Below are 115,030 nucleotides of genomic sequence, written 5' to 3' on the forward strand. Positions count from 1 at the left end.
AGTGTATTTCAGTAAAGCTGCCTATTCTGCTCTGCATTCTGTCTCTGGTGAATCCTCTCACCACTGCACCTCTGGCCTACACCCCAATTTTCTGTGCAAAAATAAATAAATAAAAATTAAAAAAAAATAAAATAGAACACAAGAAGGAATGCTCCCTAGTATATTTTATGATGCCAACATTACCTTCATACAGAAACCAGACAAAGACAGTAGAGGAAAAGAAAATTACAGACTAATATCCTTAATGGACAATTGATGTAAAGATTTTTAATAAAATAATAACCAATCAAATTTAACAGTATACCACAAGGATTATACACCATGATGAAGTGGGATTCATCCCAAGAATGGTTTAATAGATGTAAATCAATTAATGTAATATACTATATCAACAAAAGTAAAGATAAAAATCACATAATAATATCAATAGATGCAGAGGAAGCATTTGATAAGATTCAGCACCCATTTATGATAAAAGCTCTAACCAAGATGTGGATAGAAGGAAACTATTTCAATGCAATAATGACCACATGTTACAAACCAACAGTGAAAATAATACTCAGTGGTGAACAACTGAAAGCTTTCCCTATTGATCTGGCATAAGACAAGAATGCTGCAACTTTAACTTAGTAGTAGATGTTTTGACCAGAATTATTAGACAAACACATTAAATAAAGGGAATCTAAGTTGGAAAAGAAGAAGTGAAATTATCCCTATTTGCAGATGACATGCTATTATATATAGAAAAACCTAAATATGCCATCAAAAAGTTTTTGGAGGGCCTCCCCTGGTGGTGCAGTGGTTGAGTGCTGGGCTGCGAGGCTGCCTGCAGCCTCTGCAGCGCCGGTTCGTTCCCTGGCAGCCGGCAAGTGTCCCCCCCACCCCCCCCCACACAAAGTTTTTAGAAACAGTATATAAATATATCAATAGTAAAGTGGCAGGATACAAAATCAACATAAAAACAACATACACACACACATACACACACACATAACAACAAGCAAGAGCAAAAATTTGAAAAAATAACTCCAGTTATGATTATTTCAAAAAGAAGTAAATACCTCAGAATTAACCTAGCAAAGGAGGTTTAAACCTATACAATGAGAACTATAAGATGTTGCCAAAGGACTTAGTGACATAGGAGGTGGAAGGGATCATGGATGGAGAGATCAATATAATCAAAATAACTATCTTGTCTAAAATGATAGACAAATTAGATGTAAGCTTCATCAAAATCCCAGCAATATTTTTCAAAGAAACGGAATAAAAAATGTTGAAATTTATATGGAACCACAAAAGGCCTTGAAAAAGAAAAGGATAGAATAGAGGTATCAAGTTACCTGACTTAAAAATTTTCTATAAAGCAACAGTGTTTAAAACTATATGGTATTTGGGCCTCCCTGGTGGCGCAGGCAGTTGAGTGCAGCACTGTGAAGCTGTCCGCAGCCTCTGCAGTGCCAGTTGGATCCCGGCCGGCCGGTGAGGTCCCACATGGCACAACAGACCTCTCCTGTATCACCAGCTGCTCCCCTCCGCAGTGTAGGTCATTCAGTCTGCCTGTTCTGTTCCCCACTCTGTCTCTGGTGAATCCTCTCACCCTCCCGCGCATCTGGCCTGTACCCCGGTTCTTGTACAAATAAATAAATAAATCTTTAAAAACAAACAATCAAAAACTATATGGTATTAGCACAAAAATAGACATGCGGACCATTGGAACAGAATCAAAAGCCCAGAAGTAAATCTACACATATACCAACATCTAATCTATGATAAAACATCCATGACCATAAAATGGAGAAAAGATAATCTCTTTAATAAATGGTGCTGGAAAAAGTTGAAAGCCACAAAAGAACGAAGTTGGATCATTCACTAACAGCACACACAAAAATAAATTCCAAATGGATTAAAGATTTCAATTTAAGATCTGCAGCAATACAAATACATAGGAGAAGACACTGGGAATACATTCCACAATATCAGCGAGCAAGATATTTTTGGTCACTTGACCCCTGTATCAAGAGAATTTTTTTTTTTTTTTTGCACATAAGAACAGGATTATAGGCCAGAAGCTCGGGAGGGCGGGGCGGCGGGGGGGGTGCGGCAGTGAGAAGATTCACCAGAGACAGAATGGGGAGCAGAACAGGTGGATTTACTGAAATACACTATAAGGGGAGCAGTGGGGGAGACAGGAGAGGTCTGCTGCACCATATGTGGGTTAACTCCCTGGCTGGGGATCAAACTCAGGCCATAGCAGTGATAGCATAGAGACTTAACCCCTAGGCCACCAAGGAGGACCCTGTATCAAGAGGACAGGTCTCTGTCTACGGGTTTTCATCCCATGCACAAATGCAAGACCACTTTAGGCTCAGGGAGCAACAACAGTGGGGTTATTTAACACACAAGTGAAAAAAAAGTTTCTAAGGCCACAAGTGGCTGGCTATCTCACCCCAGAAACTGTCCAGAAGTCCCAAACAAAAGGTCACTCACTCAAGATGGCATCGTCCTGCCAATAAGGGCCTGGACTCATGGTATCAGCAAGCAGAGGGCCAGCATCCAACTCAGCACAGCTGGAGATGCTCACAGGCTGGGCTATTGAGATGACACTGCTGCAACCCACAGCAACAGTCTGAAGCTCAGGATGGACAGCACTGGACACTGGACCAGATAGCAATGGAGGCAGCAGCACCAGGAGGTGGTGCCAGACCATCAGATACACCATGCTAACAGCACTCAAAGTGACCCAGGTCTGGGCAGCACTGGCCAGTAGTGCCAGTTGCCTGGTCACCAGATACAATGTTAGAAACAGCAGCATTATAGCTCTTTGTGAGTTGCTAGCCCACAACAGCAGCAAATAGCTCTTTGAGACACCAGGTCTGGGGCCTTTCGTGCTCTTTTCACCCAGTGGCAGCGGCAGGATCTGAGGCAGGTGCACCTGCCCAGTGCCTTCAAAGCTCTTAAATGTCACTCTTAGAGATTGGCTGCTGGATGATGCTTCTTTCTTTTTGGGAGACCAGGAACAGGGCAGGAGTCTCGGAATTTCTAGCTGGCCCCTGCCCTGCCTTATATCCTATTTCAGGGTCCCCAACCCTCCCTGCCTGATTGGACCATTTTCAATTCTAAGTGAGCAAGTGGATCATTTAAAGACCAATATGGCCTTTTGGTGCAGAATAATTAACGAATGAACTGATGAACATGATAGGTGGTATTGCTTGCACCTCATGGGTCCATTCTATGATCCAGGAGCCAAATGTGAAAAAGCCAGTGCCAGTCAGCCATCAAGTCCTGCCAGCCCAGGACCTTCCTCTAGCAGTTCAGCAGCCTTCTGCTGCAGGGCGGCCTGGTAGCACTTTAGGCAGCCAGCAGCAAACACCCCCTTGGGCTTAGGCTGGCTTATTCTCAGCTGGTGCCCAATGGAGGGGCTGCCCACAGGCAGCAACTTATGGCACTACTGTTCCAGCAACTCCTGCCATTTAGCCAGCCAGCAGAGGGGAAGAGCCAGTCCTGCCCCACAGCCCACATGGGGGCCCAGTTTCAAAGATAAAGAAAAAAAGGAATGCACACCAGTACAGAGAGAAAAATTGGTTCTACAAGAGCCATTTGAGAGTACATAGTTCTGAGAAGTTAAAAGCCAACCTCCAACTCAGATGCAGGTTGAGTAGGCTACTGGGACTATCTGCCTGGTGTTTAAATAGTCTCCCAGGGACACCAGGAAACACAAAGCCTCCAGCTGTTCATTTTCAGCACAGCCCCCAATCCCCAGCTGTACCAGATGGTCCTCCTTGGTCTCATATGATGCTGCTAACGGCAGTGAAGCTGCCTGGAAGGGGCGAGTGTGACTTTAATGGAAAATAAAGTGAAGTCTAGAGATAAAGTTCAGCCTAACTGTCCCACAGAATAGATGCAACAGGCATTTACTGAGAATCAGCCATATCCATCAGGCCCTAGCACGACATTGTGTCCGTCATTATTATTAGATGAGTTGCTAGTTGGCCTACGTTGCCCAACTGCACGCACCAAGGTTGTAGCAGGACTGACCAGAAAACAGAGTGCTCTCTCCGGATTTGGGGGTGTTGCAGCACCGAAGGCTAAGGCAGCGTGCCCTCTCCTGGTCTTTTCCACCACCAACCCCCACCTCCACCCCGCCCAGCCTGCAGCAGCTCGCTCCGGGCCCCCTACGCCCTCCCTCTGCCCCCTCCCTTGCCAGCCTCCCCGCCCGCCCGCGCGCCAATTCTGCCTGGGTGGAGGAGCCCAGGCAGCCGCGTCCTCATCCATGGGCCGGGAGGCTTAGCGCGCACGGCCGCCGCGTCCCAGGAGCAGCAGTGCGGAGGACAGGCGCGAGTTGGGGTGCCCAACCATGGCTCCTCCGGGTGCAGAGGTCGGCCGGGGTCGGGGGCCCCGCCGGGGGCGCTGAGCTCCAGGGCGGGTAGTGCGCACTGGCGGGCTGCTGTCCCGGCTTAGCCTGGGGCGCGCCCCCACCATGCATCCGCACCTGCTGCCGCCCGCCCTCCTGCTGCTGTGGCTCACCTGCGCCGCGCACTCCGTGAGTACCGGGCCCTGCGCGGGCGGGGGGCAGCCCGGGGCCCCGCGGAATGGCGGGGAGGGACACCCGCAGACCCTCTGCTGAAGACTAGCCGTCTTTACCTCCGCTCCTCCCAAACAATTATCTCGATCAGTTCCTCTCCGGAGGGCCCCCTCCGCTAAAATAAAAAGAGCCTGTGCGGCCGGCAAAGCAGTCCCCTTGCCTGCCACCCCATCTCCCCTTCAGGCTGAGCCTCGACGGAAATTTTGGAGCCCTGCCCCGGCTGTGCCTATGGTGTGCTGGGCGCTGTGCCTCCATTCCTGCACTGAAAGCGCGTAATTACCTTTATCTTATTTTATTCTATTGTCGTTCAACAATTAGTGTTTATTTATTTTTATTTTATTTTTATATTATTTTTTATTTTTTTACATCATTGTTCATTTTTAAACAATATTTGCTTCCCCCCAACCCTTCAGGTGTAGTCCCCACAGAGTTTCCTTCCCCAAGGCACCCGTGCACCATCACCTCAGTCCCCTGTGCTCCTCCCTCCCTGCCTCTGATCCCTCTCCCACCTCCTCCCCTGCAGGATGGCTCTGGTTTATAATTGTCCGTTTTTGCTTTGTTGTGTTTTGTCCTGTTATTATTTTTTTTACACTGGTGTCTTATTTGGTTCCCCTATATTCCTGCTATACGTGAAACCATCCGATATTTTTCTTTTTCCTTCTGGCTTATTTCACTGAGCATAATTCCTTCTAGCTCCATCCACGTTGCTGTGAATGGCATGAGTTTATCTTTTTTGATAGCTGAGTAATATTCCATTGTGTGTATATGCCACATCTTCTTGATCCAGTCATCTATTTTTGGGCATTTGGGTTGTTTCCAGGTTTTACCTATTGTAAATAGTGCTGCAATAAATGTAGGCGTACAGGTGCTCTTTTGCCTTTAGAAGCTGTAGGCCCAGAGAGGCTAAAAGCCTTGCCCCAGGAAAAGATGGTGGGAACCTTTATCATTCTGCCCTAAAGCCTTGACATCCAGACCCCCCCCTTCTCTCTCTCTTTCTCTCTCTCTCTAGTGCGTGCACATGCACACGTGCGCATGCACACACACACACACACACACACACATCTCTGCAGACTGGAAAACCTCAGAATGACCACAGCTTCCGGTCTGTGATGGGACAGTTTGTAGCTCCCTCCCACCTCTGCTGTGGGATTTGGCTCCCTAGCGTATGCATGTCTGGGGATTCCTGGGAACAGCTGGTCTCCACAAACCAGGTCCAGAAACTAACTGAAAGAGAAAAGAGAAGGTGGTAGAGTGCCTGCCTTCTTTTTCTTTCCCACAGAAACTCCTGGGAATTCTGGCCTCACCCTCTGGGCTTTGTGAATGGCAGAGTGGCTACACCCAGGGGCTAGATGGAAGGAATGGGGAGGGATGATGAGGTAGAGGATGGGAATGCAGATTTCAAAGTCATTCCTTCCCACCAGTGCTTCACACTGTCCCCCAAAAGCCAAAAATCTCCCCAGGGGAAATGCTTGGAGACCCAACTCTGAGTCTCCAATCTGTCCTGGGCAAGGCCCTCCTAGTGTCCAATAACCTTTTCTTCCTGTAGTTCTCTCCTTTTGGCTTATAAGAAAAACCTCTGCTCCCCAAGTTGATGGGAGTGTTGACTCTCATGAGGTGCCCATCTTCCTAACAGTTCTATGACATTCCAGCCGTAGCAATCTAGGAGAGTGGAATTTGCTCCCTGCTTCCTTGTAAACTTGGACCCACTTCTCAGTGGCAGTGCTGGTGTTGAAGGTGCTAAAGCACCTACACCCACACCCAGAGAGGCTAAAATCTTCCCTCAGGAAAAGATGGTGGGAACTTACATCATTCTGCCCCAAAGCCTTGACATCCCTTCCAGACTCCTTCTCAAGTATTTGCAGTAGCCCTGAGGTTGCCAGAAGAAATCAACAGATAGTTGGGCTTCAGGATTGAGGTTCAATACTCATTTTACTCTCAAACGTGTCCCCAGGGTATCTCAGGAATAAACAAAGAAGGTGAAAGCCCACACTGGGTGCCAGTCTTCTCTGTGCCTAGGGAGAAGGAAGGCTTCACTATGTCCAATTCCCTCATTTTATAGAGGGGCAAACTGAGATGCAGAGAAGGAACCTTCCCAATCAGCAAGTTCGTAGCAGAGCTGGTGCTAGAACCCCGATCACTTCATTCCCAGCCACTCAGGGAGGGCTGTGTCCCTTGTCTTTACATGTCCTTTTCATAGAACCACAAGTGTGTTATGAGATGGTTTTTTGGGGGGCTGTAAATCTGGTTTTATGTGGGCATAGCAAGACCTGAGTTCTCACACTTCTTGGCAGGGAAGTCCCTTAATAAATAGGAGTGGAACTTACCTACTGTGGCTGGAGTATTTCCCAGGCTACGAAACCTGCTTTTCTTCTATTTGATAGACTGAATGGGCAAGCATTTGATTTTGAAATTAAGGGAATTCAAACAGTTTTTATTTGTTTGGGGCTCCCCCTTGAGGGATTTCATAGGTATCTTCCTAAGGTGGGGGCGTGGGGATGATATTAAGGCCAAATTGTCTATTACTATCCCCACTTGCCTTTGCCTGCAGACAGGAATCTCTCTGTATGCAAATATAAACCAAAAAGTGATGATGGTTGATGGGCCCAGTTTTCCGAGATCTCCATAGAGACACTGACCACATCTCCCTTTACTACCCCCACCCCCAGGTGTCTCATGTACCTGCAACAATATTGTATTTATTTTCTAGCACACTTGCCCTTCCATCTCTCGCCAATACACACACTTTGTACTTGAGCAATGAGACTTCATCTGGTTCAATCTCCATTCCTATAACCCACCACTGGGTTAAAGGGAGCTCATTGAGTGTGTGTTGATTGACTGACTGACTGACTGAATGAATGAAGAATGAAATGATGGTGGCATCTACAGGGAGCAACAAGTAATGACAAACGGCATCCTGAAAGCAATCAGTGCTTATAAATTTGTTCATAAATGTGTCAAGCAAACTGGAAAGTCATTCAAGGTAGAACTTTTTAATCCAAGGTAGAAGTTTGCCAGCGTCTTAACCTTAGTGAGTTAAAGAGGATGCAGAGGGCTGCTTTTTCCTTCATGCTAGGTTTCTTAACTTTGACACTATAATCTTGGATGTTAAACCTGGGCTTTTGACAATGGCTGTGTGTGTGTGGGTGGGGGGCGGTGCAATAGGAGAGCTGTGCCCTCTCTTGACATGGGAGGAAATGATAAGCTGGGAGAATTGGGGACAGGTTGGAGAGGGGGCTGCAGATAACCTTTGTTGTGGGGCATTCTCTCGTGCATTGTATGATGTCTAGTGCAATCTTGGCCTACACCCATTAGAAGCATCGCTTCAAGCTATGACAACAACAAAAATGTGGCCCCACACTGCTACATGTCCTTGGGGAGAAAGGGTTGATCCCCCTGGTTGAGAATCATTGCCTGAAAGTTTGTCATGTTTCAAGGACGTACATGAACAAGACTAACGACAGGTTAGTTGGTTCATTGCATGCTGAATTCAGGACAGCAGGGCAGCTGAAAGGGAATCTGAGCCAGAGGATAGAAGCAGGTGGACCTGACATAAACCTATTTCCAAATCAAAGACTTCTGCAGGAAATGACTTTCTTGATCTTCTGTTTCCCCCTCCTCTTTCTATCCCTCCCGGGCTCATGGGGTCTGGCACCTGGTGGTCCCCGCCCCTTGCTGTGTGCATCTGAAGTCAGAGGCGGACAGGCTTATGGCAACTTGATGAGTAGAATTTTAAGGCCTGCAAAGCTCACCTGAGGAGCTGGCTGTTGATAACTCTTCGGAGCATCACTGAAGTTTCTGTATGCTTCAAAAATCACATTCTAATTTTCTGAACAAATATTTGTGGATTTATTTTTAAATTTCTACTATCCTTAAAAAGAATGTGAATGGTGGGCCTCCCCGGTGGAGCAGCAGTTGAGCGCTGGGTTGCGAAGCTGCCTGCAGCCTCTGCAGCGCCGGTTCGATCCCCGGCTGCTCCCCGGCCACCACAGGAGGGTCCCACATGGCGCGCAGACCTCTCCTGCCGCCCGCTGCTCCCCTCAGCAGTGTACTTGGGTCCTTCTGCCTGCTCTGCTCCCCGCTCTGGCTCTGGTGAATTCTCTCATCCTCCCGCGCTTCTGACTGTACCCAGTGCATGTATAAACAAAAAACAAACAAACAAACAAATAAATAAAAACATGCCTCTATTAAAAAAAAAAAAAGAATGTGAATGGTGATAACGATGATGGTGATGATAAAGATAAAGGCTTTACTTCCTGTGCATTTTCTTCACACCAGATACTCTGCTAAGTCCTTCCCAGTGCTGATTTAATTCTCACATCAATCTAGCATGGCCTCCATTATGCAGAGGTCACAACTCTGTTTTCATACAGAGACCTGCTCTGGTTTCTGGTGCCTATAGGGCTATCATAAAAATTCTCTCCCAAACCTCAAGATGATATTCATTTCAGGTTAAACTAATTGCTTCATAGAACAAATATTGAGTTATAAACACTATTTTATTGCAGGAATCAGAAATGAATTTGAGGTCACAAAATCAAACCAGTGGAAAATACACTTGGCTTCGACTTTCCTTTTGAGATCCCCGAAAGAGCTCTCCTCCCTCCGCCCTTTCCCCATTCTCCCCATGCTGGCATTTACTTGTAGGCCAAGGGAGGGCGTAGCTCTCTTCCTGCCCCTTTGTTGCAAGGGAAAATTAGAACTCTACCCCCAGAAAGACCCCTCCTGTCCTGTTTCCTTCTCTTAGCAACTTGAGCCACTTCACCACTGACCTTCCTGCAGGCCCTGGGACAACCTGTAGCCCACGGTAAGATCCACAACACTCAGATCCTATCTGCCTGCTTACATTACAAACAGAGAGCTACTCAGCAGTTGTGTGGACTCAAGAAAATAAGACTATTGTGGGGCCCACCCTATCTCAGCATTCTGATTCCAGGGGCCCTTGGGGCTGGGACCTTCCTAGTTGAGCCTACAGTCCCAGCCCTAAGTTTTCTAGAGTCTTCTCCACAATCCCCACAGGTCCAGCAGCAGTTCCCTCACTGCTGGCTCTCAAGGGGCACTCCTGCTCGTCACGTGACTGCTCATGACCATCCTGCCCTAGCCACCTCGCCTTTCATTTTCAGCAGACAGGTTTGTCTCCCATATCTGAGAGTCAAGCCTGCCTCGATGAACCTTTCTGACTAGCATCTGCTTATAGACGAGTCTAAACCCTCTTGTTCCCTTCCCCCATCTGTCTCAGACATCTAGGGCGACCCAAATACTATAGACTGGGTGACCTAAACAACAGACATTGATTTTCCCACAGTCCTAGAGGCTGGGAGTCCTAGATCAGGGGCCGGCAAGGTTGGGTTCTGGTGAGAGCTCTCTTCCTGACTTGCTTATGGTCTTTTTGTCCTCATATGTCCTTTCTTTTGGGGAGCGGGGGAGAGGGGAAAGTGAGAGAGAGAGAGAGAGAGAACTCTGTTGTCTTTTCTTTTAAGGACACTAATCATATCAGCTAAGGGCCCTCCATTTATTACTTCATTTAACCCTAATTACCTTCTTATAGACCATATGTCCCAATACAGTCACACTGTTTTAGGGCTTCAACTGCAGATTGCAGGGCAGAGGGGGCAGGGAGGTGGACAAACATTTGGTCCATAACACCATCTGAGTGGAAGAGAGACCCTGCTCCTCACTGTGGCCAGTCCCTAACCTTTATTCCCCTATTCCCGCCCCCACAATCCACATGGACCTCTGTCCTGAGCTGACACGATGGCAGTACTCTTCCCAGGCTTCACTGTCTTCCTCTTGGCTGGCTTTTTTCCATTAATTGGTCAGCTTGCCCAAATGTCAGGCTGAGGCAGTAAAGAGCCCTCCCTCCACACTCTGGGCCGTAGGCCTGGCTCCAGCCCCTGATGACCAGCCTCTTGGAGGATGTGCCCACCACCACTGCCTCCACTTCCATTCACTTCTGAGCCCACTGCAACCTGGTTCCCACCCACCCACCCACCCACCCCATTACCCTCTGAAATCAGTCTTACAGTGACCTTCACTTTGTCACATTCACTAGATCCTTTTCAGTCCTAGCCCTTCCGAGGGGGCCACATGATTTGTGAGCGAGACGGGATATCACGAACAATGGCTCTGAGACAGAGGCATATACCCTGGGCAAAGTGGGCAGGCAGGGCAGGCAGCAAAGCCTCCTGCTGAGACACCCTCCTCTCCATTCTCCCTCCCTTGGCTTCTGTTTTTTCACTGGCTCCTGCTTCCCATCCTGCTCTTCTGCTGCTTTTTCCTGAGCTCCCCTTCTTGGCCCTGCAAGGTCACTGCCCCAGGCCCTTTCTTTGCCCTTGACCTCTTCCCTCTGCTTACTCTTTCGTGTGATCTTCCTTGGCAGCTCTATCATGACACAAGCCCAGCCTTCCAAACTTATCTCCCCCAGTGCCCGAGCTTTCCCCCTTTTCTATTTTCCCATGTTCTTGAAACTTGTGAGGCACCCAGAGCAGAATGTTGGGTGTCCCCCTGCCGCTTGCTTTTAGCACCTGTCATCTTATTAGCATTCAAAAGGGCCACTTATCTCTCTGGAGATTCCAGGGGGTCTTAGAAGCTTTTTGTATGAGGATCGGGACTAAAATCAAATATCATAACAGAAGATGCTCTTCTCTCCATCATTCAGGAAATTGCAAGGGGTTTGGGAGCTCTGTGGCAGGAACCAGGGACAAAGATCAGATACATCTTTCTTATTATATCCCAGTATCATGTTAGGACATCCGGTTAAAAATGGCAGATTAACCACATGTGTTTGTCAGCTCTGGATAAACCCTTAAAACCCTTTGGAAACACCCTTAAAACAACAGCAAAGGAATTAAAAAGACATATATCCAAACAGTCAAAAAGAACAAGATAAAAAATAACAGTAAAAGTTAAGATTTCAATAAATCTTTGGGAAATGGGAACTGAAGGAAGTAATGGTAGCAGTGAGGAGAAAATAACAACCTAAATGCCTATAGTGGTGGGAGGGGGCATGTGAGAAATTGTTCAGCACCCCGGAAGAACCCCAAACCAGAGAAAAAATCACTCTATAGCCCCTGACAGGGGATCCCTCTGGTCCTGAGTACCTTATAGTCAAGGCCAACAGTTTACAAAGTTCAGAACCACCCTGGTTCCAGGAATATTTTAGTTCTAGGAACTCTTTAGTACCACCAACTTAAATGTGACATTGAGAAAGGACTTCAGTGTGGCAACAAACACACGAGAGAAAGAAATGTAAAAGAACAGAGACATCACAAGAGGAGAGAAACTTACAGCACACGACTAGAGGTAATATCCTGAAACACAATTTTTTTTTGAAGATTTATTTATTTATACAAGAACCAGGGTACAGGCCAGAGGCTCAGGAGGGTGAGAGGATCCACCAGAGACAGAGCGGGGAACAGAACAGGCAGACTGAAGAAATACACTGCTGGGGGGAGCAGCGCGGGTGAGACAGGAAAGGTCTGCTGAGCCATGTGGGTAGCTCCCTAGCCAGGGATCGAACTCATGCTGCAGAGGCTGCGAACAGCTTCACAGCACTGTGCTCAACTGCCTGCGCCACCAGGGGAGGCCCAAACACAATTTTTTAAAAAGGATGCTGGAGGGCCTCCCTGATGGCACAAGGGGTTAAGACTCAGCCTGAAGCTATCGGCAGCCACTGCAGCATGAGTTCGATCCCCGACCAGGGAGCAACCCACATGGGCCGCAGACCTCTCCTGTCTTGCCCACTGCTCCCCTCAGCAGTGTATTTCAGCCAGTCTAGTCTGCCTGTTCTGTTCCCCACTCTGTCTCTGGTGAATCCTCTCACCCCTTGCACCTCTGGCCTGTACCCCAGTTCTTGTATGCATAAATAAATAATTCTATACAAATAAAAAGGATGCTGGAGTCAAGAAGAGTAAGTATGGGAAAGAGGATGCTAAGGAAAAGGAATCATCAAAGACTAGGAAAGGTTTCTTGGAGTCTGGGTGTGTGATGACAAGGCATTCAGCTGAAAACTCAACTGATGATGTCAAGACAAGATGCCAGAAAGATCACATGGATGGAATGGTGGAAGAATAGTAGAGAAAGGTGGAAAAAAAATTGCGGGATCAGTCCCCACTGTCCATTATTCAGCTAGTAAGAATTCCAGGAAGACTAAATAGAGAAGATAATAGTAGATAATAAAATAAATAACTTAATTTTATTAATTCCCAGAAATGAGGAACACAAATTTTTAGATAAAATGTCCATTGAATATCTAACTAGTGAGTAAAAAGAAATCATTTGCTCAAAGAATTTTAAAATATTGGAAAACAAACAAAATACCTTGATATTTCTAATGAAGCAGCAAAATATGTCATATGTAAAAGCTTTGGAACCAGAATTGAATTTCTTATCAACAATATAGGAAGAGAAAAAGAGAAATACCTTCTAAATTCAAGAGGAAAATTATTTCCCATCTAGAATTCTCTACCCAAATTGTTAATCAAATTAATAAAAGCTTTTTTGCCCTTACAAAGATTAAAAAATTATTTCCAATGTACTCTTTCTGGGGAAATATTAGTTGAGAATGTATTTCTGCAAAACAAGGAAGCAAAGCAGGGGAAAGACACCCAGAATCTGAGAAATGAACCCTAGGCTGGCGGGGAAGGAGGGGGTGAGTACCTGAAACCATGGCCGAGACTGAGAGAGAAGTTTGAGAGAGAAGGGCCTCCAGACGTAAACAAACAGACCTGTTGGTCGATGTCTAGCAGACCTGAGTTGCCCTTGAAAAAACAGAAAATTAATCAAATGAAAAAGCAAAGTAATTATCGATCTCAGGAAAAACAAAACGTACAAGAAGAGACATAATCATTTTACATGGCTAGACTCAGCACTGAACAATGTTTCATAGTCAAAATAAGTCATTTTATGATACAGACCTTTCATTTAACTAAGAATTATATAAAAGAAGTACATGTAATCTACAGAGAAGATAAGTATAAGTAGGGAGGTTTTAGAACATCTAAGTATTGATCTTCCACGACAGAGTATTGGATAATGTCTCTAGTAAATCAAGAAACAGCAATGTGGAAAAATAATTTTAAAATATGGAGATAAAAATAAAAATAAACAATGAAAACGAGCGGAAAATATTTCCTCTGGAAAGCAGGTGAATGTTAAGGAAGGAAACTCTTATTTTTTTTTGTCAACTCCGGTATGACTGCATATGATAGACAAATCCTTCTCCCTCCCAGACATCTATCTACCAGCTGGTTGCTCCCCTGAGCACCGGGTCTTCCCTGCTACTCCCCGGAGCCCTGGGGACCCCCTCCCCCCACCCCCAGTGCTGCTCATGGCCTCCAAGCCCTGAGCTCTCAGCCCTGAGCTCAGTCCCCACATCAGAAGACTGCTGCTGTCACCGACATCGGCAGACTGTACACTTCTGTACGCCACACAAAATTGTCTTGGTCTCTTATGCTTTAAAGAAATGTGGGATGATCCACTTCTACCCTTGGGGTTGCTATTATTAAAGCAAAACTGAAAAACAAGGATTGATGAGGATGTGCAGACACTGGAACCCGTGTGCACCACTGGTGAAGACGATACTCAGGAAACTTACCCGGATCCCAGTATCATTAGAGTGACTTGGCCATCCCTCCACCTTGCAGAGTATGCTTGTCTTATATGTAATATCCAAAAGTTTACTTGTGGTCTGTGGGAGTAATAGGGAAAATTACATCTCTATATTCCTGAAAGCAGAAGTTCATCTGTTGTTTTTTTTTCCTATTAAATATAAGTGATACAGAGCAGCAAGGGGCACTAAAACTGGCCAACCACAGTGCCCAAATAGTTGAGTGGTCACTGTCTGAGTTCTTCACCTGTGTGCACAATTGTAAGACCACTCAGTTTCAGAGAACAATAATAGGATTTATTTAACAAACCACAGAAAACAGTCACTGAGGCCACAAATGGCTGCTTACCTCACCCTAAGCTGTGTCCAGTGTTTCAAAGTCCTAAACACAAACGCTCCTCAGGTGGCTTCTTCCTGCCACTGCGGGCCTGGGGCACGTGGCAGCCAGACTACAGGCGAGGATCCAACTCATGGAGACAGCAGAAGACACCACAGGAGGTGCTCATTGGAGCTGCTGAGATGCCCCAGCACAGCACCAGACAACCTATACTCAAAGCAGCACCTGCCACAGCCAAATGACCTGACAAATGGCCACTTCATGCAGTTCAGCGAGGGGCCTGACTCCAGGTCCTTCCCTTCCGTGCTATAACAGCAGCAAAGCTGGGAACATTTTCAGTGGCTCAGCTATCCACAAAGCCTCCATACTTTTCTTCTCTGAGGTTGGTGGCTGGAAGCCTCTCTACATCCTTCAGAGGCCCACAACAACTTTCTGGAAGGTCAGCATGGTGAGGGCAGAAGTGGCTGACCCTGGAATCGCTGAAAATCAGAAACCGCTGAAAATCAGAAACCGCTGAAAATCAGAAACCGCTGAAATTCTGAAAGCTGAACCCAGGGGCTGCTTCTGCAATCCCTTGTTTCTTATCAGAGTTCCACCCCCACCCACACTTTGTATTTCACCTGGGGCTATCCTTCCTCACCAGTAACCCCCTCCAGGGGTCCCCACCTGAAGTCTTTGGCTTCAGCCCTGGATTATATAAGCTGCTACAGAATCTTTTGATATAAAGCTTTTCCCATTTATGGAATTGATTCCTAGAAGTGGGATCAGTTGGCTCAAGGGTATGAATATTTTTGTGGCAACATGTAATTAAATTGCTGAAGGACAGTACCTATTCACACTGTGACAGCGTGGTCCCCAGGAAAGGGGGAGGTTTCAGGTTTACTGCTCCACCCAAGGGAGGGTGGAGCTGAGCAAGAAGGAGGAGAAGCTGCAGAGGAGACTGAGGGAGGAAGGAAGGTGGATGGAGCCAGAAGGAGACCTGGAGGAGGCACGTGGAGCGGAGACACATGAAGAAACTATAATTGCCTTTTAGTCCTGGACTGGGTGACACAGATGCGGGTGAGAGACCCATGGGGAGGTGACTGTGGCAGCTTTTCCCTTGATGTTGATTTTGCTCTTTTCCTCCCAAACTTGTCTGGTTGTTTCTGATCCTTTTCTGTGTGTCCCCACTGAAAGGTCCTTTAGACTTGTGGCAGCTTTGGGGCCTTGCTCTGGGCCAATCCTGCTTGGGTGGACTTTTACCAACAATGGGTAACTATGGGTGCTTAATTTAGAGACTATATTCTTTGCCTTTCCTGCATTGTTTACTAATTGTATTAAAGTTCCTTCCCACTGGAGACTCATGTTTTGTGTTGATGCGGTGGATGGCGGAACCTATTTAGAGCGGGCAGTTTTGGGGGTTCTGGGTTGCCCCCTCCCTGTCCTGTAACAACATGACCTCCAGAAGTTTCTGTCTTTGAAGAGTCATGTTGGTTTCAACGTGGTACTGAACAGAATGTGTGCCTACGTAGTGAACTGAAGGCGGTGCCAACTTACTGCCAACCTGTTGTGAGCTTTTCTGCCCTAGCTCTCCCACCGCCTCCACTGAAGAGCCAGAGGGAGCTGGAGATAACAGGCCTCAGCAAGGACCAGGCAAGAACCCGAGAAGAGGACAGGGCATGAGTATGTAGGGCCGTGTGCCAAAGCCAGTTCTCTTGACAATCTATATTCTTAGGAAATCACTTGCTTCAATGTCAGAGTCTGAGTAACCGAGCAGTGTGATGAAGTCACTTGCTGTAAGATGTCAGAAGTGAGATGAAAACTTAAGGGCGAGGAGCAGAGAAGGAGTGAGCATGATAATGATCTAAGAAGCCGGACATATCCAGGTACTTCCTCAACAGGATGATCACAGGCCAGGGGAGGTAATGGGGAGGTGATGTGTGTGTTTATGGGTGTCAGGGATGGGTAGAAGAGAGCAATTGCTCACAGCTGGTGGAGCCCTTCAGACTGCATTAGTGAAGGGAGGTAAAATGTGGAAAGCCTCAAGTAGGAGATTCTTGGGAGTTGACCTTTGCCTTGGGAATCATTTGAATACAATGCTACTTTAGCTGCCTTTCTCTGATCTAAAGTGCTTGTTAATTTGGCCATTTTGGAGCATGGTCTTGTTCCTTGGGACTTTTCCCTCCTGCTCCATTACATTGAAATGTCCATATCTAAAATAGGGGGTGACAATAATTATACCAAAGCCTGGTCCTTGACTTTTAGAAGGTTAGTTTCTGGAGTTGGAAACCCTTGAGTGTACAGCCTTGGTTCCCTGTCACCATGGGCCTCAGTTTCCTCCTCTGTCTTTCTTTACAGTGTTATTTCAAAAATGACTAAGTCAGTGTATGTGCAAAGACTGTAATACTAAAATTCTGTATTCTGTAAAAGTAGAGTAGGATTCCAATTCAATGATCAGCGTTCATTCATTCATTCATTCATTCACATGTTTGTCTAGCCTCAGACAGATGTGAAATAGGAAAGCCATGCTGTAGAAATCTGTAAGAAGAAATAGGACTTTCTCTGCCTTCCTGTCCAACTCCTCTCTCACTGCTGTTCTTTTGGGTTGGTGTATGTGCTTTTCTGCAGGACAGAGAGATGGTTAAGTATTGGTTTCAAAGACCTTTCTGAACTGAACAACTTTCAAAGCCTGAGAAATAAGTACCATTGGAGTAGAATAAAGCAATTCCTAATAATAATAAGACTAATAATAGACTGGTATGACTAATAATAAGGTGTCCAGAAAGCAAATAGCTCATTGGCCTGGGGAGCCTTGCTAAACTTAAGAGCAAGATTTGCAGTGGGCAAGCTTCAGCCATCCCATCTGTGTTCTGAATTATCCCCTGAGATTGACTGCCTCTGCCTTGTTGTGGAATAGGGGCTCCCTGTGGGCTGTGACTTTGCCTTCCTTATTTTGAATCCCCATTGTTGAGCCCCATTCTTGCTCACAGAAAATCTTGATGTGATAAAATGAAGTGGCAGTGATGAACATTCTTGGCTTTGAACTTGCAGGTAGGAGCCCTCCCCCGACTGTGTGATGTGCTGCAGGTGCTGTGGGAAGAACAAGACCAGTGCCTGCAGGAACTCTCCAAGGAGAGGACAGGAGACCTGGCCACGGAGCAGCCAGCCTCAGGTACGTGGCCCACGTTAGTCTATTCTTGCCTGTGGGTTGTGTTCCCACTGGGTCAGGGAAGCTTATCCACTGAGCCAGGAAGGGCCAAACCAATAGTACTCCTACGGGTAAAAATGAGCCTGGGGAAAGAGTCCCAAATGAATGATGCTCACAAGCAGTCTAGACACTCCCAAATCCCCATCACCACCACTCCTCTTTTCTCTGGGCTTGTGGATATCGCCAGCATTTTCATACCACTGGTTTTTGCAAGATGACAACACCAAGGCTAGAGTCTGGTGAAAGTACTTGTCAAGGCTGTATGCCTCTTACCACTCTCGCTTCAATTGCCAGTTGGATAATTGAGGTATCCTTTGGGTGGTGGCGCAAATGTCTTAGAACGACATGAAGGTGGTCACTGCACAGTACTGTGAGTCTACTGCTGAATTATACATGTTGAAATGGCTAACTTTATTTTAATTTTTAGTGGACTTTATTTTTCAGAACAATTTACTGCAAAATTAAGGGGAAAGGAAATACAGAGAATTCCCACATATGTCCTGCTCCCCAACCCCCAAATACTCAGCCTGTCCCAGAAATAATACCCTGTCCCTGTATATATGATATTCCTAACTGATGCATCGTTATCCCCCAAAGACCACAGTTTACATTAGGGTTCACTCTTGGCGTTGTACATTCTGTCATTTGGGACAAATGTATTACGACATGTATCTATAATTACATTCTCATACAGGATTGAGACTCTGCCCTAAAAATCCTCTGTGCTTTGCCCTCCCTCTCCCCTATCCCTGGCAACAACTGATGCTTTTTACTGTCACCATAGTTTTCAGAACTTCAGATAATTGAAATCACACCACGTATCACTTGTCCAGATTGGTTTCTTTCACTTAGTAGTGTGCACTTAAGGTTTTCTCCCTGTCCTGGCGAGGCTTGAGAGGGCATTTCTTCTTACAGCTGAATAATACACATCGCCTGAATGCAACAGTTTATCTCTCCACATTCTGAAGGATATCTTGGTTGCTTTTAAGTTTTGGCAATTATAAATAAGTTTCTTCCATGTAAACAAAAATTTTTAACTGTTTGGATAAATACAGGTGGTTTGATACCTGGATCACTTGATAGGAGTATGGCTAGTTTTACAATAAATTGCCAAACTGTCTTTCCAAACTGTGAAGTGGAACTATTTTGCATTCCTACCAGCAGTGAATGAAAGTTCCTGTAGGTCCACATCACCAGCCTTTGGTGTTGTCAGTGTTTTATTTTGTTGTTTTAATTGTGGTGAAAGACATAAAAGATTTAGTATCTTAACCAATTTTTAATCTAAAATGTTTTGAGTGTATTAAAAAAGACACAACGTAAGATTTATCTTAACCATTCCTGAGTGTTCAGTGCAATAGTGTTAATTACTATTGTGGAGCATCCAACCTCCCAAACTCTTCATCTTGCAAAACTGGAACTTTTCTACCCATTTGATAACAATGCCTCTCCCCTACCCCCTCCCCTGGCCTCCATCATTCTACTCTCTGTTTCATTGAATTTGACCATTCTAGGTACTTCTTATAAGTGGAATTACATGGTATTTGTTTTTTGTAATTAGCTTATTTCACTTAGCATAAAGTCTTCAGAATTCATAAAAGTTGTAGTGTGTAGCACAATTTCCTCCCCTTTTGAGGCTGCATAATATTCCATATTTTGTATCCTTTCATCCATTGATAGATACCTGGGTTGCTTCTAACTCTTAACTATAGTGAATAGTGTTTCTGTGAATATGGGTTTGGAAATTACCTCCTCAAGTTCTTGTTTTCAGTTCTTTTCAGTATATGTACAGCAGTAGAATTGCTGGATCGCATGGTAATTCTATTTTAATTTTTCTGAGGAACCACCATACTGTTTTCCATAGTGGGTGCACTATTTTACATTCTCATCAACAGAGCTCAAAGGGCCAATTTCTTCATGTCTTCACCAACACTTGTTATTTTCTGTTTGTTTTATGATAACAGACATCTTAATCGGTATGAAGTGGTGTCTCTCATTGTTTTGATCTGCTTTTCCCTAATGATTAATGGTTTTGAGCATTTTTTTCAAGAGCTTGTTGGCCCAATGTATATGTTCTTTGAAAAGATATCTATTCAATTCCTTGCCCATTTTTATTTACCTAACTTATATTTTTTTCCTACTGAGGTATAGTGTACTTATAAGATTATATTAATTTCAGATATAATTCCTATTTTAAAATAGGGTTGCTTAGCTTTTTATTGTTGAGTTGTAGGAGTTCTTCACATATTCTGGATATAGCTCTTTGTCAGATACATGATTTGCAAATAATTTCTCCTTTCTGTAGATTGCCTTTGATTCTGTTGATTGTGTCTTTTGATGTGTACGGAAGTTTTTAAGTTTGATATAATCTAATGTATCTATTTTTACTTTTGTTTTCTGTACCTTTGTTGTCATAGTCAGGAAATTATTGCCAACCTCAATCTCATGAAACTTTCACCTGTGATTTTTTTTTAGGAATTTTCTAGTTTCAGCTCTTACATTTAGATCCTGTGTTAATTTTTGTGTATGCTATAAGCTAAGGATCCAAGTTCATTCTTTTGCATGTGCATATCCAGTTTTCTCTGCATCATCTATGGAACGACTATCCTTTTCCCACTGAATTATCTTGGCACCCTTGTCCTTTAACATATATGTGAGAATTTATTTCTGGTCCCACATATCTGTCTTTTTTTTTTAAGATTTATTTATTTATTTATACAAGCACTGGGTACAGTCAGAAGTGCGGGAGGGTGAGAGAATTCACCAGAGCCAGAGTGGGGAACAGAACAGACAGGCCGATGAAATACACTGCTGAGGGGAGCAGCGGGCGGCAGGAGAGGTCTGCGCGCCATGTGGGAGTCTCAACCGCTGCACCACCGGGGAGGCCCCCGCATATCTGTCTTTAGACCAGTCCCTCATTGCTCTGTTTATTGTAGCTTTGTAGTAAATTTCGAAATCAAGAATTATGGCATGCGCCAACTTTGTTTTTCAAGATAATTTTGGCTATTTCCAGATCTCTTGAAATTCCATATGAATTTTAGGATTTTTTAATTTATGCATGTAATATTAAATAAACATTTAAAAATAAATATTAAATAAAATATTTCTGACATTGGGATTTTGGGAGAGTGCATTAAATCTGCAGGCGTTTACACATTAGCAACATTGTCAGCCAATTCATGAACAAAGGCTATCTTTCCGTTTATTTGTGTTTTCTTTAAATTCTTTCAGAAAAATATTGTATTTTTCAGCATGTAACTCACCCCATTGGTTAAGTTTATCCCTAAGTGTTTCATTCTTTTTGATGCTATTGTGAATGAATTTGTTTCTTAATTTCCCTTTCAGAATACTCCTTCTCAGTGCATAGAATGCAACTGATTTTTTGTGTGTGTTGATAGTTTATGTATCTTTTTTCATGTAAATTGTCTTATTTATTATTTTTTATATATTTCTTACATCATTTTTCATTTTTGTACAATGTATGCATTTTCATCTTGGTTATAGTCCCCATACAATTGCATCCCCCTTATTTTGACCCAATCCCTCCTCTTCGCTCCCCCACCCCCCCGCCCTACCCTGCCCTGTAGTGTGTCCCTGGTTTATAGTTGCTTGTTGATTTTGATTTTTACTTTATAATAATTAGTCTTTTTCCTGGTCCCTTATTTAGGTTTTCTAAATTCCTGCTATGAGTGAGACCATCCGGTATTTTTCTTTTTCTTTCTGGCTTATTTCACTGAGCATGATCCCTTCCAGCTCCATCCATAATATTCTATGTATCTTGCAGCTTTGCTAATTCATTTATTAATTCTAACTATTTTGTAGAAGCTTAGGTTTTTTTTTTTAAATATTAGATCATGTATCTGCAAATAGAAATAGAATTATTTTTTTTTCTTTTTAATGTTGACTGATTTTATTTCTTTTTCTTGCCTATTTGCTATAGCTAGGACATTTAGTACTATGCTGAAATCAGTTGGCGAAAATGGGCATCCTTGTCTTTTTTTTTAAGATTTATTTTTATTTATGCATACAAGAACTGGGGTATAGGCAAGGGGTGTGGAGGGTGAGAGACTTAACCAGAGACAGGGTAGGGAGCAGAACAGGCAGATCTACTGAAATACACTGCTGAGGGGAGCAGTGGGCGAGATAGGAGAGGTTTGCTGTGCCATGTGGGTTGCTCCCTGGACGGGGAGTGAACACAAGCCATAGTGACTGGTGATTGATAGTGCTGAGACTTAACCCCTGCGCCACCAGGAAGGCCTGGGTACCCTTGTCTTGTTCCTGATTTTATAGGAAAAACTACCAGTGTCTTAGTATTGAGTATGGTGTTCACTGTAGTTTTTTCACATACAGACTTTTTTATGTTGACATAATGTCCTTCTATTCCTGTGTTGTGTTTTTATCATGCAGTCTTGTCAAACGCTTTTTCTGTATCAATTAAGATGATCGTGTGATTCTTGTCCTTTATTTTGTTAATACGGTATATCACATTGATCAATTATTTTGTGTTGACCTGTTCTTTTTTTTTTTTTTTAATAGAGGCATGTTATATTTATTTGTTTGTTTGTTTGTTTGTTTTGTTTATACATGCACTGGGTACAGTCAGAAGCGTGGGAGGGTGAGAGAATTCACCAGAGCCAGAGCAGGGTACACTGCTGAGGGGAGCAGCGGGCGCAGGAGAGGTCTGCGCGCCATGCGGGACCCTCCTCCGGTGGCCGGGGAGCAGCTGGGGATCGGCCTGGCGCTGCAGAGGCCGTGGGCAGCTTCCGCAACCCAGCGCTCAACCCCTGCGCCACCGGGGAGGCCCTGTGTTGACCTGTTCTTAATGTGCTTTTACGTTCAGTTTGCTAATATTTTGTTGAGGATTTTTTGCATCAATGTTGATCAGGGATATTGGTCTGTAGTTTTTTTCTTTTGTAGTATTTTTATTTGACTTTGGTATCAAGATAATGTTGGCCTCACATAATGATTTTGGAAGTGTCTCTTCTTTTTCAATTTTTGGAAGCATTTAAGGAGCATTGATGTTAATTTTTCAAATGTTTGGTAGAATTTATCAATGAAGCCATCTGGGCTTTCTTTGTTGGGAGATTTTTATTGCTAATTCAATTTCCTTACTAATTAGAGATCTGCTGAAATTTTTCTATTTGTTCATGCTTTCATTTTGATAAGTTGTGTGTGTCCAGGATTTTATCCATGTCACCTAGGTCATCCAACTTGTTGCTATACAGGCCATACATATCCTTTTGCAATACTTCTCTCTCCAAGTCACAGCCTTTGTTCCTGAGTGATTGGTGTCCAGTTTCTTGCCGTCCACCATGGTTAGGCTGATGAATCCTTCCCCTGCACCATCCACCCTACTACCAGCCCCTCCTAGGAGCTCAGCGCCAGCCTGAGACACTATGCCCGCTGCACTGCTGCTTCCTTCCTCCTCTTTAGCCTCCACCGAGACCTTCATCTCTTCCCCTTCTTCTCCCTGCCTCTCCTGCTTCAGTAGTTCTGGTGAAGACAACTGCCTGATCAGCATGGACAGTGGCATTGGAATTTGTTGTCGCCTGATTGGGGAGGCAGCCTGTATCTCTGTTGTGTGAATTTTATTTCAATTTTTTAAAGAAAGAAAGAGGAAGAGGAGGAGAGGTTAAAGGAGGGGGAGAGATAAGGCTTTACATTAGACAGACTGTGTGGCCGTGAACAAGTTATTTAATATTGCTGGCCATTGGTTTCCACATCTATTTTAAAGGGTAGGTATGAAATTAACAGGATTCATTCAAAAAATATCCAGCACTTACTTTTATGAGCTAAGTAAGAATAAAGGATACAATGGTGAGAAAAAAGGAACATTGGCTTCTTTCTTATCACTTAATAATGTATTTTGCAACATACAGCCCATGGTGGAAGCTTGGTGGGCCAGCTTGTCCAATGGGAATTGTTTCTCCCATTACATAAAGCACAGAACTGGTGCAAGGTTTCAGATGTCATCAGAATCCAGAGTCCTTCTGGCCTCCTGCTTAGTGTGGGGGTGTTGTCTCATGGCCATACATGGCTGCTGCAGCTCTAGGGAAGGAAGGTGAGCACCTGTGGCACAAGAGGGAGGTGAGACATAGCAGGAAGCCAGGTTTTCCTAAAAGTCTCCAGGTGACCTTGCTTGCACTATGTTGGTCAGAACGAGGCTGCATGGCCATCCCTAGTGGCACCTGAGGCTAGAGATTGAGATTTTTTTGCGTGCATTGGGTTGCCTTGGACAAAATCACATTCTGTTAGTGAGAAAGATGAGGAAAGTGGGCGGTAGAGACCATCTCTTCCACAGTCATTATGACTCTGGTGAGGGAGATAGACAGAAATCACATATTATTGAGATAAGTCAAGTGCAGTGTGCGGCTCTGTGTACTTGTGTAAGGAGAGATCATGACCTGGTGCGTGGGTCCGGGGAGGCGATGCAGAGGAAGTGATATTTGAGCGGGGAGCTAAGGATGTGTAACTTTCATAAGGCAAAGATAAGGGAAGGAGGTTTCAGACAGAGATAACAGTGAAGCACAACTTTGATGGGAGGGAGCACGGTGCAGCTGAGGACGGCTGCTGTGGCTGGAGCCAAGAGATGTGTGGGAAGCTGGTGCAAGATGAGCTGCAGGGCCACCACACGTGGGACCTCAGTGGCCATGTGGGGCGTTTTCAGCCTGATCTTAAGAGTGATGGGAAGGACCTCCCTGGTGGCACAAAGGTTAAGGTCTTAGCACTATCAAGCTATCACCAACCACTGCAACATGAGTTCCATCCCGGCCATGGAGCTAACCCACATGGTGCAGCAGACCTCTCCTGTCTAGCCCGCTGCTCCCCTCAGCAATGTATTTCAGTAGATCTGCCTGTTCTGCTCCCTACTCTGTTGCTGGTGAATCCTCTCACCCTAGACCTCTGACCTGGACCCCAGTTCTTGTATACATATAAAAATAAAATAAATCTGGGCCTCCCCGGTGGCGCAGTGGTTGAGCGCTGGGTTGCGAAGCTGCCCGCAGCCTTTGCAGAGCCGGTTCGATCCCCGGCTGCTTCCCGGCCACCGGAGGAGGGTCCCACATGGCGCGCAGACCTTTCCTGCCGCCCGCTGCTCCCCTCAGCTCCCCTCAGCAGTGTACTTTGGTCCTTCTGCCTGCTCTGCTCCCCGCTCTGGCTCTGGTGAATTCTCTCACCCTCCCGCGCTTCTGACTGTACCCAGTGCTTGTATAAATAACTAAATAAATCTTTAAAAAAATGAAATAAAATAAAATAGTTAACTTTCTCCAAAGCACAACGAGATAAAATGATTTGTTTAAAAATAAAATAAAATAAAATAAATCTTTTTTTGAAAAAGTGATGGGAAGCCCTGGAGAGTCTTAAGATGCAATGCTGTGATTTCTGCATTATTAGAAGATTATCTCTGCCACAGTGTGAAAGGTGGTTTGGAAAGGACAGTAGTACTGTTACGGAGCAACCCCGATATAAAACGGGTTGCCTGGCTGTGGGTCCTCACCCGTGCGCTTAAAAGGGACGTATTAATACTCCATTACAGGCACACACAAAAGGTTAATAAAAGGTTTATTTACAAGGGAAAGGGAATTGAGGAAATCTACAACTCAGGGAGAAAATAGGGAAATAAAGTCTTTAATGCGTCCTACCCGATTCGCCGACCTGGAAACCCAAAGGCACTCTCAGAGCTGGCCAAGCTGCGAGCTGGCGGGGAGCCAAAATGGGGGACCCCCCCCCCCAAAGCCCACATGTCTGGCTTTATACCAACCTGGCTGCTTAACCCCACCCTCAGGTCCCAGCCACCTTCCCTTTGGTGGTGGTGGGATTTGGAGTTCCCAGTGTCTTTGGCTTTGGCCTGGGGTGGGGGTGGAGTCCTCAAAGCCTGTATGGAATCAGCTTTAGGACATCCTTTCCCCCTAACAGTACCTTCAGGGCCACCCAGTGGGAGGATAGCTTTCTGGGCAAGAGATAATGGTCATTGGGACTAGACAGGATTTCTTCATTTGGTTCCCAAGAAGCAGGCCCTGGGACAGGGATTCCAGTGCAAGTGACTTATTTGGCAGGTGATTCTAGCAAAGAATAGGAGCACGGGGAACTGAGGCAGAGATAGAAGAGGGTAAGAAGCCAGGAAATATTATCAACTGCAAGGGGAGCTTAATCCCCCTGGAGCACTTCGAAAACCTAGACAGAGGAGCTGGAGCTTTTGTCACCAGATCCCCATCTGTCAGAGCCTGGACTGCTTCTGGGGAGGGAGCATTGATTCCCTTACATTTCCAGGCTTTTGTGCTGGGGGAGGGGAGGTAGTAGCCCCCAAAGACTAGAGAAAGCCCCCAGACAAAGAGATGCAGGGGGCAGCATTTGAAAGTGAGGCTGACATGGGCAGAAAAGGTAAAGACCAGGAGTTACAGGCAGGGTCTGCTGTGTTGGCTGGTCGGGGTGGAGAGAAGTGCACATGGGGAAGAACTATTCAGGGTAACGCTGACAGGACTGAGGGAGGGATTGTTTCAGGAGAGGATGTGTCCAGGCTGAACCCCAAGTGGGGAGAAGAGATGACAGTCATGAGTTTCTTTTTTGACATGTGGTGTTGAGACTTCAGAAGAGGGGTCAGGGCTGGGGATGAACTGCACAGGAGAGGGTGTGGGAGGGGCAGCAGATGTGCCCAGGAGGAGCCACCAACACCCTAGCAGAGGCCACCTTGTCTGAATGTTGCTGTGTGCTACTGCCAATTCACTCACCCTCTGCCTGAGGGACAGGAACAGGATGACTTTCCCCCACAGTTTGAGCCTTTCTTTCCCCTCTACTGGTTGTGAGGAACCAGGCAGTGGTTTTATTGTGCTCACCAGGGGCACCATTGAGCCAGATTCCTGATTTCCTGCGCTTTCCTGCTATCCTAGAAACTGGAATAGCAAAAAGCAAAGCACAGAGGCCAGGCTTGGTTGCAGTAGAGCTGGCAGCTGCCTTCTGCATGCAAGTCCCTGAGATGAATGCCTACAATTCCAGTGGCAGGATACCAGGTCTTCAGCCCGAAGAGATGAGGCCCAGAATACTAAGCCTCTGGGAGAGGTGTTGGTGAACTTCAGAAGGGAATTATTTAAAAAATTAGCATCCAATGTATTTGAAGCATCCTCTTGCTTCCAGGGTGAGGTCCAATTCCTTACTTGACCCTTGTCCATGCCTCTACCCCAAAGGTTTCTACTTGACTCAGTCAAGTTGCTTAACAATTTCCTGTCAGTTCCTCTCATGCTTCTGGGCCATGGTACATGCTGATCCCTCTGCTATAATACCATTCCCTCTTCTTCACACTGCCAACCTCTTGCCTTTTTAGATTCCTCCAGGAATGATTTTCTGAATACTGATTCCACAGCTGGTTTGGCTGGCCACCCATACTCCTGTACTACCCCCTGTTTCCCTCTCCTGGCTCTGCTGCATGGCATTGTGGAATGTCTGGGTGCCCTGACTCTCCTGGTGAGCTCCCCCAGTGCAAGAGTAGTCTGCTCATAAAACAGAAGAAAGTATACTGTGAGGCTATTCACAGGCTGGATCTGGTGAGCTTAGTGCAGAGGCCATGTGCCAGGCTGACAAGTAGAGGCATCTCGGCGCTGCTACTTTCTCTGCCATCTTGGACAAGAGACTTCACTCTCTGCTTCTCAACTTGCCCATTTTAAAATGGGGATAATCCTCTCACAGCCTCTTAATGCTGTTGTGAAGAAGATGTGAATCTGTGAGCGCCTCTCCTGGCCTCTCTACCCCAGCTTTTTGGCGTAGACAGGACCCCTCTGCACACTCTGCCCTGCCCAGTCACCCTGTTGATGCCCACCTCAAGTTCATAGTGCTTGGGGAGTCGTGCATGTGCCCTGGCCTGGCTCTGGGTTGCCTGGGCTCGGGCTGGTTGGCCATCTTTTCCCTTAAGGCCCTGCGTGTGTCCTCACTCCGAGCGCTGAGAAAGCTCCTCAGAGACTCCTGCTCTGGTTCTGCCTCTGACTCCCTAAGGAGACAGAGCCAGACCTTGACCACTCCCCTCACTGGATTTTTAATATTTGAGAAGTGTGTTTGGCAAGGGGCGAGGAAAGACTGGCAGGTGGGTGAAAGGGTGGCCAGGTCGCCCCACCGCTGCAACAGGCACGTAGCATCTTGGCCTTCTGCAACTTTCATAGGAAAGGTTTCTGTGGCTCTGAAAACCTGGTTTAAAAGCCCATGAGGTAGAGGGTGTCTGAGGATTGGCCCATTTTGCTGAGAAAGCAGAGCCCTATGACCCATTGCAGTTTGGCCAAGAGAAAAACTCCCTGCAAGGACTAAAAAGTGGCGAAACACCCACAGGGTCCAGCTTTTGGGAGTGGGCGCCACATCAGAACAGGTCAGTGTGCCAGCAGTCTTGGAGTCTTGGGCACGACCTTTGAAGGGCTGAGTCTGAGATCACCTGGATGGGGCCCAGCCCTGCATCCCATGTGCCCCACGCTCAGGCCCTGCTCCCCACAGCAACTCCCCAAGGAGAATGACTACTGCAGCCCCCAGACCACCAAGGCCCACAACCCACAGAACCTCCTCCACTCCAATGACATCTGTCTTGTTCCTGTCCTGGAGGGGCTAGCAGTTGCTCCTTTAGGGGCGCAGGGTTAATGGTTAAGTGGCCTGGTCTCCCTGGGAGGAGGTTAATGTTTGATCGCCAGACAAGTCACAGGAAATGCCACTCACAGAGCTGTCACCAGCCCAGCACACTTATCACAAAGAAAAAATTAACTCTTCAACTATTCCGGGTTAGGTGGCCAAGGCCTTCCCAGTATTTTGTGAGACGTTTCAGGGTCACCCTAGTAGCTGCCTGGCCTGCTCTGCCAAGCTATTTATTGCTCTGTTTACAGAAGCCGATACCCCCTCAGAACTGGGGGGTGGAAGAGCTTTGGCTCTCGCCAGGGGAGAATGTTCCAGAGAGGTGGCAGCAAAGGTGTGGGCTTGGCAGCCAGACAGACCTAGGCATGTGTGCTGCTCTGTCACCAGGGGCTGTGTGACCTTGAGTGAGACATTGATCCTCTCTGGGCCTTCATGTCCTTGCCTTCAGGAGGTATATTCCATCCCCCTTGTTCTCTGCCAGCTGGCTGCCCACTTCCAAAGAACATGGACAGAAGGATGCAGGCTGGCTGCTTCTTCTTCTTTTTTTTTTTGGTGGGGAGGGTAGGACTTTTTTAATTGAGGTGAAACTCACGTAACACGAACTTAACCATTTTATTTTATTTTTTTTAAGATTTTTTATTTATTTATGCATACAAGAACTGGGGTACAGGCCAAAGGAGTGGGTGGTGAGAGGACTCACCAGAGATAAAGTGGGGAGCAGAACAGGCAGACTGACTGAAATACACTGCTGAGGGGAGCAGCGGGCGAGTCAGGAGAGGTCTGCTGCGCCATGTGGGTAGCTCCCTGGCGGGCCAGGGATCAAACTCGTGCTGCCGTGGCTATGGACAGCTTCATAGGTTGTATCTTAACCCCTTGTGCCACCAGGGAGGCCCGAACTTAACCATTGTAGAGTGAACAATTCAATGGTATTTAGTACATTCATGATACTATGCAACCACCACCTCTATCCAATTACAAAATATTTTCACACCCCAAATAAAACCCCAAACACATTAAATAGTTATTTCTTACCCTCCCCTCCCACCACACTCCCAGCCCCTGGCAAGCACTAATCTACTTGCTGTCTCTGTGGATTTGCATGTTCTGGATGTTTCCTATACATGCAATCATACAATATGTGTGGAATTTGTGTCTGCTTCTTCCACTGTGCATAATGCTGTCAAGGTTCATCCATGCATTTATCTCTAACAATTATTGTCATTTCATTTTTGGGATTCTGCTCTGACTCCAAATGGCCTTTGGCAACTAAGTATTCTCCCCTGCCTTGGGCCGAGCCCCCCCACCTGCCCACAGCTCACCTCTCCCCATCTTTTCCTCAGTGCAATTCACTTTATTTTGTATAACACTGTAGACATTTTTTATGTTCTTAAAAGTATGCAGCAAGTGCCATTATTGACATTGCACAGATGAGGACACCGAGGCCCCACGAGGCCCAGGATCACATATTTTCTGTTCAGCATCAGAAGCATTGCCTGGCCTCCTAAGTGTCTGAGCCTCTCTGCTTGAATGTTTTCAGGGGTGGGCCTCACTCCTTCCCAGACAGTTCAGCTCATGGAACAGCATGTGCTTCCTGGTTTGAAGAGAAACACCCCCAGCCTCCAGCTGCTCTGCCTGTGCTGTGCTGTTAAAGTCCCTCTAATCCCATCCTTACTACTTCTGTGTGTGGTCCAGCGCCACACCGTGGGCAGCTCTTTTCTTGGCCTAAATAAGACAGATCATGTCCCGAGGAAAGGAAAGGAAACTCAGAGCCTTCGCCCCTTGGATGGCCTGGGGTGGGACGGGGTGGCTGGGGCTGGGGGAGAAGGAAAGAGTTAATCTGATGAAAGCAGAGGCTAGAAGATATGTGGGGGCAAGCAAGGATTTCCTGATGATCACCAGTAGCAGACACAGTGAGCATCTGGGGGCATGGAGGGTCGTGGAGGTGGCGTAAAGGGACGGAACACCCGCCTCCTGGTGACTCAAGTCAGCATGACTCTGGGGGGCCTGACTTAATCCTGACCCCATGTCACTGCAATCTGACAAATTGTTCCCTAAATAGTCCCAGGTTATCATCAAGCCATCTGAGCTCATTTATAAATAAATCAAGGACTGGAGGATGGATGCTCCCCTCTGGGTGAAGGCAGGGCAGCTTGCAGCAAGCAGAGGACTGGCTGGATGCCAGGCACCAGGCAGGGCCGGGAGATCTAGAGATCCCCAAGGCACTGGCTTGCTCTCTCAGATCCCCGGGCCCCTGTTCTAGCCATCTCCCCACTACGAGACCTGCCTCTGGGGCCTCTTGTCTATCTGTGACCAGGACAGCGGGAGTAGACATTACTGAGTGTCTGCTTTGGGCCAAGGCCAGTGCCAAAGGCTTCACAAGTATAAAGGAGACTAACCTCTGTTCATCAATCCCAGGCGACAAAAATAGAAAGAACTTCTTCCATTTTCTATAACTTTGTTGTTCCCATTCTTCTAGGAGGCAGAAACCTGTCATAGTATTTTCTGGATCTTCCCCACAACTTGCCTAGTGTTTCAGAGATGTGGGTGGCACCACAGTGATCCAGGGATGCCCATCTGGTCTTGAGCCTGGCTCCACAGAGTGGTGATTGATTGGCTTCATTCTCTTCTGTGCTTCTCTGGGGACCTGGGCTACAGTGTTTGGTCCTACCCCACTAGAGATGTTTCCACAGCCATTTCTGGGTGGCAGGAGTGTCCCATCAGGGAATGGCTGGGTAGCAGACATATGTGCCTGTTTCTGGAATCTTACATGCCCTGCTTATCACTTTCTTTCTCTGTCTCCCCAGTCTGAAGGAAGTCCGGCTTATCATCTGTTTTCTCCCAAATATTGTGATTACCCCAGAATTCTTATGCTGGTGGAGCAGAATTCTTATCCTCCAGCAGCCACTGGAACCCCAGCCGGGAAGATTATAAATTTTCCTGCCCTGTTTCTGAGCTGTTGAGCCAGTAATCTGAAGAGGAAGGACAGAGAAAAGGCAAAAAAAAAAAAAACCAAAACAAAACAAAACCAGGAGAAAAAGAGGAAAATAGAAAATAGATTTAAAAAAAATTCTACTAGACCACAGATCATTTAATTGTCACAAAAATCCTGTGAGATCTTACTACACCCATTTGTTAGTGGAGGAAAACTGCGGGTCATGGGCCTAAATGACATGGCCAAGGTAGATTTGGGTCCAAAGCTCACTCCACGGCACCACTTACTTCAAATAATGTCCTCTCGGGTCACCCTCCCCCAGAGGGTGGTTGTGGTCCCATGTTGTCTTTTCTTGTTTTCCTCCTTAAATTTCCACAGCCCTCCATCCCCTCCCCTCCACCAGGCAGTCAGTGGCAGTAGGTGACCATCAGAGATGGTGGAGGGGTCAAAGGCTACACAGCCCCTAAATTATGACCATTTCAGAATGCCCTCCTGGTAACTCAGTAACAATAGCCCTGTTTACAAAGCGCCCCCATCCCTTCCCTTATCTCATTGAATCCCCCAGCCCCCAACTCAGGCTATAAGCTTTGCAGCCCTGGATCTAAAACTGTCAGATCCCAAAGTGACCTGAAACCTGTGCTTTGTCCCTTTCCTGTCAGAGCTCCCCGAGGAAGGCCAGGCTAGGCGGGGTTGTCTGCAGATGAGCCTTGTGTTGTCTGCACAATGCCTTGTTCTAGCTACAAGTGTAGCCCTCCCGACATGGGCCTTATGTGCTGGGACCCCAGAGACTGTTCCAGTGCCTTCCATGCTCAGACAGTGAAGCCGAGGCTGGAGCATGTGGCTCAGCCTCAGGACACAAGCAGTGCCATGTGGAGTTGGCATCCACGTCTGTAGCTAGCAAGGGCCAGCCTGGCAGGACCTCCTCAAGCTGGGGTAACAGGAAGCCTGGGTGGGTTCCCAGCATCCCGGTACCACCCTTCACAACACTTGCCTCTTGGAGCCTGGCTCCCCCATCTCTGCTGTGGGTCAGTGACCCAACCCAAACTGTGAGTTTCACAATGTTTGATGTGTATCCAATACAGGCCTGAATGATCGCTTCCCCCACCTTTTCTCTCTGCACGGTTGATATGAAGGATGTAGCAGTGAACCAGAGACAGGGGGACCCCACTCACCATGAAGTCTGTCACCCTCCCTAGCACTCCGCCCTGCTTTCTGCCAGCACCAGGCCAGTGTCCCTGGAGGCCCGGCCAGACATGACCCAGGTTGGGAAGTCGGCCAGCGGCCCTGGCATCCTCCTCCATCTGTCTGGCCAGCCAGACATGGGTCATCTAGCCTCACGGACTAGAGACATCAGCCAGTGCCCAGGCTGTCCCAGGCAGTTGCAGCCCTGAGTTTATTTCTCTCAAGGTGAGGCAAGAGGTTGGCAAGTGCCTCCATTGCTTCCAACACAAGAGACTCTGGGCAAACTGGCAGGGAGGCTGTGCTATAAAGGAGGTTTCCTGTACTGCACTGAGGCCCCTGGGGAGGAGTCTCACTGCCCCACAGACAACAGGTGCCAATGGAGAGACCTGGTGGGTCATTTGTAAAGGGCCCTCCCTGGACCATGTCACTGTGCCAGGGCATGTGGGGGGACTGGAGTCATCCGGGGCTGTGAGCTCCCAGAGACCCTGCACATGCCTGGTGAGCTGCATCCATGGCTGGAATCTGGAGGACTAGCTGGGGGGCAGGGTGGAGGCCTGCTGGTGCTCTGGGGAAAGTCAAGATAGAGAAGCTCTCACACCTTCTCTCTCAGGACTCCCCTTGAGAGCTGGGTGAAGTTTCAGGAATACCCATGTGGTTTCTTATCTCCTACATTCCTCTAAGGACCCAGATACCTGGTCCCTGGTCCCATAGATGCTTTCACTGTCCTTGTGGGATCCACATCCAAACTCTGCCTTCTGTGACCCCACATCTCTCTCCTCCAATCCCCACCACCTTTGCCCCGTCTCTTCTGGGCTCCTCCACCTCTAGAGCCCCCAGTCAGGCATTGGGATCTCTGGCCTGCCTTCTGCAGGGCCCCCCATCTCCTTGCTCCCCCTGCTCTCTCAGGGAGCTGCTCCTGCTGCCAGGGTAGAGCAGGCCACACCTGCCTTCAGCCCCCATCTCTCCTGTCTGCTCCTTCCATGGCCTCCTGGCCCAGCCCCTCCTCCTCTGGCCTCCCTCCAGCTCCCCTAGCCTTGTTCCAGGTAGGAGGGCGGGAGAAAGGGCAGGTGGGCAGAGCCTGTGAGGGGGCACCACACCATGTGGCATGGCTGTCCATCACCTCCCAGCCCCTGTTCTCCCTGGCTGTGTGCCTCCAAGAGCCCAGTGCTCACTGCACTATCACTTTGTTTGTAAAATGAAGACAGACCCACACACCTTGGCACTCTGCTGTGATTAAGTGAGCTCATGTGTAAAGTACAAGGTGACTCCCACTGGCACCCAGTTAGACCTGGCAGATAGAGGCCTAGGCGGCAGGTCAGTAATCTGGAATTTAGAAGTCCAGGGGTCAGAGGGCCCATCATGCAACTGTTCATTTGTTCATTTGACACATTTGCCGAGTGCCCATGCTGTACCCCGCCCATTGAAAGCACAGGTCCCCAAAGGTGGGGAGTCAGACAGGTTCCTGCTCTAAGGGCTCTGCCCAGTGGGAGCTGGGTAGGGGGTAGGGTGTACCCACACATAGGTGCTATGTTAGAGCCACCAAGCTGCAGTGAATGTCCCCAGCTGTCTGTGTCACTATCTCAGATTTGCTCCTGAGAGCCAAGGGTGGATCTGAGTCCAGAAATAAGGGTCTCACTGTGGAGAGGAGGGAAGTACAGCAGGGAGAGTCCCAAAGCAATGCCTAAGGAGCACATACAGCAGCATCTCTTGGGAGTTCTTGAAATGCAGATTCCCAGGTACCAAAAGGCCTGAATTAGAATGCCTTGGGGTATAGCTCAAATGTCTGCCTGCTGACATTCTCCCAGGCTGCTCTGACATACGTGAGGTCATCAGGTGAGTTGGGACAGGCCTCCGGAGGACTTCATTTAGTGGGGACACAGGTGACAAGGAGGACAGTGATGCTTTGGCCTGATTGTATCCATATCTGAAAATGTAGTTCTTTGCAAAAACTGAGATTTTGCCCTCTGGCTAATCCAACCACCCTTCAGACCACACCCATCTCCCAGTAATAAATAAATAACCCGGTAAATCAGAGGTAGGCTCAGACCTGGGTGACCAGCAGGGGACAGCAGTGGGCTATAGAGCTGGTGGGGGGCAGGCATTCACCTACTCACGCCCAGTGCCAGACTTGCATGTGTGTTTTGGGTTCTTTCTCTTGCCAACCTCAGCTGGAAGGCATCCCAGAGGAGATGAGGAAATAGACTAGAGCAGCTAGTGTGGGTTGAGGCAGGACTGGAACCCAGGTCTGTCTGGCTCCAGAGTTCCAGCTCTTTTTGAAGGTTGTGAGTGTTGGGGTGGTGTGGGCTGCTCTGTGTTCCCCAAAGTGAATGGGTGGGGGCGGGGTGTTTTGCTGCTCACCTCCCCACACCTTAGCTCTACTTCTGGTTCCTTCCAAATCTGTCCCTGATAATGTCCTCCCAGATGGTGTGTGTGATACTGTGATTTATAGTAAAATGATAGGCTCTGGAGGTTGAATCTATTGCCAATGGTGAAGGATTGAATCAATCATGCCTGTGTAATGAAGCCTCCATGCAATACCAAAAAAAAGACAGGGTTTGGAGAGCTTCCAGGTGGCCAAACACAGCTACACCAGGAGGGTGATGAACCCCAACTCCATGGCAACAGAGCTCCTGTACTCGGGACCCTCCCAAGCCTCGCCCTGTGTGTCTGTTCAGCTGGCTGGTCGTTTGTATCTTTTATCATGTCCTTGAATAAGCTTGCAGACAGAAGTTAGTATTTTCCTGAGTTCTGTGAGCTGCTCTAGCAAATGAACTGAACCTAAGGAGGGGGTTTGAGTACTCCAATTTGCAGCCAGATTAGGTAAAAGTTATGGGTAATCTGGGGGCCTACTTGTGATCGGCACTTGTGGTTGGGGGGAAGGAAGAACAGTTTTATGGGACTGAGCCCTTAGCCTGTGGGATCTGACATTCTGGACAGGTGGTGTCAGCATTGACATAAATTGTAGGCCGCCCACCTGGTATTCTAGAGTCATGTCCTTAATATGCTTATAAACATAAGTTAGTACTTTCTGAGTTTGTGAGCTGCTCTAGCAAATGAACTGAACCCAAGGTAGGGGTCATTTTTATGGGGGAAATCCTCTACATGTTTGGTGATCACAAGCCCAGAAGTGAAGGGTTCTGTGTAAAAGTAGAGGAGACTCACCTAGGGGAGGAACACACAGCAGAGAAGGACTGAACTGGTCTCTATTTTCCATAAGAAAGAAAAAAATTCAGGTGTTTCCTTTATAACATGAATCCCCAGAAGCCTGTCACAGGAGCCAGTTTCCTTGCATTTCTTTCCTTGAGATAAATTTCAGGAGAATTGGTGGGTGGTTATTTTAAACAATTATTTTAAAGAGAGAATGCAGGGGCCTCCCTGGTGGCGCAAGGGGTTAGGACACAGCACTACCAAGCAATCCACAGCCACTGCAGCACGAGTTCAATCCCTGGTCAGGGAGGTGACCCACATGGCGCAGCAGACCTCTCCTGCCTTTCCCACTGCTCCCCTTAGCAGTGTATTTCAGTCAGTCTGCCTGTTCTGTTCCCCACTCTGTCTCTGGTGACTCCTCTCACCCCCTGTACCTCTGGCCTGTACCCTGGCTCTTGTATGCATAAATAAATAAATCTTTAAAAAAAGAGAATGCAATAGAGGAAACAAACTAATGGATGAACTATATAAAATGAACATAAACTTTTAGACTCTACAATCAATAAGTGGTTACTAGAAGAAAAGGGGAAAGGAGTTAGATAAATCAGGTAAAAGGTGTCAATTGTGTAGCCAAGGATGGAATTAGACTTTTAGTGGTGAACTTAATGTAGTATATACATATGTTGATTTTAATCAACATGAAGCTTATATGATGTCATAAAGCAATATTACTTCAATAAAAATAAAAAAGTAAAAGAATATAATCATAACTTTCGTACAAATATGAATTGAATACCTGGCAAACATTTTATATAATTAATGAGAGAACAAAGAAGGTATATCAGTGGTTTGTTAGGAAGTCCCAGGTACTATACTTATAGGGCAGAATGGTAAAGTTAATTTATAGATAGATACAAAGCTGGTCTAATACGATTTTGTCCAGTTAAAATACAATTATTCAATTGTACAAGTGCTAACACAGTAAAACAATAAAGTAGGATCCGTGGCTGTACAATTAGCTGTATTTCAATTTGACAAAATTCATTTGCTAGCCTTTGGGGAGAGTACTCTACACTCTTGTCACTGAGCTGAAAAATAAAAGGCCTGAGAGACCCATAGAACCAGACAAGCCAAAAGGATATGCTATAAAAAGGCCTCATTTTACACTGAAGACAGACAATAATCTTTTCGATTCATTTCCAAATCTTTTAGTTACCTGAAGTGGGTCAAAAATCTGACTCTGAGCTTCCTAGCAGCCAAATCAAAGAGGAACCAGCTTCAAGATTCACTGTCATGACACACATGTAGTTGTTGTCCACCACGCATTCAGGCAGGGACCTCAGAAATCCTTTATAAACATCAGAACATCAAGTTGGAAGCAACATCCTCGACCAAAATCCTACTACAAATGCAGTAGAGACACTGATTAGTTACTTCTGTGGCCAGGGCGGCGGTTTTTGAAAGTGTGGTCCCAGACCAATGGCATCAGCCTCACCTGGGAACTTATTAGAAATGCAAGTTCTGGGGTTCCACCAGACTCCAGGGATGGGGCAGGGAAATCTATTTCAACAAACCTGGCTGGTACTGAAGCAAGCTGAAGTTGAGAATCGTGCCGTAAGAGTTCTCCAGGCTGCCAATTACACTAGGCGTAACTGGAAAGTTTTTTTTTTTTTTTAAAGCTTTATTTATTTATGCATATAAGAGCTGGGGCACAAGCCAGAGATGCGGAGGGTGAGAGGATCCACCAGAGACAGAATGGGGAGCAGAACAGGCAGATTGACTGAAATACACTGCTGAGGGGAGCAGCAGGCAAGACAGGAGAGGTCTGCCTCGCCATGTGGGTTTCTCCCTGGCCGGCCAGGGATCGAACTCATGCTGCAGAGACTGTGGATTGCTTCACAGTGAAGTGCGAGGCCCTTAACTAGAAAGTTTTAACACAGTATCATGCCTGGGCCCCACCCATGACTAGTCAAATCAGGATCCCCTGGTGTAGGGCCTGTTATGCATGTTTTCAAAGCTTCCCAGATGGTTACACCACACGGTCAGAATGGAGGCCCACCACCACCAAGTGGTTTAATATAAGTCGAGCTCAAGAGGTTGCCATCTTCTCCTTGAGAGAACTTCAGACCTGACCTTGTGGGGCTTGTATGAGATCATGTGTGTCCATCCCTCCCTCCTTACATCACAGCTTCTATACTGAGCTCTTACTATGTAGCTGTCAGCATCTAAGACCTCAAAGGTGAAAAGCCACCTTAGACACCATTGATTTCTGATCTCAAGGAGTCAAAACTGTTGGAGAGGAATCTTCCTCTGTCTTCTAGGTCAGTACAAAGGGCAAATAAATAATTAAATCAACACAAGACAGATTAGCAGGAGAAAAGACACATGTAATTACCTGCACACAGAGGCTTATGGAATCTAGAACCTGTATTCTGGTCAACACAATGAGGTTATCTAGTTTTTAGAAAGGGGGTAATAATTTGGGAGGGAAAAGCAGAACAAATTTTTGCAACTTAGAAAGGAATTTTGCAGGGCTTATTTACATATGAAAATACACCTTGCACATCCTAGCCTGGAGCAGAGTCTCTTTCCTCAGAACAGAGAGATTTATTTCTTATTTTCAGGGAGACGATTTGGCAAGTCAGCATTCTCGGACTTGCTGTTTCTCAGTTGCCTTCAGTTGCCTGTTTCTCAGTCTGCCACCTATGCACATCCTGGGGCAGCCCATGGCGGTCACTCGTCCTTGTTACTGATGGAACTTGGGGCTGGCCAGGGTGTGGGGGTGGTGATGGTGATGGGGTAATGGGACCCTCAGTTCACACCCTGACCCTGTCTGATGCTGTGGCTCTTCTTGGCAGGATGCGAGGGGCTGTGGGACAACATGAGCTGCTGGCCCTCCTCTGCGCCCGGACACACGGTGGAAGTGGGGTGCCCGCGATTCCTCCAGATGCTCACGGGCAGAAACGGTAACCGCTCAGTCAGACTTCTGGCTGAGAGGCTGTGGGGTGGCCCTGACTGGGCCCTCACCCAGAGGCATGAGGCCAAGGGAATTTCTCTGGGGACAAGCAGTGAGTAAAATGATGGGGCATAGCGCCCCTTGTCAGCAGGCTTGCTTGGGGGCATTGTGTGGGGTCACTGCTCAGGGTCCCCAGCAAGAGAGCAGGAGACAATGACGGCGCTGAGAAAGGAGGCTGGGCTTCTTTCAGCCCCATGCTCCTGCTTACGGATTCCACTCCTTCCACGTTTCTGCCCCTAAACAACCAGGGCCCTTACTCTAGCCCCGGTGTCTGGCTGCCACTCTGCCACTGCCTGGCCTTCCAGAATATTTACTTCCTCTTGGCCCCTTCTGCCAGATCCTGCTGAAAAGCTGGGCCCACCCTGGGAGCCGCTGCCCCTGGGGGGATCTCTTACTGGAGGAAAACTGCAGTTGACAAGGATCTTCTTACCTCCAGGCAGGATGTGAGGAGGTTGCCTCAGACAGGGGCACTCAGGGGATCAACATTACCTAAGCCTCCATTATATGCCAAGCATTTTTGTAGATGTGAGTGCTGTAGTCACCACAATCCCCTGCAAGCCATAGACCTTTTCTCCCCCACGTGAACAATAAGGAGAAATAATACAAGGGAGGGGAGGGCTTTAGCAGTCTGCCTAAGCTTCACAGGCAGCAGATGGAAGAACTAGGACTCAACCCCAGCTTTTTTTCTCTGACTTCCAAACCTGTGCTCTGCCCTTCAGTTCAGCGTCTAGGTCAGTCTGTTGCTGCATAGTGGGGGTGACCCTCGGTGGAGGCAAGATAGTTTCACAGATAGCATAACACTAAAACCTGACAACCTTCCAAAGCCAGGCACGAGAAGGGTGACCAGGGAAACCAAGATTGTGCAGCGTGGGAGAGGCGTGTAGACCATCATGACATCATCCTATATGATGGGTGGGCATGCATGTGCATGCATGGGCCCCCGCAAAGAATATTTGGGGGACATGCTGCTGTAGTTCACTGTCCCTCTAGGCTTCACTTAATTGATGCCCCATGGATGAGAATTGGAGGGGACCAGGGAGACCGGTTTGAATCCCTCTCCTCCACTTACTGCTGCTTGGGTGGTGTTAGCTGCTGTGACAGAGAAATCCCCCAGGTCTGCCAGCCTTCGTACAATGCTTGCCCACCTGAACTCCAACCTGTTGATCCTTTTCCACACGTGGTTCTGGTACCCCAGCACCTTACTGCTTGCGTTGCAACACACAGCTTCCATTCAGACTGGTGAAGAGAACAGGCCCCAGAGGCTCACACAGGGGAGATTTTGAAGGACCAAGTCTGCAAATTCTACCATTTCTGCCCGCAATGCCTCTGCCAGAACTGTCATATGGCAACACCTAACTGCACAGGACATGGGAAATTGTGGTCCAGCTGGGTGCCAGTCTCCCCCTCAGGACCCAAGTTACTCATTGTCCCTGAGCCTCAGTTGTCTCCTGTAAAAGGGGGAGAATATAAATCCTACTCTTGTAAGACTGCTTGGGAATAAATGCTGTCTTCCTTTGTCCCTTCGCTTCCGTCTTCACCCTTTTTATCCTTCTGCTCTTTCTCCAAGTCACCCACAGGCACATATGCCTACAGATTTACTAAAGTCTTTATCTCCTGGCATGACCCCTCTGTGTCTGTCTCTGGGGTCCGTGGAGCTGAGGACACAGGAGATGAATCCAGACATGGTTGACCTGGGCAACATGCTGGGCAAGCGAAGGGTCTGGACTAGACTCTGGTCTCTGCCCCCCTATCCAGTGCTTCTCCCTGGCTGTCTGAGCTCTCCTGTTGGAGAGGCCTTAAAGCTCTCACCTTTCCCAGCCCTCCCTGGGCAGCCTTTCCAGAGTCACAGTGCTTTACTGCCTCCTCCCACTCCTGCCATTCTGTGGAGGGGCCAGGCAGAGCCCTGTGAATGGCCATATCCCTCCCCAATTTCTTGAATCCCTGTTCACCTCATTAACTCGAAGCCCACTGTCTCCTCCTCAAGGCCCCCCACCCTTGAACTGCTCATGGCCCATTGGGAGTCACCTAGAGGTGCAGCTCTAGGTCTGCATGATGTGGGGCAGGAAACTGGGGTCCTATGCCTACCTCCCCCGTGCTGCAGTTTCTCCTTGCTGCCACACGATGTCACTGTGGGGCTGCAGGGCGGGCTGGCCAGCATGTCCACACTGAGATCCTATGTGCTGGGTCCAGACACAGGCTCCCCCTGTGGTGGGGAGGACAATCTCACCCGCCCACCACTCTGCTCATACCCTGCCCAGACCCAGGGCACAGGTCAGGGCTGATCCTCAGTCACCAAGAGCCCTACTCCTGCCATCACCCACTCTCCCATAGATCTACCTGCAGGTCAGATTAGATACTAGCCCCTTTATGTGCTCTCGGGAAGGCAGGGTGGTGTCCTGCAGGATTTCAGGGCTCCCCACCCCAACCTGGGGTGGGGGGGCACCCAATGAAGAGTACCCAGTGAGACAAGTTGGTATTCTGACACCTTCTGTTTGAAAGAAAAATTAATTTTTTCTTGGAAAAAATTAAATTTGGAACTTAAATTTGGAAAAATTAAATTTTTCTTGGAGCTCCCACTATATGACCCCAGACAGGAGGTATGTCCATGTGACTGGAGAATCCAGCCCATGCAAGCTGGATCCTGCCCCTAGATATTTTTCTGTTTGTACTAGGGCCTAGAATGTTCCCTCTAGGATGCATTCCTTTGATTCTGAAAAGGTCTTCCAGAGTCCCTTATTTAAAAACACACTTCCTGGGTATGTTCAGGGCTTGACTTTCTTTCCTATCTGTCTTAGTAGCGGGGGCCTTCAAGAGGTAGGGGTTCCTGATCTGATTAGTGACCAGGAGACTTTACACATGGGATAAAACTTTGCACTTGCTCTTTCCCGAACTGCACAAAAATATTAGCTGTGTTTTCAGCGACCTGAGATATATATTCCTGGGTGAGGACCCCAGTCTGTGAGGAATGAAGCGTAGAGGGTGTGGGCGGGGTTGAAGGGAGAGCCCCGCTCTTATCTCCCTTGCAGTTCTACCCAGGGCGGGTCAGCAAGGGCACTGCCTGGTGAGCCATTCTGGGCACTTAGCCTGGATCACATGAAGTGTCTGTCTTGGGAATCCTGCTAGGTCAGCCAGGAGAAGGCCCCCAAACAGGCAGCCCAGCCTCTAGGCACGTGCTGTCTGATAACCGGTTCTGAGCTCCAGGAGTTTGTGTTCTCTCAATTCACCTTCCTGTCCAACCTGCCTAAATTTGACCATTACATTTCCTGTCTGACAACTTAGCTCCCTTGACTTAATTACAGAAACTTCCACCCCTCTCCTAAATTCAAAGACTCCAAACCCTCCACCCTCCACCCACCCCCTACCCCACCCACCCCTTGGCCTTTAGAAAGGCCAAGAGGCAAAAAGAGCAAAGCGATGGCGCCTACTCTGCGCCTGGCCCTAGACTGGGCAGCTTCCTGTGCTCTCGTGTTTCCTGTGCTGCCTGCAGAGTGGGTGACGATTCCCATTTGGCACAGAGAAGTAATGTGGCTAAGTGACTCTGACAAGAAGCGGCACTGACTTTCGAACTCAAATCTGCTTCTAAACCTGTGCTCCGGAGCTTCCAAAGCTGGTGGGCCTAGAGCCCAAGACCACGGTCTCTTGGTGCTGGAAGTCATCTGTGTGACCAAGGAAGGGGCCATGCAGGAGAGTGGCACAGTAGTGGGGCACCGCTGGCTGGGCACAGTGGCCCAATTGTAGGCCTTGGTTTCTCCATCTGTAAAATAGCCAGCAGCAGCTCCCTAACTGGGGCACTGTGGAGATTAGATCTGCATCTGTATGTTAGCAGAGAGGTCCTGCAAGACTGGGGCCCTGACATTGTCAGAGCAGAACCTGCCAAACCCCTGGAGAGGGTTTGAATTAGAGCAAATCCTGGCACGATTCCCATCTGCAGGGCTGTGAGCAGCACCCTGCTCTCCTACAGTGCCTAAAGCAACCAGACCTGGGTCTCAGCACTTGGTTTGCAGATGCTGGGGAACAGGCTCCAAAGTGAGATGTAAAATCGAACTTCGTTGGAGCAGGGGTCCTCACATCCAGGCCTAAGGGACATTCATTATGGGAGAAACCACGTCCTTGCTCATCATAGCAGGTTCTCTGGGGGACCTACTCATTAAATGACTGTAGAACCTGGGGGGTACTCCCAGCAGGAATAAGGGGATTAGTACATAGTGTGTGGACCAGGGTACAAATCTCATTTCCCCCATTTGCAGCAGTTATTTCACCACTACATGCCTCAGTTTCCCCAACTTCCCCTACCTCCAGGAATGTTCCCAATCACTTACCTTATTACACTGAATCATCTGTTTGTGCCACATGCACTTGTCTCTCTCACTAAAATATGAATTTTCCAGCTGCAATGAGGGTATAGTGTTTACTTGTTACCATAGATTTTCCTAAAGAAATAACAGTGCCCACCCTCTAGTCTTATTAGGATTAAATGGGTTACTAATTGGCACCTGCTTAGAACAGTGCCTGGTACATAATAATGACCATGTATTATTACAGCAAAGCATGAAATTTTGTAACTGAGTAAATACATAAGCACCACTTTTTGTTAGGGGTATATAATCAAAACCTCTTAGTACATTCTTAGGCATGACATTGGACCTCTCTAATCATGCAAGATACTATAACTCCTTAAAAAAATAATGGTGTCCACAGCATGGTGTTGCTATTATTTCCTGGTGAGCACCAGGTGGTTGGAGAGCAGCCCAATGCTTTAAGAAAACCCTTTAACAAGCTGAAAATGGCACCTCTGCCAGTGAGGTTGGAAGGTGGGCAGGGGAATTCCCTCCTGGAGCACTGAGTGCCCTTGGCTTTAGTGAAGATCTGGAGCCTGCGGAGGGGTGGAGCTGGGAGTGGATAGGCTCAGGGTGATGTGCGTTGGACTCCAAGGGTGGCAAGTTGGGGTGGGGAGCAGAGACACTGGGCATTCTGCAGGGCCTGGGATCTGGAATACTGAGCATTGTGACCTGTCCATCAGTCTCCCTCATCTTCAGAGCCATGGTGCACAGTGGGGAGGGAGAGTGCAGGATGTGGGGTTGGGTGAGGTTGATGGAGGCCTGGGGAAGACACAGGCAGTGCTGGAGGGCTGGGAGGGAATATTTATGCAGGGCTGGCCTGAGTTCTAGATCAACAAGTCTGTTTCTCTCTTTCTTTCTCCCTCTCATGCACATACACACATGCACACAAATCTTGTGGGGCCATCTGCCTATACAGTCTTGCCTACCACTTCTCCAACTGACTGATATATACTTGGAGAAACAGCCAGGTTAATTGGGAGCTGACTGTGTGGTTCAGAGAAAGGCAGCTGGGGCTAACCAGGGATAAAATACAGCTCCAGGCTACCCTTAAGGTGTGGCCAAGGGCACCCAGGAGACTGCTGTCGTCTGACCTGAAGGATGCTTGGCACCCACAGGTACCATGTTTCGAAATTGCACACTGGACGGCTGGTCGAAAACCTTCCCCAGGCCTGACCTGGCCTGTGGGGTTAACATGAATGACTCATCCAACGAGAAGCAGGTAAGCCTGTCCACCTCCTTCCCTCCTGGGTGAGAAGATCCTGGGCAAGAACAGAGTGGAGCCGGCCTGGGGCCTGGGTCAGGCCCCTGGGGACCACCCCTCTCAGCACTCTCCCCTTCCTATTGTTGGAATGTCTTTTTTCTCTTTTGAGCAAACGATGGTGAAAGTATGCCTCTGTTGATTTTCTGTTTTCAATTTCCTCACCTGGCACACAACACTTTATTATTGACAAACACCAAGAGTTGACTCAGGTCATCAGGAAGACCAGGCCACACTGCCTCTTGGGGGGAAAAAAATGGTGACTAAAATGCTCACTTCGAGCAGAGCTTGACAACAGCCCTTGTGCTAAATCTGGCCCAGCACCTACTTTCTCAAATAAAGTTTTATTGAAACACAGCCACACCCATTTCCACTGCTTGGGCAGAACCAAGTAATTGCAAAAGAGGCCACCTAACACCCAAAGCCTAAAATCTATACTATCCATCCATTTATGAAAAAATCTGCTTACCCCTGATCTAAAGGATCCAGAGGGAAGGTAGTCCAGTCAGGGGATGCAGCAGAGAGACAGACAGCTTGATCCAAGACAGACAGCAGTGAGGCTTCTGAGGCCCCAAGCCTCTGGAGCATGGTGCACAGTGATATGTCAGGACTGGGCCACTGTGGTCACATCAGGCCTCTGAAGAACAGAGCTCTTTCTGGATCAGACCTCGAAGATACAAGGCAGCAGTGGTCTGCTTGTTAGCTGACCCGAATGTGCTTATGGTTGTCAGGTAGACAGTGACCCCAGCCACAGGCCAGCACAGAATATTCAGTCTGAACACTCCCTGCTTGTCACTTGTGTGGCCTCGTGTTGCTGAAGGCTGACCTGGATCTGCTCCTAAGGGCTGCAAGAAGGGATATACCCACCACCCCCCGAGGACTGAGGCTGTTGCCCTTGGCTCTGAGGCTTATCCTGTATGTGACAAGATTATAAGCTGATACATTGGTCCTCCAACATTTCTGACATTTCACTGCTTTCAAATGTGCCAAAGTCTAGGACCCACTAATCTAGTGCTACCTTCTGCCCTTTTGGTCTCCCCCTGATGCCTGAAAGACAATTTCTGGCTTCTGGGTTTTCAGTCATCAGTGGAGAAGTTCAATGTCACCTGATAGCCATCCCATCAAAGGTCATCTCTAGTCAGAAAATTGTGGTCACTCTGAGTAGAGTCAACTTTCTGGTAACTTCCTCCCACGGGAGCTCACACAGCAAGTCTTAGCCTTTTCTCCCTGTCAGTATCTCCCTAAGTTTGTTTGTTTGCTTTTTGCCCTCTGGGTACAATCTACCCAATTGTTTCACTCTTCAGAAGACACACTCACCCTCCTCCAGAAATGCTCCAGTTTATTAATGTGCCTCTTAAAACAAAATACCCAGAACTAAACAAAACACGGCATGCATTCCATCGTGGCTGGCTGCTCCAAGCACTCCTTTAATATAATCGAGAATGGGCCTGTTTGGGGGGCAGCTACCTCATATTTCATGTCGCACTCTCTGACAACAATCTCAGACCATTGACCCAAGTGGAGAAATGGAAGATGGTGGGGGGGGGGCGGGGGAAGGGGGAGTGGGAGGTGGGAGAAGTGAATATACACCCAGTGCCAGGCACTGTCTAGAAGCCCGATACCTTATTTGTTCTTTCAATAAGCCTGCAAGGTAGATAATATCCCCATTTTGCAGATGAGGAAACTGAGACTCAGAGAAGCTAAGTAATTTGCCTAAGGTCACACAGCTGGTGAGTAACAATCCTGGGTTTAGAACTCTGTCTCTTGGCTCTAAAGCCCATGTTCTTTCTTTGCAGTACCATTCCTTAACACCTTGGAGCTTGGGCTGGTCTAACCTCTAGGTCATTTTCATATGAAGAGCTGTCAGCCAGGTTTCCTCAATACTATGCTTATGACTGTTTAATTTTTTAAATTAAATTTAAATTTTTAAAATTTCTTTTGGTTATAAAGTAATACCCACTGAAGAAAAATGAGAAAAGTAGAAAAAATACAAACAAAAATAGCAACTCTACCTACAAATTCATAATCCAAAGTTAACCTATATTAACATCTAATACATTTCCTTATATTCTTGTTTATATGCATGCATGAGATTGTATCATCTGATATGGGTAACATTCAATCATTTTTATCTACAAAATGGGTAATTTCATATAATTCAACCTAACTTTTTTTTGGACTTAGAGTAGAAATCACATTGCGTAAAATTTGTCTTCTGCCTTTACACTTAATTTTACATTAGCAGCATGTCCTGACTCATAACTCTTGTTTAGCAGCATTTAAATAGTGTCATAACATAAAAATAATTTGGATTTAAAATAATTTAGTCAACTATTCTAATGTTGGACATTTGGTTGTTTTCCATCACAAATAGTTTGGTGATAAACATCTTTCTATATCAGTATGCTTTTATATTAATATTTCTTAGAATTAATTCTTAGAGATAAAAAGGAGGTCAAGAAGAATGCATATTTCAAAGTTTCTTGATGCATACTACTTTTCAAGAAGATTGGGCCAATTTTCACTTTCACTATACCCTGACCTGTATAGAATATTATTTTCAGTATTTTTTAGCTTGCTCAGTTAAAAAATATGGGATGTGACATTATTGTTTTAATTTCCATTGACTTGATTCTTTCTAAGAGTATTGTACAATTTAGTTTTTGAACCTAAAGTTACATCTATCTCTATATGTGACAATTCGCCTTTTACTCAGTATCCCACCCAGTTCATTAAGATGTTTTGTATAGGGCCTCCCTGGTGGCACAGCGGTTGAGCGCTGGATTGCGAAGCTGCCCGCAGCCTCTGCAGCGCGGTTCGATCCCGTCTGCTCCCCTGCCACCAGAGGAGGGTCCGGCATGGCGCGCAGACCTCTCCTGCCGCCTGCTGCTCCCCTCAGCAGTGTACTTCGGTCCTTCTGCCTGCTCCCCACTCTGGCTCTGGTGAATTTTCTCACCCTCCCGCGCTTCTGACTGTACCCAGTGCTTGTATAAATAAATAAATAAATCTTTAAAAAAAAAAAATGTTTTGTATAAGAAATGAGCCAGCCATGTGACATGACTGCTGAACAAGCAAATGCCTGCTTGGCCACATTAATAGGAATGCAGTGTATAGATCAGAGAAGGTGATGATCCCACTCAACTTCCTGGTCAGATAATATATCTGGAGCTTTTTATTTATCTGTTTCTGGGTATCTTATTTAAGAAGGACATTGACAAACTGGATCATACTAATTGAGCAAAATGGTAAAGGATTGTGGAAAGAGATTAAAGACAGGCAGAGTATTTAATGTTGAGAAGATACCTGAGGGACAGATGGACAGAAAAGCTATTTTAAAGAATGACTGACCGCTCTGTACTATTTTTGAGACTTCTATAAGTCTAAAACTATTCTAAAATGAAAAGTTTATTTTTAAAATAATAACAGGCCTGAGGTACAAGACAAATTCAATTTAAGTGAATCCAGAAGCAGACAAAGCACTGGAAGGTGCAATTTTGTAGGTAATAAATTTTGGCTTCACATTAGAAAAAATTAACATATTTTGTGTTGCTCTATACCAAATGACTTCCTTGAAAGGGAGTGAGTACCTCGTTCCTGGAGGTATTCAAGCAAAAGCTTGAATTCAGAGTGCTGGTAAAGGGTCCTATACATGAAATAGAAATCTGAATTGGCATCAGATGATCCATGAGTCTCTTCCAAAACCAAGATGTGACAAGTCTATAAACTGGTGTGCTTAGGGTACGAGCAGAATAGCAATCAAAGTTGAGATTCAAGCACACTGAAGCTGGTATACTCTGAGGCAAAAAAGGGCAGAGCCAGTCAGGTGTGCAGATGGGACTGACACACGCTTCTCTCTGCAGCATGCGTACCTGCTCAAGCTGAAGGTCATGTACACCGTGGGCTACAGCTCCTCCTTGGTGATGCTCCTGGTTGCCCTCAGCATCCTCTGTGCTTTCCGGTGAGAACACGCTGCTCCTCTCCACTCCCAGCCTTCCCCAGGCACAGACTCTGAATCTCTTAATTATTCAGGTCAGGGAAGGAAGGTCTAGGTGTCCTTGTCTCTTCTTGATGTAAAGCTTCATTGGAGCACAACACTTTAGTTACTGTGATCACATTCATTCCTTTATTCACTCAATATTTACTGAACATTACTAAGAACTTCCTGTGCCACTTGATTTTCACACAGTGCTATGAGGCAAGGATCAGTATCCCCATTTTACAGGTATGTTACACAGACTCTGGTTTGCAAGGAACAGAAAATCCAACTTAAGACAAATTAAGAAAAACAGAGGTGACCTGCCCCACATAATTGATAAGCTTAGGGAGTTCTGAATTTAGTAGCTGAATCTAGCTGCTCAAATAACCTTGTCTGTCTCCCTCCATAACTCCCCTCTCCATTAGCCTGGTCCTCAGTCTTTCTGCAGGGTGGCAAAGGCAACCAGCTGCAGCAACTGGGGTATATTCTACCAGTCAGCCATACCAGGGCAAAGGGAACCTCCTCTCCTATAGTTGCAATGAAAGTCCTGCAGGAAGTTCTCATAGGTGCTGCTTGGGTCACATGCCCAATTCCAAACCAGTCACTGCATCCGGGGACAGAAACCAGTCAGGTCTGTGAAAAGGGCGGGAGGGTGGAATAATCACTCCTCATAAGAGAGCCTGGTTCTGATACCAGAAGAAGAGGGCAAGTAACAAATTTCTGTCCCTTAGGGCAGAGAAAGAAATAGGCTTTGGGAGGCAAACAGGTTTACTCAAGGTCATGTGGCTAGTAAATGGCAGGGTCTAATTTCCCTGACAACCTGTGGGCTTCCAGTGCTGTCCACTGCCTCCCATTCTCATTGCCTGCCCCCAGACCCCTATCCTGTCATCCATTCTAAACACTTGTGAGAGCTGGAGATGGTGGTGGGTCAGGGTAGCCCCAACTTTATTATTATTCTTGTAATTGCAACATGAGACAGTAAACCGGGTACCTGGCAGCCTGGGTTCTCATTCAGTGCCTGCTGACAGTGTGGTGTGTAACCTGCAAAGAACCTGTATCCAAAGCCTGGGTTTCCCTGGCACCCTCTGAAGGGGTGGGTCTGGCTGAGCACCAGCCCCTCCCTGCTCTGACTCCTCAGGCCCTGCATTCTCCCCCACTCTAGGAAGCTCCACTGCACCCGAAACTACATCCACATGCACCTGTTTGTGTCTTTCATCCTGCGTGCCCTGTCCATCTTCATCAAGGATGCTGTGCTTTTCTCCTCGGACGATGTCACTCACTGCGATGCTCACAGGGTAACATGCCTGCATGCCCCAGGGTGTGGCCAGACCTGCCTGCCTTCCCCAGACTAATTTTGGAGTGGGTGGTAGCCTGCTTGTCCTTCCCCCAAGTCCCTGCTGAGGCTGCCAAGGGAAAAGGGACCAGCTCTGGAACCATTACTTTCCCACCCTCTCCCATCCACACAATCTGAGTCATGTATGAGAGCAGTTTGTGGGAAGGCAGTGGGAGGTGCCATGCAACTCCCATACACAGCAAGGTTCCTCTTTTCCCTACGCCCGCCAATTCCCAGCTGTAGACAGATGGTCTGTTTTAGAGAGGTTGGAGTTGGTTGTAGACAGAAAAGCGTGGCATATGCCAGTATGTCTACATTAAGCAATCATGTTTTGTTAAATCGAACCCATTTCCTCCTTCAGAATGCACAGATGAGTCTTTAATTCAGTGCAATATTGCTCTGTGTATCATTTTGGAATATCTTTTGTTACACATAACAGTAAACCGTGTATCAGCGGCTTAAACCGATGGGGGCTGTTTCCTACATAAGCTGTCCACAGATGGGCGATCCAGAGGTGGCTCAGTGGCTCCATGATGCCTTGAAGGACACAGAAACATTTTTTTCCTTTCTGTTCTGCCATCCTTGATCTCATGCTTTATGCCATGTGTTTGCAATATTGCTGCAGTAACCCCAGCCCTCACTCACATCATGTTCCAGACAAGGAGCAAAGGGAAGCCCCTTGGGAGGCTTTGACTTTATACCTGGGAAAGGAAGCCCTACCCCAACCCCTAAACCTCAGCCCCAGACTCGTATTTGTATCTCATTGGGTACAACTGTGTACAGTGGCCACATCTAGATGCAAAGGAAGTTGAGAGATTGAGTTATTTTTTACTATCATAGTCTCCATAGTGAAGTCAGCAAAGGGGAAAGGATTGGAAACTGAGATTAGTTCAGCCAACCTATAATTCTCTACAGACCTGTTAAGTGTATATTGTTTGTATTGTGTTTGTGTGAGTGTGTATAGGTGTATGTGTTCTGACTCAGACTAAGAGGTCCAACAAGTAGGTCCCATGTCTCCGAGGGAGATTTCCAGGATGAAATAAGAGAACAAGACTAAGAATTGGGGACTTAAATCCAGAACCTAGCCCACCAGTGAACAGTGACAAGAGTTCCAGCACTGGCCAGCAGGAAAGCTTCTTGCGTTCTACTAAACATCTAACTCGCAAGTCACCCATGGGCTAAAGCCAGAAGCAGAATCTCTGGATGGGAATTCATTTGGCCAGCAAGGGGGTAACATCTTCCTCCTCCTCCATGGACAAGTCCATGTAGCAGCCCTAGGAGCTGGCTTCCTCCCGGGGGCAGCTCAGTGAGAGGGAAGGGGAACTTTGTAAAGCCGGTATGGGAGCCAGGCTGGCATAGGAGCCTCATGCCTACAATCCCACAGGCACAATTTCCAGGGACCCCTGTGAGAGACATGACAATGGGAAGAGTCACTGCATCAAAGGATGCTACACTGTGGCATCCCTGTCTGGTATTTACAGGCTGTCCAGATGCAGTGCACCACTTAGGGCCCATTTTTACCATAATCAGTGTTGCCTCCTATAGTTGGCACATCCTTTCTTCAGCTGTTTCCAGAGAAACTGAGCTTGGAAAGGACATCTGAGCTTGTTCAGAACACCCTTTCCCCATCTAGGCCTCAGTTGCCTCATCTGAAAAATGAAGCAGTTGGGAGTTGATATCATCTCACAACTGGCTGCCAGTTCCAGAATCTGAATGTAGTTCCTGCTTCCCCAGTGGTGCATGCCGACTTGACCAAGCCTGCTGGTTTGTGAACTTCCACACTCGAGAGAACTCTGTGGTCCTTGTCTTCTGGTAGTGGAAGGCCCCAGGGGATGGCCAGGAGCCCCAGAGGCTCACTTTGGCCTGGGCCCTGACCGTTACATCACCGTTACTTCATTTGGGATTAGTCACCAGAGGAAAGCCCAGTGTCACCCAGCCTGGACCTCATCTACCTCTCCCTGTCCAGGTGGGCTGTAAGCTGGTGATGGTCTTCTTCCAGTACTGCATCATGGCCAACTACGCCTGGCTGCTGGTGGAAGGCCTGTACCTTCACACACTCCTCGTCATCTCGTTCTTCTCAGAAAGGAAGTGCCTCCATGGATTTATTGCCCTCGGATGGGGTATGTTTCCCCAGGAGTAACAGTAGCTGTGTGGTTTAGGAGAAAGAAGAGTTATTCCAGAATCAAAAGGATTTGGTTTCTGTTTCCAGCTCCACCCTTAGTTGAGGAAGTTCATTTGTGTGGCCTTAGACAAGTTACTTGATGTTTAACCCTCCTACCTCAATTTACTTAACTGTTAAAAGGAAATAATAACTAAAATTTACATGTAATTTCTGGCATCCAGAGCTTTTCTATATGAAAGTTATCAGACTATAGGTATCGGAAAATCTGACATAAAAAAAATTAATTGGCTCATGTAGCTGCAAAGTCCAGGGATTACCAGCTTCAGGTCGGGCTGAATTCTGCAGTGCAACAATATTTCTTTCTGTCTGTTGACTGCCTTCTGTAACATCAACGTTATCCTTGGGCTGATGGTACCCAGTATAACTGCAGCAGCTTCTGGGCTACTGGTTTCCATATTACATCTGATGGGAGATAGAAAGAGGCTGTGTCCCAGAAAATATCCTGAGGTTCACTCTGATTGGACTAGCTTAAGTCTCTTACACATCCTGTACCAATCACAGAGCCTGAGGGAATGGGATACATTTAATTGGTTTAAGCTACTCAAACCATGTGACTTCCTAATGAAAATTTGGGATTTGGTTTCTAGGAAGGAGGGAAAATGGTAGCAAGACAGTCAACGGTAGGGCCTATTACATTTCTTTCTTTTCTAGTCAATGAAAGTGATAACTCCATTTCTTGAGCACTTGCTATGTTCCAAGCATTTGGCTCAGCACTCTAAATGAATTATCTAGTCATAACAATCCCCAGAGGCCTTTCAGAGAAACCTTGGCTCCCACTGCAGACAAGGGAACACACAGGATTCAAACAAAGGCTTGTTAGTTTCCAAGTCCCCTTAACTTTTATTCTGCTGTTAACAAACACCCATCCATCCATCTCTCTGTCCATCGATCCATTCAATCTGTCCATCCATCCATTCATCAGTTGTTTATTTGATAAACACATGAATGTCAGCCCTGGGTTCTAGACAGAGAACCAGGTTCCTGTGAGTAAGTCAAAGGCTTACAAGGAAAGTCACATGTGCCAACCATCAGCTTCATTTGGTTTCTTCTTGGTGCCTTTGATTAAGAAGTGCCCCTGCCAGGAAAGGCCTCCCCTGTATTTTCTGCTGGCCTACATCCCTAACAGTGAGGGCCGTAACTTCTCATCACACTATCAGGGAAGTCACCTGCCCTGGCAGAGCCTGCTGAACCCTCCTGCTGAATCTTGGCAGCATGATTAGTACATGACCCTTGGCCAGCAGGAGCTGCAGTCTCGGCAGATCTCTGGATTTCTGCATAGACCTATAACCTCAGAGTTCCAGGGACTTGCCTAATGCAATAGACTCTGCCAAAAGAGCAGCTAGTCTAGAGCTCAACTCACCAGGATCTGAATCCCAGATTTGCCAGGATTTTGTTGCGTGAACATGGACAGCTTCATCATCTCTAATATCAGGGTTGTAATTTATTCAACCCTCTTGAGCACTAGATGTGCAGAAGGCCTTGTAGAAATTACAACCAAAGCCAAAACAAAACAATTCCATCACTCAAAGAGTTTGTAGTATAGCTGGGATATAATGCTTTGTGATAATATCTATGTCACAGGTTTATGGGAGACTTAATGAGATAATAAAAAATATTTATTGAGCATCTACTATATGCCAGGCTCCAAAGATGGAACAGCACATAAAATAGCTGTGGTTCCTTCCCTCGTGGCCTCTCTGCCTCTACAGCCTCACCAACCAGGATTGGTGCTGGGACCTAAAGCTCTCCACCTGTGAGAATGCTTTCTCTTCCAAAAGCAGTGGCCCCTGCCTCAATTTGAAACGGTTTCCACAGAGTGAGGTTACTTGATGAGTACACACCCTGCAAAAAAGTAATTTTTTTACAAAAGCTTTTTTTTAAAAAAGATTTATTTATTTATACAAGAACTGGAGTACAGGCCAGATGCGGGGGAGGGTGAGAGGGATCACCGGAGACAGAGCAGGGAACAGAACAGGCAGACTGATGAAATACACTGCTGAGGGGAGCAGTGGGCAAGACAGGAGAGGTCTGCTCGCCGTGTGGTTTGCTCTGAGGCTGGCGGGGATCGAACTGGCACTGCAGAGGCTGCGGACAGCTTCACAGTGCAGCGCTCAACCGCCTGTGCCACCAGGGAGGCCCCCCCACCAACCCCCGCCCCTGCCAAAAAAAAGTAATTTTTTTAAGTAGAAAAAAATATATAACCTAGTCCCATCTCTTGAACATTGTCTGGGGTTTCCTTCCAGCTTTTTTTCCCTACTCACAGTTTTTTCCTCACATAGTTGTAGTTGTTCTATATGTAGAATTTTGAACTTTGCTTCTTTGCAAACTTTGCAAATTTGAACTTTGCTTCTTTGCATTGACACATAAGCATGCTTTTCACTCTCCACCAACTCTTCCCTAAAGATTTTTTTTTTAATTTTTAATTTATTTTTTGTGTAGAAAACCGAAGGTGTAGGCCAGAGGTGTGGGGTGTGAGAGGATTCACCAAGAGACAGACTAGGGAACAGAACAGGCAGATTTGCTGAAATATATTGTTGAGGGGAGCTGCGGGCGAGTCAGAAGAGGCCTGCTGCGCTTTATGTGGGTTAGTTCCATGGTCAGGGATTGAACTCAGACCATAGTAGTGATAGTACCGAGACTTAACCCCTAGACTACCAGGGAGGCCCACTTACCTAAAGATTTTTAACTATTCTTGGATTTATTTAACCAAATACGTATTTTTTTGAAATTGCAATTATTTCTAATTTTCACTATTATATAGAACACAAATCCTCCAACAGAACTGGAAAACCATCCACTGCTATATTCCGATTCATCAAACACAACAGGCCATCTATCAGTTTCTGGGGCTGTCCTAACAAATTGCTGCAAACTTGGTGATTTAAGACAACAGAAATTTACTGTCTCGCAGTTCTTGAGGCCAGAAGTTCAAAATCAAGGTTTCAAAATCATTGATTCCTTCTGAGGGCTCTAAGGGATATTATGGTCCCTACCTCTCTCTTGGCTTCTGATGGTGTCTGGCCACCTTTGGTATTCCTTAGCTTATAGCTACATTGCTGCAATTTCTGTCTCCATCTTCTATATGACCTCTTTCTCGTGGTGTCTGTCATGGTTTCTTATAAGAATGCAGCCATATTGGATTATCATCTCCATGTGACCTCATCTTAACTTATACCTACAAAGTCTATTTCCAAACAAGGTCATGTTCTAACGTTCTGGAAGAATTATATGAATTAAGGGTGGGGGTGGGGATACCATTTAACCTATAATACTAATACTTCAATACTAATAAACTCACCAGTGTTCTTTCTAGAGCCTTCTAATGCTTAGGTTGAAAAGTCATTTCCCCCCAGAATTTTGAAGGCCTTCTGTTTTGGCATCCGGTGTTACTGGAAGTGCCATCTCTTCTGTTTCTTGATCATTTCTTCCTATATAAACTGCAAGATCTGCTCTTTGTTTCCTGTATTTTGAAACGTCAGAAGGATATGTTTGATGCAGATCTGTCCCCATCCATTTTACTGGCACCTTGTGTCTCTTTCATCTGGAAACTCGGTCTTCATTTCTTGGGGATGTTCTTACTTGATCTCTTTGAACATTTTCCCTTCTGGTTTATATCCTCTTTTTCTGAAACTTTTAATCAGATAGTACATGTCCTAGAATCAACCTCTAATGTGCTTATTTCTTTTCTCCTATTTTTCATTCCATTCTTTGTTCTGCTTTTTAGATTCCTAGTCTTTATCTTCCAAGCCATCTATGGAATTTTTTTAATCTTGGTTATTATATATTCAGTTTCCAAGCCCTCTTCCTTGTTCTCTGAATGCTTCCGGTTCTGGACATCCTGTTTGTGTCTTGAAGATGTAATCTTTTCTCTCATCTCTCTGATGATATACCTCAGAGTTGTTTTGTTCAAGTTCCTCCTGCAGCCTGTATGGTCTGTTTCCTCTGAGTTCCTTTGTCCTTTATGTAATCAGCTTTCTTCAGATGTCAGTGACCTTGGCTGTTCATAATTAAGAATGAGTCACTTCAGAGCTGAGTGAGGCAGTGGTGTGTGTTGGGGTTGGGACTGGGGAGGCGGCAAGGGATGTGTTTCTCCAGGGAGCTGGTCTAGAAATGGTGGTGTGTGTGTGTGCCTGTGTGTGTGTGTGTGTGTGTGTGTGTGTGTGTGTGTAGCAGGTGGTTATTCCCAAAGTACCCCTATCTATAAGCTCTTGTCTGGAGCAATACAATTGTAAAGAAAAATCTTTTCATTTCCTGTTTGGTGTGGGAGGTGGAAGACTGGGCCAAGGGGAGCCACCTCACTGCACAGGTGTGAAAACTGAGCAAGGAGGTGGTTGGGGAGGGAGGAAAAGGGAAGGGTGGCGCTCTGACCACAGTATAGAAACAAGTTTGTCGGGCCTCCCTGGTGGCTCAAGGGGTTAAGCACTGCACTATGAAGCAATCAGCACCTCTGCAGCACGAGTTCCATCCCCAGCCAGGGAGCAACCCACATGGCACAGCAGACCTCTCCTATAGTGCCTGCTGCTCCCCTCAGCAGTGTACTTTAGTCAATCTGCCTGTTCTGTTCTCCACTCTGTCTCTGGTGGATCCTCTCACCCCCACCATCTCTGGCCTGTGCCCCAGCCCTTGTATGCATAAATAAATAAATCTTTAAAAAAAAGAAAAGAAAAGAAACAAGTTTGTCCATAGAAATAGGATGTGAGGGCCTCCCTGATTGCGCAGGGGTTAAAGACAGTGCTATTGGGCCATCGACAGCCACTGCAGAGTTGGATCCCCAGCTGGCCAGGGAGCTTCCCACATGGCACAGCAGACCTCTCCTGACTCACCTGCTGCTTCCCTCAGCAGTGAATTTCAGTGGATCTGCCTGTTCTGCTCCCCACTCTGCCTCTGGTGAATCCTCTCATTCCCCGCACCTCTGGCTTACACCCCAGTTCTTGTATGCATAAATAAATAAATCTTTTTTATTTATTTATTTTTAAAAGATTTATTATTTATTTATTTTATTATCTATTTTATTTTTTTAAAAAGATTTATTTTTTAAAAGATTTATTTATTTATTAAAAATAGTTTTATTTATGCACACAACAACTGGGGTGTAAGCCAGAGGTGCGGGGAATGAGAAGATTCACCAGAGACAGAGTGGGAAGCAGAACAGGCAGATCCACTGAAATTCACTACTGAGGGGAGCAGTGGGCAAGTCAGGAGAGGTCTTCTGCGCCATGTGGGTATCTCCCCGGCTTTCCGGGGGATCGAACTCATGCTGCAGTGCCTGCAGACAGCTTCATAGGTTGCGTCTTAACCCCTTGCACCACAAGGGAGGCGCTAAATAAATAAATCTTTTTTAAAAATTAACTTCAATAATAGATTAAAGCAATGTAATCCAAACATTATCATGTCAATGTATAATTAATATAAAAATTACTAATAACATATTTTACAATCTTTTTTTTGTGCTAAATCTTCAAAACCAATACCTGTCTTGCACTCCAGCCCATCCCATTTTGTTATTCTTTGGTGGAGTCACAAGATCTCGACCCGGCTCTTGTCTTGTGCCTAAGAACATGAAGGCCACAGACTGTAGGGAGTGAGTTTAGAAAGCTGATTGAGGGGCCTCCCTAGTGGCGCAAGGGGTTAAGCACAGCACTGTGAAGCTATCTGCAGCCTCTGCAGCACAAGTTCAATCCCCGGCGGCCAGGGAGCTACCCACATGGCACAGCAGACCTTTCCTGATTCGCCCGCTGCTCCCCTCAGCAGTGCATTTCAGTAGATCTGCCTGTTCTGCTCCCCACTCTGTCTCTGGTGAATCCTCTCACCCCTCCACACCTCTGGCCTGTACTCCAGTTCTTGTATGCATAAATAAATAAATCTTTAAAAAATATATATAGAAAGCTGATTGAAGCAATAGGACAGCTCCCTGCAACAGGGAAAGGGCTGGAAAGGGATTTACTGCTTGCAAGTCTAAGTGTAGGGACACACTTACACTTAGGGATACACTGTCAGCTAGGGAAGCTGGTACATGGTGTGGCTGCCCCTCTGCCCACATCCTCCATGTCCCCTTCTCTCCCAGGAAAGGATACAGATTGCCACAGACAGGTGGTCTTCCCTGAGCTGTTGCCAACCATGTTTTGCCACATTTTTTTCCTTCTTCTTTCTTGTTAACGGTCTGCTTGCCTGTGCCTGGGGTCCTTCATCCTCAACCCTCTCTCAAGTTGACCAGCCCCATATCAAGTGCTCAATAGCCACATGTGGCAAAGGGCAGCACGGTGTAGGCCCTTACTTCATCCCTGTGTTCAACTGAGAACCCCTGCCACCCTCTCTGTGGCTCAACTTCCCCAGGCAATAAACTTTGGTCAGGGCTGAACAGCTATCAGTACTTAGCCGTGGGAGAGAAGAACTGGCACCTGCTCGACCCTGCTTCCGAGCCATCCTACAGTTTCAATTCCACCCTGCCTCCTACTTCTTGGGGTCCCTAATGCCCCCAACCCCTGAGCCTCTCAGCCACTCTCCCAGCAGCATCCTCCTTGGCACTGAGTTCCTGCTGTCTCTGCTCTACTCCCTGCCAGCTCTCCAGTTCCTAAGCAGGCTGGCATCTTCCTTTCTTTGTGCTCATGGACTTGTGCCATTTTTATTTCTTTACTATCATATGGTAAGAGTGCCTGGAGCATGTAAAGATAAACATTTAAGATCAGGGCCTCTCCTGGTGGCACAGCGGTTGAGCACTGGGCTGCGAAGCTGCCCGCAGCCTCTGCAGCGCCAGTTCGATCCCCAGCCGCCGGCGAGGGTCCCACATGGCGCAACAGACCTCTCCTGCCGCCTGCTGCACCCCTCAGCAGTGTACTTAAGTCCTTCTGCCTGCTCTGCTCCCCGCTCTGGCTCTGGTGAATTCTCTCACCCTCTCGCACTTCTGACTGTATACTCAGTGCTTGTATGAATAAATAAATAAATCTTTTATTTTTTTTAAAAAAGGTCAATTTGACGTGTTTAACCAGAAGCCAGGAAATGTTCTTATATTTTATTTTCAATTCCTCTGTGCTTTTCACTCTCTAGTCCAAAAGATCTTTTGTTTAAATATGACATTGATTGTTTTCATTGCCTATTGAATGGCCACGCTTCTTACAAACCTCAGGGCCATGTCCCCCCTGTCCAGCATGTCCCAGTTTGGGAAAGGAGCCCCCCAACTGCATCCCCAGGCCCCAACGTCCTGCCCAGGCGTGCTGTTCCCCATCTTCCCCGCAGAGGTCATCTGGAGTCTGGGCCTAGCTCCCAGGAGAGTCCAGCCCCAAGTGGTCTTTTGGATCCAGCTGGTCCTACCTCTGTTCCCAGGGCATCCCTGGCTTCCTAGAAGCACATGGCTACACATTTTACAGGATGACAACCGTGTTTCCATAGAAACCAGAACTTGGTACCTAGTCAGGGTCACTACTTACCCTGTTCCTCATATGTGTGTTGAAAAGTGAGAGTTCTCTCTTCTACTTCTCCCTCTCCCTTTTTCTTTATCCTCAGGCTCCCCAGCCGTTTTTGTTGCTTCATGGGCCATCATCAGGCACTTTCTGGAAGATGTTGGGTGAGTTGTTGGAAGAGAGGTAACAAGAGTGCATTTCAGATGGGATGGACACTTCTCTGGGGCTCTCTAGAAGAGGATTGTTTCTCAAACAAGGGACCACAGCTGAATTCTCTGAAGCACCAAGCAGCTGAGTGCCCCACTCTTGCTGGGTGTGAGTGTGCAGCTGGCTGAGCGGCCTCTGCCAGCCTGCACAACCCTGGGCTGCCTTAGCAGCCTGCCTGCCCAGCCCTGTGCTGAGGTCAGGTGCCAGGCACGTGCTTCTCAGTGAGAAGCTCAGAGGACCCACCCAAGTTTTCCTTCCTCCCCTGCCCCCTACCCTATGACCGCTCTCCTCCAACTACTGGGTGTCTGAAAGTCCTTCAGAGTCAGGAGCAGGAGAGCAACTCCTAATGGGACACACCAGAGATCTAGGCTTGTTCTAAAGGTGTGAAGTGCTGAGATGGCAGGTGAGCACAGGGAGGCCTCTGGGAGTAGGCTTGTGGAAAGAAAACTTGAAAGAAGCCAGGCAGGGAGGGAGACAGTGTAGTAAAGTAGGAGACAATTTCTTTCTTTTTTTTTTTTTTTAAGATTGTTCTAAGCATTCAGACTTAGAAAAGAACTTTACTTTCTTTATTATAGGCTAAATTTAAGAAACTCCCCCTGGTCTTCTAGGGTAATTAGAAGATCTAAATGATGGTAACTCATGAAAATATATTGAAAGATATAAAAGTTGAAATAAAATGGTAATCAACTTTCCAGGTATCAACGTTAGAGTAGCCAAGAAATAAAACCAGCCAGGCTGCAAAGCAGGAACTCAGACTCAGGTGGGTGGGTTCCATTAGGTGCCATCTAGAAAGGCCCTCAAAATGCGTCTCCTTCATTCAATAACTTAAGATTCTCCAAACTGTCATTTTCAAAATTAAAATCACTGAGTTGGGAGTCATTTTTCCAAGTAAGGTGTGTGACGAGATACTGTGCTAAGAAATATAATTCTTTTTTAAATAAAAAGGCCTTAAAATGGTCAGGGATTGATGAAGCGGGGATGACAAATGTACATTTCAGACTTTCATCACCAATGAAAAAATAAAGCACTTTTATAGACTTAAAACTCATTAGTGCATTTAGATTTTGGTGAAGGAAAGTTTTAAAATACCCCCCAATAACAACAGAAATTTGCCATGTACTGAGGTCCTTTTAGTGGGCTACCATCATTTAGATATAAGAAAAGTAATTTCTTGGTCCCAATTAGCGAAACCTTAAAAAAGATTGTCTCTGGAGAACATTGAGGACAGTGCTTCTCAGACACATTCTTATAATCAAATTCATTTCATAACAAAATTCTTTATTAACATTACATCTTTCTCAAAAAGAGAAAGATTTCCATTTCTTCGAGAGATATTTTCTCCAGTGTGTTGTTCAATTCCACAGGTTAAGCTTTCTTCATTATTATTAAGAACTTCATACATATTAGAGAGGTTGCCATTCATTGTGTTTTCCTCTTTTCGAAAAGACACTGGCAGGCTTGCTAGACTAAAGCTGATGTCTTTAAAGGCATGCAACAAGAATATTCCTAGAATGATGGTGAAGAAGCCACTTAAAGTACCAATGACATCATCAACAGGCATATATCTTGCCACTCCTTAAAAAGAATAGCTGAACAAGTTAAAACTGATGTTGTAAAGAATACATAATATATTGGAGTCAAGATGGAAGTGTTGAATATATCTAGCGCCCTGTTCGATAATTAATCTGTGTGCTCACACAGACTGTAAGGCTCAGCAGCAGAATCCGGGCCAGGGGTTGACACAACACAGGCTTTCCAGCAAACAGCTCTTTGATAGCAATGCCCAGGCCCTTCACACAGGAGACGGAGAATGCCCCAATCACAGAGCAGATAGTTATGTACACGAGAATGTTTGTATGTCCATGGCGAGGTCCCACCACGCAGATTAATATCAAGGACACAATGACCACAAGTGTGGCAAAGATCACAAAACCCGGATCTCCTAGCTTGTCAGACATTTCCTTTAATGTCTCGATCTCCTCCTCTTTTGGAGCATGAATAACCATAACCGTGGATCCTAAAATACTTAGCAAACAACCAATTTTCTCATGAAGATTAAGTCTTTCATTTAGAAAGTATGAAGAGAGAATGGCACTAAGACACTGAGAGCTCCTAGCGGTGTCACTAGGGTGGCTGGTGCAAAGGCGTACACAGCAAAGTTGGCCACCTCACCTGGGGAGACAGTTTCTTAAACAGCCTCTTGATCTAATCAGGCCAGTAAGTGGATGAGAGCAGATCAGGCTTGCAAGTGTCTGAAGTCCAAATTCAGCTCGAAATAATTCTTTCAAAATAATTCTTTGAGCTAGATGAATGCAATTTTTTAAAAACCTGAATTTGCAACTTCTCTAGAAAAATTGTAACATTCTGCAACATTTCCCATTTTCCCTTGTGGCAAATATCAGCTGGCGCAGAGTTGTGGCTGCCTTAGACCAGGCATGTGCTGTCCAATTGGTCAAGTACCCGCCCACCCCATGCCTAATGATGTCATCAGCCTGCTGCTGGGGACAGTTTCCTACCATGCTCCCCAGTGAATTCTGACAATGTCCAGCTTGGGGATCCAGGGTCTTCCACTGTTCACGTCCCACATATGTGCTCCTAGAGGCTGTCTGGGAGTTCTTGGAGACAGCAGGGCTCCTGGGCACCAGAAGAGGGGTGGGTACCGATCACACAACCCCAGGGGCTCAGGACCATAGTGGGAGGGGGGACCTTCATTTGAAGGCCACCTCAGAGAGGAAGTCTTTCCTGGCCAGCCCAGCCCCACTCCGCACATTGCCTGTATGTCCCTCCACAGGTGCTGGAACATCAACACCAATGCATCCATCTGGTGGGTCATTCGAGGGCCCGTGATCCTCTCCATCCTGGTAAGTGTCCATCCACCCCTGAGGGGCTCCAGTGGGTACCTGGCCTGCAGGGACAGAAGGCCAGGAAACAGGAACAAACCACAGGGTTGCTAGAGCTTGGCCTGCAGCACAAGGGGCTGGAAACTCCATTCCAAAGGATGGTATCTGGGAAGGGGGTGGGGGGCAGGCAGCAGTTAAGAGCTCACAGAACTGGCTCTTGCCCATGTTGAGGCATGAACTAAATCATCCCATAACCCTCTGGGTTCCTCTTAGGTAATCTATTTTTTTTTCCTTTTCTTTCCTTCTTTATTTATATAATTTTTACATTATTGTTCATTTTTAAACAATGTTTGCTTCCCCCCACCTCAGGTGTAGTCCCCATAGAATTTCCTTCCCCAGTGCACCTGTGCACCATTACCACAGTCCTCTGTGCTCCTCCCTCCCTCCTTCTGATCCCTCTCCCTCCCCCTCCCCTGCAGGATTAGACAAGTAATCTGAACAGCATCAGATGGGTAGTAAAGGAAACACAATGAATTTAATAACATATGTATGGAGAATTCACATGGTTGTAAATTCTAAAGTGTATTGGAAAAGACCAAGAATAATTATCCTGTCGTTAAGACCTAGGGAATCAAGGACAGAGATGGGGAAGCATCATATATCAGGCAAGAAGGGGGTGACCTTATCTTTACTCTAAGAGTAAAGATGAGCTTCTTAGACCAAGAGAACATGCTTACTGATAAAAGTAGGACTAGGTGAAACCCCAAACTACATTCTTCTAGCTCACAAAAAGGAGAGTGGTGAATGCTTCATCACTTAGGAAAAAGACAGAAGCTTAGGACACATTGACCTCTTCTTCCATTAGGGAAGGAGGAAAGACATGAACTAGAATAGAAGCTGCTATTCCATTGTGTACATGGACCACATCTTCTTGATCCAGTCATCTGTTTTTGGGCATTTGGGTTGTTTCCAGGTTATACCTATTATAAATAGTGCTGCAATAAACATAGGGGTACAGGTGTTCTTTTGAATCAATGTTTTTGTGTCCTTTGGCTCGATCCCTAGGAGTGGAATTGCTGGGTCATATGGTAGCTCCGTTTTTAGTAGACTGAGGAACCTCCAGACAGCTTTCCACAGGGTAGAATTCTAGCTTTCCCCTACAATTTGACTATTTGACTGTTGTTTTGGGGATCTTGAGGACTTTTTCTTTTGCCTTAAAGTGCTCCCTTTTAAATTAAATACAAATGTAAACAAAAATTTTTTAAAAGGAGCCTTTATTAGTTTACACCATGCACAGTCAGCTTATAACAAGATGCATAAATAGCGAGCTAAGAAATAGTGTTCCCAAAAAGGCAGCATCAGGCTAAGTCCCAGACAGGCCACTAATCCAGTGTCATTTGGCAAGTGTCCCCAGACCCCAAACTATGAGTATGAGCAATGAGGGGGCCTGGCCAGGCAGTTCCACTGATCCTGGCTTATGTATGATGAGAGGACAGGGGAGGTCTGTCATGTGGGTGACTATACTAGAGCTGGGGGGCAAGACACCTAAAGAAATAAAGAGACTCCATTCCTATCCTTAGGAAGTTATGATTGATTGGCAGATACATGAATACACACACACACACACACCTTTGACACAGCCTGCATTTGGTCTCTTACAAATATTTCAGGTGTCCTCACATAATAATATCACCGCTTCCTGCCACAATGAATCGGACAAGGAAGGTAATGAAGGATGTCTACCTGGAGCTGGTGACTGAACTTCAAAGTGACTCCATAAGGCTCTGAAGTAGTGGTTCTCAAAATGTGGTCTCCACACAACAACTTTAGCATCATCTAGGAGTTTGTTAAAATTCCAATCCCAGATTCACTAAACTAAAATCTCTAGAAGTGGAGACCCACAGTCTGTACCCTAAACTTTGAGGACCCCTGCTGTAAAACATTGTGACTCAAAGTGTAGTCCAAAGACCACTTTGGCGTTCCCTGGAAACTCATAAGAAATGCAGAATCTCAGGCCCATGCCAGGCCTGCATTTTAACATGATCTCCAGGGTATTCCAGTGCATTCTGACTGTGAGAAACCATGCCACCACCAAGCAGACCTTGGAGTTCCCACAGCCCAGGAGTAGGAGGGGGCCGAGCCATTGACTCCAGACAGTTTTTCTTACCAGGTCTGTGGGGTCGAAACCAAGCGGGAAGTGACGTGCCCTTCTGGGAGTGTTCTGTAGTGCCTGTCCATCCTCGTCCTTGGGTCTAGGGTACAAGACAAGAGAAGTGGCCAGGACAGCAAATAACCTCTAGCCCTACCTCTGTCTGTGTCTTACAGATTAATTTCATCCTTTTTATAAATATTCTAAGAATCCTGATGAGGAAACTTAGAACCCAAGAATCAAGAGGATATGAAGTGAACCATTACAAGTAAGTAGAAGGTGAAGACCTAGGCATGTTCAGTGAGTGACCTGAAAAAATGTACTGAGCACCTGCTTTTGCCCAATTGGTGCCAGGCACCAATGGAGAGGGAAGAAAAGTAAAGCCATGATCTGGCCCCAGGGGATTTACGGCACCTACAAGAGGAGGAGGGATGGGTTCACTAGTCACTGCCCTGGGAATAAAGAGATGCTCTGGCATCTGCAGCCGGATGCCAGTCAGCAGAAGTCTTATCTTTGGGGCAAGGCCATGAAGTCCAGGGACCCAAATCTAGAGGCTTGTGTGATCCAAAAATACATTGGAATCTTTAAAAGAGAGATGCTGTATTAATTTGCTAGGGTTGCCATAACAAAATAGCACAACTGGATTGCTTAAACAAAAGGAATTTATTTCTCACTGTCCTGGAGGCTAGCAGTCTAAGATCAAGGTGACAGGTTTGGTGCCTCCTTGGCTTGTAGATGTTGCCTCTCACCGTGTCCTGGTGAGATCTTTGCTCTGTGTGCCTGCATCCCTGCTGTCTCCCCTCTTCTTATAGACAACAGTTGAATGGCCTAAGATGCCACCCTTATAGCCTCATTCTTACTTAGTCATCTCTGCAGTTCTAGTCACGTTCTGAGGTCCTGGGGATGAGGACTTCAACTTTTGAATTTGGGGGAGTGAGTGGGGGGACAATGCAGCCCATAAGAGGTGTTAGAGTAAGTCAGTGTCCAACAGAGGCTTTCTTTGTGATGTTTGGAATTTGGGGGGTTCTGGCAATGGTCTGGATTACTTGCTGTCAGATTCCCCAGAACATCACTGGAGCAGAGGGCTCCAAAGAAGGGTGGTGCTGAGGAACAGTGTGAAGTTGCCAGATAAAATGCAGGATGCCCAGTTCAGTTTGCAATTTGGATAAACAGCGAATTGTTTTTAGTACTCATACCAAAAAACTTAATCCACTGTTTATCTGAAATCCAAATGGAACTGGGCAGCCTACATTTTTATTTGCCAAATTTGGTGATCCTAATTTAGGAAACTAAAAACTTCTTACAGATATTTATTATCAAACAAATAAGAATGCTGGATTTGCTCATAATATATTAGACAGAATGGCAGTTATAGTTGCCCATAATTTATAAATAAAGTTATTCAGGCAGGTCCATGTTCATATATTCTTTTTACTATAGAGGTGTGTGATTATAAAGTTTGGGGACTGGTCAGAGGGGTATTCGGGTGATGGACATGTGGGAATTGGAAGTTTCCAAAATAAAAAATAAAATCCAAAAAGTCTGGGGCTGGGGATGCAAGTCCCCTGCCATGGGGCTCAAGTGGGGTGTACCAGACTGTGCGCCAGAGGGAAGGGAGGAGACAGGAGGCTGCAGCATGTTTGTATCCCCAGGCGCCTGGCCAAGTCCACCCTTCTGCTGATCCCCCTCTTTGGAGTCCACTACATCGTCTTTGCCTTCTCCCCAGAGGATGCCATGGAGGTCCAGCTGTTTTTTGAATTGGCTCTTGGTTCATTCCAGGTGAGCATGAGGACTGGGACTTTAAGGTGAAAAGAGGGGTTCTCCCCTAGAGTAAAACAGAGACTGTAGAGACTTAAAACCAGGTCTTCCACGGAGAGTCCAGCAGCGTGGTTTGGGAAGGGGGATGGTGCATTTGTCACACACTCAAGAGAAACGACTGGACCTCTCTTGTGGAACCCTCAGTGGGAACCAAATTCCTCCCCAATCAAAAGGGGAGAGATAAAAACTTAGGAGAGAATGACTTTGGGACTTTGACTCCTGGGAAAACAAAAGGGAAAAGTAACTCTAGCACTCCCTCTCTGGAGCTCTGCGCAGCAAACACTTAGTCAACATAATGCAGTGCAGAGGCCCAGGCCCAGCCGTCAGAACACGGGGCAGGAAGATGAACTTCGTGGAAGGGTTGGGGGGCAGGGAGGAAGGTGTTTGAAAAAGAATGCTGGGAAGTCCATAAAAATATCCCAATGTGAAAACCCCAGGTGTAGTAACATCAGCCTTTATTCAGAATTCGTTAAGAGAGTCCAAGTCGCTGCCTCCGAGGAATGTGAAATGGGGGTCTGGGTCGGGAAGCTGCTTTGTGACAAGTCACTTGACTCTCTAACAACACATCTCCTGCAACAGATCTCTCGTCTTGTCCGCTGCCCCCTCAGCAGGGGATTTCAGTAAAATCCCCCTGTTCTGCTCCTCCCCGTGGCTCAGTGGGGATGCTCTGGTCTACCTCCTAGGGCTTTGGCAAAGATGAAATGAAGCACCTGGAACTCCAAATCTCTCAACTACCCAGGCCAAGCTGAGCCCCACTTCCAGCAGGTTCGCCTGTCTTTCTTGCCCTCTGAGAGTCATTCTCCATGGGACTGCCCATTGGAGCCATCTGGGGCTCTTTCAAAGCTGCTGTTGCTCCCACCTCCAGACATTGGATTTGGAGGGGCAACTTGGGCAAAAGCTCCCAGGTGGGGCCCCCATGGTGTCCTAGGAGTTAAGTCTTCGTGTTATCACCACTATGGCCTGTTTGATCCCTGGCCAGGGAGCTAGCCCGCATATGGCACAACAGACCTTTCCTGCTGCACCCTTAGCAGGGTATTTCAGTAAAATCCACCTGTTCTGCTCCCCACTCCATCTCCAGTGAGTCCTCTCACTCACCCCCACCCCCACCTCTGGCCTACACCCCAGTTCTTCGCGAAAAAAAAAGTTCCCAGATGATTTTAATGTGCAGCACCATTTGGGGCACTGTCTTAAGGGAGCATCCTGCTCCTGCTCATCCAATAGTCCCCATCCTATGCGTGTACCTGTCATTGATGCCTGAAATTCTAAAATAAATCCTAGCTTTGCCACTAACTCTGGTTAAAATGCCAACGACATTGAGCAGTCAATGTCGTCAGCCCACCAGAGTGTTCTGTGGCTCTTTGGTGGCCTTTCTAATACAGCAGTAGCTAAGGGCAGGCATGAATGGGCCACCTGAAGTCAGAGCTATGGCACCCACCTCTAAGGAGGTGGGTGTTCATGGGGGAGCTGAGGGCCTGAGGGCAGGCTGGCCCCTGGTTGGTTGCTGAGAAAGTGCACTTAGAGACTCTTACAGCTAGTGGCTCCATGCAAACCTCTGAGCTCAAATCCCATATCCTAGACTGGGGGCCTCTCTCTGGAAGAGCTGCATGCCAGGGTATGTCAGTGGGAAACAGGCACTATGGATGCCAGAACACATAAAGCAGATGTAGGCCTGGGACTCCTGGCCTTGGAAATGCATACACCTGTCCCGTAGGTAAGGCAGTCATACCCCTGCACTAAGGCTTTGTTCTGACCACACCACACATTAACACAATTGTTTTCAACTGTATAGTTGCCCTTGTTTAATCATCTCCAGCTTTATCTTGAAAATGAGTCCACATGGGGTCCATGAGCTCACCTGGGCTGGCTCTGTACCCTCCCAGTGAGGCTCCAGGTGCCACCATTCCCTACTTCTCCCCGTTGGCCTTACTAATTCAGGTGAGCCTGGCCTAGATGCTGGAGACAACAGCGAAAGGGACCCTTATCTTCTCCCCAGCTCAGTCTGTGCTGGATGGCTCTGGAACACTTTCTGGGAGAAAGTGAGGCTGGGCTGGTGATGAAAGGACACAGGTGGGAGCAGGTTGGTGGGATGAGGCTGTGCTGAGCAGGTGTCTACACTAACCCCCGTATCTACTCCCCAGGGCTTGGTGGTGGCTGTGCTCTACTGCTTCCTCAATGGGGAGGTGAGTTCTTGGGTACCCACCTTCCTTGAGCAGCTCCCCAGACCCTGGATTCCAGTTCAGGATCTCCCTAGAGTGTGTGGTGGGAAGGGGTATTTGTGTGTGTGTGTTGGGGGGCAGGGTGCTGAGGTTCTAGGCTTTGGCCTGTCTTTTAGGAAGTCTGAACTCACCTAATGGGAGAGACAAAATCTGGAGGTCTTGTTGAAGTAATTGCTGGGGGGGGGGGAATGAAATAAAATAATTGCTGGGCCCTACCTGCAGTTTCTAATATTAAGCAAAACGGGTGCTTTAAATCTGGGTTGTATTTGAGAGTGTTTTTCCGCAAGAACTCCAGGTGATTCTGATCATTGGGGAGGTTCAGGAAATGGAGGAAGTGCAGCCCCCCCCACCGCCCCCCCAGAACTGAGGCTGCTGATTGCTCTGCTGCTTGTAGTTGATGACCTCAGTCACTGCTCTTTTCTGGCCTCAGTCTTCCCTTCTGTAAAATGAGTGGCTCGGGTGGAATGTGCGCAACTCAGCCCCCAGAGACCTCCAGATGAGCGTGGGCTCCTTCACGGTCTCTGCCCCTGCTCAGAGTGCTGGGGTCAGAACACAGCAGCTACACAATCAACAAAGATGGTACTGCACACACGTAGCCCTTCTGGGACTGTTAACATCCGGTTCACCACACTGAATGGGAAAAGTGCTGATGTTTTCCCAAGATCAAGCATTAAGCCGAGCCTCAAAAGTTTTGCTGTTACTGCTGGGGTCATGGGGTTTGGGTTGTGAAGTCTGTGAAGCAAGCACAAGCCCTTTCTTGGGGACATTCATGGTGCGATTGAAGATGAAGGCACCCAAGGGAGATGGGTTCCTCAATACCTAGTAGCTAAAACAGGTCAATCAGAGTGGTCTGAAGAAGAGAAAGCATGGCAGCAGGCAGGAATGGCAGGCCCATGTGGAGGAGGCTGGCGGGGGGGGGGGGCAAGTCTGCACTGAGTACAAGGCTGATGGCTAGTCTCCTGGCAGGTGCAGCTGGAGGTGCAGAAGAAGTGGCGCCAGTGGCACTTCTGTGAGTTCCCACTGTACCGCATGGCCCTCAGCTCCTCCTTCAGCAATGGCACCAGTGGCCTCACTCACAGCACCAAGGCCAGCACCTCGGAGCAAAACAGAAGCTCCCACAGGGCCAGCGTCATCTGAGAGGCTGGAGCAGGGCCACCTATGACTGAGGTCGGTGTGGGCCCTGTTAGAGCTGGACACTGCTGCTGGACAGTCAGCTTCCCAACAGCCGGATGCCATCTCCTGTGACCAATAAGACCCCTCCTCCAGGTCTTCAGTTGAGGAGGTTGATGATTCCTCAGAATTAAAGGAACCTGGGGCACCATGGGTGGGAAGGGGTCTGAGATTTGGTTCCATTATATTCTTCTGGTAAGAGTAGACCATGGGTTCCAGGAGGCAGGCAAATAAAGAGTAGTTGGAATGAGATTTAGTCTGTATTTGCCACGTTTTGCCTTTGAAAAATAAGGTAAGGATCCTCCAGCTCAGTCCCTACCCCTTCCTGGAGGGGGCTTCCATGACACCACCCACCACCTTTCAGGGACTTGGAGACCCAGGAAGCATAAGTGGAGGCACTTGGCCCTAAGTGGAGCCCCCCTACGTAGACATACTGTTGATTCACTTGTCAGGTAGCTCTCTCCCTACAGCCTTCAAGACAACAGCTGAATTAATCTGTTCAAGTCACAATGGAGGCCAGGAGAGCTTCAGAACCCCCAACTTCCTTATAGGAACTAATGTGGTATAAAGTGCCCCTCTGTCCTCACTGCCCTTTGACACAGGTTACTCACAGCCAGAGGCATGTGCAGCAGGAATTAGGACATGATTCCACTGGACAGAAAAGAAACAGAGACAAAAAGCTCACTCCTTTGCCCCTTTGTGGCAGCCAGAATGAATCAAGGAAGGCCAGAATTTAGATGACAGGGGAGGAGACAGTGTAGAAAACAGCAGCTGAGGGCAAAAAGCCCCACCTACTGGGCAGAAAAGGGACTGCAAAAGGGCAATCCGATGCACAAAAATGCAAGATCTGCAGGCAAGGATGGAAATCTCCACTGATTCCTGGCCCTCTTCACGTGCACTCATCCCCAGTGCAGCTGTTAATCATTACCCAAGGTCGGGCCAGTCCTCTTTACCTCCTGGAATCGAGCAGGTCCAGATATATGTCCTTGAAATATGTTCTAGGATCAAAAATTGTACCTGTGGCCATCATACATTTACCAAAGACACACACACACACACACACACACACACACCCCAGGAAGGACTGTTGGGGACCTACTGGAAGGCTTGCTCAAGAACTCTTCTTGAAGAATCAAGATGGGATCCCAACAAGCAGAGTCCTTGGAACAACAGCCAGCTGCTGATAGCTAGGGTTAACCAGGGACCATGGGTCTCACTTTAAAGGCCAGGAGTCAAGTGAAATGGTTTGAAAACCTATGTGCAAGAAGTTGTTAGGAAGCTTGAACACTGCCTCCCTTTGACCAAAGCTAAAGCCAGGAAATATACACCAGGAAATATACACAAAGGCCCTGTGAGCTGATGTTGATACCCACAGCTGGAAGAAGGATTCACTCTTAGCAACCCCAGGAGGCACTTCAGGGCCCCTAAGACCTGTATCCCAGCATAAAGTCAATAAAACAGGTGTGAAATGCACTTGGCTGTGTAGCTGGCCTGAGCACCAGGTTGCCTGAGGTGCTTCCAAATCTATTCCCGTCCCAGGAAGGATTCACGGAAAAGAGTTTTAAATAGTTTCTTCTAAAATCAACACCTATTAACTTGGCTAAGCCTGTGCAGCTGGTGACACTCAGGTGTCCTCCTGGCCTCTGACCCTGCAGATTAGCTACAAAATCTGCTGGGTCATTTCCAGCTGACCATCCAAAGATTATTGGCTAAGAGGCAGCAATTTAAAGGTCACTGTCCCACCCTTACCCCAGCTAAAAGTTCCATTTTGGGAAAGTCCCATCTTGGCCACAATTTCTTGTAGAATCTGATGTCCCTGGAGAAGGGCCTAAAATTCCCTTGCGTCGGCCCAGGGTTGCGTGATGCTGTTGATGTGAAGGCCACTGATGGCATTCAGGAAGAAGAGGAAGGAGGCCGTGAATTTGCACCAGAACATCAGGGTGAAGCTGGTGAGTGTGACCTGCTTCCTGAGGAGGATCACAAAACTCAGCAGCCCCCCGAATGAGAGGATGAAAGACAGGAGGAGCAGGATAGAGCCTGTAGCCCACTTGCGCCGGGAGTAGAAGTCCTCACACAGCTGGGACACCATGAGAAATTCCAGGCCAAAAATGGCAGCCACCACGGCCAAGCTGCCCAGGCTGCGGGCCAGGACCATGCCCACCGCCAGCCCAGGCACGTGTGCCTGACTCAGGTCTCTGAAGCAGTGAGGTCCAGTCTGGTTCGAGATGGTGCAGAATTGCCACAGGCCAAAGAGGCGGTCTTCAGCCAGGAGCCAGTGGCCATCACAGATGGAGACAGAGGCGAGCACCACAGCCAGAGCAGCACAAAGGATGATGAGGGTCCTGATGAAGGTTTCAAAGAAGGATCGGTGGGGCACTTTCGGGGCCAGCAGCCTCTGGGCCTGGAAAACACCACAGAGGCAGCATGTCAGGAAGGGCCTTACACACCCCCCTCCAGACCCTTCTGGGAAGACATTGCACATGATGTCCTATCTCCTAACCCTATTTGCTGCTCTGGTCTTACATGAAGCCAGGAGGTCCCCCCAGTCTTGGGGCTTTCCCCCCAGCTCCTCCTTACCTTACAGCACAGATGTCCTTCTTTGGGGAGCCCTTCTCCTATTCTGCCTGTTTCCTGTTCACCATTCAAGACGTATAAACACTCACTCAGATATTCACCAGAAACTAAGAGTTCCCTGGCCTTTCTATCTTTATTGATCTTTGTAATGAACAGAAACCCAAATCCTACTGCCCAGCAAATTGTAGTGGATTCTGAACTTTGAAAACCTGTCTGGCCAGGCGAGTGTGACCTTGAGCTTATAGCCCACCGAGGTTACAGCCCAAAAGCATGAAGGGTTGCAAAAAGCACTGCATTAGCATAGCAACACAAGGTTAAGTTTCCCCTCTGTCCCAGGACTTCCTGGTTCAATGCCAGTTTTCTCCAAATCCCCACCCACCTTGTTCTGAACTTTCCATTAGGTCCAGGACTCCTGTTATTACCTTGTTTTCTTCAGTATTGAAAGTGGATATGTGCACCTTGCCCTTCAGTCTTGCTCTGCTTAGACCCCACCCAGCACTTGCAAACCAAACTGTTCTACTGGCTTCTTTGCGTGGGGAAGCCACAGAAACTCTCTTGCAGGCTCCGGTTCCAACACTGAGAGAGTGCATAGTCCACGTCTCTGCCACGCCGGCCAGTGGGGTGCCCTGATCTCACAGGTGCCCTCCCAACCCTCAAGCCAGAAAGCTGAAGAAGTACTTCCAAGAGTAAAAGGCCTTATCACAGCCCACAAGCCTTGCCTCCCTCTCCAACCTCATCTCCCAACACACCTCGCCAGCTCACGTAGGCACAGCAGCCCTTTCCCTACTAAAGAAAAACCTAGAACTTTCCCTCAGACCTACAGGCCTCTACACCTGAGAGGCTCTTGTACAGTTCCCTCCGCCCTTCAGGATGCCTCCTTTTCTCTTTCTCATGTTGTAGCTTAAATGTCACCTCCTCAGAGAGGCCTTTTCTGCCCACCCAACCTAAATCAGATCCCTCCCAGTCATTCCCTGGCAGATACCCTGCTTGTTTTCTTCTCTGGTCTGATCACAAGTTATAATTCCCTTCTAATTTCTAGTTATATATTATTGTCTGCTCGCTCAGTCTCCATGTAGATTATGTGTCCCCAGCAGCTGGCACGTGCATTGAGTGGGTGTGCAGCATGAGTTTGATCTCGGACAGCCAGGGAGCTACCCACATGGTACGGTAGACCTTTCCTTTCTTGCCTGATGCTCCCCTCAGCAGTGTATTTCAGTCAGTCTGCCTGTTCTGTTCCTGATTCTGTCTCTGGTGACTCCTCTTCATCGCTCACTCCCCCACCACAACACACACCTCTGGCCTGCATCCCAGTTCTTGTATGCATAAATAAATAAATCTTTAAAAAAAAGGGGGGTGGCCTTGGGACAAATGAAAGGTCAAGTTTTTAGCCAGTGAACTTCCATCTGAAGTTCCCTTAAGTGTGTCTCCTGCCCAGTCATAAATTACCCCCTTAATAGTGTGTGGAAGCAGCCTGGGTGACACCCTAGTTTGGGAGGTAAAAAAAAACAGGCCTCTCATGCGTGACAGTCACTGACAGAAAACTAAACAGGGACTCTGGGGTGTACCCTATACGTTGTGCAAATGGAGCCTTCCAGAGGCAAGTCTGGCCACACCTCTCAGTGAGGAACAGAAAACAAAGCCAAAGACAAAGCCACACTCCTAGAAGGATCCTGGGGTCAGAGCCCCAGCAGGAAGGTCAGGGCTGTTTGCTAACTTGCCCACCTGAACAGGAGCTACCCCGAATTTCAGCCTGCCGGAGGGCACAGGAATAGGATTGCTTTCAGTACTTCTACAGTAGTAGGACCTCACTTGATGCTTAATCCTTAAGGTTGGTAGAGTAGGGTGCTCTGTGAAGTTTACAGGTCAGGTGACTTGTCCAAGCTCACTCGCTTAAATCACAATAAAGCCTATTACAGCTGTCTAGACAATTGTGTAATGTGCAGGGTCTGGAATGCATTTAGTCAGTACCAACCGGGGCTTTCCAAGTATAGGGCTTTGTATTAGGGGTCAGGACCTGGACACAAATCCTGAACAGAGGCAGCCTGGGGTGCTGTAAAGCATACCCAGATGTCTCCTTGCTTTCTAGAAGGGCTTCCAGTGCTGAAGATAGGGAGCAGGGGAAGCTGAGCAGGCTGGTTCTAGGTGCCCTTTCTCATTTCAAATACAACGGATTTCTCTTCCCTGCAGGAGACATTAAGGTCTAGGCATCTGTATTAGATAATATCAGGAAAAATCGGCTGTTGTGCTGTGGAAACCCATGTCTATCAACCACCAAAGATATTTGTCTTGGGTGCTTTCTTTCACCTGTTCTCATCTACAAAATGGAGTTGCTGACCCTTGCAGGAAAGCAGCCCTAAGGCACCTGGCAAGGTTACAACACCCCTAGAGGTCAATAAGGCCCCAGGGTGGGAGCTCCTCAGATGGAGAGCACAAGTCACAAGAACAGGACCCAGAAACCTTGACTCTGGACATCACACTGTTGTGTTCCCTCCCCGGCCCCACCTATCCAGGACTTTACTCTCCAGTCCTCAGACAGCACATGGATCAGAAAAAGAAGACAGCTGATGTTGGTTCATTCCTCCTTCCCACCTCAAAGTCCACCTTCATTTAAACTCTCTGATATGGGGGCCTCCCTGGTGGCGCAGGGGTGAGTCTCAGCGCTATCAAGCTGTTGCCAGCCACTGAGGCATGAGTTCTATCCCCAGCCAGTGAGCTGACCCACATGACGTAGCAGACCTCTCCTGACCCGCCCGCTGCTCCCCTCAGCAGTGTGTTTCAGTGGATCCACCTGTTCTGCTACCTGCTCTGTCTCTGGTGAATCCTCTCACCACTACCACGCCCCACGTCTGCCCTGGACCCCAGTTCTTGTATGCATAAATAAATAAAAATAAATCTTAAAAAAAGAAGATTGGCCCTATTTGATATTATCTGGTAGTTTATTTCGGGGGCCTAGGAATGCTCAAAATTTTTTTCCATATAAATTAATGGTAATAGTACTTTTGGGCCCCCCCACCCCCCCACAAAAAAACATACCAATAGGAACTTTCTACTTCCAGATGGCATGGAAAACCTGTATTAGTAACAGTAATGCACATCTGTGTCTTCCCTCTGAAGTACCCTGCACCACACCCTAGCTGCAGGTACCCAGCTTTCATCTTGAAATCTCTCCTAGCGGGTAGCTGGCAGCAGCATGGTCGGTAGAGGGGAAGTTGAAAGAGCGGATAAGGGCAGTCCTACCCCTGACCTACTGGCCCCCATCTGTAGGACCTTGGGCAAGTCACTTTAATCACATTAACCTCTCAGCTCCTTGACTTTCTCCATTTAAAAAAAAAAACAACTGTTTTTCTTTTCTCTCTCCTTTTTAAAAGATTTTAATTATTTTTGAGTAGAAGAACTGGGGTAGAGCTCAGAAGTGTGGAGGGTGGGGGGTCAGCAGTGATAGCACTAAGACTTAACCCCTAGGCCACCAAGGAGGCTCCTATTTCTCTTTTCTCATCTGTAACCCCAAATGTTTCTGGTAACCTATAGAACAATGTCACTTGACACTTCTGGGTTACTAAGTCATATCTTCCTCTATAACTCCATCTGTTCTCCTCAACCCTCACAATACTTTGGACAGCTCACTACTCATGCTCCACGCTCCTTAGGTCCAGGCCAGGCCTCATCATCAGCATAAATTGGACATTCCTCCTGAAGAGTTTGCCTTCTGTCCTGCCCTGGAGCTGAGCTGGCCATCCCTGCCTGCTGGACTCCTGGGCATAGAAGGGCAGGAGCCAGCCAGTCTGCTTCTTAGTAGTTTGCCCTCTGGTAAGCTGCTTATCCTTTCTCTAACCTATAAATGGATATGGTATCTACTTCCTGTGGGGGTTGTGGGGATGTGAGTTATCTCCTCCAAATCCCCAACATGTAGTTAAATGCTCTGAAGTGGCAGGAGTTAGTGTCACAGGGGCACAGCAACCATCCTCTCTAGGTAACATGTGCCCACCTCCCCCAGAAAAGAGTCACAGCGAGGGGAGCTGAGAGTGGAAAATTTAGGATGGGAGTTTTCAAAAGATCAAAAAACAGAGGTGGGGGCAGAAAGGATTATCAGTTATAGAAAACCAACTGAACTGGACCCCCAAGTGATAAATCCCACAAAGAATAAATTCCATGAAAGTTAAATATATATTATATATTGTATAATTATATATTATATAAATATCTAATTCTATTTATAAAATTATATAAATATTATATAAATATTATATATATATATATATAAAAATAAAGAGAGAGAGAGAGAAACCCCCCCTACCCTGTGCCATGCAATTCCCTGCCAGGCAATGTCTAAGCAGGTGTCTCTTCAGCTCTTCTTCCTTAATAAACACCTGAAGAGGAGACTCTGCTGAACTCATTCTTAAGGGAACCCAAGAACCCCACTCGCTCAACCCCATTATCAAGGCTTCATTCACACCCTGTCTTCTTCCTCCACTAAAGACTAAGTCCCTCCATACTGCAGCCAGTCTTGCCCCCACCCCACCCCCCAGCGCGGCACAAGCCACCTGCCCCCAGTTAATCCTGTCTGCAGCTTTTACACCTTTTAATTTAGCACTCAAGGGTCATCTCTTCTGACCCTTGTTTACAAGTCTAGTTCCCCAAGAGGACCCTGAGCTCTTTGAAGGCAGAGACCACACCCAGGCCCACCTCCTCACTGACCATCCCCTGCTCCTCAGGACCTGCCCAGGAAGCTGACTAGTCAAGATTCAAGATTATGCCCCAGGATGAAGCCCCTGGACAAAGGGGAGGAACTCACTGGACCCTGTTCCTGCGCGGTGGCTGTGTCCCGGCTGGAAAGGGTTGGGAGGTGAGTGGGAGATCTCCAGCTAGGTTAAGGGAGGAAGGACACGTGGGGGCTGGTGCCTTGGGATCTGGCTTTTAATGTCGTTTCTGTCACTAGTTGGCCCCAGGGTCTGAGGCAGTCCAGCTCAGACCTTCAGTTGCTTCATCTATAAAATGGGCGGAGGCCGCGCAGCGGGAGTCTGAATATTTGCACGCAAAGTCAGCCGGTCTCCCGAAGAGCCAGGGCAGCCCAGCTGGGAGAGGAGAGCCAGTGGGAAGCCTCCCTATAAAGAAAGCTTCCCCTTGGGGGCCACGGACCGCCTTCCTTCTCAGCGGAGGGGGTGAGAATACGTAAGTGCACAGCCAACATGACACCAGGCCTCATTCTAAAGAAACCAAACATTCCGGGGATGCGGGCCGCTTCCCTGACTGGGGGGAGGTGTCCTCGCACCCCAGGGAGTCCACTCCGCGCCCCAAACGCAGTTCTGGGGGAAGGAGATGGTCCTTCTAATCCTTGCCCAAGAAAGTTCTGGCTTCCCCCAGGCGCATCCTCTGTTACATAAGCAAACCTCGCTCAGCCGGCGGGCTCGGCGCATCCTCCTGTCCACAGTGCCTCGTTCTCGAAAAGAGAGAAACCCCTCTGGGGAGCACAGCCCCGAGGCCACGGGTGACCCCAAAGGGAAGCAGAAAAACCCTCCCCGAGCAGCGTGAACGCCTCTGGTGCTGGCCACCGACAGAAGCCGGGAGACTGCCTGCAAGAGTAAAGTGGGGGGCCGGCCGCCCCCACGTCGCGTCCAGCCCCCCGCGCAGGGAACCCCGCAGGCGGGTGAGCCCGGCGGCCACAGCGGGCGCTGCCCCGGCGAGCGGCAGGGGCTCTTTGTCGGTGCGGGACCCCGCCCGCCCCCTCTCTCGGGCGGACCCCGCCAGCCCGGGGCGGCCGGCCCGCACCCCGCGGGGCCCCGGGGCTACCTGCACGGCGATGGCGGTCATGCTGCGCCCCGGCTCCGCGCGCTGGCCCCGCGCTCCCTCCGGCGACTCCGCTGCGGCCGCCGCGGCCCGGACCTCTCCCCGGCGGGGCGGGGCGGCTGGACGGGGCGGGGGACGGGGCGGGCAGGGGGGGCGGGGGCCTGCACGCCGGCTCCTAACCCGGGCGGGCTGGCCTGACCCCGCCGCCCTCCGCCGCGCAGCTCGGTTTCACCTGAGTCAGCGGGGCCGCGGGGGGCCGCGGGGGCGGGAGCCTTGGGGGGCGATCGGGCGCTCGATAAGGCGGGGAGCACCCGGCCCGAGGAACAGAGGATCCGGGCTGAGAGTGAGGGTGTGAGGATCGGGCTCCGCGGGAAGGACTGACACGGTCGACGCGGGGTTCGGAGTCACCCCTGCGCCCCACTCGGGGAGGACCGCCTTGCCCGGGGCACAGGTTCCTAGAGGGCCGACGGGCCAGAGGGTTCGGTTCCAGCCCCCGCTCGCCGGCTCCAGCGTCAGGAGGAGGAGGGAGGCCTCCGAGGTGGGGGACACCTGATTGTTGCGCCTCCGCCTCCCGCGGTGTGACCTTTGGCCGCTTGTTGAAGGTCTGCGAGCCACGGTAAAGAAATGAGATTTTTGTGAAATATCGGGGTCTTGGGAGCCCTCCATAGACTTGAGCGGAGCAGAGCCTCCTGGGGCAATTCTTGAGTTAGTTTTGTTCCCCTAAAGGAGGATGGACAAACGAACAAAAAAGTGTTCTTGACTTGATAGGGGCTGAGTCCCCCGGCAGTGCGTAAAGCCAGCACACCCGAGGAGACGGGGTGGCGGGGGAGGGGATAGGGAGCCGAGGGAGGGCCCAAGAGCTGTAAATTCCGGCTAAGACCTCTTCTCCCTCCTCAGTTGTAGAAAGTGTGTATTGCTAAGGAGGATGGGAGAGGGGTTCCAGTTTAAGATTCAGAGAGGTCCTCTGTTTCCTTAATTAAATGGGATAAGTCAAATATTTGGCTCTTCTGGCAGGGAGGCAGCTCCCTTATAAAGTCACCCAAGGCCTCCCTGGTGGCGCAGGGGTTAAAGACAGCAGCGCTATCAAGCTGTCACCAGCCACTGCAGCACAAGTTCGATGCCTGGCCCGCTAGGGAGCTACCCCCATGGCACAGCAGACCTCTCCTGTCTCGCCCGCTGCTCCCCTCAGCAGTGTATTTCAGCCAGTCTGCCTGTTCTGTTCCCCACTCTGTCTCTGGTGAATGCTCTCACCCCCTCCCCCGCACCTCTGGTCTACACCCCAGTTCCTGTATGCATAAATAAATAAATCTTAAAAAAAATAATAAAGTCACCCAAGGATATTCAAAGTCACTGCACTTTTCCACCCCAAGAGCAGAGCCAGGTGCATGCTAAAGGGGAGAAGTTACAATTGTCTTTGCCTCTCCTAGGTGAATGTTTATCTGATCACTGCAGGAGGGACTCTGTAAAACCCCCTGCAGGCAAAAGTCCTGGCCCAAAGCCTCTCACCATCCAAGTCTCCTGAGGAGCTAAAACTGGATTTAACTGGACGTGCCAATCTGGACCTGAGTTCTTACCACCATTCTCCATCAGAATCAACTGGAGGGCTTATCAAAACAGATTGTGAAGCCCCACTCCAGAATTTCTGACCTAGTGGGTTTGGATGAGGCCCTACACGTGTTTTTCTAACTTGGCAAAGTTGTGTCTGCAGGTCTGGAGGCTGTGCTTTGAAAACCACTCATCTACTAAAGGCAGCCCTTCTCTTTTCTGGATCCTTCCAACCAGCCTACCTATCTTCCCCCACTCAAGGGTGCCAGAAGTGCCAGAATCCAGGGCCATATTGAAACCCAAAATCTCTGTGAGTGGAACATGCTGGATTACAGGGACCTGCATTATTTAACCTAACCAGGAGGGGAGTTAAGAACACAATTAAGGGACCTCCTTGGTGGCACAGGGGTTAAAGACACAGTGCTGTCAGGCTATCAGCAGCCACTGCAGCAGTGTATTTCAGTCAATCCACCTCTTCTGCTCCCCACTCTGTCTCTGGTGAATCCTCTCACCTGCCCTACCCTGCCCCTCTGGCTTACACCCCACTCTTCTTTTATGCATAAATGAATAAATCTTTAAAAAAAAAAAAAGAACAGAATTAAAATCAGAAAAACTATCAGGCTGGGTAATCCCCATCCAGCGGGTGCCTTCTAAGATTCCATGTGTGCATGTCAGGCGTGTTTGGGGATATGCTGCCCACAATATTTTGTTGGTAAGAAAAGAAAGTCTTGAATCTTTGGAATTAAGAGCAACTTGTTTGTCAGCAAAATAGCTAGAGAAGCAGAAATGACTTGAAATGACAAGGAGGAGGTAACTGTCCTGACCATTTTATGGTCATATCAAGTCCTGGAACTCAGCTGGGAATCTGGATGATTTGTGCTGAAGCCCAGGCATCTTCTGTGAACTGGATCCCTGAGCTGATCCCCTGCATTCCAAGGTCCTGGAGTCTCCCACTCACATCCCCAGTGCTCAGGGCTTGGGGCAGAGTAGGACGTGGCAGTAACCACAGCATACCCGTCCATCGTATAGCCCCAAGCCTGGAGAGATAGAGAGGCAGATAACTCATCAGATGACTGTCTGAAGGAGCAGTGACTTCCCAGTGCTATTTGTGTCACGGCAGGGACAGAAGTAGGGGTGGGATGGCAGGGTGGAACCCCCAAGGATTAAAACCAGTAAGAGCTTGGTGCCTCTGGGACAACACAAAACCAGCCCTGTACCTGGACTCTCTGCATTTTCTCCAAATGCTATGACAGAGACAGTGTTTGTCCTTCCTTTGCACTTCTAGATCTGCCAGTGTTGGGAGGAAAGAAATGGCATAAAGGAAGAAATGGGCCCCTCTCTACCCCAGCAACTCCACTTCTGATATGAAAGAGCCAGGTATTGTTCTTAGAACATTCCAAGGAAGGGCTTAGGTACTGACCCATGAATCAACAAAACCATTCTATCTAGGGCCCCCCTTGTGGCGCAAGGGGTTAACTCTCAGCACTATGAAGTTATCACTGGGCCAGTGAGCTAACCCACATGGCTGGGCAGCAGCAGACCTCTGCTATCTCGCCTGCTGCTCCCCTCAGCATTGTATTTCCCTAGATCTGCCTATTCTGTTCCCCACTCTGCCTCTGGTGAATCCTCTCACCTCCTTGCTCCTCTGGCCTACACCCCAGCTCTTGTATGCATAAATTAATAAATCTTAAAAAACATTCTATCTATTGGTCAGTCAACAAGCACTCTCTCACTTCAGGGCTTTTGCATATGTTGCATTCTCTGCTTGGAAAGCAGGTATTCCTCAAGACATTCTTTTTTTTTTTTTTTTAAAGATTTATTTATTTTTACGTAGAACAACTGGGGTACAGGCCAGAGGTGTGGGGGTGAGAGAACTCACCAGCGACAGAGTGGGGAACAGAACAGGCAGACTGACTGAAATACTCTGCTGAGGGGAGCAGCAGGCGAGTCAGGAGAGGTCTGCTGTGCCATGTGGGCAGCTCCCTGGCCGGGGATCGAACTCGTGCTGCAGTGGCTGCCGATAGCTTCATAGGTTGCGTCTTAACCCCTTGCACCACTAGAGAGGCCCAAGACACTCATCTTTAATACTCATCACCTCACAACACAACCACCTGGACGCAGGTTGCCTCCACCTGCCAGGTGATTGGAACTTTCAGTCCCACTCCTTGATCTCAGAGGAAGGGAGATGGGAGTGGAGCTGGAGGTTGAATTAATTGCCAATAGCCTGTGATTTAATCAATTACGTCTCCATAAAAACCCCCGAGGATTGGATTCAGGGAACTTCCATGTTAGTGAACATGTGTGGATTTGGGGAGAATGGCTTTCTGGGAGGGGACCCAGAAGGTGTCCTTTCTCCTACCTTCCCCTCTAGACACTTCTCCCATCTGGATGTCCATCTGTGTCCTTCATCAGACCTTTTTACAGTAAACTGATATTCAGTAAGTAAAATATTCTTGAATTCTGTGAACTGCTCTAGCAAATTGATCAAACACAAGGAGGAGGTTGCAGAATCTCTGATTTCTACCCAGTTCATCAGGTGCACAGGTGACATCCTGGGCTTGTGACTGCCATCTGAAATGGGGGGCCTTGGGGGTAGAGTCTTATAGTACTGAACCTTTAACATATGGGATTTGATAATATCTCTAGGTAGACAGTGTCAGAAATGAATTAAATTTTAGAATACCAAGCTGGTGTCCAGAGAATTGTTTGTTGTAGGAGTGGGGGGGCCCTTTACCACACTAGAATTTGATACCAGACCCCTTTAACACCCCCCCACATTGGTTCCCTTTCCTTTTGTAGGGTAAGCTATAAGAAGCCAAGGACTTCGCTGTGTTCAGTGGTATATTCTTGGTGCCTAGGACTGAGGAAGGCACATAGTAGGTGCTCAATAAATACTCATTTTGCTTATGTACTAGGTACCCACCTATTGTCCTGGACAATGAGACACAAAAAGGACAGTCTCTGCCGGTAGTAAAATGCTTGGGTTTTAAGGTCAAATCTGCCTCCCCTTTGTTTCTTCTCCCTCTTGGCCTCCCCAGTTCTGACCACAACTTGTCTCTCTGTTCTCTCACACCTCCATCCACTTTCCTCTCTTCTCTCCCACTCTAGAGACCCATCATCTCTAAACTGGATGGCTGGGTAAGGCCTCCTGCCTCCACTCCTCTGTCCCTTCACACAGCTTCCTAGTCTGTGTTTGCCAAGCACTGCATCCCTGCCCTCTGCACCCCCACTCAAATTGGAGTCACCTTGCCTTTGATCTCCTGTCTGCAGTCATCTCCTGTGGCTCCTCAGGCTCTCAGCTCTTGCCCATTTGGGCCCTGGCAGAGGCTCCATCTAACGTCAGGCCTCTGCTCTTGCCTGTCTCTCTGGGGAGCACACTTTCCCTGGGTGTCTGCTCTGCAGGCTGCCTCTTCTGGGGCAGCTAATGACTTCCCCAGACAGAGAAGCACACATGCTAACACACACTGTTCCCTTTGTATTTTTCTGACATATCCAGTTCTAAATTACTGTAAGCTCCCTGAGAGCAGGGACTGCCTTTCACCCTGCGTGGCCAGTCCCAAGCGGAAGGCTGGTCAATAAATGTTGCTGATAGACCAGACTTCAGATGCATCCTGGGCAAATTCTTCCCTACTAGCATGGGTTTCTGTCAGATGGGGAGACATCCTTCTTGGGGTTGTGAGGCTCAAACTAGTCAGCATGTAACCTGCCCAGCCGACTGCCAGCTTAGTGACCATGACCTTGTCAATCCAGTGTTCTTGACCTCAGGGAGCCAAAGAGAGGCACCTCTATCTCTGCCAGTTGGGAGCTTCAGTCCTTGGCGTTTTCTCCTCTGAGGAGTTGGGGCTGGGGAACAGGGGCTTCTGGTCTGACGGGTGGGAAGCGGGGCAGTAACCATCTGCTGGGAGCTGCCACTGAGCACACTGGGCTGTTTTTTTTTTTTTACACCTCTTTGACTCTTCCAAGCTTATGTCACCTATAGGAGGATAATAATAGTAACTATTGCACCAAACTCACAATGATAATAATTATAATAAAAACGATCTATGCAGAATCTATCATTTTATTAACTAGTAATGTACTATTTTCTTCATATGTATTTTCTTACTTGATTTTCACTATGGCTTTTTGATTGAGGTCTATTATCTCGTTTTTCACCAAAAGAAAATTGAGACTCAGGGAGATTAAAGAACCTGGCTGTGCACGACTGGGATCGACATGTGACTTACTACAAAACCATATGTTTCCATTCAATAATTTTCACCCCAGAGTACATGAATTTCTAGGATATGCCCCCAAAATCTTTTTAATTGTATAAAATACATTGCTAAAATTTTTTTAAGGCTGTTTTAAAGCTGATGACTAACCTGGCTGCCCCACGCCTTGTGCTTCCCACCTCTCCAATGCCAGCCTGCTTTGGGGTTGCAGAGAGAGCTGCAGCTCCGCTCCCACCTGCCCCTGCAGCCTGGCTTTCACCCACAGGCAGAGGCTTCTCCCAGCCCCCTCCTCTCATTCCTGATTCCAGGCCAGTCCCAGTGACCCCACTCACCAGGTCTCCTCCCGCCTGCCCTTTGCCCCCCCTGCCTTGAGCTCCAATCCCCATTCTGGCTTCCTCACAGGCTGGTATTGCAACATAGCACTTGTTTACCGCATCTAGTATGCCTGGGGGGGCCCAGGGGCTTCCCAGGACTGCCCTGTGGCCTCCCTCCCTCATCCAGGGCAGCAGCAGGGCTTCTTAAGAAAGGGCCTGCCCTGAGGCAGCCCCAGCTAGCCTGGCAGGCACCAGCTCCCAGTGGTGGAGATGGGGAGGGGAACTGGTTTTGATTGAAGCTGGGAATGAGTGAAGTGGGATCTGGGCATCTTTCCTAAAGTCTCTATATGTCAAAAGTCACCCCCCCACCCCCCATGGTTTTTGAAGGTGATAGGGACTAGTGTGGGGGGACCGCTGAGACTGCATTTTCAAGTCAAGCCTTTCCTTAAGATGGGGAGCCATGTGGGGTATCGAGACATGAAGGTTTTCCAGGTGGACCTCTCATCCATGGTGACATTGGGGGTGGGGGGTGGAGGGCTGGGGCTGGGGAGATGGGGTGGGAAGGACACTTTTACTACAGTCTTTGCACTGGACACTGGACTTGTCTGCACACTTGTCATGGGCTCCAAAAAGAGCTGGTCAATCTGTTATAGGACAGGGAGAGGGGCAGCCCAAACCCCGCAAACCTGCTTATTCTAAATGGGTTCTGCCATCCGCCGCATCAACACAAAACATATGAGACTTTAATGGGAAGGAACTTTAATAAAACTAGGAAACAATACAGGAAAGGCAAAGGGTCTAGTTTCTAAATCAAGCACCCAAACTTACCCGTCCCCTCGTGGGTAAAAGTCCATCCAAATGGGATTGGCCCAGAGCAAGGCCCCAAAGCCTGCCACAAGTCTAAAGCATCTTCCAGTGGGGACCCACAGAAAAGGGTCAGAAACAACCAGACAAGCCCAGAAGGAAAAAAGCAAAATCAAAATCAAGATAAAAGCTGCCATTGTCACCTCCCTATGGGTCTCACCCACATCTGTGTCACCCAGTCCATGACCAAAAGACAAGCGCAGTTTCTTCACGTGTCTCTAGGCTCCATGTGCCTCCTTCCTCAGTCTCTTCTGCAGCTTCTCCTCTTCCTGCTCAGCTCCACCCTTCCTTGGGTGGGGCAGGGAACCTCCCCCTTTCCTGGGGACCACCCTGTTACAATTTCCCTTGAGGGAAAGAATTCACCAAAGAGCACTAGGTGTGTTTGAACCAGGCAAGGCTTTATTAGAGACTTGTGCTTGAGAGAACCAGTGAGGGAAGGGAGAATGTAGAGAATGTAGCCTGGCTCCTCAAAGGGAATTAGGAGGAGATAGCTAGAGGATAGGCCTATGAGGCAGGGGGGAGAGCAGCATCTGGGCTATTCCCTGGGAAAGCACAGATGGTTTACATTCCAACTGTGCATTCAGGTTTTCAAACTCTCCCTCCAGAAAAATTGCAAGATAATCATTAGCCAGGATCTAATGCTTTTTGTCTAGCATGGCACCTTATGGTTAGCGTCGTAGGCCTAATTGTTTGGACAGGAGTGGCCAGTCTATGATTTAGTCCAAACAGGGGCTGGGGAAACTCATTCTACCAGTTTGCAATTTCAATTTCTTTTACCTAGGCTGTCTTTGAGACACTCAGTCTCCTGGAAACAGTCCCTCTTTCACTAAACACATCCAGTGATCTTGCAGAGCAGATTGTAAACGCTCCTGAAATGGGTGGTATTCTTCTTAAGTCAGGGCACCTGGTGGTGATCAAAGGAAGCAAAATTAGGTACCAGGAGTTGGTTGTTGAACAAAGAATGATAACAATGGTAGTTAAATAGTTTAGATAGGGCTTTCCCAAGCTCTAAGGAAGCCTGGGAAGTAACCCATTGCCAGGTTTATTAGATTTGATATTTACAAAATTTAAAAAAAAACAAGCCAGTCCAACTCTACCCCAGGTCAATTAACAATGTATCTCTGGGTGGGTAGGCCTTGGACAGTCTTCTTTAAAGGTCCCCCTTTAAGGTGATTTTAATGTGCACTGAGGCTGAAAACCTGTCCTAGAGGCTTTCTGCTTGCCTTACTCTCTTGCCTTCCCTTCTGGGTTCACATATTTTGACCTTGGAGTTGCCTCTGTTTGCTTACAGAGCAATGTTTGGTTGGGGGTGGTGTGCGGGGGTGAAGATGGGAGATGGCTTTTCACAGAGGTAAGTGTTGTCGGGGCTGCCGTGTGTGTGTGTGTGTGTGTGTGTGTGTGTGTGTGTGTGTACAATGTAGGTCTATTCAGCTGCGTCTGTTTTATAAACACATCACTGGAGACAGAAGTCATCCTTCAGTGGCCACATGTCATTTCCTTGGCAATAGCAAGCCTCAAAAGCAAGTGAGAACCAAAAGTTCCTCAACAGTCAAACTAAGTTCCTGAAATTATTATCAAATTATCTTATGGCTAAAGCTCAAAAATAACAGAAGTAAAACCAATGAGTCACAGAAGTGGTCCTTAGTAAAATTTCACTGTGTACCACCAAAAAGATAATTTGCAAACCAGGACTATTCAACTGCAAAATGAGCCTCATTCCATGTGTTTTATTTATTGTATAAAATGGTTTATCTAGTGAGGAGCCAGTGACTATTCTTTACAGTGATTAGTTATAATATTTGAATTTTCCTTAAAAGATAGGGAATTGGGGACTCCCTGATGGTGCAGGGGTTAAAGACAACGCTATCAAACTATTGCCAGCCACTGCACTGAGTCCCACCACCCCCCCCACCCCCTGCGGCCAGGGAGCAACCCACATGGCAGGCACAGCAGACAGCCTGCTGCTCCCCTCAGCAGTGTATTTCAGTAGATTTGCCTGTTCTGCTCCCCACTCTGTCTCTGGTGAATCCTCTCACCACCACCACCCCACCCCCCGCCCCCACACCTCTGGCTTACACCTCAGTTCTTGTATGCATAAATAGATAAATATTTAAAAAGAAGGGGGCGGGGAATTGGTCATAGTTACCCTCATGTCAATTTTGGAGAATTTAAATTCTGCTATAATTTCCAGAGGTATAAGAAAGAAATGACTCAGGTCATGTTAGTTTCACAATATACTAAATTAAGCTTTGCTTCAACCTAACCTGGTTTTGTCTGCTCAGGGAATTTTTTTTTTGTGTGTAGAATAACTGGGGTATAGGCCAGAGGTGCGGGGGCGGGGGGGTGGTGAGAGGATCCACCAGAGATAGAGTGGGGAGCAGAACAAGTGGATTTACTGAAATATACTGCTAAGGGGAGCAGTCAGTAAGATAGGAGAGGTTTGCTGTGCCATATATGGGTTAGCTGGCCAGGGATCAAATTCAGGCTGTAGCTGTGATCGCACTGAGATTTAACCCCTAGGCCTCCAGGGAGGCCCTGCTCAGGGAAATTTGAAGATTGATCTCCATTTGTTTTTCGATTCTAACACTTATTATACTGCTTGATTCTGATGATGTCAAGTCAATAGGAAAACTTTGCTCACACTTGCTTAAGAAAACAAGGAACTGCCTTCAAACACTTAGAAAGGTTTCTACCCTTTCCTGATGGAGTAATGGTGCCTGAAGGGACCAAATATTTTGGACTGATTTATATGCAGTTAGATAAAAAGAACAATAATGTGTGGGGTTGTGTTAAGGGGCTTAATAATATAATACTATCTACCAAGCTCTTAAGTACTAGAGACTGTGTTGGAATGTGTTCCTTCAGTTATTCCTCATATCACCCTTTTAAGGCAAAGATTACTGATCTCTATTTAGGAAGGGGAAACAAGCACAGAGAGGTCGTGCAACCAGCTCAAACGCATACAGTTAGTAATGGCAGCTTGAAGACTTAAATCCAGATCTCTTCAGGTCTGAAATTTGCTTGACACTCACGCCCTGGACTCTGTGCTCCTATCTTGGGTTCTCTGGAAAGGACTGTATTTATCTAGAATCAGAAATCTCCCACAGATACTCTCTCGAGAATTTCCAGAATGCCCAGATAGCTGCTAAGATGGTGAGCAGAGAACCAGGAAATGCCTTTCTCAGGGGAAAATGTAAGTGGAGACCCCACACGCTAGGAGAATCGTGATACTCGCCTCCCAGTTAGTTGTCTTTCCCCCACCCCGGCTTCCAGGTCAGGCTGGCTGGACGGGGGAGTGCTGGAGAAAACTTTCTGTGACTTGGCTTCCTTCCCAACTGCCACTCACCCCAAGTGATCATCAGTAGGATTGGCCCAGCCAGGAATAAGTTTGACTTCCCTACTCTTTTCTGTGGACAGAGAACACCCACAAATCCCAGCAAATCACAACATCTCCCTCTGCTGGCCTCTGCATGCCATTACAGTCAAAGGATGGATGCTTTATTCTCCCACCAAAGCCTGGCAGCCCAGTCCCTCCCCTGAATGCATATCTCCTGATCACATTGTCCAGTTCTCTGGGGTGAGATTGGCCCTTAACCTACTGCCCATGAAAGTTGATCACAATGGACCCACAATGGCAATGGCTGTGGGTACATGACCCAAGGTGGCAAAAGGCCCAAGGAGTGGGCACATAACCTAAACCAGACAGTCTTGGGCATTATATTGAAGTGGAAAATGTCTAAAGTTATGTGAAACAAAGCCTCAATGCAGACTGAAATTTCCAGGGAGTAACTGATAAACTTTCTCAAGGCCACACACTTGACTTACACCCAGATTACCGCTTAGAAACCTCCTGCTTTCTCCTGTACTCCCTGCTTGCTTCAAAGTGCAAAATGTACCCCTGCTTAGGTAATAAATATCCTGTTGCCTAATTGCTCGGGGTTCAGACTTTGGAGAAAGAGCTCCTCTAGGCCTGCCGTCGCAAATAAAGATCTTCCCTCCTCTCTGAGTGCTGCCTGGTTCCCTAATGGAATTCTGCCATAGCAGTATATGTACACTGTGGAAGTCACCCTTCCTCTGGGGTCTTCCCAAGTGGAACTGTCAGCATGGGCTGTCTGTGGCCTCTACCTTTCCTGCATAAGGAAGCCCACCCGTAGTTGAAGGGGGCAAAGCTAATGCATAGAGAAACCCAGAGGAAAAGGAGCGAAAGCAACATGTGAGTTCCTAATCCCATCCATATGGATTGACCCATTACTTTCTCTTTTTTTAAAGATTTATTTATTTTTTTAAACATTTTTTTAATAACTTTTTTTTTTAAAGAATTATTTATTTATTTATTTTATACACACACTGGGTATAGTCAGAAGCGCAGGAGGGTGAGAGAATTCACCAGAGCCAGAGCGGGGAACAGAACAGGCAGACCGACGAAATACACTGCTGAGGGGAGCAACAGGAGAGTTCTGCCGTGCCATGTGGGACCCTCGCCTGGTGGCTGGGGGTTGAACCGGCACTGCAGAGGCTGCGGACAGCTTCACAGCCCAGCGCTCAACCACTGCGCCACCAGGGAGGCCCTTAAAGATTTATTTTTATTTATGCTTCCAAGCACTGGGGTGTAGGCCAGAGGTATGTGGGGGGGATTGAGAGGATTCACCAGAGACATAGTGGGGAGCAGAGCATGCAGATTGACTGAAATACACTGCTGAGGGGAGCAGCGGGCAAGACAGAGGAGGTCTGCTGTGCTATGTTTGGGTTAGCTGGCCAGGGATTGAACTCAGGCCATAGAGGTGATAACTCTGAGACTTAACCCCTAGGCCCATGGTGTGGATGTTTTAAAATAACTTTCAATCTAAGTATAATAGTCAATTTCACAGTCATTATATTTGTGGATTTTTTTTTTTTTTAAAGATTTTTTTTTTAAAGATTTATTTATTTATTTGTTTATTTATACAAGCACTGGGTACAGTCAGAAGTGCAGGAGGGTGAGAGAATTCACCAGAGCCAGAGCGGGGAGCAGAGCAGGCAGAAGGACCGAAGTACACTGCTGAGGGGAGCAGCGGGCGGCAGGAGAGGTCTGCGCGCCATGTGGGACCCTCCTCCGGTGGCCGGGGAGCAGCCGGGGATCGAACCGGTGCTGCAGAGGCTGCGGGCAGCTTCGCAACTCAGCGCCCAACCGCTGCGCCACTGGGGAGGCCCTATATTTGTGGATATTTTATTTCAGGTCTTTTTCTTAAAGAGCCAGATAGTAAATATTTTAGGCTTTGCAGGCCATATAATCTCTTGTAATTATTCATATCTGCTGTTGTAGAGCAAAAGCAGTCATAGACAACCTCTCAATGAAAGGCATGGCTGTGTGCTAATAGGATTTGCTTTATAAAAACAGACATAGTCTCCTGATTGCTAACATTCTGCAGTTTCAAATAATAGTCATGATAAGACTACAATTTTATAATAGTTTAAATTCAGAAATATATTGAACTGTGTCTGTAATCATTGTTCAAATTTACATGAAAATTCGTTCTCTAAACATGGTTTATTAAAATTATGTTGTGTTCATAAAAGCAGCACTGATCCCATATAAGTGGTAGGAAATGTTTAATATCAGAGCACTTCTGATATTAAAATACTCTCCCCATGTAATTGACAGAATTTAAATTCCCTATCTTTCAAGTGGGAAAAGAATTCTCATTAAAATGGTGTGGCAGAGGCTGGTTAGCTACTAAGTAATCTTTTTCTCTGGATACACAGGGCTGGCCTACATTCCCCAGCCTCCCTTATAGTGGGGTGCTATGGGACTGAATTCTAGCCAGTAGAATGTGATAGCCAAGTCAGTTCCAGATTTGGTCCACAAGAGCCTTCACTGTCTTTTGGTGTAGAGGCTGAGTGCAGAGGGTGGAGCAAGGTCAGGACCTGGAAGGAGCCATCTCTGAGAGGGAGCTAGGCTTTGAGCTTCCCATGAATTCTCTAGTGTTAAGCCACTGAGATTTTTCTTTAAACATTACAGCAAGTAATGTTATCTTAATTATGGTAATGGTTGGTAGCAATGAAAATTTATTAATATGTTTTGTTTTGGTATATCTCTGAAGGGGGTAGGGTGGAAGCAAGCAAGGAGAAGATGGGATTTGAACATCTATTGGTCTATCCATTTAACAAATAGTCTTTGAGGATTTATGTGGTCCATCTCTGAGATGGAGGAGACAGCCCCTGTCTTCAAGGACCTCATCCATGTGGGAGCAGGCTACTGTGCTACCTAATAACTGTGATTAAAATCCTGTGATAGAGGGGCCTCCCCGGTGGCGCAGCGGTTGAGTGCTGGGTTGCAGAGCTGCCTGCGGCCTCTGCGGCGCCGGCTCAATCCCCGGCTGCTCCCTGGCCACCGGAGGAGGGTCCCACATGGCGTGCAGACCTCTTCTGCCGCCCGCTGCTCCCCTCAGCAGTGTACTTCGGTCCTTCTGCCTGCACTGTTCCCCGCTCTGGCTCTGGTGAATTCTCTCACCCTCCCGCTTCTGACTGTACCCAGTGCATGTATAAACAAAACAAACAAATAAATAAATAAATAAAACATGCCTCTATAAAAAAAAAAAATCCTGTGATAGAAATGCAGCGCTGTGGGTGGGGTGTTTGGGGTGGCAAGGAAGACCAGGAGTTGCAGACACCCCTCAGTTTCCATTAGGCAACTGGCAAGAGGCAGATGGTAGAATCCAGGATTGATGCCTCTTTGGTTTGGTTTGGTTTTAAGATTTATTTTTATTTATTTATGCATACAAGAACTGGGATGCAAGCCAGAGGTGTTGGGGTGGGGGGTGAGAAGATTCACCAGAGAGACAGTGGGGAGCAGAATAGGCAGATCTACTGAAATACACGCTGAGGGCAGCAGCAGGTGAGACAGGAAAGGTCTGCTGTGCCATGTGGGTCACCTCCCTGGCTGGGGATGGAACTCATGCCTCAGTGGCTGGCAATAGCTTGATAGTGCTGAGACTTTAACCCTTGTGCCACCAGGGAGGCTCAGGATTTATATCTGTTTAAAAATGTCCGTCTTCTGGGCCTCCTTGTAGCGCAAGGGGTTAAGCACAGCACTGTGAAGCTATCTGCAGCCTCAGCAACACAAGTTTGATCCCCAGCCAGGCAGGGAGCAACCCCCATGGCACAGCAGACCTCTCCTGTCTCACCCGCTGGTCCCTTCAGTGTATTTCAGACAGCCTGCCTGTTCTGTTCCTCACCCATGAATCTTCTCACCCCCTCCACCTCTGGCTTGTACCCCAGTTCTTGTGTGTATAAATAAATAAATCTTAAACAAAAATTTCCATCTTCAGCAGACGCCTACTCTCACAGTGTCCTTTCCGCCACTGGAAGGAGAGACTGCAGGGTGAGCGAAGTAACAGGACTTGGGCAAACTGGTGGGGAGACCGGCAAGTATGGTTGACACCATGATAGTTCCTCCCTTGGGCCCCAGAGGGAGCTCTAATGCTTCCTAAAGAGGCTCATTGCTGACAGCTCCAATCCCAAGCGGCCCAGTAGGCACGGGAATCACAGACGCAGAAACACATCATTTAAATTCCACGCGTGTGATTAGTCCATTTCAAGACATACATGTAGGATATCATAGCAGCTTAGAGGAATGATGGGCTATATGTCCATTAGAGGGACTTTTTTTTTTAAAATTCTCATAACTTTAACGGTCAATAGCTTCTGGCTGGCTCTGGATGGTGCAGGCAAAGCACATACTTCAAGACCCTCACCCCCCGCCCCTCTTAAAAGGGCTCACGCCCCTCAGTACAGCTGCCTCGCCCAGGTTCCGCCGCCCAGATTTTCTCAGACTCATCGGAGCCCGTGGGTGGGTTATGGAAACCCACATCTTAGTGAAATGGGTTGTAAGCCCCCTTGACACAATTGTGATCTATGTTATTTTTTAAAAATAAATATTCAACCAAACTCCTTCCTGGCTCCACTGAGCAAAATAATGTACTGCTGGCAATCTGAACGCTCTGTTCAGCCTCTTGAGGGCTAGGTTGCTTGCTTCCCCCCCCCCCTCCCCCGTTCTACCGAAGTCAGGGAGGGAGTTGGTAACTCTGCTTACAGAGTACTCCAGCGCTGCCAGGGCTGCTAGGAGGTGCCTTCTCTCTAAGCAAGTGGTCCTTCTGGCCCCGCACTGCAGCAGTGGAGGACGTGCTGTGCGCAGGCTGAACAGTTCATGGACAGTCATACTACACCTAGTACTAGCTGCAGGGATCAAACTGCCAGGGGCTGCTGTAGAGGGTGCAGCAGGCCAGGCTCAGCATGCCAGTGGGCAGGGTGATACAGTAGGAATAACCTAAATGCAGCGCCAATGATGTAGAAGAGGCAGGCAGTGCCGGTGGTCTTGTGAGGGCAGTTGCCTGCGGAGATCCGGTGGGTGGGCGGATAGGCTCAAGGACAATGTACTTATACTGGACTTCCAGAGCCTGCTCCAGCTTATCCTCAAACTGCTCCTGGGCATTCTCTTTGGAGGTCTCCCACAGGAAGTAAGTCTGGCCAAAGAGCTCACTGCTCTAAAAATCGCAGGTGTTGAGAGGCCTGGAGAGAAAACAGGTGAACTGGTAGGATTGGCACACCCAAGTGGCAAAACACAGAGATGCCTGCACTGTATCTGTGCCAAATGGGCAAGTGTGTCTCAAAGACATTGTCGGGAAAAGTGAGGATCTGTTTCATGAGCTTGCTGCCAGTGTGCTGAATTTTGGACGAGAATTCAGGCGACAGCTGAGTCTGATGATCTTCCTTATAAGCGCTTTTGAGTCCTTCTCTCAGGCACTGCTGCCACTGCTGCCCTGGCCAAAATGCCTCCTTCCCAAGCAGTCATCTTGCACATCGGGTAGGGACCTCTTGTCCTCACCTTCTGAAGTTTGATAACCAGTCCTTTCTCCCTCTTGGTAATAAAAATTGCCCCATTTACTGAGCATATTTTTAAAGTAACTGTTCAAAAATTTTGCCCATTTGTAGAAATTGAGTTGCTTATCTTCTTTTAGATTGAGTTGAAATAACTTTTATATATTCTAGATAAAATTTCTTTGTCAGATAAAAGTAGTGTCAGTATCTTTTTCTCAACCTATGCTTGTTTTTTCATTTTCTTAATTGCATCTTTGAAAGAGTAAAGTTTTATACTAAAAATGGAGCTGTCATATGACCCTGCAATTTCACTCCTAGGAATCTAACCAAAGGACACAAAAACATTAATTCAAAAGGATACCTGCACCCCTATGTCTATTGCAGCACTATTCACATTAGGTAAGATATACAAACAACCCAAATGCCCAAAAATAGATGACTGGATCCAGAAGATGTGAAAGATGTGGAATGCTATTCAGCAATGAAAAAGATAAACTCATGCCATTCGCAGCAACATGGACATAGCTTGAGGGGATCATGCTCAGCGAAATAAGCCAGAAGGAAAAAAGAAAAATATATCGAATGGTTTCACTTATAGGAGGAATATAGAGGAACCAAATAAGGGATCAGGACAAAAATAACAGTAACAGTAGCAATAACAATAATAATAATAATAATACAAAACTAGCAGGCAACCATAAATAAAAGACATTCTGTGAGGGAGAGGAGGGAAAGGGATCAAAACAGGGGAGAGAAGAACACAAGGGACTATGGTGATGGTTCACAGGTGAATTGGCGGTGGGTATATTATGGGGAACACACAATGATGTACAAGACAAATAAAAAAATAAATTGAAAAAAGAAAGTAAAGTTTTAAATTCTGATGAAATACAGGGCCTCCCTGGTGGTGCAAGGGGTTAAGACGTAATCTTTGAAGCTATCTACAGCCACTGCAGCATGAGTTCGATCCCCGACCAGGGCGCTACCCACATGGCGCAGCAGACCTCTCCTGTCTCGCCTGCTGCTCCGCTCAGTAGTGTATTTCAGTCAGTCTGCCTGTACTGTTCCCCACTCTGTCTCTGGTGAATCCTCTCACCACCCCCCCCCCACTGGCCTGTACCCTAGCTCTTGTATGCAGAAGTAAATAAATCTTTTAAAAAAATTTAAAAAATAAAAATAAATAAATTCTGATGAAATACAAATTATCTTTTATTTTCTTTTAGGTTTTGTGCTTTTTGTGTCTTATATTAAAGAAATATCTGCTTATCCCATGAGTTCAAATATTTTCTCCTGTTTTTTTTCTAGTAGTTTTACCTTTTATATATGGGTTTATGATGCATTTTGAGCTAACTGTATCTATGAATTCATTTTTGTTTGTTTTATATATTTTACACATAAGTAAAATCATACAGTTTTTGTCTTTCTCTGGCTGACTTATTTCACTTAGTTTAATGCCCTCAAGGTCCATCAGCGTTGTCACAAATGGCAAGATTTCCTTTTTCTTTTGTTAGTGACTGAATATCTTATTGTGTATACCCGCCATGTTTTCTTTATCCACTTACCCATCAATGGACACTTAATTTGCTTCCAACTCTTGCCTATTGTGAATAATTTCAATGAACATGGCCATCAGATATCTTTTCTGGTTAGTATTTTCACTTCCTTCAGATAAATACCCAGAAGTAGGATTGCTGGATGGTATGGTAGTTTTATTTTTAATTTTTGGAGGAATCTCCATGCCCTTTTCCATAGTAGCTGCACTAATTTGCATTCCCACCAATAGTGCACATTATTTCCCTCTTCTCCCTATTATTTCCTGGGTTTTTGGTGGGTTTTTTTTTTGACAATTGCCATTCTAACAGATGTGAGGTGATATCTCATTGTGGTTTGGATTCACTTTTCCCTAAGAATTAGTGATGTTGAGCACCTTTCCATGCTCATGTTGGCCAGCTGTATGTCCTCTTTGGAGAAAAAAATCTATTCAAATCCTCTGCCTGTTTTTTTTTATTTGATTTTTTTTTTTTTTTTTTTTTTGCTGTTGAATTGTCTGAGATTCATCTATATTGTGCAGTTGTAGTATTTTCATTCATCATCGTATATTGCTCCACTGTGTGAATATTCCATATTTTAAATCTACTGTCTTATTGACAGACATTTAGATTGTTGGTGGCTTTGGGCTGTTATACATTGTGTACGAATTTTTTTTATTACACATGATTTTTGTACAAGTTTTTTGTGAACACATGCCTGCTTTTCAGTTGGGTGTATACCGAGGAGTTAAGTTGCTGGACCATAGGGTATACATATTTTTAGCTTTAGTAGATACTGCCAAATAACTGTATAAAATATTTGCGCTGAAATATTTGCGCTGACAGAATGTCAACAGTATATGAGAGTTTGGGTTGTTCTATACCCTTGCCAACTCTTACATTTTTTTTTCTCTCTTGTTTTTGCCATTCGGGTGACTTGTATTTGCATCATATTGTGATTTTCAATTTCCTTGATGGCTAATGAGGTTGTACATTTTTCCATGAGTTTATTAGCCAGATGGGTAACTTCTTTTGAGAAATTTAAGTCTTTTGTTCGTTATTTCCATTGGATTATCTGTCTTCTTATTATTGACTTATCATTCTTTGTATATTCTGGATATTAGTATTTTATGGAATAGAAGATGTATGAAGTATATTTCCCACTCTGTGGCTTGCTTTTGCACTCTTTTAATGGTATTTCATTTTAAATTCTATTTAGTGGAAAAAGCTTTCGCTCTGTCCCTGAATGAGAACTGGGCTTCTGATCGACCCTAGAGTTTGCTAGTTTCTTTCTATAATTATGTGTCCTTAGTTGGAGGGAAAGTAGCTTCAGACAAAACTACAAATGTTTGATTTTGTCTGGATGAACTTATAGAACATGCAAACTGATCTGTGAAAGAAAAATTAGAGCAATGTTGAACTCAGCAAGCATATTGACAGATGATGACTGGGGGAGGAACTTTCTGGACTAATAGTACTGTTTTCTATTTTGATAAGGATATGATTTGTGCTGATATATATGCATTTATTAAAACTTCCCAATTCTAAGATTTTTGCATTTTATTTTTTTAAAGATTTATTTATTTATGCATATAAGAACTGGGGTTACAGGCCAGAGGTGGAGGGGGTGAGAGGATTCACCAGAAACAGAGTGGGGAACAGAACAGGCAGACTGACTGAAATAACCTACTGAGGGGAGCAGCGGGAGAGACAGGAGAGGTCTGCTGTGCCATGTAGGTAGCTCCCTGACAGGCCAGGGATCAAACTTGTGTTGCAGAGGCTGCGGATTGCTTCATAGTGCTGTGCTTAACCCCTTGTACCAGCAGGGAGGCCTGATTTTTGCATTTTATCCCACTTAAATTTTACCCTGAAGAAATAATAAAACTATAAACAAATGTTGAAATCTAGGGAAGCGTAGTGATATCTGCAATTTACTTTGAAATGCATCAATAAATCGTTCAAGTTGCTGCATAGCTGGAGGGGCAGACGGAGTATATATATCATAAGGCAACTAGAGTAAATGCTGTAGTAATGAAGTAGAAAATGTCAGGCTGACCTGCAGATTGGCTGAAGTTGGGACATAGCCTGTAGACTGAAAGAGTCAGGGAACAACTAATAAGCGTTCTCAAGGCCACAAGCCTGATTCATGCATCCCAGTTGACTGTACCCCTTGCTTTAGACAATAAATATTCCATTGCCTAATTTCCCGGGGCTCAGACTTTGGAGACTTTGGAGAGAGATCTCTGGGCATACTGGTGTAAAGCCAGCGGGGGTAAATAAAGAACTTCCCTCCTCCTCTCTGAGCGCTGTCTGGTTACCCGACAGGATCCTGCTGTAACAGTAAAATCTATGTAGTGGATACATAGGTGTTCATTGTGAGCAACTTTCAACTTTTCTGTATGTTTTAAAAGTTTGATAATAAAATGAACAGAAGTAAATAAATAAGTGGGTCTAAAAGAAGTTTTTCTCCCTCAAAAGTTGCTTGCTTCTGCAGAGAGATCATTGCTCCTTCTCTGTGGCTGTCTTTGCTGAAAAACTGCTTCCTCACTCAGAGTCCAACCACCATTCCTCAGCCCATGCACGATCTCAGGATCTCAGGTTTTTTGGTATGATTTGAGTTAGATTGTGGGTGTCTGGCTCCACAAGGGCTGCTTCCTCACCTGCTACCTGCAGTGAACCAGAAAAGACCTGGCTTTTGGTTTTCCCCTGCATGGGGTAACTGGTTGCCCTACCAAGGGAGGCACCTCTCTGACCCAGCTAAGCCCCTCTGCTGCTTCCAGGCACTGCCTGGTTAACCATTTAACATACACGACCTTGGTAATGGAACATATCTGGTCTTCTGTGCTGTGCAAGAATTAGACTTTGGAGAGCAGAGCTGGAACTGAAAAAGAGAAAAGTCTATAAGAGAAGTTCCAAAGTCTAGCAGGAAATCGAACAGAAATTATGCAAGAGTGTACAAAATGGCACTTGGTGTGGGAGTTGGGGGGATATAGAGGCAACCCACCTCTGAAGGACACTTAAAGAAAGCACCCTGGAGAAGCTTCATTTGCAAGGGAGCTTCAACCTGCAAGGCACCATTTTTTGCCTGACAAATTATAAAATCAAAACAATTTCTTAAATGATCATATTCAATACTAGCAAGGATGTGAGGATAAAAGGGTTTGTTTTTTTAAAAGACTTTCTTTATTTTCATGTAGCAGAACTGGGGTGTAAGCCAGAGGTGCAGGGGGTGAGAGGCTTTACCAGGGACAGAGTGGGGAGAAGAACAGGCAGATCCACTGAGATATACTGCTGAGGGGAGCAATGGGCTAGACAGGAGATGGCTGCTGCGCCATGTGCGTTAGCTTCCTGGCCTGGTCAAACTCAGGCGCCTTAGTGGGCTATTATGGTGGTAGTGCTGAGACTTAACCCTCAGCCAACAGGAAGGCCCGTTCTTACAGGCATTTTCATGGAAATAATTCAACAATATGTATAAAAGATCATACATATTGAATCAATGTGTTATATTCATAGACTTCTATCCTGAGGGCGCAAAATCAGAATGTTTTCAAAGATTTACATATAGAGATGTTTAATAGGTTATCATAATAGCAAAACTTGGATATTGCTTATGAGGGTACTAATTAAATTATAGATCAACAGTATGATGTAAATGTTATGCAGGCATTTTTCATGATGTGCTTTTAGGGGAGAAAAATTAGGTTGCAGAACTTCCTACACATTGTGATTCTCATTATATGCCAAAAGATTATTGTTGATTATTTGTTCTTTTTCATATTTCTGACAGTTCCTAAGTTTTCTGCAAAGCATGTAGTTTTTTCATATTAGGAAAAAAATTTTGGATGCAGGAGTCTAGAACTTGGATGCATGGTAGATATTTTCCCTGGGGATGTAGGTTATGATGTGCTTCACAAAACTATCTTAAAAGGCTTGTTTAAAGACTCTTAAAAAACAATCTGTGAGCAGGGAGGGGGCCCAATGGTATGTGATAGAGATATGGATGCTCTGGTGGTGGGTGGGGCACGGTGATGTACATCTGAGGAGGTGTGAACCTATCATCCTGAATCATGCAGTGCTGTAAACAAATATTATCTCAATAATAAAAAAATTATAATTTAAAAATTAAGTGGTTAAATAAAAATAAAATAAAAAAATAAAAATCAGTTAGCAAACTCTTTTGCTTATAATATGAAATCAGTGTAGGTCCCCCTTGAGGATCTTATTAATGGAAAGATTAGGTGACTAGAAGGAAAAAGGTGACTGCTAAGAGGGGAGGCCTGTGTACATCAGGCCAGAGCAAACATATTACAAAATTCCCTTGGGATGTAATTGCAAGCCTCGTGCATGAAGTGTCTATAGTGGCAAAGGTGGTTGGTACTGCTCTCTTGCAACATAGATGGCATACATTACACATTTCCCTCATCCACAGGGGAAGTGAAGGGTTTCTGAAAGGAGAGAACACAAGCAAGGGAGCTTCCATTTATGGAGCTCTGACTGTTTGCACTGTGATGCGATTTTGGCAAACATTGTCAGTCATGTAATCCTTAGAGCAGCCTACAGGATGTGCATTATATTGTTTGGCCAGGAAGTGACAGAAATCCACCTCAAACTAGCTTAAGAAAAAAGGGACGTAGAAAAGTACAAGCGACTATGGTGACGGTCCCTGGGTGTCTTGGTGGTGGGAATTTTATGGGAACTACACCTAAGATGAAAAATCAAAAATCATTACACAAAGATGAATGATGATGTAAAATATATATATATTTAAATGAATTAATTTATTTATTATTTTTTAAAAGATTTATTCATTTATGCATAGAAGAACTGTGGTACAGGCCAGAGGTGTGGGGGGCAGAAGATTCACCAGAGACAGAGCAGGGAACAGAACAGGCAGACTGACTGAAATACACTGCTGAGGGGAGCAGTGGGCGAGACAGGAGAGGTCTGCTGCGTCATGTGGGTTGCTCCCTGGCCAGCCGGGGATGGAACTCATGCTGCAGAAGCTGCAGATAACTTCACAGTGTTGTGCTTAACCCTTTGTGCCACCAGGGAGGCCCAATAAATATATTTAATAATAATAAAAAGAAAACAAACAAGCAAAAAAAGACAAAAAGATGCAATAGATCAGTTATCCAGAAAGGACAGCTTGATGTGAGGATGCCAAGTACCTTGGGCAGGTTGTATTCCACCCTCCCCCTGCCAAGTGGCTGCAACAGTGCCCCCCACCCCATAGGTGTTTCCTACAGTGTGACTGCATGTTCACTCTCCTTGAACTTGGGTAGGTCTTTGACTATGGCAGAGGCATGCAATGTGACTTGGCAGGCTAAGTTGTAAAGGCGAAGCAGATGGCATCTGAATCTCCTGAGATACTCTCTGTGGATCTCAGCCACCATGCTCTGCGGAAGCTCAAGCCACATGGAGAGCTGTGTGTAGGTGTTCTGGCCAACAGTGGTGTCTACCTGCAGACAAGAGGAGGCTCTGAGCTGACACCATCCTCTGGCTGCAGCCACATGATTATCCTGAGCAAGAGCCACCCACCTGGACCCCATAAAGCCCAGAAGCCTAAAAATGATGAAATTAATTTGGAGGATGACTTGTTGTGACAAGCCCCATAAATTCTCAGGAAATAGTCTATTGAGTCTCATGCCCACCCCTGGGTAATCACGGTGGCCCAAGGAATGGAGTTCTATGAGCTAGCTTGTCTCCCGCACACTACAATATACATTCTTTTCTTTCCCTGTTAGTGGCATTCCAATTTTAATTGAATTGTCAGTGTGTCCAGTCTCTCTTGCAGCTACATATGGCAATATGGTTAAATTCTGGTCATTGAGATGTAATCAGGATTCTGTGTGTGGTTCTTTAGGGACAGATTCTGTGTAAGTTTTTTATAGTCCTTGAGATTCTGCTGCTGTAACAAATTGCCACCAATTTAGTAGCTAAAATAGCACAAATTTGTTGGCTTACATTTCTGGAGGTTGGAAGCCTGATGCAGCATTATCCAGCAGCCCCACCTATGGGCACCTCTGGCTGCCACAAAATCCAGGCCCTTGTTTCGGGGATGATTTCATCTTGTAGGAGTGGCCTATTGTTTGGAACTTTTGAACTCTGTGGGCTCTATCTCAGGTGAGATAGTCAGCCACTTGTGGCCTTAGTAACTATTGGTCTCTTGTGTTTGTTAAATAAGCCCCATTATTGTTGTACCCTGAACCCGGTCTTGGAATTGTGCAAGACCAGGTTGCAATTGCAATTGTGTGCCTGGCTGAAGAAATCACAGTGACCTGTTCTCTACTGGACACTGTTTTGGGAGGGTTATATAGCAAACTTAATGTCCTGCTTCTAGCCACCTTAGATTTTTAATTTTTTTAAAGATTTATTTTTATTTATTTATGCATACAAGAACTGGAGTATAGGCCAGAGGTGAGGGGAGAGGAGGTGCGGGGAGAGGATTCACCAGAGACAAAGTGGGGAGCGGAACAGGCAAATCTGGCTGGGGATCAGACTCATGCCGCAGTGGCTGGTGATAGCTTGATAGCGCTGAGACTTTAACCCCTGTGCCAGCAGGGAAGCACACTCACTTTATAAGAAAGTTTGTCAAATGTCCAGGAGCAGCACTTGTGGAGGTATCATTAAATAAAGTTAAAACTTAGTCTCTATACTTTGCTCAGCTGACCAGTGCTGGGAGACACAAAACAGACAAGGAAGGCATTGCCCTGGGAACCTGGCCATGGTCCACATGAGCAATAGAGTGCTGTATCCAAAATTCTAGGCAAACACAACCCGGCCAGGATACCACCTGTGCCCAAGGCCTTTCTAAACCTGATGTCTCGGCAGATAGCAACCTGCAGGGACTGACACCCCCAGTCAAGAAAAACCACCAAAACAGGTTGTAAAAGGGAGCCCCAAAACTTTCTTTGTAAGCAGACTTTTACCATCTCACCTGCTGCTTCTCTTAGCAGTGTATTTCAATAAATCCACTTTTTCTGTTCTCCACTTTGTCTCTGGTGAATTCTTTCACCCCCACGCCTCCGCTTACACACTCCAGTTCTTCCTCACATAGTACTGATTTTCAAAACAACTGAAGAGATAGCTATTGTTTTTAGACCTATTTAAAAGTAGACAGGTTTTAGGTCTAAGTACTTTTTCTTTGAGTTTTTTTTCTTTAAATGCCTTATTCATCTTTTCCAGTCTTTAATGCTTAAGACTTGTCAGATTTAGATGCAATTATTCTTATTTTACTCTAATAAGAAAGTAGTTATTTTGATGTATTACTATATTTTTAAACTTCTATATTTATTATCTTTTTGCAGTTAAATGTCTTGTTTTCTCATATAATTATTTTTTTAAAGATTTATTTTTATTTACTTATATGTAGAAGAACTGGGGTGTAGGTCAGAGGTGCCAGGGGGTGAGAAGATTCATCAGGGATAGGCTGGGGAGCAGAGAAGGTGAATCTACGGAAATACACTGCTGAGGGGAGCAGCAGGCGAGACAGGAGAGGTCTGCTGCACCATGTGGGTCACCTCCCTGGCTAGGGATCACACTCAGGCCCGTGCAGTGATCGCTGATAGTGCTGAGACTTAACCATACACGACCAAGGAGGACCCTCTCATATAAATTAGAACCCTCTTGATTTTAGCACTATGCCATGCACAATAGGCAATACATTATTAAGTTCTTACAGAGTGTAGGGCCTCCATGGCGGCTCAAGGGGTTAAGCACAGCACTGTGAAGCTGTCCGCAGCCTCTGCAGCAAGAGTTCGATCCCAAGCCAGCCAGGGAGAAGCCCACATGGCTCAGTAGACCTTTCCTGTCTCACCCACTGCTCCCCTCAGCAGTGTCTTTCAGTCAATCTGCCTGTTTTTCTCCCTACTCTGTCTCTGGTGAATCCTCTCACCCCCCTCCCCACCCACTTCTGGCCTGTACCCCAGCTCTTGTATACATAAATAAATCTTAAAAAAAAAAAAGTTCTTACAGAATGTACTCACTGTTTCACCTGTATCAGGTGGTATGTGAGAACATGGCCCTCTCCTCTCAGGAGGCTAAGTTTTGTGGATGCTGTTAGGCATCCTTCCTGGTCTGGAATGATCAACCTCGTCCTCTTTCTCTGTCTCTCCTCGTCCCTTCCTGTTCTCATCAGTCCGACTCTATGTCACCCTGTGTTATCCCTTTTACTTAATCATTTTATCACCCTTCCCACTCTCTTCTGGCCTTTACTATACCATCCGTAGCACGTATGTATACACACAGGGTGCATATAGACGTCGTAATCTTTTTTGATAAAAATTGGCCCTTCTTGTAAGAGGAACTGTGAGGAGTAACCTCTCAGCCAGTGGATGGTGCTCATAACCAACTGGGTGGTAGGAGGTGGAGTTTTCCAAGTTCCTCTGCCATAGGAGTGCTCAGAGGAAATGGGGGTGGAGCTGAGGCTTTGACTGTTAAGCTGCTGGGCTTTGGGGCAGTTAAACCGCTGGTGAGGAGGGGTGTCTATGGAGAAGTCACCAGCTTGCCACGTGAGGCTTCTGATTGGACTTCATTCTCTGCTCAGCTGATATTATCTGGGGTGGGACTGGCGTCATCTGGCTGCATATCAGCCTGTAAATTCTCTCTCTCTCTCTCTTTCAGTAAATCCTGTTACTGTTGTTTCTCAGGTGTGTCTGCTTTTGGGTTGTGTCTGGTGTTCTTAAGTGGGAGGTGAGGCAGGGTAAATCCCATCCCTCTGGTTCATCCTGTTTCATTCCCATTTCAGAAAACCAACAGTTGAAAGATTTGTGTGTGTGTGTGTCAGGAAGTTGATTGATGAAGCTACCTGAGCCTACATTTTAGAAAATGGTTTAAATGTCATGGCTATGAAGTATGTAATTTTGGGAAATTTGATCTCTATCCTAATTAAATTGTCAATCATGTTTACACACACACACACACACTCACACACTCTTAGTTCAAATCATTGTGTTTTACCCTAAGCAAAATAATAAATTGGGAAAACTATATTAGTAATACCTATTAAAGACAAAGGGTTACTCTCTTTAATATGTAACGAGCTCCTGGAAAGGAGAACAGGTCAACAATCCAACAGAAAAATGAGCAAATGACATGAAAGGAAAAGAAAATAATGTTGAAGCAGAAAAAAATACCTTAAAATATATTAAAAAAAGAGACTATATAACAAATATTGAAATGTACTCACAATCCAAATTTAAGAATTTTTTTCTTACTCAAAATATCCCTTAGATTCATAACCTATTCGTTTTCTACTCCTAGAGCATCAAATTTTTTTTTAAAGATTTATTTTATTTATTTATACAAGCACTGGGTACAGTCAGAAGCGCGGGAGGATGAGAGAATTCACCAGAGTCAGAGGAGAGAGCAGAGCGGGCAGACTGACGAAGTACACTGCTGAGGGGAGCAGCGGGCAGCAGGAGAGGTCTGCACCCCATGTGGGACCCTCTGGGCTGGGGATCGAACCATCGCTGCAGAGGCTGCGGGCAGCTTCGCAGCCCAGTGCTCAACCACTGCCCCACCGGGGAGGCCCTAGAGCATCAAATTTTTGAGGCCTTCAGATAACTATGAATGCAGTAATTTTTGTACCAGAATTCCAAATCATATACACTAGGATCTTACCATATTACCTTATATGAACACCATCCTGACTAATCTCAGTCCCTGCCTCACTTAGGAGTTACATTTGACTATAACAGTACCTGAAAAAGGTGCTTTGAACAACACAAGGCACAATTTTTTTTCTGGAAAGAAGTCATTAGGTAAGCAGCCCAGGGATAATTCAATACTTACTTAGATCAGGATACTTCTATCTTTCTATTTCCATCCTTAACTCTCCTCATGGTTCAGTATGGCTGCTGGAACACCCTCTATCATGTCTGCTTGTGCTTCCTTTTTCTCCCTCATCACTCCATGTGTGTTCTTCTGAAATGAGGACTTGGTTGAAGAGGATGACCTTTGTGGACCAAGGAGAACTTCCTCTGATGAAGGGCATTGATAGTGGAGCTACATTTGTGACCCCAGCTCTATAGACTATTCTCTTCCAGATTGTTGTTTTTTCCTCCTCTTCCTTGTTTCAGAATTATATATACAAGTTCTTTGCCAAGAGGTTCCCATTGGGTTAAACAGGCTGAACACCCATGCCCTCTGGCTTTGGGATTGGTCATGAGACTTGTTTTGATGAATGAGATGTGAGCAGCTCTGACCCAAGCAGAATCTTTCAGTGTGATTGTGCATCTTGGTTTGGCCTCTTGCATGTTCTACAATCTTCTAATAGAATAATATCAGATAACCACTAGTTCAAGAATAAAAAGGTATGTGGATCAGATTTGAATGCAACCTCATCCTGGAGGCATTGTCAAACTGCAGACCCATGAGTGAGAAATGCATGCTTATTTTTATAAGCAAAGTTTGAGGATTGTTACAGAGCATCATAGCAACAAAGCAACTAATACTCCCACCAAATTGGTCAACTCAGGAGAAAGGGTTAAGTACACTGTTTCATACTCTTTCTATAGAAAATAATAAGAGGTCTCCCTGGTGATGCAAAGGGTTAAGCACCACACTGTGAAGCAATCTGCAGCCTCTGCAGCACGAGTTTGAACCCGGGCTAGCCAGGGAGCTACCCACATGGCACAGCAGACCTCTCCTATCTTGCCCGCTGTTCCCCTCAGCAGGTTATTTCAGTCAGTCTGCCTGTTCTGTTCCTCTGACTCTGGTGAGTCCTCTCACACCCCCATCACTGATCTGTACCCCAGCTCTGGTATGCATAAATAAATCTTTAAAAAAAAAAAAGAAAATAAGAAGAAGCCTACTCACATCAGTACAAAAAAGGAATTTGAAAAGCCAGGGATGGATCTGGCACCTTGTATAGCTGAGCTCAAAATTCAAACGATGTTGCAAAGTTTTGTGTTTCTTCCTACACAACCCTTGTCTCTGCTTCTCTTTGAATATTGACACTTTTTTTTTTTTTTTTTTTGCTATGACAAACAGCTTTTCCAAGTTGCTGGGGAAAATGTCAGCAGCTCTTCCCATAAAATTGGAATGTTCCTACAAGTAGAGATTGCAGAGAATGGGTGAATTTCTCCATATCCTAGGCCATGGATTGGTTTAGAGGTAGTCAGGTAACCCAAGCAATCATTCTTCCTTTCATGCAAGGATCTTCAGGGAAAATGATCTCTCTTATACCCTAGAGTTCTGATGGGTTAATACCCCAGGAATGGGGTAGGGGGAATACTCCTCAAAAGAAAGGATGCTGATCAAAGCACACATGAACACAAATGATATGCATTTTTAGTTTGGGGAATATTCTGGGTTACCTCAAGCAGAACCTATCAAATCTTAATGCCTTAAACAGATTGATTCACTCTTTTTATTCATTCAGAACGCTTTTGTTGATTAACAATAGCTATTGTATATTGCCTTTTCTATTGTGTGTTAGGTATTCACTAAATCCTCACTCAATTCTGCAAACTAGGGATCCATATTTTATAGACAAAACATCTGAGGCTCAGAGAAAAAATGGAACTTGTTCAAGGTTGCAAACAACAAAAGTCACAGTGGGCTGATTCAAATTCAAATCTATCTGCAAAGCCCCATACTCTATTCACACATTCCTGATGAACTGGCAGTGTCCCTCAGGGCCACCCTTAGGCAAAACTGTCAAAAGCAGAGGTAATCATTCCCTCTGGCCCCCTCCCACTATTGGCACATCTCCTGCGCAACCATGATGCCTTGGTACTGGTGGGTGATATCTTGGTGTGAATATCTTGCCAGCATCCAAGTCCTAGCTTGTCTAGCAATGCTATCAAAATGCCAGTTCCCATACCTTTAAGGTCCCTGATTTCTAACAGATGAACCCTACCTATTAAGTATTCACAAGAGAGCTCTCCAGGTTATTCTTAAGAATTTATATTTGAGGGCCTCCCGGGTGGCGCAGCGGTTGAGCGCTGGGTTGCGAAGCTGCCCGCGGCCTCTGCGGCGCCGGTTGGATCCCCGGCTGTTCCCCGGCCACCGGAGGAGGATCCCACATGGTGCGCAGACCTCTCCTGCCGCCCGCTGCTCCCCTCAGCAGTGTACTTCAGTCCTTCTGCCTGCTCTGCTCCCCACTGTGGCTCTGGTGAATTCTCTCACCCTCCCGCGCTTCTGACTGTACCCAGTGCATGTATAAACAAAACAAACAAACAAATATAATTAATAAATAAACATGCCTCTAAAAAAAAAAAAAAAAAAAAAAATTTATATTTGACAAGAATCTTCAGGGTCTTACTTCTAAAAGAATGGACCAGGGCTCCCCTGGTGGCGCAGTGGTTGAGCGCTGGGCTGCGAAGCTGCCCACAGCCTCTGCAGCGCCGGTTCGATCCCCAGCAAGGGTCCCACATGACGTGGCAGACCTCTCCTGCTGCGACTGCTGCTCCCCTCAGCAGTGTATTTCGTCCATCTACCTGTTCTGTTCCCCGCTCTGCCTCTGGTGAATTTGTTATAGGGCAGCCCCGATACAAAATAGGGTGCCTGACTGTGGGTCCTCACCCACGCGCTTAAAAGGACTTATCAATACTCTACTGCAGGCACACGCGAAAGGTTAATAAAAGCTTTATTTACAAGGGAAGGGCAAATGAGGAAATGTACAACTCAGGGAGAAAAGTGGGAGACAAAGTTTTAAATGAGTCCTACCCAATCCGCCTATCTGGAATCCCAAATGGCACTCTGAGAACTGGCCGCGAGCCAGGAGCCGTGAAGCCAGGAGGCCAGAGAGCGACCCCAAGACCCACATGTTTGGTTTTTATACCACACCTGGCTGCTTAACTCCACCCTCAGGTCCCTGCCACCTTCCCTTTGGTGGTGATGGGATTTGTCTTTCCCAATGTCCTGATGGCTTTGGTCTGGAGTGGGGGTGGAGTCCACAAAGCCTGTATGGGATTAGCTCAGAATAACCTTTCCCCCTAACAAATTCTCTCACCCTCCCGCACTTCTGACTGTACCCAGTGCTTGTATAAATAAATAAATCTTTAAAAATAAATAAATAAATAAATAAATAAATAAATAAATAAATAAGTAAAAGAATGGACCAGCCCACACAGGGTGGAGAGGTGTATTAGTCTCCCAGGGATATTACAACAATTCACATAGACTGGGTAACTTGTGTGAACATATTGTAATCATTCTAAGGCACCCTCCCCACACCCCCAGGCCCCTTCTAGTAAGCAAGAGAGCAAATCCATTTACCTAGATGTAAAGTCAGAACAGTGGTCTCCCTGGTGGCACAAGGGGTTAAGACACAACCTATGAAGCTATCCGCAGCCTCTGCAGCACGAGTTCGATCCCCTGCCAGGGAGCTACCCACATGGCACAGCAGACCTCTCCTGACTTGCCTGCTGCTCCCCTCAGCAGTGTATTTCAGTCAGTCCTCCTGTTCTGTTCCCCACTCTGTCTCTGGTGAATCCTCTCACCCCCCGCACCTCTTGCCTGTACCCCAGTTCTTGTATGCATAAATAAATAAATGTTTAAAAAAAAAAGTCAGAACAGGCTGTCTTACTCTGTGAAGCAGCCATGCAGTCATCTGGGGCTGGTAGGAAAACCCACCTTTCACCTCCCCCCCCCCCCACTCCCCAGCATTTGCTCTCTTCTGTGTATAGATAGTGTGGGCATTTCTTGAGGGCAACATAACTTAGGAAATGGAAAGATTTAAACCTATAGATGAAAACCAGAAGCCACCCTCCGCCCTGCCCACCGTTCCCCCAGTAAGAATAACATTTTGAGTCACTCTTCCTCGCTATATAAATTCAATCTTTTGATTCTTGGAAGAGCCTTCACAGAGTAAAATCTCTCAGACTGCTTCCATTTTCAATTTCTCATTTGTAATCTAATAAACTCTTCGTCTAGCTATCATTGAGGTTTGTATTTCAGTCAGCACTTAAAATAACAGAAATTTATTATCTGGTTCTTGTGGCAAGAAGTCCTGATTCAAGATATCGGTGGCTGTGGTTCCTTCTTGGGACCCTGAGAAGGTATTCCATGACTCTCTTTTAGTTGGTGTTGTCAACAACCCACAGCCCGAGGCTTATAGCGCATAATTCCAATTCTATTTCTCTGTATGTCTCTTTCAGATCTCCCTCTTCTCATCTAAGGGCATGAGTTATTGGATTACAGCCCATCCTAAATCCAGTATTATCTTATTTTATCTGCAAAGATCCTATTTCCAAATAAGGTCACAGCCACAGGTATGTTGAGTGGGGTCTAGGACTTGGACTATCCTTTTTAGGGATGCAATTCAACCTACTGTAGCAAAATGTTTGGCTTTAGGTTACTCAAGATGATTTAAGTACAGATTTCTGTGCTTTGATATCTCACTAATTTCCTTGGAAATGATACCAGAATTGTCAGGCTAGTCTCCCAGCCAGGAACGGATCCCAGGCTGCAGGGGCAGTGCTGAGTCTCGGTCACTAGACCCCCACGGGTTGGTGTCTCACGAAGCCGCAGCAGGAACTCCGCAGACGCTCAGGCAAGCAAGTGAGAAGAGGCAGGTTTGTTTAGAGAAAAAAAAAGTTCATTGAGGTGGAAAAGAACAGAAATAAAGTGGGATTCCCAGGCCAGGGAACCAGGCCTGGGAGGGGCAAGGAAGCCAAAGTGGAGTCGTGTCTCAGGGAATATAGATCTTCTTTCCCTCATTATTCTAAAGCTCCACCAGTCTCTTTGTGATTGGTCAGTTCTCGGCTGTCTCACTTAATTTGCTACTGAGTGGGGGATCTTCACATTCCTTATCTAACAGGTTTGTCTTTCCCCATTTGTTACATCTTTATCTTTATGGCCTAGTCTTCCGGGTGAGCATCTCTACACTTTATCCTTATCACCTGAAGAAAACCAGGACCATCGATAACAATATTGTCCATGGTCCTGGGATGTTTGTTTTTCCCAGTGGAATTGGTTACATTCCCTTGGTTGTCCTTATCTCTGAAGCCTCCCTAAATTCTTCAGAGGTCCCCTCCTGCACTGTCCCTGAAACTGCCTAATAACCCTAGCTTGCCCTGTGTCTCAGAAAGGTTTCAGGGGCTATAATTACAGCTACATAAAAATGAAAATATTTCCAATCTAGACCTATGTTCATTCATTACTTATTAAAAGGAAACTTATTATTAATCATAAAACATAAACAAGCTGTCCAGCTAACCAATGCCTGGCCTTCCAAGGGTTAAGTTGAAACTAAGGCCTGAGATGACCCAGTATTCTCTGCTTGGAGGAGTGTAGACAAGGCCTCCAGGCATCTCTGCAGTCACTGCGCTTTGTGGTTTACAACTCTTTCAGGGCAAGGATGGTCCAAGCTACCTTTAAACCCAGCGTCCTACATAGGACTTTACTTATTTTTCAATCAGTTCTTAGCTACCGCAAGTCTTTTAGAAGGAGAAGTTGCATGTGACCATATCCTACCAGCTCACGTACATACAATCCATATATAAGCAAGCAAATAAGTTAGACAAGAAACATGCTCAGTGAAATAAGCCAGAAAGAAACAGAAAAGTGCTGGATGTTTTCACTTACAGGAGGAATGCAGAGGATCCAAAGAAGAGATCATGGGGAAAAAAAAGTAATTATAATAAAGTGAAAATCAAAATCAATAAGCAACTATAAACCAGAGACATTGGGGTGGGGGGGAGGAAGTAGGATCAAAACAGGGGTGGGAAGAGCACAAGGGACTGTGGTGATGGTACATGGGTGGATTGGTGGTGGGAATTTCACGGGGACTATAACCGAGATGATAAAGCATACATTGTATAGAAATGAAGAACGATCATCATAAAAAATATATAAAATAAAAAATAGAAATAAAAAAAGAGAAGAAACAATCTGACCTGCTATTCCTAAATACATACAAATGATGGAGTTTTGTGGAGTTGTGGGGTCCTTGGGCTCACTCTGGGAAAGGTGTCCCCAGAGCTCCCGTTTCAGCGGCTCTCGGGGAGTTCCCCAGGCGAGTTTCTCCACGAGACAGAGACGTTCGTTATATTTATTTATTTATTTATTTTTTTTTATCTCTTTACCAAATTATTTATTTATTTATTTATTTTTTTTATAAATTTTATTGTTATATTCCCCATACAATTGCAGCCCCCCCATTCTGACCCCAATCCCTCCCCTCCCGCCCCTGCCCCCTAAAAGTGTCTCTGGTTCATAGTTTTTTGTTGATTTTGATTTTCACTTTCTTATAGTTATTCATTTTCCTGGTCTCTTATTTAAGTTTTCTAGATTCCTGCTATGAGTGAGACCATCCGGTATTTTAAAGGGCACCTGCACCCCTAGGTTTATAGCAGCACTATTTACAATAGCTAAGCTTTGGAAACAACCCAAATGCCCAAAAATAGATGACTGGATCAAGAAGATGTGGTACATATACACCATGGAATATTACTCAGCATTCAAAAAAGATAAACACATGCAATTTGCAGCAACATGGATGGCGCTGGAAGGGATCATGCTCAGCAAAATAAGCCAGAAAGAAAAAGAAAAATACTGGATGGTCTCACTCATAGCAGGAATCTAGAAACCTAAATAAAGGACCAGGAAAAAGAATAACTATAAGAAAGAAAATATCAAAATCAACAAACAACTATGAGCCAGAGACACTCTATGGGGGGACGGGGAAAGGAGGGATGGGGTCAAAATAAGGGGGTTGTAATTGTATGGGGAATATAAAAATAAAATTTAAATTAAAAAAATTTATGTAATAATTATAAAAAAAATAAAGAGCGGGTTTATTAGGGAAAGGAAAAGGAACAGGTTTTGCTAAGAGAGGCCTACATGGTTGCAGGCAGCCTTGACAGGTCACGGGCAGGCGGGAAGCTGCTGCCCTGCAGAGGGAGAGAGTTGGTGAAAAGAAGCACCTGCACAGTCACAGGTGGGCAGTGGGAGTGCTGCCCAGAGCCTGGGCAGAGACTGCCCTGATACAGTCCCCTTCTGTTTGGGAGGGGTCACTCCTCCACGGAGTGGCCTGTTTGTTGCTGATTTGGGATAACTAAGCAAAACCAGGAAGGGACCGGAGATTCCAGGGTAGGCCCAATCTCCATATCTTTCCCCTCAGGCCTGTGCTCTACTCCCTGTAGCATCTGATCCTGCTTGGGTCTCATGCCTGGTGATAAGGCCCTGGTGCCTGAGGGTCATGACCTCTACAGCTGGGTAATGGTCCTGATATTCCTCTCGACCCCCACCTCCTTGTGTGAGTCAGGTTTTAGTCTTGTGAGGCCTCCTTTCCAGTTTTTCTATTCTTGTCCTCCATGACAAACATAAGGGAAAAAACATTCTGACCTAGTCATCAATCAATCAATAAATCAACCAATAAGGGAAGAGACATTCTCATTTTCTATTTCTAAATAAGTAAATATATGAGAGGAAACCTTCTGATGATTTATGAATGATGAATGAATGAACATTCTGACCTTCTATTCCCTGGGAGCTGCTAAGGACAGAGCTGCTAAGGACAGCTGCTAAGGACACCTGTGCCCTAGGTCTCAAGGGCATAGGTGCGCCAAAGCCTTCTTCTGCTATTCCTCTTGGCTCATCCTCAACTTCAAATACCTTTAATTTTCAGTACCTTTAATCATCGGGTTGCTTAACCCACCCCCTCACAGCTTCCCAGCCCTACTCGTTATGCCAGCCACTCCCTGGGCCTTCTCCATTCTCTCTGCTTTTTCCCCTCAGTATGTTGGGCACGTGATCTGCTCAGCCCCATTTTTATTGATGGACAAACTGAGGCTTATACAGGTGACATTACTTGCCCCCTTTCTATGTGACTTGGGCGGTGGCTGAATCAAAGTTCTCCGGTGGTCTTTCCCTGCCCATCAGGATGTCTGGTTCCTGAAGATGCTGGTGAAATGCTTTCAGGACACACCTACACTACTTTCTGAGAAACCAGTACCACCACTTTATGAGTGAGGAGGGCCCAATCCCACACCTGGTTGAGTGCCAGAATTACCTGAGGAACAGCTTACAGAGCACCCGCTTAGAGGAACAACTCATCTGGCTCCATTCTGGCTGTGGAGATGTGACCTGCTTTTCTCAGCCCCTCCTCAGGAAGGAGCTGCAGAGCACGTGTGGGATTTTATGGTAGCCCAGTGAGACAGGGTTACCTTTAGGATCTGATGGACAATGGAGGTGCAGAGATGAGTGGCAGCCAGTAATCATGACAGGGAATGTGCCGGAAAGGTTTTCCTGGTCAGAGCCCTGGGTTTACATCTCATGTCACCACCGAATAATGGGCTTAGTAATGCTACTGCACAGCAGTGAGGTACAGTCCCTATCTCACAGCACTGAGGGGTTATATTCAAAACCAAAAGCAAAGAACCTGAGTAGGAACCTGGCCCAGCGGGTTCTTGGCAAATGGTGGTCATTAATTGGAGTCCACACCAGTGGTGGTAGGGATGGGTCTTGGGTCCAAGCCTGGCTCCCCTGCTCAGCGGCCCTCTCCCATTTCCCCCTCAAGAGAAGACCGGATAATCTTAGTATAGTCGTAGCAGTGTAACTGCAGAGGGTCAGTGTGCAAAATTTATCTGTATCAGGACTTCCTCAAGCAGAGGCCCAGTCTTCTGATTCCCATTCTTTTGAATCAAGCCAGCAGCCAGGCAGTAACACAGTGCCCATGCATGCCTATCAGGTCTTGACTGGCTATTACATGCTAAAAAGAGAGATGATTATGGGCAGGAGACTCTTTCACTTATCCTTCTCAGTGTTACCAAGAAAGTGATAACCATCTCCTGGATTAGGTCCTTGACTTTGATAGATATTGTGAAAGGGATGTTACCAGGGACAAGAGTTGGTTTGAAAGCTGGCAAAGTAATTCTTTTTTTCTTTAAAGATTTTTTTAAAAATTTATTCATGCACATAAGAACCGGGGTACAGGCCAGATGTGCGGGAGGGTGAGAGAATTCACCAGCGACAGAGCAGGGAACAGAACATGGCAGAATAATTCTTGATGAAGTGCCAGAAGGTAGGAACTCACTCCATGCCAGGAGCTTCTCCTAGTCTCGTGTAATTCTTACCACTACCCTCTGGGTAGGTGTGTTGGGCCTGATTCTGGAGTCAGATTATTTGGAGGAAAACAACACTTTGGACTTCACTCCAAGTTGCTTCATCTTTGATAACATTGCAATAGTCGATCCGAGTATGAAAAGAGGTGAGCGGAGATGGTTCCCTACTGTGAATCTCAGGGCTCACTGGTGTCTGTGGGTCTGGTGGTCTTGGCAGACTGAGTGTAATGGAGTCAAGAGAGAGACCAGGACTTTGTGCTTCCGGCCTTATAGGCCGTCATCACCCAGGGATCACCAACCCCACATACACGACACTGCTACTCAGGAAGTCCTCTTAACTGGAGCGCAAGTCTGGCTTTTAGACCTAGGCCCCCTTATCTGTCAGCGTGAACTCCCCTTCTACAACTCACTGCCGGGCTGGCTTTCCGAGGGCAGGCTGGGCTGGGACTTGGAGGCTTCACCATTCTCAATAGCTTGATATAATCAGACTTATCATCTAAAAAGGCCTTTGACCACATCGACTTCCCTGGGACTCCCCATCACCCACAGTCAAGTTCCATACTTTTTAACCTCACTGTTAACTTGTCCTGTTTTATATGGATGGTATGCCACACTCTCGCCAAACCACAGCTGCCTCCCTGCTGTTCCCGTTTCTGCCACTGACGGACTGGTCACACCTGTGGGGCCATCCTGGGAGGAACCCACAGGATCTGCACCTAAATGCTGCTTCTGAGTTGATTTACCAGCTGAGTGATCTTGGGTAAGTCTTGTCCTCCCAGGCCTGTTCTGGGGTAGGGCTGAACTATGTCTAAGGGGCTTAGTTCAGGGCAGAGGCTTTTGTGGGAAGAGCTGAAAGCTGCCTGGCCCC

The 115,030-nt window shown here is 46.7% G+C and overlaps 2 protein-coding genes and 1 pseudogene across 3 annotated transcripts; 1 reads left to right on the forward strand and 2 right to left on the reverse strand.

Moving 5' to 3' along the window:
- The first annotated feature begins 15,407 nt into the window (after positions 1 to 15,407).
- SCTR (secretin receptor) lies at positions 15,408 to 69,826 on the forward strand. 2 transcript variants are annotated; one of them, XM_037523238.2, is made up of 13 exons: positions 15,408 to 15,585; positions 17,557 to 17,677; positions 38,426 to 38,533; positions 44,039 to 44,142; positions 48,042 to 48,139; positions 49,320 to 49,452; positions 51,457 to 51,610; positions 59,173 to 59,233; positions 62,068 to 62,137; positions 64,442 to 64,533; positions 65,918 to 66,044; positions 66,767 to 66,848; positions 68,222 to 68,256. In XM_037523238.2, the coding sequence occupies exons 1-12, from the start codon at positions 15,580 to 15,582 to the stop codon at positions 66,830 to 66,832; spliced, it is 1,140 nt and encodes a 379-aa protein (XP_037379135.1). In that variant the 5' UTR covers positions 15,408 to 15,579; the 3' UTR covers positions 66,833 to 66,848; positions 68,222 to 68,256. The 2 variants fall into 2 exon arrangements, with proteins under 2 accessions (XP_037379135.1, XP_037379134.1); XM_037523237.2 differs by lacking the exon at positions 66,767 to 66,848 and adding an exon at positions 69,266 to 69,826 and having other exon boundaries at positions 15,409 to 15,585; positions 68,222 to 68,263.
- Positions 60,535 to 61,967, reverse strand: LOC119254137 (magnesium transporter NIPA2-like; annotated as a pseudogene).
- Positions 65,604 to 77,875, reverse strand: TMEM37 (transmembrane protein 37). The gene is made up of 2 exons (XM_037523239.2): positions 77,831 to 77,875; positions 65,604 to 71,870 (listed from the first exon to the last, which is right to left on the reverse strand). Exons 1-2 carry the CDS (start codon positions 77,849 to 77,851, stop codon positions 71,298 to 71,300), a joined length of 594 nt encoding a protein of 197 aa, XP_037379136.1. The 5' UTR covers positions 77,852 to 77,875; the 3' UTR covers positions 65,604 to 71,297.
- Between the last annotated feature and the right edge of the window lie 37,155 nt (positions 77,876 to 115,030).

Source organism: Talpa occidentalis, unplaced genomic scaffold, assembly GCF_014898055.3.
Source record: "Talpa occidentalis isolate TD23 unplaced genomic scaffold, MPIMG_talOcc4v2.1 talOcc4.3, whole genome shotgun sequence".
Classification (NCBI taxonomy): Eukaryota; Metazoa; Chordata; class Mammalia; order Eulipotyphla; family Talpidae; genus Talpa; species Talpa occidentalis.

Coding starts and splice junctions, on each gene's coding strand:
- SCTR (XM_037523237.2), top strand. Junction 51,611..59,172: donor ATTTATTGCCCTCGGATGGG/GTATGTTTCCCC, acceptor CTTTATCCTCAG/GCTCCCCAGCCGTTTTTGTT. Junction 68,264..69,265: donor ACTGCTTCCTCAATGGGGAG/GTGAGTTCTTGG, acceptor GTCTCCTGGCAG/GTGCAGCTGGAGGTGCAGAA.
- TMEM37 (XM_037523239.2), bottom strand. CDS start 77,851: ATGACCGCCATCGCCGTGCAG. Junction 71,871..77,830: donor TGACCGCCATCGCCGTGCAG/GTAGCCCCGGGG, acceptor GGTGTTTTCCAG/GCCCAGAGGCTGCTGGCCCC.